This window comes from Grampus griseus (assembly GCF_964374135.1).
Source record: "Grampus griseus genome assembly, chromosome: 10".
NCBI classification, from domain to species: domain Eukaryota; kingdom Metazoa; phylum Chordata; class Mammalia; order Artiodactyla; family Delphinidae; genus Grampus; species Grampus griseus.
The window spans coordinates 100,837,756-100,979,013 of record NC_139004.1 but is presented as its reverse complement, the minus strand read 5'-3'; the positions used below and the strand labels follow the sequence as shown (position 1 = coordinate 100,979,013).

General features: G+C 53.3%; 1 protein-coding gene across 2 annotated transcripts; it reads left to right on the top strand.

Moving 5' to 3' along the window:
- The first annotated feature begins 50,727 nt into the window (after nt 1-50,727).
- Nucleotides 50,728-118,126, top strand: SLC6A6 (solute carrier family 6 member 6). 2 transcript variants are annotated; one of them, XM_082662971.1, is made up of 14 exons: nt 50,728-50,765; nt 76,936-77,178; nt 79,107-79,241; nt 80,322-80,556; nt 89,995-90,127; nt 96,680-96,814; nt 97,962-98,065; nt 98,198-98,322; nt 102,033-102,145; nt 106,822-106,959; nt 107,866-107,972; nt 108,553-108,649; nt 111,251-111,421; nt 114,067-118,126. In XM_082662971.1, the coding sequence occupies exons 2-14, from the start codon at nt 76,950-76,952 to the stop codon at nt 114,205-114,207; spliced, it is 1,863 nt and encodes a 620-aa protein (XP_082519097.1). In that variant the 5' UTR covers nt 50,728-50,765; nt 76,936-76,949; the 3' UTR covers nt 114,208-118,126. The 2 variants fall into 2 exon arrangements, with proteins under 2 accessions (XP_082519097.1, XP_082519098.1); XM_082662972.1 differs by having other exon boundaries at nt 50,748-50,765; nt 107,866-107,968; nt 108,549-108,649.
- Nucleotides 118,127-141,258: the final 23,132 nt, after the last annotated feature.

Sequence of the window (141,258 nt, the reverse complement as noted above, 5' to 3'; positions counted from 1 at the left end):
GAGAATAACAATGCTCGCCTCGCAAGGTTATTCTGAGGATCAAATGAGGAAATGCATGTAACATGTTTACAACAGAATGTGGAGAGTAGTGAGTGCCAGACACGGGCTTGTTACATGTGGTTGTTCATGACACGCCTGACACGTGGTATGTGCCTGACAGGCGAGGGTCCTGCTCTCCCACCCCCTCTCCTTCATCCTGTGACCCAGGAGGGGTGCTGCAGGGACACAGCTGGGCCAGAGGGGGCTCTGATTAGCAGTCAAAGCCTCAGCCTGTCTCTGCGGAAACATCAGTGGGTCAAACACTGCAGGATCTCCTGCTCCTCCAGACAGAAACCCCACATAGACATCAAATTAACCGCCCACGTCAGCAATAATGGCATTCATTCCAGAAACTTCAAGGAGGAGGAAAACATGAAGCACGCCTTGCTGTGATGGGACGTCAACTTAATGGTTTCAGCCTCTGAGCTCTGCTCCAGAAGTGCCTTTTTAACATGCTCCTTTTAAATCCCAAACTGTTCCCTTCTACTCAGCAAGGTCGATGTTACTATGAGCATGATTATTTTACTTGCCTTTTTAAAAAAATATTTATTTACTTAGGCTGCGTCGGGGCTCAGTTGCGGCACACGGGATCTTCGTTGCGGCGTGCAAACTCTTAGTTGTGGCAGGCATGTGGGATCTAGTTCCCAACCAGGAATTGAACCCAGGCCCCCTGCTTTGGGAGCGCAGAGTCTTACCCAGTGGGCCACCAGGGAAGTCCCTAGCTGCTGTTTTTTTTGAGCTCTAAGTACTAGGTGATGCGCCCAAATTATATGATTAATCCCTTCAGCCCCATAATGGAGTGTCATTCCTGATAGAAAGGGGAGACAAAGGCTCAGAGAGGTTGCCAAACAAGCCCAAGATCACTCAGCACGGAAGCAGGGTCAGGAGTTGAGCCTACACGTATCTGACTCCAAAGGCAGTGCTCTTAACACCAGTTCTTAGTGCTGGCCACACGTCAGAATCAAATGAGGAGGGACTTCCCTGGTGGCGCAGTGGTTAAGAATCCGCCTGCCAATGCAGGGGACACGGGTTCGAGCCCTGGTCTGGGAAGATCCCACATGCTGCGGAGCAAATAAGCCCGTGCGCCACAACTACTGAGCCTGTGCTCTAGAGCCCATGAGCCACAACTACTGAAGCCCGCACGCCTAGAGCCCGAGCTCCACAACAAGAGAAGCCACCGCAATGAGAAGCCCGTGCACCACAATGAAGAGTAGCCCCCGCTCGCCGCAACTAGAGAAAGCCCGCACGCAGCAACAAAGACCCAACGCAGCCAAAAAAAAAAATTTATTTAAAAAAAAAAAAAGAAGTTCCCCAGGAGATCTGCCAGGCAGCCAGGTTGGCAGGACAGGTACAGGGGATGGGGGCTCATACCCAGGGGAGATGCATCTGACGGGAGAGATGCAACCCATGCAGCTCTAACCCTTGCCCCCGCAGCTCGCCTTAGCCCCACAGGAACAATGTAATCATTCGAGACCAGACCCCAGGCAGAGAGCTTCCCAAAAGCTGCAACTCCACCAGGAGTCAGCAAGGAGGCAGCAGGTGCTGGGGCAGAACTTCTTCCAGGAGCCGCTCTTGGGCTGGAGGCTTGGCTGCATCCCCCTGATCTGGCCTGGGCCCCTCCCCAGCTCACAGCTCAGCACAGGCCTGGCTCTCCGACCTTTTATTCCTGTTTCAGCAGTGGGATCATTTCTTCAAGCAAAATTTGGGGAATTTGGCTTGTCCAGACTTTGACTCAGGCCCATTCCTGTTGACATTACAATGAAATGTCTCTGAGCCTGCATCCTCCCACCAAAAGCTCTTCCCAAATCCACAAACGCAGGTCCTGGTTGCTCATCCACCTTCCCCGAGGCTGGCGGATTACACAGCCCCTGTAAGATGCTGGCTTCCAATCCTGGTTCTACCGTTTCCGAACTGAGAGGCCTTGGGATGGTCGCTTAACTTCTGTGAGTCTCAGTTTCCTCATCTGTAAAATGGGCACCTACCTCATATTCATAGAAAGGGCGCCAAGATTGCAAGAGAGAACAGTGTAACACCCTTTGCCAGTGCCTAACATGCAGGAGGCACTCAATAACGACACTTGTTGTCAGCCTGATTGTGATAGGGGAGGGACAGCAAGCAGCCTAGACTGCAGGCCTCTGGGATTCATACTCCACGTGGTCCACAGCTCTGACGCTGAGTCATTGTCCTGCTGCCAGAGACTGACTCCAGGTGGCCATCCTATGGGTCAGAGGCCAGCACACCCACTGATGCACTCCCTTCCCCTCCCCCCAGGCCACCACACCAGCTTTAGTAATTAACACAATGAGCCTGGCCCTGGCCAAGAGAGCCACTGGGTGCCACTGCCCCTCACACCCCCCTCTAAAGCTCTCTCGCTCCACGCCCACTGCCACCACCGTAGTCCAGGCCCCCAGTGGTGCTCATTTCCTCCCTCCCACCCTGTCTCCGGGCTCAGCCCCTTCAGTGGATTCTCCACCCAGCCAAAGCCAGGTAGATCGTTATAAAGCACTGTGATCATCTGTTACCATCCTCCATGGCTCCCCAGTCCCTCCGTCTCAGCCAGCCTCCGGAGTCCTCTTGTGACCTGGCCACAGACTCTTCATCACCTCTGGTTTCTACCATATGCTCCACCCACCCTGCACCTCTTGGTGCTGCCCAGGTGTGCCAAGCTCTCTCTTGCCTCTGAGTCTGAGCCTTTGCACATGCTGTTCCCTTTTTCTGCTGGAATGCCCTTTCCCCATCCCCTCTGCTGGTCAACTCCAGTTCATCCTTCAGCACAAGTGGCTGGAGGCTTCGATCTTCCCTATGTGGGTCTCCACAGATGACTTGGGCTTCCTGACAGCATGGTGGCTGTCAGGAAGACGACCGGATGGATGGTGCCTTGCCTTTATGACCTAGCACTGGAAGCCATTCAGCGTCACTCTGTCTTTGCCACAGGCCACCCAGACCCAAGGGAAGAGAACATGTGGACCTTACCCCCCAAAGAGAGGAGTGTCAGAGCCATATCATAAGAAGAGCCCGCGCAATGGAAGATGCTGTGGCTATTCTTGGAAAACAGAAAACAAAAACAGGGGGAAGGAAAATGTAAGAACTCAGCACACAGCTGGGGCCCCCAATGCGGGGTCTGGTGTCCATGACCTCACTGACCTACAGCTAGTGCTTCGGTAGGTGGTATGGCTCTGACTCAGTCAGGAAAGTTTAGCAATGTTAGTCTCGTCTGCAAAGCGCATGAGGTGTCATGGGAAGATTTCTGTGTATATTGGAAACATTTACAATTTAAAGCTCTAAATGTTAGTGATCTTGAAAATTCCCCTGTGTGGCTGAAAGAGTAAGATGGGCCACAAGTGATTTCAAAGAGGTCTGGGGCAGGAGAGATGGGAAATTTTCCAAGTACACCTGGCCCGCTAAGGGTCACGTCCTCTGAGGGTTGTTGGGAGAAAAGGATCTATCTGGCATCTATCTTTCCAACCATAGGAAAGGCCTGGAATATTCTGGGGGATGTCCAATTGGTTCTGGCATGCACACACTCCATGCAGAGGTTACAGAAGGAAATTGTAAGATGGGGCTGAGGGTGCTGGTGTGAGCAGAACCAACCCAGATTTTCTCTCTTCTCTTTCACCCTGGGTTCTGCTTCCTCTTTCCTTTTGCCAGTTGGGCCCAGATAATTCAGATTTCCAGAACGTGAGGAATCTTCAGACCCCATGGTTTAGCCGGTGACACCCTATTTTGGCTGTTACAGCTGTGGGACTCCCTCACCCTTAAGCGTTCGGCCTTGCCATGTGGGTCTCCCTGGACCTCCAGCATTGACACCTGCTCTGTCTCCTTGGCCAGGAAAGGTGAAGCTGTGTGACTTGAATCATGTTCCCTCACCTCTCTGAGCCACTCCCAATAGCACCCTGAGCTGCTGGTCTCACGGAGCAGTTAGGGAATCACCAGACAAAAGTGCTTCATGAAGAAACTCTGACAGGCTGTACGGTTAGCGCTCATGGTTAATAATAATGGAGCTCCATCCCAAGATGAGAGCAAGGGTGCAGACAGACAAAGGAGGGATTTAGGAGCTCTTTTGATTCCAAGTGTGAGTGAAACTTTCACTGAGCATTTACTGAGCACCACCTGTATACCAGGGCCCAGGAAGCACCATGGACACAATGATGCACATGATGTATGTGGCCCCCGCCCTTGAGGGCTCACTATCTGGACTGTTCCAGAAACAGAACGTGAGGTCTAAGGGGAGACCCGAAAGATGGAGAACCATCCAGATGGGAGGCGGGAAGGGTTGCTCTCCTGATAGATGGAGCAGCATATGTGAGGGCCCAGGGTCCAGGGAGAAGAAGGGCTTCTGGAAGGTAGAGTTTCAGCACAGAGGTGGAGCTAGAGGGGGATAAATAGTAAGAGAAATGGATAAATAAAATATATGGCATGTTAGGATTTGGTAAGTGCTACAGAGAAAAATAATCAGGAAACAGACTGAGAGTGTGTAGGGGGTAGGGATGGGGGTGCCATTTTTAAAAGGGGGAAGCCTGGGCTGAACAGAGCCAAGGAAGTGAGAGTCATGTGAGTATTTGGGGAAAGGGCATTCCAGGCTGGGGGAAGCAAATGCAAAAGTCCTGAGGCAGGGGTGTCCCTGCACTTGGGAGGAATAACCAGGAGCCAGTGCAGCTGGAACAGAGAGCCCAGGGGAGCATGGTGGAAGGTGAGGTCTTGGAGGTAACAGGGCTCAGACTGCACAGGCTTTGTGGGCCACTATGAGGACTTTGGCTGTTATCCCAGATGAGGTGGGAGCCATGCGGGGGGCGGCCGAACAGAGGAAGGATGAGGGCTGACTTTAACAATATCCCTTTGGGCTCTGTGAGAAGAGGCTGAAAGGTCGAGGAAGGAACAAGGGAGGAAGCGAGAGAGATTATGGTGGCTGGAGCAGGTGGCAGCAGTAGATGTGGCAAGAAGTGATGGGTTTCTGGATGTGTTTTGGAAGTGGAGCCAACAGAAACGAGAGAGAGAGAGAGAAGAGAGGCATGAAGAGGGGAGGGGAGGGGGAAAAGAGAATGGAAAATCCATGGCACACACACCTCTGTTCCCTCCTGGGTCCATGACAGACATCATTAACTGAGACCTTTTCCCCCTTGATCCCAGATTGGTCCTCAAACTCCTCCTTAACCCAAACCTACAAGCCATTATTCCCACTAATCAAGATTGAATACTGAATAAGGTTGGAAAGCAGTCTAGGTTCACACAGGGATGGAAACCATTATTTTGGGACATCTACCACATGCCTGGCACTAGCTAGTTGCTTTTCTCTTTATTTGTTATAATTTTCAAATTAGTTAAGTAATTAAGTTCCACCTTTATTGAGATCTAATTGACATATGCTGCTTGTTTTTCACATTCTCTCGTTTCAGTACTCACAACACACACTGTGTGGTTGGCATCAGCATCCCCATTTCACAGATGAGGAAACTGAGGCTCTGAGAGGTATGGACACTGGTCCAGAATTTCCTAGTTAGGAAGTTTAGCACCAGGGTTCAAACACAGCGGTCACGTATTCCAGTGCAACCCCCAGCTCCCCACTGGACACCTCCCTCCCCACCCTGCCCAGGCCTCACCCACCACACCTGGGCCTCCTGGCCCTGCCAGGGTCTACATTCCAACAGGCTGGTAGAGAAAGGTGTGGGCAGAGCACACCTGCAGGCTGAGAGCCCTGCCTGCCAACACCCAGGCCATCACCAGGCGGGAGTTTGGAGGGGTGCATGCTACGACGTTGAGAGCCGGGCGCTGGCTGGGGGCTGGCCCTGCCTGGCCAAGGTTGTCAGTCTCTTCTCTCCTCTGACACATCTACAAGTTCAGGGCCAAGAATTATTAAGGAAAAGGTAAAACTGAGGACACGGCACCGTCAATACCTGGAGGTGATGCCAAGCTCCAGGAGGTGGGGCTGGCCGTCATCACCTGAGCCACTCTCTTCTCCAATGGGGCATCTTCCACATAATTAGAGAGTAGATGCGTCTGTCTGTCCTGATGTACTGTGGGGTCTCTAAGAGGGTACTGTGGCTTAGGAGGACAAAGAGAGTCATGATTCCATGGGGGGCTCCAGAGCCAGACAGCCTGAGCTCAGATCCTGGCTCGGCCACTTACCTGCTGTGGGGCCTCGGGGCAGTTACTTTACCTCTCTGGGCCTCTTTCCAGGTGAAGAGGGAAGAGTGATAGTATCCACCTCAAAAAGTTTGTGAGTATGGTGGGTAGTATACATGTGAAACGTTTAGCACGGTAGGTGCCCAGGAGGGCGATAGTAGTACTATTACTATTAATATTATTAGTATTTCATCATCATCATCATCATTATTCATCCCTGAGTCCTCAAGATCCATGTGGACCTGAGCAGGTGCCCAGTAATTCTGTGGAGAAACACAGTGACAGCCAACCTCCTTGAGGTGGTAGTGGGGGCTGGGGCCTGAAGGGTATGAGCCCATGTCAGTCACCATCTTGCTGTGTGACCTTGGGCAAGTCCAGTGCCCTCTCTGGACCTCCATCTCCCCTTTGTTCACATGCCGACATACACGAAGGTCCTCCCAGCTCTGCGACTCTGTGACTAGACTTTTTATGGGCACCTGCTGTCGGCCCAGCCCAGGGCCACGTGCTTGGTGAGGACTTGATATCAGATTTGGAGGGGGCTCGGGACCTCTGGGCTCCCAGTCCCTTGGAGGGGTGCTTGTTTTCTGAGGAGGGGGGATTGGGTCTTGCTGGCTTTTTCGTTTCCCCACGCGCATCCTCCCACTCCCCCGCAGGCTGAGGTCCACGCTCTCTCCCTGGTGTGCAAAGCTCCAGCCTTTTGGTACCAAGCCTGCTCTCCCTCCTCCTTTCACACTTAAGTCGGCCCCACCTCCTCCAAGAAGCCTTCCTTGACTCAGGCTGAGTTAGTTACCTCCCTGGGCCAACTCATGGCCTTCCCTCATAAGAAGATGGAGTTGGGGGTTCATCTCTCTGCCAGACAGCTCTTGGAGGGCAAGGGCTATGTCTGACCTGTGCTATGTCCCTGGCACCATGGAGTGCCAGCCATGTAGGCACAGGGAGTCCTTGATGAATGAAGGAAGGGAGGGAGGGAGAAAGGAATGAAGGAAGGAAGGTAGGAAGGAAGGAAAGGAGTGGAGGCCACCGAAGGCTCTAGTCTTGGAAGGAAGAGATCTTCGACACTGTCCGCCTGAAGGGATAGGATGCTGCTGAGAAAAAGGCCAAGAATCAGGAGGCACACAGATCAGGATCTAAATCTGGCTCTGCTCTGTCCTAACTAGGCAAACTTCCCCTCCGCGAACCTCAGTTTCCTCATCTGTCACAAGCAGGCAGTCCTCGTTGCCTCTCAGGCAGGCCCACGTGGAAGCCTGGTTCCCCGAGATCCTGGAGATGGTGTGTGTGTGGTTCTGAAGGGTCCATGCTCAGTGGGTTTCTGTGTCCCCTCTTCTGGCCATGGGCTCCCCAGAACCCTCCCTGCCTCGCTGGCTTCCTGGCAGCAGGCCGGCCCTGCCTCACACACAGGGTTAGGGTTAGGGTTAGACTGCACTGGCCTAGCCCCCTGCACTGAGCAAGGGACGGTCACCCCACAGGCACCTGCGGAAAGGACAGGTCCTGACGAGGTGCCAGCTGTGGGAGTCTGAGCAGAAATCCAGGCAGGTTGGGCAGCCCCTGCTCACCCCACCCTGGCCGGGCAACCTCAAGCAAGTGACCAACAACTCTGAGCCTCCGTTTTGTCACCCGTTAAGTGCAGATGTTCAGGGCTGTCTCAAAGATTAAAAGAGCTATGGATTCAGAGCTGGGCATGGCCCTCAAGAAGCATCTCACTGTGTGAGAGCCCTTCCCTTTGCTAAGCTAATGCCTTCAGTCCTTCTGACCAAGTTGAGGGCTCAGCGTGGGGCGGGGTGTCCTGGATGCCTCTCTGCCACTGGCCATTCTGTCCTTTAGCAAACCGAAAGCAGGTCTCTGGCTCTGAGCTCCCCCAGGTAACAGAGTCTAGAAAAAATTATTACAAAGCCTTATTCTGTCTTGATTTTATTTGTGTTTCTGGTACCTTCTGTTCATAGCAGCCGTTTCTCAGATGTGACGTGGCTTTTCCTTTCTAAATATGCTGGCCTAAGCAATAGTGTCGGGCAGCAGAGGGGTTGAGCTCAGGGACCCTGGGGCCAGGTGGTTCTGGTTCGAATCCCAGCTCTGCTCCTCCGTTGCCCTGGGCTTTCAGGCAGCTCTCGCCTCAGTTGCCCCGCCTGTACAGCACGAGGATAACCCCAGGACCCCTGTCTGGCCTGAGGGCTGTTATGATGGTTGATGTGTATGCAGTGCCCAGGGCCGGGCCCAGGGCACGGTCAGGGTTACCTCTTTCTGTGAAGACAGTTTAAGAAGTAAGTTGACATAGAGCACGCTTGGGGCTAGTGACTGCAGCCATCATGCGCGGCCTGGAAAACGCCAGCCTGCCCCGCTCCGGCAGGCCTGCTGCTACCTGCCCGCCTCCCTGGTAAGCTCCCTGGCAGAATCAGTTTTAATCTCCAGGCTGGTAAACAAGCGATCAGGTTTCCCAGGCTTTGTCCTGTTACTTGGAGAAGTTCTCTGGCCCTTCACTCTCCTCCCACCACCCTCCCACCAGCGCTGCCCCCACCCTGACTCCAAAACCCCGGGTTCCCTCTGACCCTCACCCATGCCTCAGTTCCCTCATCTGTGAGGTAGGCAAGATACCTAGCTCTCATCCCGGAAATGGGCATCACGCTGTGCTGAGAAATGGCTCAAACGCTTGACAGCAGGGCCCCAGAAGATTCCACCGTGCCCTGCACGCTCTTCTGCTCACTCCCCCGACGCTCATCCTTTTCCTCAGCTGGGACCCTCACCCGGAATACCCTCCCGCTATTTCCTGTCCACCCATCTTTCCCACCCCTCTGACATCCCACAGTATGGAACCAAGGGCATTACCTGCTACCTGGCAGGTCGACTAGGGCAAGGAAGGCTAGCAGAGGCAGGCCAGACCTGGGCTACCCACTCATTCGACTCTGCATGCCTCGGTCTCTGCATCTACAAAGTGGGAACAGTAACCGTTGCTTCCTCACGGGGTTATCCTGGTGGTGCCCTGAGCCACAGGCCTGGTGCACCCTCATGCCCCCATGACTGTATTACTGGCATCATCATCTGTTTGAGAATGAAACGGGAGACAATCCTGCCTCTTGCACGTCGTTTCTGGCACTGTATTCAGTCTTAGCACGTATGGAAAAATTCACCTCATCTCTCGCTCTCCGCACACATCTACCTTGGCAGGCTGTCCCGGTGCCTCTCACCTGCCCACCACCACGTGCCCATCTCCACAGCCTGAGAGCCGCACCCTGCCATCCCACCTCCACCGAGGCCGGAGCCCTGGAGCATGTCTTCCAGACCCCACCTCTGAGCAGCTCCTCCCCTGCCCTCGCCCCTCCCAACTCCCTCCCGCTGCCCCCCTGGTCCCCTGGTCCCCTGGCCAGGCCCTGTGACGTGTGGATCCCCAGATATGCCTCCTGCCTTCCTGGCTGGGCCTCCAGCCTGGAGGCCTCTTGCACTATAGCCCCAGCCCGTCACCCGCTGAGATCTTTTTCCTACTTCACAGCCTCGGGCTTTCTGGACAGACCAGGGAGCGGGGGGCGGGGGGCGGCCGGGCCTGGTCTGGATCCTGGCTTCTACCCCTGATGTGCTGCCTGGTCTTGGCCAAGCTGCTGGTCCTCTCACAGCCTCGGTTTCCCTACCCGGAAAACAGGATCATGTTAGAGATCAAGGAAACATAATTTATGGTGTGGTTCCCATACTCCAGGCACCCGGCCAAGCATTTCACCCACATGATCTCATTTTCCCTTCCCAGCTGCACTGTGACGTAGGTAACAACTGTGTGCCAAGCACTGTTCCAAGCACGTTATGTGTATTCACTCATTTACTCCTCAAAACAATGCCATAGGCAAGGGACTGGCATTATCCCCGCTTACTTATGGGGAGATCGAGGCAGGGGAAGGTGGAGTGACAGAGCCGGGCAGTCAGGCTTCAGAACTCATGCACTTGGCCACTGGGTGATATGATCTCTGAGGAGACCAGAGAGCAAGAGTGACTTGTCCAGGTCCACACGGCGGGGACAAAGCAGAACTGAGTCCAAGGATGGAACACTCCAAACCCTACACCCACAAGGCCACCACCTAATAGAGTCTCTGTAGAAGGGATTGAATGGGACTCCCACTGACTAAGGGGAGATCACTTCCTGGGGAATCTGCAGGCTTTTCTCAAGGCCCCCTTTCTGCTTGGGGTGGAAGTGAGCTGTGAGCAAGTGTAGCCCTCCTACCCACCTGGGAGCTCCTTGACTACAGGGACTTGACCTCATTCACCCATCCACCTACCTACCCACTCATCCTTCCACCCATCCACACACGTACCCCATCCATCCACCCATCTATCCATCTGTCCATCCATCCACTCACCCATCCATCCATCCATCCATCCACCCATCCATCCATCCGTCCATCCATCCACAGACCTATCTACCTATCTAGCCACCCATCACCCATCCTTCCTTCCATCTTTCCATCCACGCACAGACCTATCTACCTATCTAGCCACCCATCACCCATCCTTCCTTCCATCTTTCCATCCACGCACAGACCTATCTATCTATCTAGCCACCCATCACCCATCCTTCCTTCCATCTTTCCATCCACGCACAGACCTATCTATCTATCTAGCCACCCATCACCCATCCTTCCTTCCATCTTTCCATCCACGCACAGACCTATCTACCTATCTAGCCACCCATCACCCATCCTTCCTTCCATCTTTCCATCCACGCACAGACCTATCTACCTATCTAGCCACCCATCACCCATCCTTCCTTCCATCTTTCCATCCACGCACAGACCTATCTACCTATCTAGCCACCCATCACCCATCCTTCCTTCCATCTTTCCATCCACGCACAGACCTATCTACCTATCTAGCCACCCATCACCCATCCTTCCTTCCATCTTTCCATCCACGCACAGACCTATCTACCTATCTAGCCACCCATCACCCATCCTTCCTTCCATCTTTCCATCCACGCACAGACCTATCTACCTATCTAGCCACCCATCACCCATCCTTCCTTCCATCTTTCCATCCACGCACAGACCTATCTATCTGTCTAGCCACCCATCACCCATCCTTCCTTCCATCTTTCCATCCACGCACAGACCTATCTACCTATCTAGCCACCCATCACCCATCCTTCCTTCCATCTTTCCATCCATGCACACATCCATCCACCTACCCACACTCCACCTTTTATCCACCCGCCCACCTGTCTTTCCATCTATTCATCCATTTTTCCTTCCTTTCCTACTTTCCTTCCATCATGCATTCATCCATTCATCTTTCCATCCATCCAGCTAGCATCTCTTCTGTGCTAGACCCGGTGCTGGGCTGTGCTGAGAACCTGGGTGAATTGTCTCCAGTCCCTAATATCCAGGACTCACCCTCCGGTAAGGGAGACGGGGACCTACAATTCAGTGGGATATGGTGTGACAAATGCTATGTAACTGAGGCAGCAGGAAGGGCTACGATACACCAGCAGAGGGGAAGACTCTGCTTAGGGATCAAGGAAGAGTTCCTGGAGGAGGTGTCCTTTGAAGAGCATCTGTATTAGCCAGGGCTCTCTAGAGAAACAGAACCAATAGAAAGTATATATAGAGAGAAAGAGTTATTTTAAGGAATTGGCTCATGTGCTATGGAAGCTGGCACGTCCTCAATCTACAGAGTGGGCCAGCAGGCTGGAGTCCCAGGAAGAGCTAGTGTCACAGTTCAAGTCCGAAAACTATCTGCTGCAGAATTCCCTCCTGCTCAGGGGAGGTCAGTCTTTCTGTTCCATTCAGGTCTTCAGCTGATTGGATGGGGCCCACCCACATTATGCAGGAAAATCTGCTTTACTCAGGGTCCATCAATTTAAATGTGAATCTCATCCAAAAACACTCTCACAGAAACATCTAGTATAACGTTTGACCATATATTTGGGCACTGTGGCCCAGCCAAATTGACACGTAAAATGAACCATGACAGTATCTGACATAAGGAGGAACAGGGGTTCAAAGCATTCTAGGCAGTGAAAACCATCCTTACGTTGGTCCAGAGATGGGACGCAGCTTTCGGACAGTGGATTCCGCTAAGGGCAGAGAATGTGGGCAGCAAGGCCAGTGAGTAGGTGATCCTGTGCTGACACGCAGAAGGGAGCAGTTGCTGAATTCTGACTCCCCAGGCAGATCTGGGGGAAATGGGGTGGTTCGCAGCTGACACTGACCCTCTATTCCCTTTCTCCCACCCCAAGGCCTTGCCAGGCCCAAGCCGGATGTGGTGGGCAGGGAAGAGGGCCTGGCAGGCCGGGCTGCCTCCAGCTGCCCCTGGGTTAGGGGCCCTGTGTCTGCTCTCGGGGAGGGCATTCACCCATTCACCGGGCATTCACCCATTCACCGGCATTCACGGCCGGCAGGCCTGGCCGGGTTCACTTGTGCCCCCCTCTCCAAACTCTGATTTCTCTCACCCCCAACTCCACGCCTCTACCTGTGTGCCTCCTCTGTTCTACTTTTGTCCCGGCTGTGTCTGCCCCCCTCTCTCTCTGTCTCTGAGATAAATGAGGCATCAATGGCCTTTCATACATCAAATGGCCTCATACATCAATGGCTCTTTCCCTCCCAGACATTCAAGCATCCCAAATACAGAAAATAGGCAGCTGGAAACATCTCAGAGACCACCTTGTCCAACAGCCGGGACAACTGAGGCCTCTGAGTCCAGCCCGAGATCACTCAGCAGGTGCGAGCGGGTAAGGAGTGCCTCCCACTGCCACTGACTCAGGGGTGGGCCATCCACGGGGCTTCTGGAGTCTGGGACCCCCTCTCCTTCTCTCCAGCTCCCACAGCAGCTAAACCCAGAAAGAGCAGCAGAACCTTGAAACAGCAGTCAAACCCAAGGCTTGCAGGAGGGGCTGGTCGCCGAGGGCCTAGGGCTCTGCTTGGTGAAGAACAGGCTCCTTGAAGTCTTCGGGCAAGAGAACACGCAGGCCTCCAGGGGAGGAGGTCAGGGGCGGTGCCACATGTGGGCCTCCATCTCTCGGCCTCCGTGACCCCGCCCATCCTTGGAGGCCAAGGCTGGGGCCTGGTTGGGACGTCCACGACCCAGCCCCTCTCTGGCCTGCACCCTCAGAGGCACCACACATCCCGCTCTTCTGTCCGGCTCAAACCCAAGGCCTGAGGCCCAGGAGCATGGAGTTCTAGCTATGTGGCCCTGGGCGAGGCAAGCCCCCTCCTCGTAGGAATGGAGCTAATCCCCCTCCTGAGCAGGGCTCTGGGACAACCAGGTGCCAAGTTCCTGGCATTAGTCTCCGTGTGCCTCACTTTTCTGATCTGTAAAATGGGGAGAGTGGCATCTGCTTCCTAGAGCTGCTGTGAAATCGAGTGAGTTCAAGGTAGAAGTGCCTAGAACAGTGCCGCACAGAGCAGAGGCCATGGCCCTCCTCCTCCCCCTGTTGGTGCTGTTATAATCCCTGTACCCACCCGACCAGTGGCAGGGCAAGACAGAGAAGATGCTGATTACGTGTGTGTCTGCTCTGGAGAAATGGCTGATGCTGCGATCTTGCTAACAGGGCCACCCAGAGAGCAGGAGGCCTGGACACTCGCCCCAGCTCTGCCGGGTGACCACAGGCAATCCCTGACTCACCCTGTGCCTCAGTTTCCCCATCTGGGACATGATTTCACCCCAAGGCTTCTTCCAGCTCTGACATGAATCAAATCTGGGAACTTTTGGCAGAAAGCTCAGCCCACCTATTTAATGTGAATTGTTGGGCAGACCACCATGCTGGTCCGAGAGTAGCAGTGCCAAGATCAGACCCAGGCTGTCTGACCCAATTACCAAGCTCTTGCATCAGCCTGCCATATCCCCCTCGAGGGTGGGCCCCTTGAATCGCCTCACGATGGGTCACTCTGAAGCCGCTGGGGACATGGGAGGCAGAGAAAGATGGAGGTTGAAATAGATAAAGCAACAGCGTAGGGTGGAAGGGACCAACAGGGTCCTTGGCACTTGGTGACACCCCAGATAAGATTTCCAGCAGGGCCTGCTGTGGTCTGAGCCCTGAGCTGTCTCTGAGGGTGACCTGAATTGACTCTTGTGCCCGGTTTGTGCTTGTGTCAAGCCAGTGTCTCTTGCCCGAGCGACGACGTGGGGGTGGGCAGGCTCCCCTGACAGCGGCCGCCCCTGGCAGGGTGGGCGGGGCCTGTGCCAGGCACCAAGGGCTGAAGGTTTTGGTGGGTGGGTGTGGGGTGCGGGCTGTGGAAACCCTGCGAGAAGCAGCTACCTCTCCTGGGGAGGCGGAGGGCGGAGGAGACGGGCAGGGGAGGGGTTTTCCTCAGCCCCATCCTTGGGGCGACGTGACCCCGTGTCTGGTGCGTGAGCTGACCGCCGGCTGTGTCCGTGCTACGCCCCAGGGCCCTCCCAGTGTGGGGACAGCGCCAGCAGCCAGCGGCCCTGGGCTCCAGGCTGCTCCCTGGTGCCCTTGCCGGCTGTGCTCTGCCCACACCGGGGAGGGGAGATGCAGGTCAGGGCACCTCCCACATCTTCTCCCACAGGAGCCGAGAGAGCCGGGTGGCCCAGGGTCGTAGAGCCAGCGCACGGTCCGTGGCTAAAGCTCCGTCTGCTGTGGCTTGCGGCTGTGCCCTCCTGACCCCTCATTCTCATAGACACTGGGCCCTCAGGGCCGCACTGAGCACCTGGCCCAGGGCAGGGGCCTAGCACATGCTCGTTGAATGAATGAATGAATCAGTCAATCAATCTGGACAAAACTGGAGTAGAAGCACCTCAGGATCATTAAATATCAGATGCTCTAAACAATGTTCAAGCCTCCCTCTGAGCAGGTACCATGATTATCCCCAAATTACAGTTGAGGAAACTGAGGCTTCGAGTGGAGTCTGGCTCAGGACCGGCTTCTTCAGCAACCCGGGCAGGAGGTGTCTTATGGAGCCAGGCAGTCCCCCTGTGACTTGTGTGTTGTGTCCCTGGACTACCTTCCCAGGGGACATCATGTCAAGGCCCCCTCCTGGCTGCCCCCCAAGGGCTGAGACGGCCTCAGTGCTAGCCCGGCTGCGTGGTCTCTTCCCCTTCTGTTTGCAGATCTTAATATAAAGGAGGCTGTGAGCCACATCATTTGGGACGCAGTAGGGGGGTTTCTGCCCCTCAGAAGCTGGCTAATCCCAGAAAAACTCCTTGATCTCTCTGAGCCTACTTTCTCATCTGTAATATGAGAACCAGAATCACACCTGCCTGAACCATTGGGAGTGAAACAGGAGCAGCAGTTTAAGTAAGAGCATTTCCGTGGACCACTATACATCGGTGAAGAATCAATGTCCTGCAGCTACATGTACCAACTTGCTGAACCTCAGAAATACACTGCGGAGGGAGAAAAGGCAAGTTCCAGAAGAGAGTGTTCGTGTGGTCCTCTTTATAGAAAGATTAAAGACACACACGACCTTTGGTACATGTTATTTGTAGATACATACATAAGTATTAATAGTAAAAGAATAAAAATACATTTGAACGAGAAACACCAAGTTCAAGACTTAGTTACCTTTGCAAAGACTGAGAGGAGCCCAGAGGTGTGTGTTCAACTTGTACGATGTACCCAGATGTCTCAGCATCCTTTGTCCCACCTGTGCCTCATCCAGGCGAGTGATGCAAGAAGATGGGAACAGCATGGTGGCAAGGACGGAGAGAGCGGGTGTTTTGCAGGTATATTTTGACAGGCATTGCCTCTGGGTTGCCTGTGCCTTTGGGCAACTGACTTGACCTTACTGAGCTCAGTCCCCTTGTCTGTGAAATGCGGACACACCTGCATGGAGGGCCGTGGGGGCGCAGTGCAGTAATGCCCGTATGGCATTCAGCATGATGCCTGCCTCGCCAAGGTGCTCATTCAGCCGTGATGGCCTTAACCACTGTGGTCTGTGCAAGTGTGGGGGGGTGGAAGAGGGGAGAATCTGTGCGAGGCTCTGGAACTTGGGGCTCTGAAGCTGGGGCAGACCCCCAGGAGCCCCCCAGTAGCCCAGGGCCTCTGCAGCTCTCCCTGTGGAAGGAGGTCACGCCCAGGGACATTTTGCTCCACTGCAGTCCCCCAAAATCCCTCCCCGTGTGACTCTCGGGCCCCACTAATTGGTCATAAGGTTGACCTTGAGCACAGAGGCTGAGCCACACGACTCCACACGCCCTCCTCCCACGTCGTGAAGCCCTGGACCTGCAGGGATCTCCTGCTGGTGGTGACAGAGGGGCAGCACCTGCAGCCCAGTGCACCCCAGAAAGCCAGGCCAAGGGCTGCTGCACCCGCATCTGTCTGGGCCCCGGGCACGCACTTACAAGGCCTGGGAGTAGGCCTTGGCCAGGCCTTCCAGCCCTGAACCTTGGTTTCCTCATCTGTCAGATGGGGATATGATTGTGCCCACTGCAATCAGATGATGGATGGACATTGCTTGACCGGAATAGAGCTACTTTTAGTACTAGTAATGATCTCAAGGGCATCTCCAGACCCTGTCCCTGACACAGGACCATACTTTGAAGCACTGTGAGGGCTGTTTCATCCACTGCTGGATCCCAGTGGCCAGCTCAGGCCATGGCACACAACACAGTGCGTGAACAATTGCTTTGTGTCAAGTAGGAGTTGGAGAGTGTGTCTCAGGAGGCATGGGCTTGAGCCCCCACATCTGCCCTGATCCCTGTGTGACACTGTCCCCCACCTGCCTAGTTCTCCTGGACGTCCACACCAGCTCAAACACCACCTCCTCCTGCGGCCTGCCCTGATTGCAGGGCCGGGAGCTTTCTCTCTCTCCTAGGTCCTTTTGCCCTTTGTCCCAGTACTCCTGACACATCAGCCGTGTATGTGAGGCCTTGGCTGGTGTGCGAGGCCCTGGCTAAGGAGGCTCTGTCCAGGTTGGGCAGCTTGTTCATCCTGCGTGGCCCACAGGGCTTGCCCACCTAATGAACTCTCTGAATGGATGGAGTTCTTTCTCTGCTTACCTCACCCCTGCACACCAAGGCCTTGCACAGGGCCTGGCACACCGGATGACTGGAGGGTGGGCAAGTAGACAGAAGTTCTTCCCTGTTACTTGCCCTCAACTGCCCGTGTGCCTCCAAGGTGAGTCCCAGAGATTCTCTCCTGATAGTCACACCCTTGTGCAGCCCCTCCCACCAAGCAGGGCTGTGTAACCCATAGGATATTGCAGAAAGGATGGTGTGTGACTTCCGTGGTTGAGTCACACAGCGTTGCAGCTTCCGTCCTACTCGCGGGGAGGCAGCTGCCATGAGGGCAGCAGCCGTTGCAGAGGGCCTGAGGCCTCCCACCAGCAGGCAGCACCGACAGCTGGCCCTGTGAGCCGGCCACTGGGAAAGCAGGCCCTCCAGGCCCAGTCAAGGCTTCTGAGGACAGCGATCTCATGAGAGACACCCCCCTAGACCAGAGCACCCAGCTAAGCCACTTCCAAATTCCTGGCCCACAGAAAACACAAGCTATAAGCAATGTTTGTTGTTGTTCGGGGTAACGTGTTACACAGTGATGGGTAACTGACACAGGCAACCTTGGGTCAGAAGGATTCATGCAGGAGCCACCCCCGGGGCACCGGGAGACGACTTGCCAGGTACAGATGACAGGCAGGGGCCTGACCCTCCCACCCTGGACCACGGTGGGGAGGCATGAGCCTGAGGCCTGAGGAGGCCGGGAGAGCTCTCTGTCCCAGGCCTCAGCTGGGAACTTTCTGTTGCCAGGAGGCAGATCTGACTGTTGTCAACACTGTTTGTCCCTCTGGGGCAATGTGAATGGAGCTCCTCAAAAGCAGAGAGGCCTCCCTGGTGTCCGGGGCGGAGGACTGAGAGTCTTATTAATCAGAACTGCTGCAAGGCCTGCTGGGTAACCAAGTCAGACTCTTGTTCTGTCTTTTGGGGTTTTGGGTTTTGGTTTTGGTTTTGGTTTTTTTGCAGCATCAAACCCCAAAAGTCGGGACTTCCCTGACAGTCCAGTGGTTAAGACTTTGCCTTCCAATGCACGGGGCGCGGGTCGGATCCCTGGTCGGGGAGCTAGGATCCCACATACCTCACAGCCAAAAAACCAAAACATGAAACAGAAACAATATTAGACTTTAAAAATAGTCCACATTGGGCTTCCCTGGTGGCGCAGTGGTTGAGAATCTGCCTGCCAATGCAAGGGACACGGGTTCGGGCCCTGGTCTGGGAGGATCCCACATGCCACGGAGCAACTAGGCCCGTGAGCCACAACTACTGAGAGTGCGCGTCTGGAGCCCGTGCTCCGCAACAAGAGAGGCCACGATAGTGGGAGGCCCACGCACTGCAATGAAGAGTGGCCCCCGCTTGCTGCAACTAGAGACAGCCCTCCCACAGAAATGAAGACCCAACAAGCCAATAAATAAATTTAAAAAAATAGTCCACATCAAAAAAAATCTTAAAAACAAAAGCCACAGTTTCCCCGAATTCAGTCACACCCAGGTATGACTAGGATGTCCTCTCTGCCAGGCCCCAAACTGGGCAATGGGTGCTGGTCATGCAGAGGTGCGTGAGTCTCTGCCCTCTGGAAGCTCAGCCCGGACCAGCCGATGTTGAAGGAGGGCCCAGTCCACGCAGGGGCTGCAGGCACAATCGTCCCCTCCACTACCACCGCTGTAGCACTGCCCACTCGCCTGGACTATTGCAGTAGCCCCCTCACTGGTCTCCATGCTCTGTCCTTGCCCCCTGCAGTCTGTTCTCTTCCAAATGGAACTCAAAGTGGTCTTTACAAACGTAAATCAGACACTGTCACTCTCCTGCTCAAAACCCTCCACTGACCCTGACAGAAAAACGAAAACTTACCTTAACGGTGGAAAGCTCTGGGGCCACTGCCTGACCCACCTGAGATCACAGACGGTGGGACCACCTGCCATCCTGGGCATCTCTGGGTGGGATGTGATACGTGAGGCACAGCCCTACCTGCAAAATCTTGACTTGGTGAATTCGATGCGTTTTGCTTCATACGACATCAGGACACATTAGGTGACACCACAAGGAAACCAGTAGACACTACAGCTGTCCTGGACCCCATACTCAGTGTCCCCAGACACACCCCAAACGCCCCCCGACAGGACAACAGGAAAGTGTGTAAAGTGTGTTCCGCCCGGAGCTGAGGCTCCTGCATCCTGGCGCTTCCTGCGGGTGTCAGGCTGAGCAGAAGCAGCCCTGCCCGAGAACGCTGTCTGGCCCCGTGTCCACAGAGCTCCAGGACACCCAAACCAGCCTGCGGCGATGGATGGATCCTTGGCTGCCTTGGGCGGGGTGGGGATCGCCTGGGAGAGTGAAGGGAACCTTCTGGGTGGGTGGGAATGTTCTCTATCTTGACCTGGGTGGTGATTGTATGTGTACAGATTCACCAAGCTGCATCCTGAAAATCTGTTCACTGAATGTGCGACAAACCTCAATTTAATAAGGCAATCGAATGAATAAACTTTTTACAAAGTCTGTGTCAGGGGAGACAGGTGGGAGACTGTTCTAGCTTAAAAGAATTTGACATAGTCGTCAAGTGCGACATGTAATCCTTCATTAGATCCTGGGTCCAGGAAAGAAAAGAAGGAAGGAGGGAAGACCCAGCCACATGAGACATTCAGGGTCAACTTGAGAATGGATTGAGAATTAGGGAATCACTTTAATTTTCTCTAGTAATAATGGTAATGTACTTATGCAGAGGAACGTCCTCGCTCTTAGGAGACATATGATCAAGTATTTAGGAGTCAGAAGGCATAAAGTTCTCAAGTTTTCTTCAGATGCTAAGGGGAGGGCTTCCCTGGTGGCGCAGTGGTTGAGAGTCCGCCTGCTGACACAGGGGACATGGGTTTGTGCCCCGGTCCGGGAAGATCCCACATGCTGCGGAGCGGCTGTGCCCGTGAGCCATGGCCGCTGAGCCTGCGCGTCCGGAGCCTGTGCTCCGCAACGGGAGAGGCCACAACAGTGAGAGGCCCGCGTACCGCAAAAAAAAAAAAAAAAAATTCTAAGGGGAAAATGAAAGTGTGTGTGTGTGTGTGTGTGTGTGTGTGTGGCGGGCGGCAGGCGGGTGGCAGGGGAGCGAGTTCCCCGGTGGCCTAGTGGTTAGAATTCCCGGCATTCACTGCTGTGGCCTGGGTTCAGTCCCTGTTTGGACAACTAAGACCCTGCAAGCCAAAAAAAAAAGAAAGAAAAAAGCACACCTATGTGAAGATAAGGCAAATATGCCAAGACATTAACAGTGGTTGTGGGATTTCCCTGGTGGTCCAGTGGGTAAGGCTCTGTGCTCCCAAGTGCAGGGAGCCCAGGTTTCTCTCCCTGGTCGGGGAACTAGATCCCGCATGTAAGCCTCAACTAAGCGTTTGCATGCTGCGACTAAGACCCAGTGCAGCCAAAATAAATAAATATAAAAAAACCAAACAACCTAGTGGTTGAAACTAGGTGGAATATATGAGTGTTTATTCTATATTCTTTCAAAGGTTTCAAATTTTAGGACATTTTTATAATAAAAGTTGGGGTACAATGAATAAAATCTAAAGGTCTGGCTGTGGCCTGTGTGGTCCTGTGTCATCCTGCCCCTGCCATCCCTGATGTCATCCCCTGTCACTCTCCCCCTCACTCTCCCTGCTCCAGCCACACACGCACACACACACGCACGCGCACACATATGCACACACATGCACACGCACGCACGTGCGCACATATGTACACACATGCGCACACATGCACACACGCACACACACTGGTCCAGAATACACCAAGCTCCCTCCTGCCTGGGCCTTTGCACTGGCTGTTCCCTGTGCCTGCAACACCCTTCCCCTCAATTACCACACGGCTGGCTCTTGTCACTCAGGTCTCAGCTCTGATCCCAGGGGGACTCAGTAGCTCAGTGCTGTCCCAGGGACCCCAGCACTTTCTGACTTCCCACCCTCGGCAATGACACCTTCCTCAGCATGTCAGAGACACCTTCCCTCATGGACACAGATGACGGCTCCAGCTCTGGTTACCAAGTGCCCTCAGCTGGGAGAGACGGGGCAACAACTTCCTCCCCTGAACAGTGAGGTGTCCTTCTCTTCTCCCCATGAGGAAAACCTTTCCCAAAAGCCCCTCAGCAGACTCTCTCTTACGTTTCATTGGCCAGAACCTGGTGGCACACCCACCCCAGACCTGTCACTGGCCATGGGCAATGGGGAGGCTTGTGCTCCCTCCCCCTAAAGCAGAGTCCTCTTGGCCACAGGGGGTGGCTACCGGGGAGACCACGCCGGGGTGGTTCTCCCACGTGTCTGGAACTTGGAGATGACAAAGCTCATTTTGCATCTGTGCCTTCTTTTCATTCTTCCAACAGGCCAAGGGAGCAGCTGGTAGTCTCAAGTTCCATTTTACAGATGGGCAAATGGAGGATCAGAGAGGCAGAATGACTTACTGAGTCTTGGCTGGTCCAACTCCAAATCCCCTGTAAGTACAGAAGCTGCAAGGGCAGGGTGGGAAAAATGTCACGGACGTCCAGGAGCTGGGGGTTCCTTGGGACTGGGAAATGCAGCAGGCTTCCCGGAGGGGGTGGCCCTCGATGGTGCCTGGAGAATGGAGGGTGTTCAGCAGGGACTGGACAAAGTGTCAGATGAAGAGAACAGAGTGACCAGGGCAAGGAGGGGCAGAGCAGAGGGCACATCTGGGCACCAAGGAGGGGGAGACCTGGAAGGAGGGTGTGGCCAGATGTCAAGGCCTCCTGGAGCACCAAAGGAGGGGCTGTTCTCTGTTCTGCAGGTAGCGGGGAGCCACCGAAGGTTCTGGGGGCCGAGCCTTGCAGAGCGAGCTGAGAGAGGAGGACTAGAGGGGTGAGATGGAGGCTAGGAGACTGTGGCAGAGGCTGACACAGAGCTGCGCACGTGGAGAGGACAGTCGGGGGCCACTGCTTTGGGGAGAAAGTCTCGACTTCCGGGGGATTGGGCCTCATCTGTGAAGTGGCATCTGCAGTGCCCCCGCCTCGTGGGGCTCTCGCGAGGACTGAAGTTCTAACAGCGCCTGCTCATGGGGGCCTCCCCTGCCTGGGCCCTGTACTGAGAACTGCACTTGCTTCTCGTCGCACTGAATTCCTGCAGCCCCCTGTGAGGGTCGCGTTATTTGAAAAGCCTCCTCCACCACACACAGCTAGGGAAGGGGCCTGGCCGCGGTGTCCTGGAAATCGGGGCCTTTGCCCCAGCTGTCATGTGACCGCGTGCCTGAAGCCCGGCTGAGTCAGGCCAGCCCAGCTCAAGGGACCTGCAGTGGCCTCTGATGACCTCACCCACCTCCAGCCCACCTCTGGGCCACCTCTCGGGTCCCCCATCCCTGTCTCTGTCCCAGCCTCATCTCCCAGCCCCAGCTCCCTTCTAAGAGTGCCTCTTCCCTCTGGCCAGGCAGAGGGATCTGAGCTTCCTGGAGGCCAAGAAGACAGGCTTGGTGCCAGGCGCCTCCTGCCAACCCCAGGGCACACCAATTTTGGTCTCAAGGAAACCTCCCACTTGGAAGAAGTACCTGGAGTCGGCAGTGAGCTGAGGATTTCCTTCCACTGCTGACTGATGCAGTTCTATCAGTCATGGAAATTGGCACAGGGTACAGCTGTTCGCAGCAGAACCACCGTTGGCAACAACGGCCTCAGGTAAGCCTCTGGCTGGCGTCTTCTGAGATGCTTTGGGTGCAGGATGGGGGGGTTGCCGGCTTCTCAGGTTCGCCTAGGTTTGGAGGCCCCTTAGGCCTAGATGCTAAGTCTCTGCTGCCTGATAGTCCCCTGTTAGGACACTGGGACTCCACTGAGGCTTGTCTCCTGTGGCTTCTTGGGCTGAGAGCCCACCACTGTTCCATCCTCCCCGTGAGCCTGGGGAGGGGGTGCAGGGGTGCAGGGGGTACAAAGAGGGCCAGACTCTGCCCCCAGCCTCAAGGAGCACAGGAGTAATTGCACAAAATGCACAATGGTGAGACAAATTACCAAGCTCTGTCCCCTAATTCAGGAGGAGCCCTCTGCTTGGCCTGGGGAATAGGGGGGTGGACCCACAGAGGGGCTGCTGAAGCAAAGGCATAACAGTGGGAAAAGCCTAAAGGAAGGAGAATCCTTTCATGTGGCCGGTCAGAAGAGTTTAGGGGAGGCAGCTGGCAGTCCCGGTGGAGAGGTAGGCTTATGAGAACTTGAGGGCTGGGCTGAGGGATTTGATCATTCGAAGGGCAATAGGGAGCCACTGAAGGTTCTTTAGCAAGAGAGTGACATGTGAGTTGGCTTTTCCCCGGGAGCTCAAGTGGAAGTGAGCCAGTGAGGAGGGTTCTGGCAGAGGCCGGGCAGGAGGCAGGGCCTGAGTCAGGGACAGGCCTTGGGCATTGCATCCCCATGGCCTGGGGACAGGGACTGATGGGGCATTTAAGCCCCAGTGAGGATCAGGAAGAGGCCAAGAGAGGGGACCCTCTAGGAGTTCAAGATGGCTGGGCTTAGCCCCTTTCTGGCACAGGTAGGGTAACCAAGGTCCGAAGAGGGCCAGGGTCCCGCAGCAAGTCTGTGGCAGTTCCGGGCCCCAACCCAAGGCTGCGAGCTCCTCAACCCAGGCTCTGTCTGCTCAGACAGCCACCCCCTGCCCCCACCGCTCTGGAATCAGGCCGCCAGGATTCCAGTCCTGGAATTCCAGTCCTCCCAGGTTCTGTCACACAAGGCGGATTGCTTCATTTCCCTGTTGGCAAAGTGCAGACGATCACAGCACCTGCCTCGCTGGGCTTCCGTGAGGATTAAATGAACTAACGCGGTCGGTCGGAGAGCTGAGAATAGGAGCTGCACTCGGGCAGGGCTCAGGGGCCTTCCCGCCACCGTTACCCTGTCCTGTGTCCCTCGTGCCCCTCACCTTCCTTCCTCCACTCCACAGACAACTCTTCCTCCTTTTTCTTTTCCCCTTCTTAAAAAAAAACAGAAAACAAAAAAAACAGGTATTCACCTGGTCAGGTGTGTTTCACGAAAACAAAAAGATCAAACTCACAGCTCCCTGGGGGATCCGCCAGCCAAGGGGAGCCTCTCCCACCCACATGCTGATCACTGAGCCCTCCCTCCTCGAGGTCCCCCTGCTCCTTCTGCCCAAAGAGTCTGAAGCTACCACAGCTCCACTGCACAGGGGAAGAGGCCATAGCCCAGAGAGGTGAGGTCATTTGCCCAAGGTCACACAGCTTGGACGTATGAGAGCTGGGGCTGTCCTACCCCAGAGCCTGTGTGCTGGGCCCCAGTGCTATGCTGGGGCGAAAGGCTAGCCCTTGGGGGCATTTACCCAAGAAGATTTCACTCATTCATTGGTTCATTTATTCATTTGTCCATGGTCTCTGTGTCTCTTCATGGATCTCACGTTTCTTGAAGATGTAGACTGTACTGTTTACTTCTGTATCCCCCAGACCGTCGGGGCATAGGAGGTGCTCCTAATAGAACTGAAGAAATGCATACATAAGAGAATATTGGGGAACATAATACGTCCACACTGCATGCCTTCCCTTGCTCACCAGCTCACTCCCTGAGCCACTGTGCTCAGACTTCCATCCCCTGCACTCCACAGAATCCCATCTCCAGGGCCATTGATGGCTGGCCTCCAGGTGGACACATCCAGTTGTCACTGTCAATCCTCTTCCACTGACTCGGTTAACCCCTCCTCCTCCTTCATGATTCCCATGCTCTTCCCTGGGCTCCCAGGACATGCCCTCTTCCCTCAATCGCCCCCACTCGTCTTCAGGCCCCTTTATGAGCTCCTCTTCTGAGGTCCACTCCTTCAAGGCTGGGGTTCCCTTCTCTCTCAACATGCTATCTCTTGGGTGTTCCCATGGATTCCCTGGGATCTAAAACACTAGTCAAGGAGGGCATGAAGGGTACCTAACCCCAAGCCACCAACAGGAGACCCTCTATAACTAAGACATGGAGAAGGGAACTAATCTCAGGTGAGATAAAATTGGTGGTAAAAATCACCAACCCCACAAGAGGCCTCACCTTCTTTCTTTCACCTTTGACGCAGGAGCAGGAGAAGACCAGCACTTAGTGGGCATCCTCTCTGTGGTAGGCACTGTCCAAAGTGTTCCTTACTCCTCCCCAGCCAAAGAGGATTGGAAGAGGAGGTATTAGTTAGCTCTAGCTGCGTAACAAACATCTGGAAACTAAGTGGCTTAAAATAGTAGCGACTTATTTGGCTCACAATTTCATGGGTTAGCAATTTGGGCTTGGCTCAGCTGGGTGGTTCTCTGTTGGCCTGAGTCTATGGTAAGCTGGTGGGCTTCTCCACATGGTCTCTCATCTGCCAGTGGGCTAGCTGGGCTTTTTCATGTGGCAGGGGAAAGGTTCTGAGACAGCAAGAGCAGAAGCTGTAAGGCCTCTCATGGCCCAGACTTGAAACCGGCACATCGTCACTCCCGCTGCATTCTATTAGCCTGAGCAAGTCACAGGGCAGCCCCGAATCATGGCGGTAGCAGCAGACCCCACCTCTTAATGGGGAGGACTACACAGCATCAAGGTCATCTGCCAATCTGCTGCGGAGACAGTCTTCATTTTACAAAGGAGGCTCGTAGTGACAAAACAGCCGGGTGGACTCCAGCCCACTGACCCTCCCAAAGACACAGACCTGTGGGCCTTTGAGCTCGGAAAGGCAGGCCTCACCGAAGAGGCTGTTCAGAGGGGTCCCAGGCAGGCCGGTGACAAGCAGGCGCTTGACTCAAGAGGAGGATTAAGGACACTAAATCCGTCCTGAGGTTTGAAGGGTGGCCAAAGCAGCAGGGCACCGCTCCAAGTGCAGGCCTCCCTCCAAGGGAGGGGAGCACAGTGGCCTCCCCACCCGACTGCCTGGCTCCAGCCTTGCTGGCCCAGCCCACTGGGAATCTGAGTAGCCAGCATGTGCCAGGCCCAGGCATCTGATGACCGGCAATTGTTCCTGCCCAGACTAGCAGGGCACACAGGTGCCACTGACAAGAGCCCTTGGTGTTTCCCCTGTGGGTGTCCTAAGGGCCAAGCCTGAGAAAAATGAGGCTTTGGAGTCTGCCTGTGTAGAGCCCAGCCTTCCTGCTTCCCAGTAAGGGTCAGGCCTTGGGCAAGCTACTGCTTTCTCTGGGCCTCGGTTTCCTCCTCTGTAAAATGGGATTGAAGATGATGCTTTCCTCACAGGAAGGTGACAAAGATTCAGGAAGACAAGCACATAAAGTGCTTCACTCTGGGCTGGGCAGATGCAACATTGTCCAGAAATGGTAGCCGTCACCAGCTATAGCCTAGGGCCCTCAGTCCTCTCTCCAAGGCCCGAGCCCCAATGTGACTGGGGATTAGAAAAGCGATGTGATGCCTATACCACATAGTACACGTCACCCCTCGGGGCTGGAGCAGCCCGCATCCATCAGACTGATTTTTCTACGGTGGAGCTTGACTATTCAAGGCACCTGGGCTCAAGTTTCCAGACAGCTTCATAGAATTTCAAGCTTTCCCACTAAATCAGTTTTTTTTTTTTTCTCAATTTCATTTTTCAACAAATTGATGGCTGTGAGAAGCACAGATAAGGGGTCCTTCGGATCATCGTAATTATTCCTCAGCAGTTCTCAGTCCTGGCTGCATGTTAGAATGAGGTGGGGAGCAGGTTAAAATGCAGATTCTCGCACCTGACACCAGACCAAAGGAATCAAGTTTCAGGAAGTGGGTCCCCAGGAACAGCATTTAAAAAACGCTTCCAAGGTAAGTCTGATGCATAGGCAGGGATGAACCATATTCTAGAGATTATAAAACAGGGAAGGGGCTTCGCTGGTTTAGGAGGGTCAGGGAATACTTCTCCGAGGGCGGGACCAAGCTTGAGCAAACTGACTGGGTAAGAAAGGGGAGGAAGAAGGTTCCCAGCAGAGGGGACAGTGGGCACCAACTCCTCAAGGCAGGAAGACACTCAACGGCAAGTTAAGGGAACGGAAAGGTCCCGGCTGGGCTGGAGCAAGGGCGAGCTGCCTCCTTGGGTTCTTCTTTGGTGGGGTTCAGGGGGTAGATTTGAGACCGGGACCTTCCTGAGGGCGAAATCTGTGCAAAGAGGCTCTTTCTTCCCAGAGAAAAGGGAGCAGCAAGGCCAAGGGAGGGGAATAAATTAAAATCAACACGTGGGGACTTCCCTGGTGGCACAGTGGTTAAGAATCCGCCTGCCAACGCAGGGGACACGGGTTCGAGTCCTGGTCCGGGAAGATCCCACATGCCGCAGAGCAACTAAGCCCGTGCACCACAACTACTGAGCCTGCACCCTAGAGCCCATGAGCCGCAACTAGTGAGCCCACGTGCCACAACTACTGAAGCCCACGTGCCTAGAGCCTGTGCTCCGCAACAAGAGAAGCCACCACAATGAGAAGCCCGCTCACTGCAACAAAGAGTAGCCCCCGCTCTCCGCAACTAGAGAAAGCCCGCGCGCAGCGACGAAGACCCAACGCAGCCAAAAATAAGTAAATAAATAAATTTATAAAAAATCAAATCAAATCAAATGAGCATGTGTCGGGCTGGGAGGCGTCCCACAATCCGATAACCCAATGGGTTTTAAGTGTTTTTAAGTTATTTTGGTGGCTTTTTGTCAAACAGAATATTTTGCCACTGTCCCTGTAATGGTTGGAGGCAAGTGATGGTGATGTAGGGGATCTGGGGTCCTGCCCCCTTTGACCTTTGCCACCAACCCTCCCCAGGTCCCCTTGAGACTCTGAGGAACCCAGTTTGAAAACCCCAGGGAACCGAGGCTCAGAGAGGTATGATGGGATTGCCCAAGGTGCCCCCAGTCACGAGGGCAGGGCTGGGGCAGGACCCTGGCCCCCTGGCTCCCTTTCCTGTGCTCCTATGTCCTGGGCAGAGTTCCCCAAATCTTTGTCAAGTAGGTCTCCCTGTACAAGTTTTTCTTTTGCTACAACTCACTTATGGGTTGAACTGTGTCCCCAGAAAAGATATGTTGAAATCCTAACCCCCAGTACCTTATTCAGAAGTAGAGTCTGTGCAGATGTCATCAAGTTTAAGATGAGGACATTAGGGTGGCCTTTATCCAATGTGACCAGGGTCCTTATAAGAAGAGGGAAATTTGGGGACTTCCCTGGTGGTCCAGTGGGTAAGACTCCACACTCCTAATGCTGGGGGCCCAGTTCCATACCTGGTCAAGGAACTAGGTCCCACACGCATGCCACAACTAAAGGTCCCGCACGCTACAACTAAGAAGCCTGCATGCTGCAACTAAGACCCGGTGCAGGCTAAATAAATACATTAAAAAAAAGAAGAAGAAGAAGAAGAAGAGGGATATTTGGCTGCAGAGGAGGGTGGCCATGTGAACTCAGAGACACATGAGAAGAAGGCCAGGTGACCCCCGAAGCAGAGATGGGAGAAATACAGCAGCAAACCAAGAAACGGCAAAGATTGATAGGAACAACCAGAAGCTAGGAAGTGGCAAGGAAGGTTTCTGCCCAGAGCCTCAGAGGGAGCACAGCCCTGCTGACACCTTGATCTCAGACTTCTGGCCTCCAGAAATGTGAAAGAAAACATTTTAGTGGTTTTTAAGCCATCCAGTTTGTGGTACTTTGTTACGGCAACCTTAGGAAACTAATATACCTCCTAAAGCATTACTCATTTAATTTTTTTCCTTCAAACAGACTCGTTTTTAAACAACACATTTTGCTAAAAAGCACACATTTTGCTGAAAAGTAAATCTCCCATCGCTGCTAGAAATGGAAGACCATGATCCTTTCCATAAATAGTAGGTGCTTTAAAAGTAAAGACAATGAAAACTGGCTAATCTAGCTGGAGGAAGTTGCCTGACGGCTCTGATCTGGGGATGTCTTTGTTGGAAAAGAAGACGAACAGTTGACAGAGGGCATTGAAGACACACAAGCCCCCAGCAGAGACCTCTCCACATATCAGAGGGAGGAAATGAGAATTGAAGAGAGAAAACTCCCTTATTACCCGAAAATGTCTCATCCTGAGATGTGTCCAATGATTAGAATTTCAGGGGTGGCCATCCCCCACCAAGCCCATCCTCCTCTTATGTTTGAGGAAACTGAGGCCCAGAGAACTTCAGTGATTTGTCCAAGGTCACACAGTGTTGGTGGCCAAGGTTGGATTTGAACCGAACTCCTATGTGCTTTCCAGGAAATTACATGTGAGAGACTTCTTGGTCCCATCCAGCAGCCCTGGGTCATGCTCGGGTGGCCATGGACCAAGCACAGGGACACAGAGTAGGGGCAATAAGCTCTGAAGGCCAAGCAAACAGACTCAGCCTGTGTGTCCTAATCCCATAGCAGTTGTAGCCAAGTGAAGGCCATGCAGAATTATTACTATACTTCAAGGCAGTTGGACCTGAGCAAAACTTGGCTCACACCGAGGGTTATAATTCACGTGATGATCACAAGATTTTTTTACTTCTTGCTTCATTAGACTGTCCGTATTGAAAATCAGGGTCGATGCAGGCAGCCGTCCTTGTCCTGTTACATATAGTCACATGCTAAACAATGGAGGTCATGGGGCCCATCCCCAAACCAGGCATCTCTTTCCCCCTCGTCTGACCAGGTGGCCACCCTCTTCCCTCTCCCTCTGCTTCTCTCTCTTCATCTCTTAGCTTCCATTGCCTGCTATGGCCCCTGTGAAGGAGCAAGGCTTAGAACGTAGAATCTGATACACTTGAGTTCAAATCCCAGCTCCACTGTGTGGCCTTGGGTGGGTGGCTCATTATCTCTGAGCCTCAGTTTCCTCATCTGTGAAATGGGTCCCTTCCTCTGAGGTCATGTCTGTGAGCATTTGACTCAGTGCCTGGCACATGGCAGAAGCTCAATAAACACTGATTTTCTCCATCTGCCAGGCTGCAAGCTCCTGGTTTCTCTGCCAAACCTCAACTGCCATGGGAGTTTTCAACATCACCAGCCATAATACTAATTGTGCCTCTTCATGAGCGAGTCCTGTTCCTGCATTAACCCATTTCATCTTCCCATCAACTGTGTGCAGGCCATACTGTTACTGCCCCAGACAGAGGGGCACACACCTCAGAGGACCTCTCTGGGACCCTCCCCTGCTGCACACCTTCCCCCAGAATGAGGGTTCTGCAGGGTCAAAGGGAGGTGTACATACGGAGCCGGCACGCTACAGTACCCCAGCCCCGAGTGCTCCAGTGTCAGCCCCTCCCCCATCCATCCACTTGAGGGTGGAGAGGTCCACGGTGTGCACCAGGCCCGAGGGTGGACAAGCGGGGCTCCGCGAGGGAGTGCGGGTGTGGCTGAGGTGGAATGGGAGTCCGGGTTGTCCATATAGGTGAGTGTGCCAAGCTGCTCAAGGGTGAGGGCAGAGCCAGGGGTGGCAGGAGAGGGGTGAGGGGGGCCACCAGCCATGGCCACAGGCGGAGGATGGGTTCTCCCCTGCCCCCACTTGAGGTATAGAACTCCAAGGAGACTGAGAAATTTTTATTCAAACCTGGCCCCTGGGTCGCCATGAAAATACACCTGCCAAGGTGAGAGAGCAGGATAGCTTCTAGTTAAGAGCGCAGTTGCTTGATGTGTAATTTGTCAATATCAAGACAGATACATGTGGGTCTCTTTGAAGCCTGGGGGCAGCCCCACCAGTGTGAGGAATGGCCTGGTGTCATCTCTGTTTTCTCAACTGCCGACCCATAGAGGACAATGCATTTGTCAAATTAAGGAATGTGCTGGGCCCAAGGCTTTCTATACACAAGTGGAGAAGACCAGGCTTAAAAATAGCAAATAGCGTCTAAGCACAAGCGATGATAACACCCCTGGAGACCAGGTTCAGGGCCCATGTGGCAGCCACCTCCGCCCTCACTGCCTCGGTTCCCCCCCTTGCACAAGAAGGGCATTGGCTTCTCTCCTACCCCAGGGCCTGACTAGGATCCCCCTTGGCAATCTAGACCTAGACCTGTCTCTTCCCTTCCCGTCCTCTAAAACGAGCCTCCTACCCCAGGTCAGGCATCTGAGATCTGACAGATAACCTCCTATATCTCCCTTTCCCACCGTCCTCCACATGGGCTTCTCACTTGCTCATGCCAGCTGGCTTTGCCAACTTGGCAAAAAGAATCAGAATGATGAAATCATAAGGACTCACCTTGTACAAGCCCTGACCTTCCCAGTAGCCCTGGAAGGGGCTCTAGTGCCATCCTCATTTTACAGATGGACAAACTGAGGTTCAGTTAGGGACTGGTCCCTTGCCTAAGGTCACAGCTGGTAAGGGGCAGAGCCTAGAACCAAACACACATCTCTCTGACCCCTAGAGCCCACACATCTGCCCTACAGCCAGAAATCACAGAGAAGAGGGGCCTTCTCGGCACTGCTGTGTGTCCTGGGACAAATCACTTGTCCTTTCTGAGCCTCCATTTCCCCGGAGAAGTGGCCACGGAGGGCGCCTGGGGTCACCTAGAGCTGATGGATTCTGGGATTCCAGGAGTGGAGCTGGGGCGGCTGGCATGCCAGGGGCCCACCCTGTCTGGCTCAGATGACCAGTCCTGAGGGCCCAATCAAGCCAGTCTTGGATCAGGCCATAAGTGGGAACAAAACAGTCAGGGAGCTTGCCTCCTCAGCTTTGTTTATTGTCTGGGAGCTGGGAATATTTTGAATTGTTGTGTTTGGGGAGGGAGGGAAAAATAACCAAATATAAGAAGGCAGCCAGCGAGAGGCCTAGGCAGGAATGCAGAGGAATTAGGCCTGCCTGGGTATGTCTGGGAGACGGTGATGCTCCCAGAGGCCCAGCACCCTCTGGATCAAGGATCCTCCACTCTGACGAGACATTCAGATTGCCTGGAGAACGTCATTAAAAAAAAAAAAGCCTCATTTCCTATTAAATTAGGATTTTGGAGGGAGGGTGGGACCCGGATAGAAAGATTTTTTAAGCTTCCCGGGTGATGGGGTTGGGCACCGAGATTGAGAACCAGTTCTGCTCTCGGCAGTGCCCGGCAGACGGCTGGGGAGACACAATTGCTGGCCCTGACCCAGAATTCCAGATTCGGGAGGGCGGGGCGTGGCCTGGGACTGGGCTTTCCTCACAGGTTCCCAGGCACTGCTGCTGGTCTGGGGGCCACACTTTGAGAGCCTCCCCTCTGTACTCTCACGATTCAAAGCGTGGTCTGGGGAGCAGGGGCATCTGAGCACATCAGAAATTCAGAACGTCAGACCCCATGCAGGACGGTGCCGTCGAATCTGCCTGTGAACCCGTGCCCGGGAGACTGTATGCACTTCACAGTTGAGGGTCCGACCTAGGTCGCCTTGGCTAGCCATTCATGCCACAGATGGGGAGACCAAGGCACTGAGAAGCAGAGGCCCTCAGGGCTACAGAGCCATTAAAGATCGCTGGTGCTTTGATCCAGCTCTCTCCGGGGAGGGGCTTCCATGTGGGGTTGAATGCACAGCCCTGAAGATGGGGGAGGGAGGGGCTTTAACCCCAGCTACACAAACGGTTAGTTTGTGGACCTAAGTGTGTAGGAGGGGGTACCCGGCACAGGGGTGGCGAGGCATCTGTAGGCGGCTACGGTCCCATTCATTTGTTCAGCAGAGGTCTGGGGGCACCTACCAAGGGCCAGGCACTGCTCTAGGCCCTGGGACCCAGCTAACTCAGCCCTGCTGTGCGAAGCAGGCAGCCCAGATGTGGAAGCAGATATGAACAGGTGGACATAAAAGCGATCAAGGTACATTGACATGGTTCTCTGAGTCAGGGTGAAAATATAACCAGGGAGGAGACATTGGCCTAAATGAGGGGAAGGGGCCAGCCCGGGAAGGGCTGGGGGGAAAGTATTCCGGGAGGGGGAGCAGCCAGCAAAGACCCTGAGCGAAGGAGTCTGGGGTTTGAGGGAGGCCTGAAGGGCTGTGTGTGTGGCTGGAGGGGAGGAAGAGGTGAGTGACAGAGCTGGGGGGCGGGTCTCAGAGGCTGTGAGGAGTGTGGGCATGGGGCCAGCGGGCAGGGCATGGGCTGGTTCAAAGCAGGAAAAACTCAGGGGCTCTGGGGCTCTTCCATTTGATTTTTCCTGAGGTATTCATCGCATTGAGTGATGCGTTCAGATCTAACGTGTGTGGGTGTTTGCAGATGTACACACCTGAGGGGGCTTCACCAGATCAGGAGATGGCACCATTCCAACGCAGAAGGTGGTCCTTCCAGCCAGCCCCTCTGCCGCCCCAGGGGCAACCACTGCTCCTATTTCCAAGACCATAGTTTCGCGCTCCTGATTTAGAGTCCATATAAATGGCCATTTAAACGGTGGTGTGTGGTGCCTGGTGTTTCGGCGATCGCCCCTGCTTTGGGGCCTCTCAGGAGTCCATCTGTTTGTCTATTTTGCACAGCCCTCCTATGGATGTTCCGTCTTTAGGCCCTTGCGAATAGTGCTGCCATTCACATGCTTGTACAGTCCTGCGTGGGCGTCTGTTTTCATTTCTCTTCGGTCAATGCCGAGGCATAGAATTGCTGACAGATCGTTTAAGTGGATTTTTAACCTTATGAGAAATTGCTGAACTGTTTTCTGCAGTCTCTGTGCCATTCCTGCCTCACCAGCCATGGAGGAGAGTCCTGGATCCCTCCAGCTGCCGAGTGGAGATGGGCCGGGTGGGAGGGGACACAGGGAGGAGGCCTGCAGTCACCAGAGGGAGATGAGGGTGGCCTGGCCTGGGGAGCTGAGAACCTGGACAGCTGAGCTGCGTGGTGAGTGAATACACAGGCGCACGTGTTCCCTCCCCACAGGTTTGTCTCCTGCACTGACACTGTCCCCTTCCCTGGGGCAGATTTGCTGTTCCCACCAAGGGAGAGGGGGAAGGGCACCCTGGAGGCCTGCCACCCACAGACCGCATCCAGGCAAGGGCTTCCTGGGATCCTCTGTGCTCCGGCCTTGTGCTGGGCACTGCCAGGGACCCCTGCCTACTGGGTGCTCCCAGTCGGGCTGAGATCCAGGCTGCTGGAGGGCAATGGGCAAAGCGCTTTGGGGGAAGGAACAGCATGGGGGAGGGAAAGGTGTGGGTGAAGACCGGGAGGTAGAAAAGCCCAAGACACGCAGGCGGGAGGGTAGGCAAGCGCCTGGTTAACCAAAGGCTAGACTGTGTGCAGCGCCCTGTGTGAGCCTCCACTTACTCCTCACAGCAACATGGCATAGGGGTTGTGACCAGTCTGGTTTGACAAATGGGGAAACTGAGGCACAGGGTTACACGATTCCCTCTGGGTCCCACAGCCCCTGAGAGATGAAGCCGGGATTTGGCAGCAGATAGGAGGAGGGTGGGTGGGCGGGAAGCAGATTGCTGAGGCTAGATGTGCCAATAAGGCCTCTATGGTGCCACCGTCTGTCCGTCCACATCCAGAGAGGTCGACACGGCCGTGCCCTGGAGAAAGTGACCAGGATGGGGACCACTCGGCCACTCCATCACCATCCCTTCCTCTCTTCAGGGAATGAGGTTCTGAGAGGCATGGAGGCGCCAGATGACCCTCGGCAGGGCTGGTGCCAGGGCCTCCCTGCACTGGCCGGATGGCCCAGCATGGCTGGACCCTAGCAGTATTTCAGCAACTCTTGTTGATCGCCTGATAGACGGATGAGACGGACTATTCCCTGGCAAGGGACGAAGGGTTTTGTTCAAAGCCCTGGATCGATTTTACTTTATTATTGCCAGCTGCTGAGAAAAGCATCATCGAGCAGCTTTTTCAAAATCTCATTCACTGCCTTTGAGTCCAGGGCCTTCCGTGAGCTCTCCCCGCAATCGATTTCGGTTCTTGGAATGGGAGGAGTTTAGTCCCCAAGGAATTTCAGGCCAGGATGTGGCTTCTGAAGTAAACCTCTGCCTGGGTTTCCTTGAAGGTCCCTCCTCCTGCCAACATGTTCACTTCCTTGGTGCTCACAGCCTTGTCCTGGAGCTTCAGACACCCAACTCTGGCAGGGGGACAGGGACGTGCACAAAGGACACCCGGGTCTCACACTCAGCCCTTCGCAGGGAACTGGCCGGGTGGGGGCTGGCCCCTGGGGAGCCGCATCCCCATGTGAGGGGGTGGTTGATGCCTCTCGGCTCCAAGTGACGGTAGGTAAGTGCCCTGAGGTGGCTTCATCTTGCCACCTTTTCCAGAGAAAGCAGACATTCAAGTTTGTAAAATGTCAACTCTTCCAAACTTTCATTCACGGCAATTAACTCAAAATATTTTAAAGCTCAGTGGAGGCCAAAGAAGTACATCTGGGAGCCGGACTCAGTGCAGAAGCACCAGCCCCGGCAAGTTTGAGACCTCTTGTCACAATGGCTCAGTGATGCCGGACTAGATCTCCTATTATGGGTGAGGAAACTGAGGCCCAGCGGGCATGCAGGCCCAAGTCCCAGCAGAAGGGGGCTGGAACCTGGGGGTTTCTGGCCTCCATGCTGGCTCTCCCCACCTCGCCCGGCCCTTCTCTGCCTCTTGCTGCTTCGCCTTGGGGTGGAGGTTGGAGCATTTCCTGGTGCCTTTCCTCCTCCTCCTCTCTCTCTCCCTCTCCTGCCCTCTGGGGTTGGGTTGCGGTCTGGCAACCACTAAAGGCCCCAGAATCCCTTCAGTTAAGAGTGTGGCCTCTGGAACTAGATGGCCTGCTGAGTGACCTTGGGCAAGTTACTTAATTTCTCTGTGGCTCAGTTTTCCTTTCTGTAAAATGGGGGAGATTAATAGTACCAACCTCACAGGGTGGTTGCAAGGACTCGGCAGGTTAAGGTAGTTAAATGCATCGTACAGCGCCCGGCATGTAGCTAAGTGCCGTACAAGTGTTCGTTAAAATAAATGCAGCGAACATTTGCTGAGCACCTGCTGTGTGCCAGGCCCAGGTCTCCATGGAGGCACAAAGGGCAAGGTCCTGTCCCTCGTGGAGGTGATGGTCTAGAGGAAGAAGGCAGATGGTTGAAAGGGCCTCATCCGTGGTCCTGCACCGATAGCGTCTGCACTGCACCGGCCCACCTGGAGGTCAGCCGATTCAACAGGCCTTTCCAAATGGCAGCCGTGGACATGCCGCTCCCCATCACAGGTCCAGTGGCCTCCACTGCCCTTGCAGTGGCCCTCAGGCCCACGTTTCCTTTGCTTAGGGCCCCCCACTCCTGCCAGCAGGCCTACGCACAGCAGATTCCTCTGCCTGGAACACGCCCCCTCTCCCTTCCCCTCAACCCTCTGGCTTAGTCACAGCCTCCTCGTGGTTCAAACCTCAACGCCAGGGTCACTTCCCTGCGCTGTGACCTGCCGCTTTGCGCTGTGTGCAGTGACACACAGGGGGTCTGGGGAGTTTTTGCTTGCCATCTGCTCCTTCAGCTCACGGGGGAGCCTCACACACATCAGGAGAAGGGGACAGGTGTGGGGACTCAGTCGCTCGATCTCCAGCTTTGCTTTCCTCACCTATAAAAGGGGGGGCGGGTACTCTGAACTCAAAGGAGAGAGCTGAGTGCCCAGAGTAGATGCCACCCGGGGTGGCTGGGGTGCTAGAGGCACTGCCGGTCCCTCGGTGCTTCCTGGAGGAAGGGGCACCCGGGCCAGCAGAGAAGGGCAGGGAAGGCTCTGGAGAAAGTTGCAGGAGGGTATGTGCCAGTGTCTGGCTTGGCTGGAGCTGCCATGGGGGCAGCCTCTAGAAAGTCAAGATGGAGCCAGAGAGCAGGAGCCTCAGTGAGGAAACCAGGGAGGGATGAAGGGTCACCCCCGAAATCCTGCTCCTCGCATCCCTGTGTGCCGCTTCTGGGGCCGCTCCAAAGAGGGGGTTACACAGCGCTTTCAGGAGGTGGATACAGGCGGGGCCAGGTCTGGCAATGGGATGGCACTCTATGGGGCCTGTTTGGTATTTCTTCTTTCAACCTCTATCTAAAAGGTTCTCTGCACACAGCCTCCCAGGTGCAGGGACGGAGTGAGAGAAAGTGAGAGACCAGCACTGGGCTCAGAGAGGGGAAGGGCATGCTGGAAGTCACAAAGCACTTCCCTCAGGTCTGGCCAGGGCGTGGATGTGGAACGTGGTCTCTGAGGACCTGCTCATGCAAATAAGGACAAGAATAATGGCACTTTCCCCATTTTAAAAAATTTTTATTTATTTTTGGCGGTGTTGGGTCTTCCTTGCTGCGCGCTGGCTTTCTTTAGTTGCGACGAGCGGGGGCTACACTTCATCGCGGTGCACGGGCTTTTCACTGTGGTGGCTTCTCTTGTTGCGGAGCACCGGCTCTAGGCATGCGGGCTTTAGTAGTTGTGGCACTTGGGCTCGGTAGCTGTGGCTCGCGGGCTCCAGAGCATAGGCTCAGTAGTTGTGATGCACGGGCTCAGTTGCTCCGTGGTATGTGGGATCTTCCCGGACCAGGGCTCGAACCCATGGCCCCTGCATTGGCAGGCGGATTCTTAAGCACTGTGCCACCAGGGAAGTCCCACATTCCCCATTTTCATTTAAAAATAGACACTCACTTGGCACTTCTGTGCCGGGAGCTCTTCTGAGCTCTTTGCACTGTTAACCTTGGGTCTTCATAGAAGCCAGAGAAGATAAATTCCATTATTCATATTTCCATTTTACAGATGAGGAAACTGAGGTAAGGAAGAGAGCCTGAGTAGTCCCCCAAGGTCAGCCAGCCAGGGCAAAGCCAAGAAGCCGGGGTGGTTTCACATCACTTTCTCAGGCCACCCTCCGGCCTGGGTGAGGCGGGAGGGTAGAGTGGCTGTGCCTGGTTTTGCGGGGGGAGGGGGGGTTGGGGGGTGCATACAGAGGCTCAGAGAACCTGGATGCCGCCCAGGAAGACGCAGTGGAGTGCTTCAGACCTCACCACTCAAGGAGCCCTGGCCCCACCCCATGAGCCAGGTGGGTGGCGAGTGGTGAGCTTGGTGGCTCGTGTTGGGAGGGAGCGAGTAGGCGTCGTGGGCTCTCTCGTTCCTAATCGGAAGACAGGAGGGGGCTGAGGACCCGCTGCACTCACTCCTTGGCTCCAGGGTTTGGAGTAAACGGTTTCCTCGGAAAGAGCGCTCTTAAGGGGGTAGGCAGGGGACCGAGTGCTCGCCCGCCGCATGAGGGTGTGTGCACGCGCGCTCGGCGAGCCCGGGCTCTTTGTGTCCGAGCCCGAGCGCGCGTGCGTGTGCGGTGTGTGTGCGTGCGTGTGTGTGCGTGTGTGTGTGTATGTGTGTGTCCGCGTGTGGGGCGGGGCTGGCGCCCGGCCCCGCCCCCGCCCCGCCCCCGCCCCGGCCAAGCTGGTATTTTTCCACCCAGCAGGATGGGTGATGCTGAGAGCTGCCTGCTCAGACAACAGACACGCGAGGTCAGGAAGAAGCCGCTTATAAATTACCGCTTCCTCCGCGCCGCCGCCAGCGCCGAGCTTCGGGTCCTGGCTGCAGCACCGCTCGCTGGCCGGCGCCGAGTCCCGAGGACCACGAGCTCAGAGGCCGAGCCCAGCCTACAGGGAGCGCCGAGCGCGGACCCCGCGGGCCAGAGATCGAGCCGGCTGGCAGCCCTCGGTGAGCGGAACCGAGCGCAGACGAGTGCAGCGACGCGGCCGCCCCAGGTACCGAGGGAGAGGGAGCCGGGCGCGCGGAGCCCCCTCCCCATCCCCGCGCCCCAGCTAGCCCCGACCTCCTCCCCGCCCAGGGACCCCGTTCCGGCGCCCCTTTCACCACCCAGGGAGGGACGGAGGGTCGCCCGCTCAGTCCCCCTGCGGGGCTGTTATTGTTTCCCGGGCGAAGAGGCTCGGGCTTCTCGTGCAGGAGCCAGGTGTGTGTGTTTGTGTGTGTCTCTTTTGGTGTCTCGATCTCACTGGGGGTCTACATGTATCTCCGTGTGTGTCTGTGTGTTTCTGAGGGTGGCTGTTTCTCCATGTTCCCAGCAGCATGCACTTGTGTGTCCCAATGTGTGCCTGCTGTTCTGTGACCTGAGCTGTACATGTGTGTGTTCTAGTGTGTGTCTGTGATACCTGTGTGGCTGTGTCTTCAGATGTTTGCTCTTGTGTGTCCTGGAGTGTGTCTGTGTGAACCTGTGTGTGTGTGACTGTATCTCCGAGTACGTGGCTGTGCACGTGTGTGTCCCAGAGTGTGGCTCTGTCTCTGGGTCCCTGGTTTCGGACACTCATGTGCTCTCGACTGTACCCGAGGGAGTGTCTCCGGTGCCTAGAGGGCCACACAGCCAGAGCTGGTTCTCCAGGGCAGGCGCTGAGTGGGTAGAGGTGACAGGGCGGCATGGCTCCAAGGGTGCTGCCTGTGTGCAGCGTGCAGGTGGCAGTGCCAACGTCCAGCAGCCTTCAGTGGCAGGATCCAGGCCCCGAGGGACAGCTGGGAGCCAAGTGGACAGCGGGCAGGGAGAGCAGGACACATCCATCTCTAGACCTTTCCCTTCCTTCTGGGGGTTCCTCTTTTGAGCTGGAGGTTCTGGTCCCCCTCCCACTAGGAAAGCCAGAGAGAGGATCTCAGAGATTTCATCCTCCAGCCGCTGAGGTTTCGTCCTGGACCGGAGGGGGACCTCTGGGCTACCCTCCCTGGCACTCAGAGGGAGGTGTGTGCTGGGCAGGGCCACCGGCCTGGCTATTTTGGTCACTGCCCAGCCTCTGCCAGATCCTGGCCTCCCCCAAGACCAGCCCCAAAAGCTTGGGAGGCAGCCTGGACCCCCATTTCCTGCCTGGAGAAATAAATCAGCTCAGTAACCCCCCGGACACTTGAACAGAGGGTCTCGGGGCTGAGGTTAAGAGGCACGTGGCTCCATTTGGACTTGGGTGAATTGGCCCATGCTTTGGCACCGCTGATGTTCAAATAAATGTCATGGGGGAGATCTTTTTAAAATTTCTTTTTAATTTTTTCTTGGCTGGAAAGGAGGGGATCTCATCCAGAGTCTCCCAGCCAGAAGGAGTTTATTTTTATGGGAAAGAGCGGGTGAGCGCTTAGCAACCGCCTGCCTCCCTCTCGACCAGGGAGTCATCCGGGGAGTGTGGGGTGGGCACAAGGGAGGTGAGGTGTGGGGGCGGAGTGGGGGGAGGAATTTCATCAGGATGGTTTTGGGGGCGTTTGGACGGGGCCCGAGGGCACTGGCTGAGAACCCATCATAGCATAGGAGTGGGGGACTGGCTAGAGGTCTTGGGCCTGGCTCAGCCCCCTGTTGACCTTGGGCAAACTTTTTTTGTCCTCTGTTTCCTCATCTGTAAAATGGGTGGAGTAAAGTGGTTATGGGGTAAGCTGAGAACGAAAGGCAGGAGCTCTTCCCCAGGGAGCTGAGTCCAAGTACTGTGCCTCTGTCTTAGTCGGCAGGCGACCTTGGGTGATTCCCTCAGCCACTTTGAACCTCAGCTTCGCTGTCTGGGCAGCAAGGACGCCAAAGCCGGCCTCACTGCGTCCTTGAGGGGATTGAGGGAGATGAGGCTGAATAAGCCTGTGGTAAGCTGTAAAGCCGGGCTCGGCTTCGGAGCTGCCGATTAGAGGGTGTCACGAGGTCCTAGGTCACTGTGGTATGTGGCAAGGGCCAAGGCTCACTCTCGAGCTCTTGTCCTTCGGGGATGTCCTTGTACTGACCTGTGGCGCAGCCACAGTCACCTCCCCTGCCCCTTCCCTCCCAGCTCATCCTGTGGACATGTGGTCCCATCCGCTTTGTGGAGTCGGGAGGCCCTGGCGAGCGGGTAGTGCCCCTTTTACAGATGGGCAAACTGAGAGCCGCCCAGAGGACTTTGCCTTTATTGCACAGCAGCAGGATTGGGCTTCAAAGGCTTTCCCTGGGCCAGCCGCGAGTTTGGGCTCTGTGGGGCTTTAGTCACTGATGTCCTGGGGAGTTGAAATTGGACCAGAACCTGGGGAGAACAAGGGACAAAGGCTCCAGGTCTTCAGGGTTGGAGGGTGAGGGCGTGGGCCCCATTGGCACCTGGATTCTACCCCTGGTTACTCATTCTCCCTTCTCTGTGCCTCTCAGGGAGCCCTGCCACTCTTCCTACTCAAGTGTCAGCCCCCCACGAGGCAGTGTGGGCTCTGGGGATGGTGTTTTCTATCACCTATCAGCCTATCAGCTTGTCAAAGGATTTGGGAGCTTGTGAGACTTCATCTGGAAGTCTTTCCAAAGGTCCCGAAATGATAAGACACTTGTGAGTCATTCAACACATTCCTGTGTATAGGAAAGAGGTGAAAAATAAATTACAAGGAACACCTGGGATGCAGCCTGGCCACAGCTGGAAGGGGTCTGGGTGGGAATTCGGGCTGGCCTTGGAACCCCAGGGCCACCCGCCAGGTGTGGGCTGACCACCGCCCCCCACTCCCCGAACTTCTGCCGAAGGTCATAAGTGAGGGTCGGATTCTTCGGGGCTACATCTCCGAAGAATGCAATCCCATGCTGCAATCCTGTCTCCAATCTCCATGTTGGCTAACTTATCTTGGCCAAAGTGTTTGTTTGAATTTACGGGTTCTGGGGAGGAGCCCTGGGTGTGGAAATGCCCAGGGTGGCCTTCAAGTGTGAATGGGAGCTCTTTTATAACATGCCTTGTTTCTTTGCTGTTGTCAGTTCTGGCCAGGCACTGGATTTGGGGTAGAATATTGGCTTTCGAGGATCTCATAGCCCAGAGGGAGACGGGCAGCACGGCAGCCGCTGTGACCACGCTGTGCGTGGGTGCCGGTGCTAAGCGTGCCTAGATGGCAGGGTCGCAGGCAGAAGGCATTTCCGCTTCTTAGAGGAGGTGATGCTGGAGCTGGCAGCTTCTGTGGGCAGAGGAGCAGGGTGGGCTGGCATTCCGGGATGGGGGCATAACAGGTACAAAGGGACAGGGCATGAAACAGCCAAGCGTGTTTGTAGAACAAGCCTCGCAGGGACCCAGCTGGAGAGAGGAATAAGCCAGGTGTGGCGGGCCTTGAGCGCTGGGTAAATGGGGTTAGGCTTTATTCTGAAGGCAGCAGAGATAGAAATAGCATCAGGCTGGGTTTGGGGACAGCAGTGTCGAAGCCAGTTAAACCCGGGAGTCCGGGAGACCCTCATGGTGACTGAGGAATTAGGCTGAGGTCCAGGACCGAAGGTGGCCGGGCCACTGCTAGTCAGGGCACAAAGCATTTTCCATGCCAGCGAATCTTGCCCTGAGCTCTTTTTGTAAACATGGGGTGAAGGCCCGGACATGCTGTCTAACAAGTACACAGGCCATTAACTGTGCCTCTGACCTCCCCGGAGCACACAGCCCTGGGGCCTTGGGTGAATTACATCTGTCCTGGACAAGGCTTCTTTTGGGGTTTCCCTGCCCACCTCACCTGCTCAGAGGCTCCTTTTGGAAACCTAAGCTGAGGGGCAGGGATTAGGGGTGCTGGGGAGAGGGCAGAGAGAATGGAAATTGCTCTTCTGTTTCTAAAAACCAACATAGAAACAACAAATCACCCAACACAATCAAAGGGGGAGGGGGGTGTGGGGGAGGGGCAGGTCGCCTTAACTCTAGTCAGGCATCAGAATTACCTGAGTGACTTTGTACAGATTCAGGTTCCCAGGCCTGGACATATGGAATCTGAATCCCCAGTGGGTGGAGGCTAGGAATCTATATGTTTAAGTTTTCAACTGTGACTGTTAGAAATATGAATATGAAAATTGAGGTATAATTTGCATTCAGTGAGATGCAAAGATTCTGTTACAGTTTGTTGAGTCTTGATACACCCGCGTAACCACCATCCAGATCAAGATATAGAAAATTTCCAGCTCCCCTGGAAAGTTGACTTGTGCCCTTCCCCTCCCAGAGGCAACCAGTTTCTGATTTCTATCACCATTAGTTTTGCCAAGCCTAGAACTGGATGGATTTGTATGGTATATACCCTTTTGTGTCTGGCTTCTTTCTGCTTGATGATTTTAAGATGCATTCATGCTGTTGAGTATATCAGTAGTTCAGTCCTCTTATTGCTGAGGAGTAAACCATCATATGGATGCCTCACAGTGTGTTTATCCACTCTCCTGTGGATGGACATGTGGCTTGTTTCCAGTTTGGGGTGATGATGAACGAAGCTTCTGTGAGCCTTCGTGTACAAGTCTCTTTGTGGGCGTATATTTTCATTTTTCTAAGAGTGGAAGTGCTGGGGTGTAGGGTAGATGTTTGTTAACTTTATGAGAAACTGCCAAAAGAGTCTCTTTTAATTACGAAAACAGTAGATCTCAAGCAGTACAGCACTGTACAAACAAAAGGTGATTCTTAAAGATCATTTTTTTTAAAGTGCAATCTAGTCTTCAGTCATCTGTCCATCATCTCTATCTTCCTATAATAACAATAAAAGCCTTTAAGATTATACATTTTCCTCTGCATACAGCTTTGACTGTACCCCTCAGATATCTAGATGGACATATATTCCTTTTTATTCTTTTTAGATCAGTTTTCATTTCAGTTTTGATTTCCTCTTTGACCCAGGGTTATTTAGGATCATCTGTTCAGCAAGCTAGCTGTAGTTCTGTTTTGTTGTTAACGAAAATGACATCATACTGTTCTTGGTTCTGCCACTTAACACTATTCAAACAACAGACCATTGTGGAACGGTCGCTTGTCAGAACATACAGATCTCCAGGCCATTCTGAACAGCTAGTCTGCATGTGGGAATCACTGACCGAGTCTGGCTTGTCTTAATCACCCCGAGTACTGCCACCTTAGTGAATGAAACGCTTCCACCCAATGGCTTTGAACTTACTCTGAAGGTGGGCAGAGAAGCAGCCCAAGGCAGCTCAGTATTCTGAGATGGGAAGGAACCAATACTTTTTCAGCACCACTAGGTCCTATCTCCCTTCCTGCATTTAAGCCCTGTGCCTGACTTGGGGGTTCTTATCTCCATCTTCTGGAAGAGTTCATCCAGTCTCAGAAAAGTGACTTACCGCCCCTCACACAGCTGGGACCTGGGAAGGAGAACCAGAACCCCTGCCCATCCTCGTTCCACTGCACATGCTTTTTACTGAGCACCTACAAGGTGTCTGGCATAGGGCCAAAGCCAGAGGGAGGGATAAAGAGACAGAACAGCCCCTGGGCTCAGGTAGCTCACAGTCTCACAGGAGGGGAGAAGATCTGTATCAGGAAGAGGTTAATGAACAATCCCAGCGGATTATGCCAAGGGCAGGCAACCCAGGCAAGGTGTCAGGGAGGGTGCGCCGTCCACTGGCTGGGAGTGTGGGGACTTTGGGGTCATGGAGTTAAGCCTCCCTGCCCACCCACTTAATGGATGAGGAGACTGAGGTCTGAATGAGGCCTAGATCAACAAGAGGGCCATTATTCACAGACTTAAGGTTCTCCCCCCGCCCCCCCCCACTCCGGCCCACCTGCCATTCAGTGCTGATGAAGTTACGGACAGTGTTTTTACTTCTGTCTCACACTTTCGATGACTCTCTTCACAGCTCTCCGATCCTGATTGTGTCACAGCAGTGGGAAGGGGGATGGAAGGGCTAAGCCATACTGATCCGAACGATTCCTTGGGCTTGGCTGTGCAGGAGACACCTGCAGCATCTGGAACAGGGCTTCCTGGGCAGCGGGACCACCTGCTCAGGGCGGAGTGGAGAGCCTGGCTCTGGTGGGCAGCTCTGGCCACTGTGTGGGACAGAATGGAGGCAGTTGTGAGAGGGCTGGCGAGTGTCCCTGCTGGAGGGCGGGGCAGCTGCCTTCTGGTTCCGCTCACCTTGGGTCCTCACTGGACAGACACCGGCCCCCAGCTTTGCCCCCGCCCTCCTCCACTGAGCGGAGGCTGGGACCACATCTCTGTGGGGTCCCTAGTGTGGACATTCTGAGAGTTTTTTCCTTCCCACCGCTCTGCTTTGCACACGATGAGGGAATTCTACCATCCACTTTCCTGCAGAAAGTCCTTAACACAGCCAGGTTGCTGTCACCTGGTGGCAGTGGAGGGGTGTGGTTGGCCTTGGGTTTCAGCAGAGTCATGCTTCCTGGGGGAGGGGCTTCAGAAGGGGGCGGTCCTGAAGGCTCTGCCCTTTTGCCCCATGGCCATTTGGCACCTGGAGACAGTCAGCCCTGATGGCGGACTCAGGCCATGATTTTAAGAACATTCATTCTATCACCAGATGGCACCTGGTGTCTCCTCTCTGGGCGGATGCCACCACAGCTCAAGACAGCAACCTCCTCACCAGCCTCCATGCCTCCTGGGCTCTGTAGCGTCGGGGGCCAGCTCTCAGCATGTCACTCTCCTGCTCCCAAGCCTTCTGTAGCTCCCTAGTGCTTTGTGAAATCAAGTCCAAACTCCTTAGCCTGGCATTCAGCGCCCTTCATGATCTGGCTCCTGGCCAATGTTTATTGTCATCTGCCACCACTTCTCTCTGTTCCCTGTGATCTGGCTGGCTTCTGCCCTTAGTCCGAGCCTCAGGCTCTCAGCCCTGCCCAGACCTCAGCCCGAAAGGCTCTTCCTCCCTTCCCTCCTAATTCCCACTCTTCGAGGGCCAGCGTGAGGCCACCTGCTTCGTGAAGGCTTCCTGGAACCCCTTAATGGTGCGTGGCACATCGTAAGCACCCAGCAAAGATCCTCTGAGTCAAAGTGGACTTAACCTCGCCCTGCTCTGAGCCCTGTGGACCTTCTGGCTGGAACCCAGACCTGTGTGGTCTTACCTTTTTTCCAGCCACCTGACCAGAGGCATATCAGGGGAGTGACAGTTGCCCCAGCAGCCAGCCAGCACGGGGCCTGGCACACAGTAGGTGCCCAGCACAGAAATAGAGGCCGTCTGATTCCCTCTTTCCGGAAATGAGAGCCTATGATTTGAACATCTGAGTGGGTCCAAGCTTGGAAATTATATCCACCCATCACTATCTATCCTTCCAACAAATGTTTTTTCTGGACCCTGTCGTAGTCCCTGGGGATGTGGCAGGTAAACAGGATGGACCAACTCATGCTGTCAGGGAGCTGACCACAAGAGTTAAGTGAATTGTTACAGGAACACTGTGACACCAGGATTTGGATGTCCTTGGCCACTGACTTGCTGTGTGACCTGGGAAAGTCCTTTCCCTGCTCTGTCCTAACCTGTAAGGAAGCTTCATGTTTGAGGGAAATACCTGCTGGGTGAAGGGGGGAAAGACCCTTGTTTCTCTCTGTTGGGGAGCACGTGTCACTACATGGGTGATGGTCCTGTGGGATTTGATTGTAGTCCCATTGGTTTTCAGGATGTTTTAGCCCTCGCTCTGAAAGCGGGTACCCGATTTGGGGACTGGAGTTCAGAGATGCTCTGAGCAGAGCTGTAGCAACAGGATTTTAGTGGAAAACACTTCCTTGGAGAAGAAAGTGGGGTTTCTTTTAAAAATATTTATTTATTTATTTATTTGGTTGTGCTGAGTCTTAGTTGCGGCAGGCAGGCTCCTTAGTTGCGGCACGTGGGCTCCTTAGCTGCAACAGGTGAACTCTTAGTTGTGGCATGCACGTGGGATCTAGTTCCCTGACCAGGGATGGAACCCGTGTCCCCTGCATTGGGAGCATGGAGTCTTAAGCACTGCACTACCAGGGAAGTCCCAGAAAGTGGGGTTTTATTCCATCATTGGTAGAAGAGTATAGATCAGAATAGACCTTTAAAAAAAAAAAAAAAAAGACCCAACCTGCCAGCCTCTGTTGCCAGGACTGAGCAGAATCTGTTTCTGCTTCCACTTCTCACCAATGCAAGGTGTGGGCTGTTTGCAAACGATTGCATCCCAGGCCTGAGACAACAGTACTAGTCGCTGCAAAATCGTCCGCCACGGGCAGCTCCAGGCCTCCTGTATGGTTTGTGTTGTCCACTCAGAGTTTTATAAAATCGAGACAGTGTTTTTTCAATGTGGGTTTTTTTTTTTTTTTTTTTGCATCTGCCTCTGGCCATTTGGTTTCTCTGAACGGCCCTCCGTTGCTTGGGACCCGGCTGCCTTGAGGCAGGGACATGCTGCCTGTGGATCCTGGGCAGGTGGGAGCCTTCCTGCTGTGTTCCTTCAGCAGGACTGATGGTGCAGCGTAGGGAAGAGGGATTCCTACCCCTTTCAGGGGACCCGTAGTGCTTTCAAGGGGCATTTCAGGGCTGGAGCAGGAGAAATCCAGCCACCTCTACCTGCGCACTGCTCTGTGGGGGGCTGGGGGGGTGGCCTGGCTGCAGCACGCACCTCCCAGGGCAGCCCCCTCTGCCAACCTCTGCTGGGAGTTCCGGGTGGCGCTGCAGGTGGAGAGGTGATTTGCCTCCTTGAATGTAAAGCGTTCAGCCTTCTGGAGAGCAGACCAGGCAGCCGGTCTCCGCCAAAACCCGCACATCTGAGATCTGTCATTTTTTCGGTGTATTTTGTTGCCGTGGCTGAGCCGTGAGTTAAGTCCGATGGTCCTCACCTACTCGCTAAGCCCTGTGTCCCCTCCCCTCTCCTGAGCCGTCTGGGGGGCTTGTCGTTAGTTGGGAGGCCGGGGAAGCTGGAGAATTTTTCTTCCCTCTCTCAACATTTCATTACCTTTGACCCCTGCCTGCCATTCCCCCAGGCCTAGGGGTTGTGGGTGCATCTTGGCTCTGCCCTGGGATGTTGCAAGAATGACAGTAGTAATTATAATGTATACCAGCACTCCTCAGACTTGGAAGATGTAGGCCTCACTCGCCATCTTGTTAAAATGCCCCTTCCCCGGCAGGAGGGCTAAGGTGGGGCTGAGATTCTGCATTTCTAACCAGCTCTCAGGTGCTGTGATGACGGTCTGTGCGGGTAGGGCACACACTGAGTAAAGGAGGTTAATCATGGCTTTTGCCACACTTTGTAAGCCAGGCCCTGTGCCTTATAAGCATCATCTTCCTAACCATCACAAAAGGTACCATCGTTCCCATTTTGCATGTGAAAAGCTGAGGCCCCAGAGAGAGCAGGTAACTCGCCAGAGCTCACACAGCTGGGAGGCGGCTGAGCCAGGCCAAGCTCTCTGGGCCAGTGCCACCTTGGAAAGGCTGCTGGTGGGGAAGCCCTTTTCTGCTGAATGGTGTCCATGGTCCAAAAGCCACAGGAGGCTTTTCAAGGCAGCCAAGTCGGATGTAAATCAAGGAGAGCCAGGGGCCAGCCAGGCCGCGCTGACAGCAGGGTGGCCCAAGGCAGTGTGTCAGGACCAGGCCCGCTGCGGGATTTGGTGCTGGCGTGCGGCCTGGTTGGGGGAGCAGCTGGGGGATGCTCACAGCTCCTGTACGACCGGCGTGGGGCCTGCCTGGAGCCCAGAGGCACCAAGTCACACTTACTGCCTCCCCAGTATTTAGATAACTCCCAGGATGCAGGGCTGGCTGGAAGGGTCAGCAATGGGACAGGCGGAAGCTGGGACCTGTACTTTAGTTGTTTAAAGGCTGGCTCATCCTTGGAATCACAGGGGCACTTTCCCTTAATTGGCGGTCTGCTATGGGGACTGAGGGGCTGTGGTCTGCCTGGCTGGGCCTTCATTTTTACACTAGACACCTGCCCCAAGCAACTGGGAAGAGTAGAATAGGTTTAGAGTCTGGGTCCTCAAAATGTGGTCACTGGACGAGCAGTCTCAGCATCACTGGGAGTTTGTTAGAATGCAGTATCTCTGTCCCTACCCCAGCCCTGCTGGCTCAGACCCTGGGTAGTACCCAGTCCTCTGTGTTTTAACAAACCCTCCAGGCTTAACTTTGAGAAGGGCTGATTTCTCCATCTCCAGCCAAATGCCCAGGGCTAGGGGAAGATCAATCCTAACCTTTGCAATTGGCTAGAGTGCCAGGGCTGCAGGAGGACCGCAGATGTCATTTCATCTGTGCCTCCCTTTTCTGATGGCCTGAGTGTCAGAGAGATAAAGAGACATGCATAAACTTACACCGCAAATTCAAGGCAGACTTGGGTCTGGGTTCTTAGGGTTGCAAGTGGCAATAATCAGTTCAAACATTTACTGACTCCTTTAACAGAAAAGCCCAGAGTCGTACTTCAGGTATGGCTGGATCCAGATGCTGAGAGATGTCACTGGGGCTCAGTTTCTTTCTCTCCCTTTCTGGCTCCATGTCCCTCCTCTGTTGGCCCCATTCTTCTTGGGGTGCCCCCAGCTGCACAGGGTGTTGCCCGCCCGCACCCCCAGCAAAGCCATCCCAGCCTAGAAATAGCTTTCTTTTTTCCCAATATTTTCAGCCCAAGTCCCTGTTGTCACTCTCAGTGTCCAGTCTTGGTCATGTGCCTGTCCTGGAGCCAATCATGACAGCCCTCTGATTGGCTCAGCCTGGCTCATACACCCAACCCTGGAAATAGGAGGTGGGCTCAGCCCACCCAGAACCCCATGGGCTGAGAGTGGCATGTGGGGGTCTCCAGGGGGAATAGATGCAGGCTGTCCCCAGAAAAAAGGGTCCAGGTGCCAGCACAGTAGCTAGAGATACAGGGACTTGGTGCCACTTTTATTCTCCTCTGAGTTGGACTCATGCAACTGCTAATGTCTCACCTCAGATAAAATTATACTCTCGTTCCTCTGGTTCCTTTAACATTGTGCCTGTAATTGTGCAATGAACATGCTACCTTCATTTCCCCTTTGTCCCTCTTCCCTTGGTATGGTCCTGGATAACCAGGAACACATCGCCACTTCCACCACCCACACCTGCTGCAGACATTACTAATCCACCCAGACTTCACAGAGCCGTGCCTCCACCCAGAGAATGAAGCCTCGATGGCATCCGTGTCAGCCCCTGCTATGTGATTCCAGGCTCCAGGAGAGTGGCAGCCTCAGCTGTTTTGTTCACTGCCGGGTTCCAGTGCCTAGAACAGGACCTGGCATATAGTAGATGCTCAATAAATAATTGACTCAGCATTCCTACACGCAGTGCCTCAGACACAGTGGGTGCCCGTGTGAGCCTGGTGAATGTGGAAGCCCAAACACGGCAATGAGATTGTCTAATTTTGGGGACAGGGGGCTCTATAGACTGCTGGACCCCAGTTCTGAGTCTGGGGAAGAGGCTCCAAGGGCAGGGCTGCAGGTACAAGGAGGAAAGAAGTGAGCAGCCCTGGAGGCCTCTCTGCTCTTCCACCACAACCCCCTTCCTTCCCTGCTAATCTGTTTAACTTGTTCATTGAAGTGTAAGCTCTTCCTTGATAAGGAAGCATTTCCTGGTTTTCTGCATTTTTTATTCCAGGAAACCAGGAGAGCCTTCCAGCACAGCTCTGCCGGTGGAATGAGGCAGAGGTGATCTGCCCCCACTTGCGTTGTTTCCCAACCAAGTCCAAAAGAACAGAGGTGGTCTATTTAAAAGAAAAAAAAAAAAAAAAGCTTCAGGGGTCAGTCACACTTGGGGAGTGCTTGGCTCAGCACGGTTCAGCAGGCTTCCTTGGCGCAGCGATGCTCAACCTCTAACCAGGTGATGAGTATCAGGTTCTCCATCTGGCTTCGGTGCATCCCTGTGCTCACAGGGGACGGTCACTCACAGACCTGGGCAAGTGGCTGAGCTCGTGGGGGGCTTGGGGGAGCGCAGACTTTTGGGTTAGGGCTGGGGAGCTGCTTACCTGTTCTCAGCCAGCAAGAAGAGCCTTTCCCCTCCTGAGTGCAGGCTGGGCCACCCACCCCTCCCACCTCTGGTTCTTGCCACTGACAATTTCAGGGATGCTGGCGAGAGGTGTGTGAGCGTGTGCCTGTGTGTGAACACGTGGTGTGTGTGTGTGTGTGCATGCATGTGCGAGCGTGTGCAGGAACACCCGGACGCCTGGCTTTCCCCCGCCCCAGCCCCACTGGGTGTGGACGGGGCCCCTCCCAGTTGTGTGTGCTGGGTGGTCACACGGAATAGAGTCTGGGTCCTGAGTACATCGCACCCTGACCAGATCTCTTCTTTCCTTCTCTGCCTTCTGTCCTTGCAATAGGTCCAGAGCGACAGCGCTTTGTGAGGAGCCTCCAAAACGTAAGTGGCATTTGACCTCCCCCTGGTCTCGGTGTCTCGCCACGGGTGGCAGTGACCCACGGTGGGCGCTCAGGAGCCCAGAGGAAGAGACAGAAGCCCCGAGGCCCCAGGACCTTGTCCACAGGTCACCTCTGGGTGGCGGGTCCACGGCCCGGCTTGGCCACCTGTGCACATCGGTGGCAGGGAGGTAGCCCTGCAAATGGGCTGAGCACTGATTTCGGAGTCCTGGCCTGGACCCCAGACTGGCTCTGCACCAGGCGGTGAGGAGGCCTTCGTGGACTTGATTCTAAGGTTCGGGATCAGAAGCGTGTGAAAGGGTGAGCTGCTTGGCTCCCAGCAGACAGGATGCTCTAGGAATCGGGCTGCTGTCCCAACTATCTCTTTATTGAACGTTTTATTTTTAAAAAATTGAAAACCTTCAAGAAAGTTGCACGAATGTTACAATGAACTCCTCTAAGTCCTTCACTTAGATTTTCCCATTGTTAACATTTGCCTCCTTTGCTTCCTTGCTTTAATATATGCTATGAAAACAGTCACATTGATATCCTGGATCACTGGGGAGTTTCAGGCACGCTGCCCCTCTACCTCTAATCCTTCAGCATGCATTTTGTAAGAGCAAGGCCATTCATTCTCTTATATAAGTACACAACGATCAGCCCTGGAACATTTAACATTGACACAATTCTGTTATCTAATCTAAGAACTTAATGACGTTTTGCTGATTGTCTAGTATTTATAGAACCTCCCGCACCTCCACCCCAGTTCAGGATCACAGTAGCGTTTTTAAAAGGGGTTTAATGGAGCAGGAACCTGACTCAGTCACTTTTCTGCAGCTGCCTTCTACACCTTGATTTAAACATCCTCACTGTAGGGGCTTTCAAAGAAGTCTTTGACTCGTGACATTCAGTAAGAAGTATACTTTACAGCAGGATGCTGCGTGTACTTAACACACGCGTGAAACTGAAACGAAAGTTTCACGAAATAAAACTCGTAGCCTCACCGTCTGCAGGGCTCTCTGTTCTGTTCTGTTCTCTTTTATGAAAACGATAGCCCTGACCCTCTAAGTCAATAGATTGCGCGACCCACTAGTACACCCTGCTCTGGAATTTGGAAAACCTGGCTTCCTGGGCAGAAGCTTCTCGGGATCCAGCTCCCCCAGGTCCGGGGCCGGGTTTGGTTGATTGGGGTCCCCTAGGAAGCCAGGACTGGGAGGAAAGCCTGGAGACCCTTGGCCTCTTGCTGCTGGTGGTGGACCCGATTCCACCCCAGTCATCAAGCTCCCAGCCCTGGGTCTCTGTCACCGGCAGCTGCAGGCCTCCGGCACCACCCAAGACCTGCTCTTCATGCTGTGACATCAGATGCGGAGAATCAGGCTGGCGTATCCCTGGTGGTCAGGAGATGCCCCGCTCCGGGTCAGCCTCCAGAGTCACCACTGTCATAAATAGCAAGAGGAATAATCGCGAACATTTACGGAACTCTTTAACAACGTTCACCATGCTGCCGAGGGTTTAATGACAGCAGCAGATCTTATCCTGCACCCGTCCTGTGCTGGGCGCTGTGGTTCCACCATTTATTGAGCGCTTGCTCTGCCTTAGGCAGTGCTAGCACCTTAGTCGCCTGCAGTCCTCACAGTAGCCCTGTCAGGTGGGCACTGTACAATGGTGGTCCCCATTGTACAGATGGGGATACTGAGGCTCAGAGGTGGTGACCTGCCCGCCCCCTCACCCCCAGGTCACACAGGATTTGAACCTGGTTGATCTGACCCTGGTGCCAACACCATCCAGCATGGCCCTCCCCTCCCCCTCCCCCAGGCTGGAGCAGACTCTGGTCCAGCCCCTTCCTGAGGCCTCTCACTGGTTAATGAGTAGCCCAGGGCAGCCAGGAAGCCAGGTGCCTGCTGCTGTGAAGCTGGAATGTGAGTTCTGCTTCCAGATAAAGAGAATCTTGTGCAAGGGGCTTGGCCTTTAGAGGCAATAAACAGAGGCCGGCCACGGTTCCTCTCCCTGAGGCTTGCTGATCCGTCCATACTTGGTGGGAGCCCATTTTACAAGAGAGGCCGCTGAGGCTGAGAGGCCTGTGTGACGCCTCCTCCAAGCAACCCTTTTGGTTTAGTCTTGCCAGAAGTGCTCACTGCCGCCTGACATGGCAGGCAGTGGGATTTGGAAGGAGGTGTCTTTAGAGAACAGTTGTCATCTCTGAAGTCTGAGCCCTGCTGGGTGTGCGGCCTTCACTTCCCACCTGCGAAAGGGGATGGTGATCGCTCTGGAGCCCCCGCAGGGTCAAAGAGCTGACAGATGTGTGCATGTCCGTTGGGTGTTCAGCAGACCCTGGGGTATTAATGAACCCGCCAAAAATAGTATTCCTGAGCTGGGGGCAACCGGGTAGTAGAAAGTCCTTGGAGCTGGAGAGTCAGACAGCCCAGGTTCAAATCCTGGCTCCATCCCTGGCCAGCTGTACAACCTTGAGAGGGCAGTCAGAGCCTCTCGGAGCCTCCTCTTCCCCACCTGTGAAATGGAACAGTAACAGCCCCGGGAGGAGCAGAAAGTGAGTATGGGATCAGGGGTAACGATCAGTCATCACAGTGGGGTTTAGAAGCGCGCAAGGGGCCTAACAAAGTCAGCGCCCCGCACCCAATAGCATTTCTTTTATTTATTTATTTTTTTATAAATTTATTTATTTTATTTATTTATTTTTGGCTGCATTGGGTCTTCATTGCTGCGCACGGGCTTTTTCTAATTGTGGTGAGCGGGGGCTACTCTTTGTTGCAGTGTGTGGGCTTCTCATTGTGGTGGCTTCTCTTGCTGCGGAGCACGGGCTCTAGGCGCACAGGCTTCAGTAGTTGTGGCTTGCGGGCTCAGTAGTTGTGGTGCATGGGCTCAGTAGTTGTGGCGTGCGGGCTCAGTAGTTGTGGCGCACGGGCTTAGTTGCTCCTCGGCATGTGGGATCTTCCCAGACCAGGGATCGAACCCGTATCCCCTGCACTGGCAGGCGCATTCTTAACCACTGTACCACCAGGGAAGTCCCCCCAGTAGCATTTCTTATCTCATCTCTCACGTGGGATCCCCTGAGCAACTCCCCCCCACCTGAAAATCAGATCCACCCTCTTGGGTGCCCAGGAATTTTAGGGAGGGGCTTGTCGTGAGAATTCCAGCGGGGCCTTCTCCACCTGTGCCTCCCCCGACCTCACCGCCCTCCCTCCGCAGCTTGTAAACTCTGGCAAGGGAGGGGGTGTCGGTACGACCTCTGACCATCCACCAAAGCACTCGCTGCCTAGAAGGGCCAAGACAGTGAGAAAATGGTATTTATTGTTTGTTTACCCTGATTATAAAAGTCATACAATTTTTCAAAAATTGAGAGAGGGTTGGCATACGTCGATGTACATTTAAGGTGTACAGTGTGTTGATTTGGTCCATTGCGATTGCGGTATGAGTGTCACCGTAGCATTAGTTAACACCGCCATCCAGTCACTTAATGATTTCTTCTAGTGTTGAGAAGTAATATGTTTTTCATACAGAAAATTTGGAGAGCACAGAAAAGTCAAAACAAGAAAATAAAATTCATCTCTATTCCTACCATCCAGAGATAAGCACCTAATGGTACATTTATCCACGTTTGGGTAATATACCCTATTTAAAATTTTCCTTTCCAAATTGAACTCGTAGCATGGCTCTTTGGGAGCCAATTTCTCCCAGCACACCCTCCAACCTATTTCTGATAGCGTTTTGGGGTCTTGGGTCTTCCAAGTCCAGGTTTGGCAAACTTCTTAAAGGGTTGGATAGTATGTATTTTGGGCTTGTGGGCCATGGGCTCTCACCTCTGCTATTGCAGCTAGAACCCAGTCCAAGACAATAGGCAAATGATGGATGGAGCTATGGGCCAATAAAACTTTATTTACAAAAACAGTGCTGAACCTAGCCCAGGGGCCACAGTTTGCTGACCCCCTGTTCTAGTTTGTTTTGATTTGTTTGGGTAAACCATCGTTTATTTAAGTAATCCCCTAGTGAGGAGAGATTGGCTGTGTATAGTTTCTCTTTTTTGAAAACCACTCTGCTGTGAACATTTTTTTTTCTATTTTTAATTATGGTAAAATACACATAACATAAAATTTGCTGTCCTAACCATTTTTAAGTCTACAGTTTAGTAGTGTTAAGTGTCTTCACATTGTCGTGCAGTCCATCTCCAGAACTTTTTCATCTTGCAAAACCGTGTGCAGTAAATTACACATTGGTCTGGTCAGGAAACTGGAATCGCTAGCATGAAGGGAGCGTGCATTTTTAAGATGCTCGCACTTGTTGCCAAATTACTGACCCTCCAGAAATTGCTCTAATGTCATCATTGACAGCCCTCAGTCCTTGAGAGAGAGAGGTGGCACGTTCCTGGTGAATGTGCTTTCAGGGTCTTAGGGGGCAGAAAGTTTAAAACAATCCATCCTAGAGGAGCTGCTCCCAGTCTGCCAGCCTTCCTTTTTTGGGAAGAACATAAAAACTCAGGAAATATAAAATGCTATGAATCCTAGGCCTCCTCCGAGCCTGATAAATACACCCTTTAGAGGGAGGAGAGGTGTGTTTAAGACCTAATCTCACCATGAGTCTGGGTGTAAATGTCTTTTGGCCTCTACCTTGCTGTGTGACCCAGGGCATGTCACTTAACCTCTCTGGGCCCCAGGGTCTTCTGTCAAAATAAACATGATGTAGAATCTCCCTTCTGTGGTTGTGGTGAGGATCAGGGAAGAAAAACTATGAACCTTCTCAGTACAGTGACTAGCCCATAGCAATTACTGAAAGTGGTACTTATCACTGTAATTGGTCTTCCTATTGCTACTGTTACTGTTAATACTTTTGATACCTCTATCAGGGTAGGCTGAACATATGGACAATAGCGTGCGCAGCTCTTTGCAATTCTCAAAAAGGTCTCCCATCTTTCATACTTGCATTATCGTATAGCGTAGTTATTACTGTCGCCACATAACAGGTGAGAGATGTGAGGCTCAGGAAGGCAGTGGCCAGCTTGAGGTCAGCCGTGTTTCAGGTCGGGACCTGGGGTGAGCCACGTCTTTGGCTTCTTAGTCTTGAAGTCAAAGGTGCTGGGAGACGGGGCCTCTGGACCACCAGGCCAAGCAGGAGCCGCGTCTTCTGGCCTAACCTGTGGCGGGAAAGCTTGGGCCTCAGGTGGAGAGAAGATTCCTTGGCTGTATCTTCCTGTCTTGGCTCTTACCCCAACGGGGGTCACACAGGGATTTCTTCAAGGAGAGAGATTATTATTTTAATGTGTGTGGTTCTTTCCCCACACCACCAAGCAATCCTCCAGCACCAGCTGGGCATCCTACGACTTAAGTCAGTATTGACGATACTGACGCTGTTGGTGTGGAGGTAGTCTCAGGTTCCCCAGGTGAAGGGCTCAGTCCCACAAGACTGCCCCCACCCCCGACTTTAGCCCGAATGGCTGTGAATCGGAGGGTCCCACAACCCGCTCCTCGGGTTGGATTAATTTGCTAGAGCAGCTCACAGAACTCAGAGAAACATTTTACTTACTAGATCACCGGTTTATGACGGAACGATATAACTCAGAAACCAGATGGCAGAGACACACAGGGCCAGGTGTGGGGAAAGCGAGGAGTTTTCATGCCCTCTTCAGGCGCCCTTGTCCCTGAATCTCCACGTGTTCACCAACTGGAACCTCCCCAAACCCTGTCCTTTTGGGATTTTACGGAGGCTTCATTACCTAGGCGTGATCCATTCAACCTCCAGCCCCTCTCCCCTCCGCAGGGCTGGGGGGTAGTGGGACTGAAAGTTCCAGCCCTCTAATCACTGGTGGGTTCTCCTGGCAACCAGTCTCCTTCCTTAGCTCCCTCCTAAGTCGCCTCATTAACATAACAAAAGACACCTTGATCCCTCTCGCCACTTAGGAAATTCCAAGGGTTTTAGGAAGTCTGTGCTGGAAACGCGGATGAAGACCAACTTTATCTTTTTTATCGTAAATCACAATATCACAGTCCCCCACCCACCCAGTTTTTGAAACTGACAGGGCCTTTCAAAAAGAAGAGCGTCCCACAGTGGTGAAGCCTGAGGGGTTTCTGAAGGATGCTGCTAACTGCTAGCCTGTGCTCAGCCACCAGACAGCAAGTCCAGAACCTGGGCTCCTAAAGCAAAGCAGGCACCTCCCAACCCCTGGGGCTGCAGTTGGCCTCTGGCCTCGGAGGGCCTGGCTCCCTGGGGCAGTTCCCTCTAGCACCTCCATTATTTACCCATTTGCTGGGGGACCCTGGACAAGTCACTTCCCTTCTCTGGGCCCTAGGGCTTCCCCACGTGTAAAACAAGGGTCTGGAATCATCTCCCTGGGGTGGCTGCTGGCGTGGCAGTGCCGAGCTTTGGCTACGAATGTCAGCTCTGCCATTTCAGAGTCAGGTGCCCTAGCGTAAGGGGTCTCCCTTTCTGAGCTGGGTGTTCTCTGTAAAAGGGGCGAAAGTGCATGTGCCCCCCCGGGGTCTGCAGGCTTAGGAAAGAGGCCGCCCCCACCACAGCCTGGCCGCTGCTGGCACACCCTCCGTGGGGCCTTACACGGGGACCCCTGGCATCCCCTCACTGCTCCTCCCCCCAGAGGGAGTTTGGGGTTGGCCTGCCCTCCTGCCCCTCATTCCCACCCTCCTCACCCCCGAGTCCCCCTCCTCACTCCTCTCCTCCCCGAGCTCCTGCTCTGTGGGTCCACGAGGGCCCACACCTCCCTCCCTCCCTCCTGCCACAGTGAGGGGGACGTGGCTTTTCTTTCTGTTTTGGGGGTCCAGTGCTGGGAGCTTCTGCTTGTCTTGCTGCCCCCCTAGTCTTTTCTGGGCATCTTGCCTGCCCCTGACCATCTCCCTCATGTGAGTGCATTCTCTTGTCCGTTAAGTTCCTGAGGTCCAGAGAGACGGGGTTCTGATGAGGAATCTAAGGCTGAGTCCTGATGATCGGTGGGAAGGATGCCATGATCGATTAGCGATGTCTGTTGGGGGCGCGGGATAGGAGAAGGTGGCCTGTGGGTGGTACACGACCCCCTTGGTAGCAGACACCTGCTTTGGAAAAAAGGAGGAGCTGAGAGGACTGTGAAAGTTCTGTGCAGCCACCAGGCAAGAGTCTTCTTCTGGGTGGGAAGAAAGAAAGGGACACGACTATGAGATAGGGTGACCCTCAAATCCTAAGTTACTTAATTCATATTTAGGTGGAGGTTTTCGGACTAGGCACCCAGAGTATTTGATTCCTCTTATTTTCTGGGTCTCATATTTTTGCTAGATGTGGGATGGTGGGGTGAGAACACATCAAGACCCTCTGGATGAGGTTGCCAGATAAAATGCAGGTGCACCTGAGAGGTGCAGCGACCTGCCCAAGGTCACACAGCACCTTGACGTTGGGCACCTCTCCTCTGCTGCTTCCTGGCTGTGTGACCTCAGGTGAGTCCCATCCACTGCCTGGGCCTCAGTTGCCCCATCTGTTAAATGAGGACCGAGATCAAGATGCCCAGCGGGTGAACTGGCGCACGTAGGAGAAAGCAGCTTGGTGTATTGAAAAGTTGATGAGCTGATTTCTTATATATGTGGCTTATGAATAATAGCTGTAATAAAGTGCTTTCAGGGAAGGGTTAGTCACACTAAACAGACCAGACATTGAGTGAAGTCTCTCGCCCTAAAAGAGACAAAACTAGAAAAGCTTGGAAGGTGGCAGGTGGCTGTGCTTCTGGGCAGTGATTCCTGACACCTCGGACCCCTGGGCTAGCTGATCCCCATGTGGCCAGGCCTGAGAGTGCCACGGCTGGGCACCTGGCCTGAAGTGCTTCTGGGGAGAAGGGTCCCCCCAACTTTATTAAATTAATTTTATTTCATATTCATAAATATTATGACAGGTGCTGGTGATACAAATATAAGCAAGATATTGTCAGTTTTTTAGAATTTTACAGTCTAGTAGGTGAGACTGTGTGAAAGTGTAAATTACGTTAAATTTTGGTGATTTCTTTTCCAGTTTTATTGAGAATAAATGACATACATCACTGTATGAATTTCACAAGTACAGCGTGATGGCTTGATTTGCATATATTGTGAAAACGATTACCACAGTAGGTTCTGTTAACGTCCATCACCTTGTGTAGATACAACAGCCCCCAACTTAAGGTCATGGGGCCAGACCTTTGACTTCCCTTGGGCCTTTCCAGTCCATTGAGAAATTCGCATGTTTTCAAACCCTTTCCAGCTCTGCTGAGTGGGGGAAAGGCCCAGGCAAGAACATTTGATGTCAGGGGAAGTTTGGGGAAAACCTGTAAGCATCTGAAAACCGAGAATTGAAAGTCTGCTCATTCAGTCATCAGGGAGTTATGGACTTGTCCTGTGGCTCAGGCCCCCGCTGGGCCCTGGGGACCCAGAGATGAGCCTCACCCTGTCCAGCCTGGGAACTGCCTGGCCTGCAAATCGGGCGTCCATTGGCGGGGTCTCTTGAAGATGCTTGGGCACCCAAAGTTCAAAGAACTTTCCCAGAGGCCTTGAATGACAAAGCATGCCAGCTGGGCACAAAAGGGGAAGGGCATTACTGGTGAGGAAGCAGCCTGTGGAAGGGCTGGCAGAGCGTGAAAGAGTGGAGCGAGGACCCCGGGGCCGAAGGAGCCTGGAGTGCTAGGGGGCTGTGTTCTGGGGTGGGAGGAGGAGCCGGATGGGTGTTGGTGTAGCCTGGTGACCCCCAGTGCCCTGCTGAGTGCTTGGTCTTGATTCACTTTAGGGAACCAGCCTGGAATCAGAGTCCTTATTTAATGCTTCCAGGTGTCCCTTAAAGGTAGTAACTGTTTAGTTGTTCTGACAACTGGCTTCTGCTCAGGAAGAAAAACAAACAAGCCCAGCCCTCACCACCGAGACCGCTTGTAGGAGAATCACAGGCGCGGCCAGAGGTCCCAAGAGGAAACCCACTCTAATGAGATGTCTAACCTAGTTTTGCTGATTCACGTGGTTTGGGGAGCACACGAAGTGCCTTGGGAGGGGATGGCGGTGCCAGCGGACTTGGCTGCTGGTTTGACACAGAACGCCGGATGGAGAAACTGTTTATTTGGTATTTTCCCTGCTTGACAGATCAGCCCTGGGTGTTTGCTTCTGCCTCTCCCAGCACTTAGCTGGATGATGCTAACAACGGGTGGAGTCCGTGTTCGTTGATTTAACTGCATGAAATGCAAGGTGGCTGATCTCTCTGGTTCAGGGCCAAACTGTTTCTCCTGAGAGCAAAGCCAGGCTTGTATTGAGGCCCTCCCTTGTACCTTCCCTTGTGTTATGTGATGTGGCCCATTTTACAGATGGTGCAACTGAGGCCCCAAGGGGAAGAGACATGCCTGAGGTTACTATTTGCCGCTGACAAGTGGCAGAGTTAGGTTCCAAATAAAATCTCTGATGGTGACGCAGAACAGGCAAAAGCGGAACCAGGCAAAGGGTATTTGGGGAACAGAGTCTCACTGGCGGGGTTGGGAGCGGGAGGCTCACTCTTGGGGAATTCAGAGAACAAAGCTGGAGAGGCGAGGAGGGTCTTTCCTCTCCACTGACATTACGCGGGGGAGGGAATTTTGTACAACTCAGCCATCTGGGGGTCAGCCGTAACTGACTGACCAAAGAAAGAGATGAGTCAGTTAAAAAGGACAACGGATTTCTCGACTATTTATAGTTGTGGCCTAGATCTCAGGTATCCTTGCCCCCAAGGAGTAAAAGGAGACTTTTTCAGATGGCCCAGGCTCTGCACAGGGTGAATAAGCTGATTAAGTCCCAGGCTGCAGTGGATGGGACACTTTGAGGGGGGTCAGGGTGAGAAAGGTCAGAGGAGGTAGGGGTGGGGGGATGCTTCTGGGGCTGAGAGGGTGCAGACAGGCAGGTACACCATTTCCAAAAGCAGTGCAGGCTATCAGACCCCACCCCTCCCTTCCTTTCATCAGTTCACTGAGATTAGCCGCATCCCTGGACATTAGCTCTGGGCAGGCTGAATTTAAAGGGTTAAAAGCTCTTGCTGGCCTAAGGGGCCAGTATTTAGCCATCCCAGCAGGTGTACAGAATTAAATGGGAAGGTCCTGTAGAGCACACAGCCTCAGTGAGGTGGATTCTTTTTGTTGCTGCTGTTCTGTGGTTGAGGCCGCTGGGTCCTAGTCCATGAAGATACGTGTGATGTGGGCCCACTCAGGAGATTCTAATCCTAGCTGGTGAATTTTCCAAATGACACCCCTACCTCCTGCTGGCCTCAGTTTCCTCCTGTGTCAGGTGAAGAGGGGGACCTCCTGGTATCCAAGGTCATAGCCAGGAGATGCCCCAGAACCCTGTGGTCGAAGACCCAGGACCCTCGAGTCTTGCCTCTTCCTGGCTGTGCAACCCTGGTTAAGTCGATTGATCTCTCTGAGCCACAGATGGGTAAAATCCGTCATCTCATAGGGTGGTTGGAAAGGACTGGGTAAAATAGGGAACCCAGGTGCCAGGTGGTGCCCCAGACACACTTGGGCGCTCAGCCTAGGGAGCTGGTATTCCTCTCTGGAACTGACTGTGCAGCTGGAGGATTTTTCCATACATTTAAGGCATTTCAAGTGTGCTTTTTCTCCTGTCAGACTCTCTGAAAATGCTATAAGTCTCATTACCTTTGGACTGGTTATAGGAAAAAAGTGAACAGCCATAGTCAGTGAAAAGTGATTTAAGGAAATAAAAATATTTAGCGTATTTTTAAAAAGTTACTATTAGCTAGAATCATATCAAGTGGCCAACACAGTGCCAGGTACATAATGTCAGCCACAATTATTATTGTTTCCAGGATGTAAGAACAGCTGGAATTAGAACAAAGGGTTGCTATGACAGTGGTAGACCAGGCTCCTCATTCACTGCCGCCTGGGAGGAAGCTGGGACCCTTGCACTAGAGCCCCCAGACCAGGGGAGGAAGAAGACACGAGGATCACAGCTGAGGAATGAGCACCTCGTTCCACTGGGAGATGGGCGGGTGGGGGGGATGGTCAGGGAAGTCTTCCTGGAGGAGGTGGCATTCGAGGATGGAGAAGAGTGGAGATGTGCATTCCAGGGCCTGTAAAATGCACCAGGCTGTGACAGGCTAGGGTCTTGAAGGCAATGGTGTGTAGTGACGGTAAGCTCTGTGATCAAGGAACCCTCTCTCTGGCTTTAGTTCTGCTAAGGGATGTTCCTAATTGGTGGCATTTTTCTGGAGAACGAAGTCTCTGGGCACCTGGGCTGTGTTGGAAGGGGCATTGTGACCTCATGAGCAAATATTCTGAGACCCAGAGCCGAGGTGCTGGGCATCTTCTGTACTCTCTCTGGCCTCCGATGGCGTCCCATTTCCCAGTGCCTGGGGTAAGTCACATTTGCTTGTCCACCTGTGTCTCTGTTTGCACACAGAGCCCCTGTCCCCTTAGAGAACCACCCTGGGCTGTCTTCTATGATTTAAGCTTGTGAGGTCTCCGACAGCTGCAGTCGCCTAGGAGATGGTGTTCAGGGAGACTGCCCCAAAGTGGGAGCAGGAGACAAATATGGGAGCCCTTCAGTGCTTACAAGTTCTGACCCAGTGGTCCCGCTGCGGGCCTGGTGGGAGGAAGGTCTTCCTCAGAGGCATCCAGCTCGGAGCAGGCCATGGCTCCCCTGGCTGGAACTGCTCCACCAGGTCACCCACCCCAGACCAGCAGTGGGACCCTCTGTTTACCCACCTCCTCAGCCCAAATGCTTGCGTGATGGAGCCTCTCAGCCCCTGAGCTGACTGCAAGTAGGTCGCCGGGTGAAGAGACACGGCAGTCCCTTGGGGTCAGGGGCCTCCATGGCACTTGGGGCTCTGGATTTCCTAAGCCTGGGAAAGGGTCCTCAAATAAGTAAGGAGTCGATCTGGTCCAAGGCATCCAAACAGCAGCAGCTGGCGGGAAGGGGCACTGGCTGTGGAGAGCTCAGAGCTGAAACCTTGGAGACTGAAGCTCGTGCACCTGGGCCTCAGTTTTCCCACCTGTAAAATGGGCAGATTAGGCCAGATGATGGTGCTGAATTTCATGAACTAGTGCCTGTTCAAAAATCATATTGGGGTTGAGGAGCGGAGTGGCCCACCCTCGGGCCGTACACCTGTCATTTTACCCCTTCACAGCAGTTCTATAAAAGTGACCATCTGGTCTCACTCCGATGCTGTGAAAGAAAGACAATTTTAACCTCCCCTCCAAATAGGAAGGCTGCAGTTTCAGAAGGTGGGGGCACATGTGTCTAAGAAAGAGCCCTGGCAGCCTCCAGCCTTAGCCTCTCACTGCACCAAGGGCTGGAGGAGGTTTCAGCCCAGTTGGCCCCGCCTGGTGTTGGGCAGCTCGGAGTAGAAGCTCTGAGAACCACCCCAGCCCTCGCTGTGACTCGCCTTCCTGCTGCTCGGCCCTTCCCCAAGACCAGCCTCAGTGTGAACTGACGCTCGTCCTCACGCAGGACATGGTGATATCACCTGTCTGTGCCCGCCCCATGCGGAGCAGCCCGCCTGCATCAGCTCACACGGGGGTCCTTCCACCCTGGGAGGTCGAGGCTGCTCTTGGCCGTGACTTACAGCTCAGGAAGCAGGGTCACCCTGAGCCTCCTGGCAAGCCCCCTTCCCTTTCAGGCCTCAGTTTCCTCATCTGTAAACTCTGGGCATTGGGCTCCTGGGTTGATCTGTCACTCCGTGATGGCCAGGAGAGGGGTCTCACATACCCAGGGACCTCCAGCTAGGATCCTTGGGCTTTCGAGGCTGCCAGGAGTTGAGGGGTCACAGAATCTGATTTCTGCAGCTTCAGCCATCCTGGGGGACACCAGCGAGACCACCTTCCCCTCATGAAGGTTTTCTTGACTGCCGCCCAGGGTCTCTGGCTGTGACCAGGGGGATGGAGGGAGGCTGCTTGGCCACTCTTCGATTAGCTGGTCTGTAGTTCACGCCATGGGTTGTCACGGCCACTCTGTAGCCCCGTTTCCCAGCAGCAAAGCCTTTGTCTGCTCTCAAGTTCAGGTCCAGCCCCTGTAACTTCCACCTCCCCTGCTTGGCAGGTGCCACCGCCCAGGGGCCCAAAGGGTACCAGCACCTTGTATGGGGAGCTGCCTGAAGTGCTCTCTAATCCCACCCCAAGACTAGGCCAGGGAGGTGAGGAAGGTTTCCATATCCAAGCTCAGATCCCCAGGGAGTACCAACCCAGGAGACCCCAGGGTCCACCAGTCCCACCCACTGTGGAAGAGGACAGGAAGTTGGAATAAGAGGGAGCAGGGGTGTTAGGGTGACGCCCCGAGTCTCATAGCTGGTTGACCCTGGTCCTGGCTCTTTGGGGTATCTGTCAGGTTCCCAGTAGGCCTGGCACACAGGAGATGCCCAGTAGGGCCTTGGCTGTGAGTCCAGGCTGCCGCTGGTCTCAGGGAGAACATGCGTGAGTTTGTTCGCCATCCTGATGCTGATAGCACACACGTTGTCTGGGTGCTGTTCTAAGTGGTCTGTACATACTCGCTTATCTAATCTCAGCAGCCCTAAGAGGCAGGTCCCCATTCACTATTACTGTCCCCATTCTACATTTGAGGAAACTGAGGCACACAGGGTTTATTGATGACGTACGTTTTCTTCTGCTGGGGAGACTGCCTTCGCTGAGGGAGAGAGGGCTGTGTGTACACGTGTGTGAGGAGGGACAGGACACTGCACCTCCAGGCTTGGGGTCTCCTGGTTGGAGGGTCTAAGCCATAGCCCAGAGAGGGCAGGCCTTGCCTTGGTCAAGCAGCTGTCACTGGCAGAGCTGACCCCACCAGGGCCTTGTGCTTGGGTGGCTGGCATTTAAAGGACAGGGGTTTCTTTTGGGAAGACCCCACCTGCTGCCTCCACCTTAGAAAAAAGTGACTGCCAGGATGACAACCAAGGGGTCCCTGAGTCCCAGGCGGTGTGCCGTGCACCTCGTCCCTGTCCTTGGAGAAGCTGCCTGAGGTCTGCTCAGCTGGACTCTGCCCTTTACCAGGCTTCAAAACCAGGTCCTGGCTTCCTTTGTGTGTCCCACTCCCAGGGTAGGGGGCTCTCTCTGATGCTTGTCCCTCGAGGATCACATATACCCACTCAACTCCCTGCCCCAGAGGCCACAGGTAATGCACCTGCCAGCCCTCACCTTCAGTTCTCAGCCCCCTTTTCACTTTAGTAAGTGGATATAAAGGCGCGCTGGCCTTGTCCTGGGTTCAGTCCTGGCTGTCACTCACTCACTGGGTAACCTTGGGCCAGGTCCCGTCTCCTCTCAGAGCCTCAGTTTCCTTATCTGTAGAACGGGGCAAAAGTGCCCGTGCCCCGGGGTGCTGCAAAGAGCAGCGGCAACAGGGAAGATCAAGTGTGGGGTGGCCCTGGGCCCACCAGGGCTGGCAGAGGTGAAACCCAGCCGGCCCAGCCTCCAGCTGCTCACAATCTGGCGGAGGAGACCACGCACGTGCGCTCACACACACACACTCACGTGCTCAGGTGCACTGTCATCACCAACAAGAGTCCTTTTCATTGGTTGGTTTTCTTTTGCATTTTACCAAGAGTCTCCCAGTCCATTGGCACCACTGTCCCTGGCCTCACCTGATGCTGAGAGTCGCTTGGGGGCTCATTTAACAGCTTTGAAGATTCAGTCAGGAGAGGTGGGTGTTGGGGGGAGCCGTCTGCATGTTCAGCCAGAGCCCCAGGTGATGCTGGTGTTGAGGCCTGTGTGAGGGTCTTGGGCATCTACTAGCTCTGCCCGAGAGCCCAGAGACTTCAGCCAGGGATGGCTTTATAGATTAGGAGGCCCATTTTACAGGAGGAAAAACTGAGGTTTCCCAAAAAGAACTTTGAACTTTGTCCAAAGTTGCACAGTTCTGAACAAGAGCCCAGCACCTGGGAGATGGGGGTGGGAGAGTGACACTGGCCAGAGGAGGTGAGGGAAAGAGTGGGGTGGGCAGGAAGGGCTTCCTGGAGGAGGCGACACTTGGGCCAGGTCTTCAAGGTGGGTGGGATCCACCTAAATATAAGGGAGCCCACAAGCGAAGCACAGGGCGGAAGGGGATAATGCTGGGGAGAATGAGGAGGGCCCAGGATTCATGCAGGACAAGAGGAGAAATAAGGCGGCAGGGACTGCGGACAGGGCCAGACATGTAGAGTGAGCCTTGGTTTCCAGGTGGGGAAATTGAGATGATTAGTCTCCAAGCAGCTGGGATAGTTCCACTGATAGTTCTTGAGCTAAGGGCGACATGGCAGGCAGTGGGGTCTGCCAGAAACAAGCTTGGCTAAGCTGGTGGGAGCAGAGTTCAGGGCGCGCCTCTGGGGAGTTTCCAGTGGCTGGGTCCGCCTCGTCTTGCGGCGCTGCGTGAGTGGCAAATCCCCCACACCGTGCTCTTGGCAGGCACCACGGAGGCATAAGTGGATCACAGTGAAAGGTTAGGGGTCATGGAGGCTATGTGGGGCTGCCTGGGAGGTGGTCTGCACGTGTAGGAAGACCACAGTTGAGGAATGTCAGCCACCCCTGGAGCCCGCCCCGCACCCCTGGGGTGGATTTTAATGATGAGTTTTTCTTCTAGCCAAGCAGTAGCTGCTGTTAGGCACCATCTTGTAGCCCTGGAAGTCGCCGCTGCTGCTGCACCAACATTCACCAACCTGACGGAGTTAGATATGAATCCGGTCCACTCAGGTTTGGAATAAGACCTTTACTTTCCGCCTCTGGCACCCACTGTGCTCCACTGGGTGGGGGGTGTCGGGAGCATCCCCACCCTCCATCAGCTCCTTCCAGCCTCAGTTTCCCCTCCAGCTCTGATGGTCTGTCTGTGAAAGAGGCTGATCCTCTTTGTTGATCCGCCGTGGGTCCAGGGCCTCGGTTTTTCTATCTAGAAAGTGGGCTTGCGTTCACACATGCCAGGACCTCTAAGGCCCCAGCTGGAGCTTTCAACGTTTGTGCAGGATACACTGGGATCTCCAGCACTGGGCAAACCTTTAGGGAACCAGAGAGAATTCACTTCAAACTCATTTTTGGAAGATGCTCGGGGAACACATTTAATGAAAATTGATTTCCTAAAGATTTGGGGCTCATCTCTCAATAAAAGGCAAAGCTTTGTGGAGTTTTGACCCTTTGGGGGGAACTGTGCTCACATGCCAGGGATACATGTAATAGAGTTACATCTATAGCTCTTTGCTCCATCACCCTCATCGAGGGGCCTCACAGCTGCAAAGTGGAAGAGACTTGCTCCTGCACTGAGTGTCCCCAGAGTCCTGAGCCCTAAATGCTCCCTCTGACAAATACTCATAGTGCCAGGCCTTGTACTGGGTGTTGGGAAGCAGGCCTGGGGAGTATGGGGCAGAGGTGGAGGTGGTGTGGCCTGCGGAGCCCAGGGGAGGCACTAGGGGGTCCTCGGGGCCACCATCCTGGGGGGTTGCCTGTGAGTTACTCGGGGAGCAGCGTGCTGGGCTAAGGCAACAGCAGGAGCCGAGGTGTGGAGGGAGGCGTGGGAAAGCACGGGCTGTGTGGGTTCAGAGGCCCCTGGGCATCTTGGGTGGGCTCTGGATGGTGGAGGATGCTTGAAACTTGACTTCCAGACAAATGGAGTAAAAGCCCAGGCAACAAGCCCCTTTGCTCTGCGGTGGGCGCAGTGGCAGCCCGTGCCAGTGGATCACCCCCTCTTCCTTGCTGAATGAATCCCAGGCTGTTTCACTCCACAGGCACCAAACTCTCCTTGAGCTAAATTTCTAAGTGAGGGAGAGGTAAGCGTGGAGCTGGGCAGGAAAAAGAAAGTCCTTCCTCTTTGAGAAGAGACATGATTAAAAGAGGAACAGTGAGAACGGGGAGCTTGTTTACAAACACTAATGAGCTACGAGTTGTCACAGTGTAGACAGGATGTGACGCCCATTTTAAGGAAGGTGACACCGAGGCTGAGAGCAGTGACTTGCTCAAGGCCCTACTGCAAAAGCTGCCCTGGCTGGTTTCCCTGGAGCTGTAACTTCCAGCAGAGCCCTGGTGACAGAGTGGGGGATGGCCGGCTCTGAGCGAGCACTGGGCCACGCGTGCCCTTAGCTGGCCTTGCCCCCAGGGCCTTTCTCTCTCCAGTTTCTGTAGAGGGAGGGAGGGGCCTGCCCTCTGTTTGCTTTTTACAGCCAGCTAGAGAGGAGTGAGGAGGTTAGGGTTCTTACAGCTTGAAAGGGGAAGTTTGAGGAAACAGAAACCGAGCCTTTCTTTTTTCTCATGTCTCTTTTTTTTGTGGCCTCCAGAAATAATCCTGGGCTCTGCAGAGCCTGTCTCAGGGTCCTGGTTGACCTACTCTACCCACACTTCCGGCAGAGCCCGGCTGGGGCCCGGGCGGTGGGGAAGCAGGCGGGGAGAAGAGTGACAGGCTTGCGGCTGGTGAGTCAGTGGCAGGAGGCCGTTGCCTGCTGACTCACCGCCCTGTGCGTGAAAACAGGCCCCCTGAGTCCCCCGCAGCCACGGCGCCCTCCCGGCTCCCTGCTTCCTCTCTTTCACCTGATTGGTGGTTATAGCGCGTGCTGGCAATCTCAGTGGCATTTGGGGTCCAAGCCCCCTCAAACGGATTCGTGCAGCCTGACTGTTCCTGGACCTCCGCCTTCCCTCAGGGACCAGGTCCAGCCTGGCCGCGGGCCCAGCCCAGGGGGTGTCACGGGACCTGCTCCTTGAAGCCTCACTCCAACCAGACGCGTGACTCCTGTCCTCCTCCTGAACTGAGAACGATTTTTGTGATATTGTGACAAAATGAGGCCCCCACCCCCTGGGTATTAGCACCCTGAGGGCAGGAAGGCGGTAGGTGCTCGGTCCAGGTAGGGCAGGTGGGGCTTCTCCTGGAACCAGTCCGAGGGAAGTGACGTGTCCCAGATCATATAGCGTCAAAGACTGACCCTGTTCTTTCCAAAACCCATGGGTTTTATCCACGGAGGGGCCAGGGGGCTAGACTCACAAGGACATTGTCTTCTCTCGGTCACCCATGTCACGGTCCTTGGCCGAGGGACAGCAGTTCTGGCCGCGATCCTTGGCGGGTCCCTCTTTGCGAAAGATGGCGGTCACTTCAGCCTGTCCCACAGGTGCTCGGCTCACGGTGAGGAGGCCGGCGGCTCTGAGGTGTCGGGGTTCAGGACTTGGGCTCTGCAGGCCCCAGTAGAAAGTCCCTACTGGCAACAGCTTACAGAGGAAAGCCCAGCATGGGCCCTCGAATCCCTTCAGGGTGGGAGGGAGCCAGGTGGTCAGGGACAGCCTGAGTTGAGCACTCCTTGGGGCAGCACAAAGCTCTCCAGGGTCCCTCACCACCCGCTAGATAAATCCAGGTTCTGACCTGGCCTCCAGGCCTGGCTTCCTCTCCGGGTCGCCCCATGCCCTGTCCCCCTTGCTCTGTCCCACACCGGCCTTCCCTCTGTTCCTTTGCCGTGCCCAGTGTGGCCTTCTTCACACACGCTGTCCCTGCTCTGAGAACACTGTTCCCCCAGATGTTTGCCATGCAGATCCCAGCTTCAAGGTGGTTGAAAGCACAGACCCTGAAGCCCATTGATTGCTGTGTGACTTTGGGCGAGCGACTTCACCTCTCTGGGCCTCATTCCTTCATCCAGGCTAGTGAGAGGAATAGATGAATTGGTACCTGCAAGGGCTTAGCACAGGGCCTGCCCAGAACCAGTCTTTAGTGAGCGTCTCCACTATGAAACGTCACCTCCTCAGGGGGTCCTCTGACTCCCTGTGCCCTCGTCTTGCTTGGTTGTCTTCTGCTCACCGGTCCCAGTCGTAAATATTTATTCATGTATGTATTTAGTGTCTGTCTTCCCTTCTGGAATGTCAGCTCCAGGGCTCACCTCCGAGTCCCCAGTCCCTACCGCAGGGCCTGGCACCTAGTAGAGGATGCTCTCAGTAAATATTTATTCGGTACTCACTGCTCGCCGGAGCTGCCCTCTCTCCGTCTTATCCCCAAATATCCAAGAGGCACAGGGGAAGTGCTTGGCCTGCAGGACTGGAACTGGAACCAGACCCAGTTTTCTGACTCTTCACCTACTGCCCTGTCCCCTGACTCGGTGGCCTACTGGGCCAGTGCCTGGGGCACCTCTGTTTTGGGTGTGTTGTGTGCCCAGCTTGCGTTCCCCTCGAGGGCAGCGCCGGCCTTCCTGCACCTGCTGCCCGCCCATCCCCGGGCCACCCGGCCACAGAGCAGCCTGCTCGCGCCTTCCTCCCCCAGCCCACCTGCAGGTTTGGTGCCGGAGAGAGGAGAAGGCTGTACATTGGGCCCACATCCTGCCCCCCGCCCCGGCGTTGTCCTAGAGGCCAGTTCTTTGGAAAACCTGCCCACCTTCACCCACTTTTTCCTCTGCGAACCATAGATCAAGAAGTACAATCTGCTCTATTAGGTCCCTGTACAGAGGCCACCTTACCCTGGGGTGTCACCAACCACGTGGAGTCAGGATCTAGGTGCAAATCTTGGCCTCGCCTGGTGGCTGTGTGACCTGAGCCAGACCCTCCCCTTCTTTGAGCCTCAGCTTCCTGATCTGTGAAAAGGAAGGCTCCGTGAGGCTTGGGGCGAAGTCAACTCTCCTGTAGGTTGAAGGCCGAGCCTGAGCCAGGCAGGGTGCTCTCAGCAGAATGGGGGTAGACATGAGCCTTCGTGGGGGGAGGGGAGGGCCTTGCCCACAGACGCTGAGCCCAGGAGATAACAGACCCTGTCCCCAGAGCTGCCGTGCTGAAAACAATTCCCCAAACAGAACTCACTTTCACTAGGACCACAGAATTGTCGCTCATTGTTTCGACTTTGTTCCTGGCAAAACAATGCCGGGCTTCCTGGATGACCTCACTGGGGCGAGCCATCGGACCTTGGAGGCTGGGCTGGTCAGCATCTCCAGCCGAGCCTGTCCTGCCCTTTGCTGCGACTGCCTTGGGTGACCTGAGACAATGGTCTGACCAAAGAGGACAAACTGGGTGTTTGGCCCACACGATGTTGTAGAAATTGGAAGTTGTATGTGCACATACGTCTCAGATTTCAACACCTCTCCAGAAATTGGAGGATCTGGCCTCAGTGGCCTCGATCCCAAAGGCAACCACAGTAGCTGGAGCTGAGGAGAGCTGCCCGTGGCATATTCTGCAGGCCCTTCCCCACTGGCCTCCATTCTTTGCCTGCCAGGTCCCTGGAGGCCTTTGAGCTTGTCATGCTTGAGTTAGCCTGAGTTAGGAATAGATAACCAAGACAGAAGGATACAGACCTTCTGATTGAAGGTCAATCAAATGATCAAATGATTCAATCAAATGATCAAATCTTTTAAAGGTGTACCTTTTCATGAAAAAGAATAAAAAACCCTTTTTAAAAATTAATTCCTGCTTTCTTTTCAAAGTCAGCTACCCTAGGAAGTGAAATAGTGCTCTTAATACACGTTTTTTTTTTCCCTTTGGTGCTTAACCGTTAAATACTCTCTAGGGCCAGGATTGTATGTAAGCAGCGTGCCTGGGGCAGACATTACTAATTGATCCTGGCCCTCCTCCTTACTGAGCCTGTCCCCCACCTGCAGTCTGTGGGGACAGTGCTCGAAGGAGCCCCTCCAGGGCTATCAGAGAAGTTTGGGAGAGACTCTTCCTGTTTGCTAGAGGAAGCCTCGGGTCCATGGCTCCATCCGTCCTGCCCCAGTCAGTGCGTTCCATCGGCCTGCTCAGCCCACCCCTGTGGCCCTGGGCGCTGACTGCCGCACGGGTCCCCAGGCCCTGCCCTGTCTGTCTCCGTCACGTGGCCCCTCACTTCCCTGTTTGCCTTCACCTACTTCCCTAATTTTTCAGCATAGCCCAGTAGCTTGAAGCTGGCGTAAAGGCGCCAGACCTGATTTCACTTTGTGACATATCTAGAGCAAGTGATCCAAAACAGCCGCGTGGTTGAGAACATGGAATTGAGAGGCCGAAATAGCCCTGGGAGCCCTTCGAAGCTTGAGCGGCCTTTTGCTTGCTTTGTGACCCTGGGCAAGTAACTTCACCACTCTGGGCCTTGTCAGCAGAAGGCAGATGGTAATGGCCACCCATGGACAGGGTTAATTGAGAAAATGCTTGCAAAGCGCTTAGCACGGTGCTGAATAAGTGTGCGTGCAGCCAGTGCCCAACAAATGCAGCTTGCTTTCTCAGGATACGATGCCTGCCACATAATGTAGTAAATCCCAGTGTGATCAGATGTTTTCTTCAGTAACAGCTAATATTTATTAATCACTTGTATGTACCAGGCACTGTGCTCAATATTTTACAGGCATCATCCTAGTTGATCCCTATAAGGCGAGTTTTATTTTTACCCCCATTTTTTTAACCAGTGAGGAAACTGAGGCACAGAGAGGGTTGTTGCTTGGACAGGTCACTCAGCTTAGTTGTGGCCTCTGTGAGCCCAGAACACTGGGTCTGGAGTGGAGACGGGGGACAAGGAAAGGAGAGAGGAGGAGGGACCCTGCTCTGGAAAGGGCAGACAAGGGGTCCAGCCGCTTGCTTGTTTCCATAGCAGGCCCAGCGGGCTGCAGGCTCCCTACCTGTGAAATGAATGGATCTGTCGTCCAGCTGTCCTCCTGCCCCAGTTTGGGGATTCTGGGAGTCGCTTGCCAAACCCCAGATGTCAGGCCCAGAGATTGATCCTATAGCCCAGCTGTGGGCTACGCCCTTTTGGGGTGGGGAAAGTATTCCAAAAAGGAAACAGAAGTACCTGCCCTCTTATTTAAAAACCCTGTAGGGACTCCTGAATGACAACAGGGGACTTGAGTCATTGTTCTTGACAGGAGAGAGCCACATGGGAAACTGTTTACTTGAGAAAGTTCAAGTTCTGCAGGGGAGGGCAAGGCAGAGAGCTCCCCAGCTTCTGGGCTTGGTTCCCCCAAAGCCTTGGGCTGAGGTGGCAGGTGTGGGGGAGGGGCCTCAGTAGCATCTCAATTTCAAGACCCAGATGGCTGGTGCGTGGGCCCCCGGGGTCCCCAGCACTGCCCTGCTGCTGGCTCTGTACCTCTGCAGTCCTTTCCCTCTGAACTCAGTGTCCCCGTCTGCAAACCCTGCAGAGGCTGCTCTCTAACCTTCTCTCCAGTGCTTTCAGCGTTGGGCAGACCAGCTGGGAATTCTGCCTCTAGTCTCCTTCCCACCTGTGTATCCTCAGCCAGGCCACTCTCTTCCCTGCTTGAGCCTCAACTCCCCCCATCCGTAAGACGGTCCTAAAAATTCCGTCTGCAGTGTCGAGGGTGTTTGAAGAGTGCATAGAAAATTGTGTATAGACAGCTCAGCACAGAATTAAAGTACTCAAAAATTTGGTAGTTTTACATTGGGAGGAAGCAAAGGAACATCTTGTCAACCCACGGCATCTCTGGCACTAGGTTGACTCTGTCTGAGTATGTGTCACAAGCCAACCCGGTGATCTGCACGTTGGTCTTCAGGCACTGGAACCAGGCCCTGGCTGTGATGTCCACCCCAGGAACAGAGTAGGAGTTTCAGCTGGACAAGAAGGGAGCCTTCGTCGTGGAACCTCTGTATTGGGGCCGATTCTAATCACTTGTAGCTGTAATAAGCAAATAGGAAGCTCTTAAAATGGGGAATAATGTATCACGGTTGCTAGAAAATAGCCCTGGGCCTGGCGCCAAGGAAAACAGCGCTCAGCGGCGGCCTGCAAGGCAGCGAGCGTCTGGGACACCTCGGAGGGGGCTCGTTCCCAAGTGCTAGCTGCACTGGGGGCGCGATGTTGCTGTGTGACAGGCGAGAGAGAGTTAGTGAGTCTCTTGGGGGTCTGCAGAGTTGGACGGGCTGGACTGGCCAAGGGACAGAGGCGGAGCTGGGGGTTCCAGAACGTCATGGTCGCTGTCACTCCCAGCTTCGTGACCTCAGCAGTGTCACTTGGCCTCTCTGGGTCTTGCTGATCTCACCCTGAGTAGGACTGAGGCCTTCCATACCTCATGGTCAGTGTGGACCCCAGAATAATTAGTGCAATAACAGAGTAGTACTGGCAGATACTAGTTCAGGAGCACTTGCCATGGGCACCCCCTCGTTCAGTCCTTGTAACATCCCTATGAGGCGGCCACAGTTATCCCTCTTTACACAGGAGAACACTGAGGGCCAGAGGGTGGAGTAACTTGCCTGAGGTCCCTCAGCCAGGAAGTGGCTCTCAGCTTCTAGGCCGGGTCTCACCCTTTGATTCCTGCAGGGGCCAGGCTGCCACCAGGGGGCCTAGAGCAGCCATGCGGGAAGCCCGAGCCTGAGGGGTGGGCTGAATGAACTAAAGCGGTAATGTGGGACCAGTGTCCCAAGGAGAAGGGGCCTGTGCTGAGACCCAGTAGCTGTGGTGAGGCGCGTGTGTTTTCTTCCGGGAGTGACGGAGGGTTGCGGTGGGAGGGCATTATGATCTGAGTCTGCTTCGTAAGTTGCCTTCAGCTGCTGTTTTGAGAACAGATTGTAGGGGTGGGGTGGGCAGAGTAGCAGCAGGGAGACCCAGGAGGAGGCTGCAGGGGATGCCCATGGAGGGCTGTCAAGCCTGGAGCCGGTAGTTGCCATGGTGATGGAGAAGTGGGTGGATGCCAGGAATGTACAGGAGGCGGAATCCACGGATCTTGCTGCTGGGGCTTCCTCGGACACCCCAGAGGAGCTTGGAAGGAGCCCCCCTGACAGGGAGTTGGGGTGTCTGCACCTGGGTCAGACCACATCCAGGCGTGAGTCTTGGGCGAGTCCATGGACATCCCTAGGCTATGTGTTCTCAATGGCCAGGTGAGCCTGTGATGGCAGCAGCCACAGGTGGGACAGGTGGCAGTGATGCAGGAACACATCTGCAGGTACACCTTGGCAGTGAGGAGTGAGGAGACCACTACAACACCAGGACATGACAGGCCTCACCCCCGATCCTGGTTCAGGTACAGGCGTCGGGAAGATGGGGTCCTGAGTGCGGAAAAGGGGGCCGGAGGTCTCATCTTATATGGAACCAGAACCTGGAGCCAAGGGTCTTAGGGAGCTTGTTGCTGCTCCCTGCCTCATGTTTCTAGAGGGTTCTCTGAGGGCCAGAGTGGCAAGTGGGCCTGGGGCCCAGAGGGCAGAGCCAGGACTCAGGGTAGCTTTCGCCAGTGCCCCCAGCCCATGTGAGCAGAAGCCGGACACCTCCCCCCTCCGTCTGGCTGACCTGGTGAAGTGCCTTCCGGCCCCGCGATCCAAGGAGGGCCCTGAAGGGCGGCACCGGCCCTTCTTGGAGGAGGCTCAGGGGTCATTCCCTGGAAAACATCCCCACTAGGAGGGAGTGGAGTCCCACATCCTCCAATTATGCTCCCATCCAGCCGGCCCACAATGGGCTGCTCAGATAACTATCGGGGGCTGCACGGATCAGCGCTGGAACAATGCTGGCCGCCCGGGCTATTTTTACAGCAGCCGTGCGCTCGGCAGAACCCCGCGTCGCCCCGAGGGAGCGGGCAAAGAAAGGCCTGCGGATGCCGTCGCCGGGAGACAGAGGAAGGCCCAGTGAGCCGCCCGGCGGCTCCAGGAAGCCTTTTCTTGGTCTGCTCACCGCCAGATAGCGAAACAATCGGGGTCCCCCACCCCCAGCCAGGAGAGGAAGGAGGCGTGGGGGAACGGGGGTTCTGTTGTGCTGCGTGCCTCTTCTCCTCAGAGCACGGCCCTGGAGGGCCCACTGCTGGGGCCAGGCCAGCGCGTCCCCTCGGCAGCCCTCGCCCTGCCCTGCCCCAGTGCCTCTGGGCCACACGCCGAGGACCTGCCAGTGTCATGGGGCTGGGAAGCGGCAGAGCTGGGGCTGGTACTTGGCCCCAGCTGCTTGCAGACACACTCTGGGAACCAGCTACCCAGCAGTCCTTGCCTGACGACCTACTGTGCGCCAGCTCGGGGCACCGAGCCGTGGACAAGGCAGGTCCCTGTGCCACGGAGCCTCTGTTCTAGTTGTGGAGGAGACCGCTAACAAGGAAGCAAGGAAGGGATTTTCAGCTAGTGCCACTGTGACGGGAGGACTCAGACGCCCCTGGACAGGTCCAGTGAGCCGGGGTGATGGCCGCCTCTGGTCCAGCTGGAGGTCACTGTAGGGATCGTGAACCCAACGTGGCCCACCTTCCAATTTTGTAAGAAAACCTAGAAATCTCGCCTTTTCTCTGGAATCTGGTATTTCAGTGTTGGCCACTGATTTGGATCACGAAAACAAGCAGGTTGTGTTCAGAGCTGCTTAGCTATGAGTCGGTCACCTCTGCCATCATCCTTTTCATTCTGCAGGTGGGGAAACTAAGGCTCATCTGTCCTCGTGGTCCTCTGCCACGTGGGGGTAGAAAGCACCCTCTCCCACTGCGCTGGGACTTGGGATGCTCTTGCCCTCAAGGTCGAGCTGCCAGGCCGGCGAGGACTCGGGGACCTGAAGAAGTACAGAGAGCAGGGGCGCTGCGCTGGCCAGTGGCCGACCTCCTCCAAAATGGGGTCCCAGCAGGGGTGGGCTGAGGGTGACTGTGAACGGCTCCTGGGGGCTTAGAGATTTGATATCCCCTGGGGCCTCCCCTCGCGAAACCCACAGGGTAGTCAGAGGGCCAGGGCCCTGGATGATACAGGGGTCAGAGCAGGCCAGAGCATGGAGAGAGAGGGCTGGACACGTGGGGATTAACCCGCATTCTTCCATAATCCTGACCAGTGCAAATCCCTTATTTCTTATGCCGCAGAGATGTGACTGGTTAATAAGTTGCAAATCTATTTTATAAGCATCCATTTTCTGTATGTGATGGAAACTCTGTTTTCAAATATCGTTTCCATTCCAGCCTGAAACCCCATTCCTCACTTGTCTGTGTTTATCCATTCTTTAAACAGTGAGGAACGAGCACCTCCTGTGGGCCAGGTCCTGTGCTGAGCTGTGAGTGAAATGGGAGGCGTCGCTCTCTGTGCAAATCTGAAATTTGGAGATCATTTCTAGAAAATGCAGGCAGGCTGTTATTCGGAAGCTGCCCTAGACCTGCCTGGAGGGTGCTGTATTCTGCAGAGATGCTGCCAGGGCTGGGTGGCTTCATGCTTATCTCCCTGCAGGTGGAGGGTGCGGTGTGACATTCGGGGATGCCGGGCGTGGGCCCCGCTACTTCTGTTGGGAATGGCACCTGTCAGTCCCTGGATCACTAGGTCCCCCAATCACCTAGGAGGTCAGAGGAGTGGACAGACGAGGCGGTAGCAGGCCAGAGCCGGCCAGCCGGGTTGTGTTAAGACAAACAGGGTGTCCCTTACCGACGCACGTTGCACTCTGTTCTGTCCCCCACAGAAAGCGAGGAGAACATGGCCACCAAGGAGAAGCTGCAGTGTCTCAAAGACTTCCACAAGGATATCCTGAAGCCATCCCCAGGGAAGAGCCCAGGCACACGGCCTGAGGATGAGGCTGAGGGGAAGCCCCCGCAGAGGGAGAAGTGGGCCAGCAAGATTGACTTTGTGCTGTCCGTGGCTGGCGGCTTCGTCGGCTTGGGCAACGTCTGGCGCTTCCCGTACCTCTGCTACAAAAATGGTGGAGGTGAGCCTGGGCTGGGCAGAGAGTGGCATTGGAGGAGAAGGGTTGAGCCAGAGCGTGGGTGGCCTCCCCATGCCTGGCTTTCCAGGCTCCCACCTTCACCTCCCCCGGGTCAGCCTGCTTAGCCCCCAGCCCACTCCTCAGAAGCAGGAGATGAGCATGACTAGGAATCAGGTGGTGTTCTGTCAGGGTCTTACTGTGTTACCTTGAGCAGATCCCTCACCCTCTCTGATCCTCCAGTTTACCATCTCTGAAGAGTGCCATGAGGCCAGGCCGGAGTCTCCCAAGCCTCAGATATTCACACGCCCCCTTTGTAAATTCCCTCACAGCTCTGCACCTCCCCACTCTTCCTTACTTTATAACTTTTTAAACCTTTGCTTTTCTAACTTAAACCAAATGTAGTTCAAAAGCAAGCTTGGTTTCCCACCTTAAATGTAAAAAGCCAGTATCATTTGCCGTAATGGAAAGGTGGTATCCAGGAAAAAAAAATACAGTGAAGATTTTTAAAATTTTTAATTTTCACTTTTTTCCAGTTTTATTGAGATAGAATTGACATAAAACCCTGTTTTAATTTAAGGGATACAATATGATTTGTGTCTATATTGAGAAATGATCACCACAGTAAGTCTAGTTAACATCCATCACCTCACATAGTTACAGATTTTTTTTTTCTTGTGATGAGAACTGTTAAGATTTTGCTGTCTTAGCAGCTTCCATTTTTTGTTTTGTTTTTTTCTGGCCACGCCGTGCGGCATGCGGAATCTTCGTTCCCTGACCAGGGATCAAACCCGTGCCCCCTGCGTTGGGAGTATGGAGTCTCAACCACTGGACCGCCAGGAAGTCCCTTAGCAACTTTCAAGTGCGTAGTCCAGTATGTTGTTACTGGAATCACGATGCTATACATGACACGCCCAGGACCAATTTATCTTATAACTGGAAGTTTGTCCCTTTAGACCCCTGCACTTAGGTGAAGGTGTTTTTTAAGTGTACATTCTCTGTTTGGTCAGCTGGTTAGTTGGTTGGTCTGAGTTTTTTGGGTTTTGTTTTTTTACCTGTTGAAGGCTCTGAGCTAGAATCCTCTCCTGTTGGAGAAGTTCAAGTTGGTCAGACACGATGGAGACATTCTTGCTGACACAGTAAGAACTGGTAGTAAGAACTCACTCCCAGCTCCTCGTGGCGGCCCATGGCCAAGGGCTGGCGCTCCGGCAGAGCCGGGCATGCGCGAGCTGCTCCCGTCAGGAGAACCACCTTTCGGGAAATTCTGCCTTCGAGCCTGATTACTTAACCTTTTGTAGGTCTCAGGTGCCTCTGGGACTCTGATGAGTACCCTACACGCTCCCCAGAACAAAGTACATACACATAGACCCAAGTTGCCCACAGTTTCAAAGGGTTTATGGACCCGCTGAAGCCATTAGTGGACACCAGGTAGGAACCCTTGCCCAATTCTTTGCCCCTCCCTCGTCCCCTGGCTCCCACCCCCGGCTGGAGAGGCCCACCTCTCGCTTCCCATCACCCTTCCTAACGAGTTCTTCTCAGCTTCCTGCCCTGGGGGCCGGGGAAGGCTAGCTGAAGGCGTCAACGAGGCCCGTTTGAAACGGGTGTTAAGGGCTGAGCATTCCTTCTTCGGATGGACGGATGTGGGGAAGGCAGGCAGGTGGGCAGGCACCACAGCTTAAACAAAGGCTCAGGGACTTCAAGCACCTGGTAGATTTGCAGAAGGCAAGAGGTCACCCAGGAAGGGTGATACCGGCTGGACAGGTGGGCAGGACCCGGAGAGGTTTCAGCCAGGTCCAGGAGTTTGGCCTTTACCCTCATGTCCCTCACCTATGCCCTCTGATTCCATTGGCCGGGAGGGCTTGGGAAGGAGACCTACAGCCTCGGCCCCGTGACAGCCGCCGCCTGAGCCTCACCCCACTCTTCTCTCTCTGCAGGTGCATTTCTCATACCATATTTCATTTTCCTGTTTGGGGGCGGCCTGCCTGTGTTTTTCCTGGAGGTAATCATAGGCCAGTACACCTCTGAAGGGGGCATCACCTGCTGGGAAAAGATCTGCCCCTTGTTTGCCGGTGAGTGTGGGACAAAGGTCACCTGGGGCCTGGTGTTCATCGGTTCAGCAAATTTTTATTGAACACCTACTGTTTGCCAGGTACAATGGAGCCTCATGCAGGCCGCGTGGCACCGTGCCTGACGCAGGTCACGCCAGCACCTTGTACACGTGATGCTGCTGCTCGTTCCACACTGCTGTTCCCGCCTCTCTGGGTTGTTAAAGGATAAGGGAGCCAGTAACTTCTAAGCAGCAGAGGGTAGAAGAGAAGCCTTTCAGGAACCGTTCTGTCTGGCTTCAAGTCCCAATTCCTCGTTTTGCTAATTCTCGTGACTTTGGGAAAGTCACTTAATCTCTTTGTGCCTCAGTTTCCACAACTGTAACATGGAAATAATATGCTTACTTCAAGGATTGCTATGAAGACAAAACGACATAGCCATGTAAAAGTGCTTTGTACACATAGTAAGCCCCAAACCAGTGGTAGCTTTATTATTATTATAACATTTAGCCCTGTGCCTAGTTCCTAGTATGCCCTCATAAGATAATACTGTCATGATTATAATTGGCAGGGGTGGGAGAACGTGTGAGTCTGTTCACTCAGTCATCCGTGTAAATCTACCCATCCATCTATCCATTAAACCTTTCTTTCATTAAACTAGTCAATAGTTAGGCAATCCATCTATCCATCCAACCATCCTCCATCTACCCATCCACTCGTTCATCCGTCCGTTCACCTACCTAACCTTCCCTTCAACCACCATCCATACATCCATCCAACCAAGTGAATATCCATCATTCCAACATCCTTCCATTCATCTATGCATCCATCTAACCGTCCATCCGTCCATCCATCCATCTATCCATCCATCTATCCCTCTTTCATACATCCTTCGATTCATCCAACTATCTGATTTATCTAAGCACCCATTCCTTTACCTATCCATCCATCCAGTCATCCATTCATCCTACAGATATTTGCTGGTCCCTGTTGAAGGGCCCCTTCTGGCCCCAGGCCTGCAGGTTCCAGGGTTTTCTGGTTGAGGGTGTGGCTGTGGTGGGTCTGGCCTCCCTCTGATGCTCGTCTCGCTTATCACACTTGCAGGCATCGGCTATGCCTCCATTGTGATTGTGTCCCTCCTGAACATATACTACATCATCATCCTGGCCTGGGCCACGTACTACCTGTTCCAGTCCTTCCAGTCGGAGCTCCCCTGGGCAAACTGCAACCACAGCTGGAACACGCCCCAGTGCTTGGAAGACACCTTGCGCAGGAACAAGAGCCTGTGGATCTCCCTCAGCACCACCAACTTCACCTCCCCCGTCACCGAGTTCTGGGAGTAAGGCTGGCCTCGCGGAGGACGGAGGGGGCAGGGGAGGAGGCAGTGGACAGCCCACTCCCTCGTCTTCTCCCCAGGGATGTGGGAGCCACTCTCTTGGGGCGGGGTGGGCGGAAGGAGGGGTACAGATCTGGAGATAAATCCATGCCTTTGGTCTCAGACAGGCCTGGACTCGAACCTCAGTTCTGCCATTTTACTGGCTGTTTGACCTCCAGCAAGTCACTGCCCCTTTCTGAGCCTCAGTTTCTTTAACTGTCAAATGAGGGGAATGAATCGTTCCTACACCCATGGGATCTCTGTGAGGATTGTTTCCCAAAGGCAGGTATATGTTCTTATGTTGTCTGAAAATGATATAGTTTTCTTAATGTATTTTAGAAAAAATATAGTTAGCACATCAAACCTGTTTTTGCACAGAGAAAAATGCATATATGAAGCTGAAGTAGTTACTCAAGTCAAGAGGTGAGTAGCTAGCGTGAAAAATATGTTCAGTTAGCATTTGCCGGGTAACACCCATCCCCACATTCAAGCAGCCATTTATTTTACTTGGCTCACGGCTCTGCTGTTTGGCAGTTTGGGCTGAGCTTGGCTGGGCAGTTCTGGTCTTTGCTGGGTTTCCTCGCTAGTAGGTCAGCTGTAGGGCACCAGGGTAGCTCTTCTGGAAGTTGGCTGGCTATTGGCTGGGGTGCCACAGGCAACTGGTCCCTATGGTCTCATTACCCTGCAGGCTAGCCTGGGCTTGTTCCTAGGTGGCTCAGCATTCCAAAAACAACAGATGGGGAAGTCCCAGTGCAGGAGCACTTTTCAAGCCTCTGTTTGCACCATTTTTGTTAATGTCTCCTTGGCCAAAAACAACCACAAGACTCAGACTCAAGAGGTGGGGAAATAGGCTCTGTCTCTTTATGAGAGGAATGGAGAATTATGGGCATTTTTGCAGTTTTCCACAATAGAGTCAGTAACTGCTGAAGTATACGCATAGACCAAACATCAGAAAGGCAGAACATGGAGGCCTGAAGTTTGGGTAGCTCTTAGCTGACATACCGGGAAGTCCTTCTAACACAGTGCTTGGAGATGAATCAAAAATGTATTAGTGCATTGCTTTTCCTGCTCTCCATGAGCTATTAAATTGACTGCTCAGTAGTCCCTTCGATCCTGGAAATAACAGGTGAGGCCTTGCGTGGGGTTGAGAGCCAGGGGCAGGGGACGGTGTTAAGGAAGGGGGCGGCCCCTCATGATCGCAAGATGAGACTCCCTCTCTTTTGTGTGTGGATTTGCTGCTTCAAGGTGTCTCTCCCCCTCTTAGAACCTGGCCCAGGAGCAGGCCCACAGAAGAGGGAGCTCACTGCTGGCTGGTCCCAGCCAAGCGTTAGGACCAGGGCTGGGGAATCTTAGGCCAGAAAGGTCCAGTCGGCCTCACCCAGGTGGTCCACGTCCGTCTCCTGACACGCGGGCCTTCAGTATGTGCTCACGAGTACCCGGGCTCCTGGAACTGGGGCTCTTTTCCATGGACATATTTCCCTCTTGCAGACAAAAACCATTACAGACACATCCCCCCCCTTGCTCCCCACCCTCTGGACAGCTGAGTTTATAGACAAAGAAATGCAGGTACTTCATTCTTCTCACTTGAATGGGGCCCGAGACCACAGCCCTGTCCGTTCTTTGCCGTGCCTGGCACAGCCTGACCACCTAGGGCCCTGGCACTCGCCCGGCTACTCAGGTGCCCACCGGGGCCTCGTTGCCTCAGGCATGGTTTGGCTACCTGAGTTGAAACCCTTGTTCTGCCATTTCTAACTCAGGCAGGTGCCTTTTCCTCTCTGGGCCTCAGGGTCCTCAGCTATACTTGGGGAGATCATAACCCTGCCCTCCTAGGGTTGTAGGGCCGCCCTAATGGAACAAGTTCATGTATGGCCAGCCCTGAGAGCCTGCTTGATAAATGTGGGCCATTACTCCTAATTTAGTGTCCTCATTGTGGATAAAACTGCCCCCTGGGGACATTTGAAACTCAACTTCAGAGGGACTAAGAATGGCCCATTCTCAGGTGCCCGTATGGTCCCGCTATTACAAAGGGGCTGTGCCCTGTATCTCAGGCCCGAGGGCTCTTGGGAAGGAGCTCACGTGAGCCGGGAGGTCCATACCTGTGCCTCCTCTCCTGCCTGTCCCCCAGCCTGGGCCCTCCTGGGGGGTTCTAGGCCTCCTGCCTTCCAGAACCCCCGTTCTGAGTGCCCGAGCTCCCTTTCCTGAGCCAGAAGACATTGACAGGATTTATCTTTGGAAACATCCTGGTCCTGCAGTCACCTTCCCAATCCTCACATGGTCCACATAGACTCGCCCAGTCCAGAGAATGTCGGCCGCCCGCCTGGCCGCCCCTCCCGCTCTAGCCTTCGCACCCTCCCCTGGGCCCCGGCAGGGTTCTGTGAGCCCACCTGAACATTCACGCATAACCTTCCCTCTTTAGAAGCCTAGGGAGGACTGGGGTCCACAGAGGAGAGGAGAGGACCTTCCTGCCACCCGTGAGAGTGGAGAGGCTGAGGCCACCTGCCTTCAAGGGCCTTCCCTTCTCTTGGGCATGAAAGAGGGGGAGGGAACGAGAACTCGTGTGGAATAACTGACTCCCGTGAGCATCGTCCCAGGGACTTGCCCCTGTCATTTCGTCCCATCTTTGCAGAGGCCCTTTAAGTAGGGAACATATCTAAGAATCATCCCAAACTCCTTTCTGCCTCAAACCCCACATCCAATTCGCCGGTCCTCTTGGCTCTCCGTTTAAAGCATATCCAGAGCCTAGCCCCCCTCCCCACTTGCACTGCCGCCCTTCCCCCACAGGACCCCCTCATCCCTCTCCCGGACCCAGCATGGCCTCTTATTGCTCTCTCCACCTTACCTTTGCATCTCTGCAGTCAGCTGTGAATCCAAACACGTCATTTCTCGGCTTAGAACCCTCTCGTGGCTTTTTGCATGATCATCATCTTGCCCAGCCAGGGAGGATTAAGTGAGTGTTTCAGCACTGAGTAAGTGCTCACTGAGTGCTGATTCTTATTCATTCCATGTTTGCATCCACCTGGCTGTGTAGCTTGGAGCAACAAGTCACTACCCTTCTGGCCTCATTTCCCAATCTGCAAATGGAGGGGCCATGTGCGCTGGGCTTTGGGGGATGAGTAGGAGGTCACTAGGCTGGAAAAGAGAGAGGGAAAGACATCCTGGACAGAAGGAACAGCCATGCTGAGGCTCAGCGTTCGTAAAACACATGAGTAGCAGTGAGTCATTGGTTTGGCCGGAGGATAGGACACATGGGGCCAGGGAGAAGGATGGAGGCCTTGGATGTTAGGCAGATAAATTTGGGCTTTGTTCTCTAAGAGGGGGAGCCACGGAAGCTAAGGAGGAGGGAAGGGGAGTCATGGGATTGAATTTGTGTTTTCTAGACTTACTCAAGGAACACACTGGTGAGAGAGAGGCTGGGACATATATTAAGTGCCTACTGTATACAGAGCCTCAGAGGGCTCAGCCCTCAGTATGTGGGTTCCCTTTAAGGTGACACTTAGCTTATATGATTTCCCCTGAAAATAGCCACCAGCCCAGCAGTGACTAACTCTGGGATCTCCACTGAGGGAGAATTGCTGGGAATTGACTGAGGTGTCGCTGGCCGGTACCCACTGGGCTGCTGAGCAGTAAGCATCCTCTCCAGGCTGGTCTCCGGGCCCCTCGAGCCAAAGCCCAGCCCCGGCCATCACTGGCTTCACCTCTCTCATCTGCACCAGACACACGGGCCCCTGAGCTGGCCCTTCTTTCGGCAAAAGAGGCCTGACAGTGCTCGGGAGCTACCTGGGGTTCCAGATAACAAGACACCACAGAGCTAAGCCTTCCTCCTGGCTCTGGACAGGAAAGGCCCTGGTTGACCATCCCTACCAGCCCCTCTGCCCGCTCTGGTTTTACAAGAGGAGCTGCTGGAGAGCCACGGGCCATGCTCCTGTCTCCCAGAGCAGGGACAGTGACTCTGGCCCGGGGTCCCTGCTGCTTGGCCTCCGTGCAGTCACCACCTCTCCAGAGCTCAGAGGTAGCGTGGTCCTAACACCTCACAGCCTGGCTCAGTGTTAAAGAGCTAGAACAAGCGGTATGCTGACGATGGAGCCTCTGGGCGTGGCTTATTAGGTGGAACGCTGAGGACCAGAATGGTTAAGTGACTTACCCAAGGTTACACAGGCAGCTACACATAGCAGAGAGCTCAGCCCTGGTCTCCAGTACTGGACGCCACCTCCAGGGTCTGTGTCCCCACCGGCCATAAGTCCAGGGCAAGTCCACGGTCACAGGTAACACTGTGCCATGTGTGTGTGACCCCACTGTCAGGTTACGCATGGGGTCTTCTCTTGGCCTGGGTCCCCACGCCTACCCCGTCTGCAGCACTAAAGCACTATCAGCGGGAGCTGGTGAGATGCCCTTCTCCCTTGAAAGCCACCTGGGCCCCTGAGACAGTCATTTCACACTGGCTTTATAATTTAACTCTGAATCGCTCTGTGAGGGGGAAGCAGAGCTTCTGCCCCCAGTCAGCCTCATCCTTGCTCGCCCCTGCTCTGAGGTCACCTCAGTCCCGAGGGTCCTGCTTCGCCCCCAGCCCTGGAAGACGGGTGGGGCCAGATCTGGCTAAATGCCCTCCATCATCCTGGAGCCATGCCTTCCTCCCCGGTTCCTCCAGAGCCCCCTGGGAGCTCAGCACATATCATTAGACTTTATTAGAATCAAAGAAATGAGTCATATTTGCAAACAAGCCCTGCTCAGCCAATCTTCCCCTGCAGCTATCGGAAGGGAGAGACGGCGGAGAGAGCCCTGTGCGGCCCCATGCTTGGGGCGGATGGGCTCTTTTATAATTGTTGCCTCCGCCAGTCTCCAGGGAAGAGCCATCGCCAATAAATGGCTGGCCGGCAGTCAAAAGGAAACGATTTGGCCCACTCGGAGGACGTATTTACATCTCTGAGTGCCGGCTGGACGGCAGCGGGGCGGCCGACTCAAAACAGACGTCCAGGCGATTCTTTTTTGGATCCCACCCTGGAATGAATCATTACTATTCTTGGACAAGAATGCAGCTCACCTCTAGGTCTCCTCCTCTCTGTATGAGAGATGCAGGGAAGCCTGGGATGCTGGGGCCCCTGTCGAAGGGAAGCATGGTACCCAGTGCATGGGTGGCTGCTCCCCAGGGTGGGATCAGAAAAAGGAACCAGGCCTAGGGTTGATTTTTTTTTTTTTTAATCTGGGTAATTTCAGATGAATTACTGCACCTCTCTGAGCCTCAGTTTCCCCATCAACCAAATGGGTATAATTAATTTACTCAACTAATGTCTATTGAGCATTCACTGTGTGCCAGGCACTGTTCTGAATCCAGCAGTGGTCAAGAGAGACACAGGTCCTGCCTCCATGGAGATGACATTCTAGTAGGACAGACAGACATTAAACAGATGATACAAGTAAAATTGTAATATACAAGCGATGATAAGTGATGTAAAATAAAGCCAGGGCTGGGGAAGGAGAGTGACCAGGGATGCTTTTTACAGTGGGTGGCCAGGAAAGGCTGCCCTGGTGAAGTGGCATTTGAACAGAGACCTGAAGGTGGTGGGGTGGCATGTCATGTAATGAGTGGCCAAGGGAACAGCCAGTTCAAAGGTCCTGAGGCAGGAGCGTGCTGGACCTGTTCAGGAAACATTCCAGAAGCCAGTGTGGCTGAAGGAGGAGGGGAAGGGGCCACGAGGATGAGCATTGAAATGGGACCGCTACACACGGAGCTTGTCCTGGACAGGTCCCATTTATGCCTATGGTCCCAGCCTCTTATTAATAGGCACCACCCTCGCTCTTTAAGATGTCTGGGTCTGAATGATAGAGTATTTGGTCACCTTATTCAGGGAGGCAAAAAGGAATGGGGCAGGTAGGTGGGAGCCATGGGGGTTGTGGAGCAGAAGTGGGGTGTCACCTGACTTGGGTATTGCCAGATTCTGTCTTAATCAGAACAGACTGGGGGTGAGAGTGGGGGCAGGAAGACCAGTGAGGAGGCTGCTGAAACAGCCCTGGGGAGCAATGGGGCCTGGACAGGGGTGGTGGCAATGTTGGGGCGATGTGGCCAGATTTGGGGTAACTTGTGCAGCCTCCAGGCGAGGTTAGGAGGCATTGGTGAGGGGCAGTGCACCATGGCAGTCCCTCTGGGGCACAGTACTCTACAGAGTACTGAGCACTCCCATGCACCAGAGGGAGAAGGGTCAACAGATCCTGGTCTGTGCCTCGTGGCTGAGCCTGTGCGGGCCCGACAGGGAAGGGTCCTTCAAACTGGGTCCCTTCAAGAAAGGGTTCAGATGGACTCACACAGTCTCCGGCCTCCTCGGCTGTCCCTGAGATGACTTTGGAAAGGATGTCGGTTACTTTGGCCCCGAGCCTACAGTGGGCTCTGTTACGACAACTGCTGTTTGATGAGACAAGTTCACTCCGTTCCTAGAATGTCTGCATGGCCCCATGCAAGCATTTTTAAGAATTTAAAGTAATTTTTATAAAGGTGATATGAGCACATTGAAAACATTCAAATAGTTTAAAAAACATATTCACTGCCAAGTGAGTCCCCGCACCACCCCCGCCCCTGCATCCCCCGGGGCAGCGACTGCACCATTGTCTTGTGTGTCCGCCAGAGTCTGCGAATCTGAGCACGTGTGCCCGCCTTCCGCACAGTGAGGCAGCCTCAGCACTGTTCTCTGTTCACTTATCTCGCCCCCGGGACGTCACCCCTTATCAGCACACAGGGAGAGTCCCGAGGTCTTAAGGGCTGCGCAACATTTCGCCAGGAGCCTGCTCAGTGCCTGCTGGGCCCCGACCCATGGCCATCTGGATGGTTTCCAGTCATTTGCTCCCTCCGACAGAGTGAGATGAATCGCTGGGGGTGGACCCTGTCGTTGGCCACACCTGCAGATGTAACTGTAGGAGAGTCTTAGGATAGAACCCCTGGGTCACAGAAAACGTGCCTTAAACTGTCGCAGGAGGGCACCGCAAAGGGGACTGCCACCAGCAGTGGAGAAGCAAGTGCGTGACTCAGTTTCCCTCTTGTGGCCTCCGTGGCTGGTCAGCTGCCCAGAGCAAGGCCGTGTGGCAGCCTCCCGTCCATAGTGGGCACCACAGGTTTGCCCAGCACGGTGGTGGGAGAACGCAGAGGGGCACCAGTGACCTGGCGCGGGCTGGGTGTGGTCAGAATTGGGGCTCTGGGGTTTCAAGCTCTTGGCCAACTTGCCCTAAAGGAGAAAAGGAAAGGCCGTCTTGTGACTGGGCACCCCCTCGGCATTGGCTGAGCCCCTGCTGTGTGCCTGCCGTGGTGTGTCTAGAGTCTGGTAGGCAAGACAGACTCTCACCTGAGGGCGACGTCCAGTGTGAGAGGGCGGCCTGGGAGACAGAAGGACGCTGATCGTCCGGAGCATCATGGGAAGACTCCCTGGAAGCACGGGGATGGTGTGCCTGGCGGTGGAGCGGTGCCTACCCGACGCAGCCCATTCACAAGGAGTCCTTGGCTGCTGCCCAGCAGGCCCTGGGCTTTCATTGAAGGCGCCGAGCTCTGGAGGCTGCACAGGGAAGGGCTTTTTGTTCTAAAGCTGCTGTAGCCGCCAAACCCACGTGCTTGGCAGGGCCCCAGCCGGGACACGGTTGACCCACAGCCTGCCTTGTGAGGATGCCCCCTGCCCTGAGGCTCCAGTGACCCCTGTTGAAGCAAGGCCTGGAGAGATTCTTTTCAAAGTTTAGGCTCTGTTTTCTCTCTTAACCAGAGGGGCAAGGAAGTGGAGTCCAGAGAACACTGGCGTTGGGAATCAAGACAGCCCGGGTGTAGGGTGGCAGTTCTGCCACCTGGTGGCTGTGTGTCCGTGGATGATTGGTTCTCCAAACCTCAGTTTTCCCCATCTGTAAAATGGGGCAAGTGACTTCTAATCCTTGGACCAGATGAGGTAAATTAGAAAAGCTCGTTGATGGAGCCCCTTGATGTCGGTGTGACCAGAAGAAAGGCCTCACTTGAATGCCAGTTGAGGTGGGAATCTTGGATTTATTCAAGGTCCTTGTGTTGAAGCTTCTTTGGGAAAAAAGGAAAAAGCAATGAGAAAGTGTCCTGGGCCAGTGGGCCTTCCGAGCCCTGACCGTGGGGGTCATCCCACAGACTAACTGAGAGCTGGGGATGGTCTGGGGGCAGGAGCTAGTATTCGTGTTTCACAAAAGAGGAAACTGAGGGCGAGGTCGCACGCCCCTCCTGCCTCTCGTCCCTGAGACTGTGGCCCTCGAACCGGGAGCTGACTCGTTAGAGGGAACCCAGCTTCTCCCCAGGGAGCACGAGCCCCCATCTCCTGTGACTCCTGTGACGGTGGCAGTGGCCCTTGTGGACCGATGTCCCTGTGCTCGGCGTGGCTGCCCTTGGTCACTGCCACAGCAGTCGGAGCTCTGGGACCGTGGGGACACTTTCTGGGCATTAGGTCTCGTGGTCTCTCGGCTGCCAGCGTCCTGCGTCATCCCAACCCAGCTTCAGAAGGCTCCTGCCCCTCGGGGGTGTGTCTGAGTAGGTGTTGCGTGCGTCTGCCTTGGTCAGCAAATTTCTTGGACTCCGAAGAGCCAGGCTCTGCCATGTGACGCTGGTCGGGGTTGGTGGCTGCCTCGTGCTGCTTATCCTTCAGACCGTCCACTCACCTCCTTCTGAGCCCTTCACAACCCTGGCAGGGAGCAGGGGAGGAAACGGCACTACTTAGGTAGGTGTCTGGAGCTGCACTGGGGTCTCTGCGCCACGACAGTAACAACCGCTGAGGTTTACCGACTGTTGGCTGCATCCCAGGCCAGTATCTGATACTTCGAGTGAGCTTTCTCCTAACCCTGTAAAAAGGTGTGTGAGTGGCCTACAGCCACAGATAGAACAAACACTCTGGCCCCTTGAGGCTTACCTTTTAGTGAGAGATCCAAGTAAGAAACAGGGGCGAGTACAATAAAAGAGGGACAGGACAGAGAATGTTGGGGGAGGGTAGTTGTTCCCATTTTAGAGATGAGGAGACTGAGGTCGGGCAGTTGGATAACTAGCCCCAAGTCAGTGGTTGCATGGTGGAGCCCCGTGGGAACCCAGTGTTTGGCCCACAGTGGGCACTGAGGAAGGGTCTGCGAGAATCAATCACACATGAATCAGCACTCGATTCACAGATGAGGAAACTGAGGCTTAGGGGTTTAACTTAACTTGCCCGAGGCCTGGCTGGGTAGAACCCAGGTTCGCCTGACTCAGGAGTCCAAAGCTATACCCTCGTTGGCCTCTCCCACGACTCTGTGACACAGGTGTTAACTATTTCCCTAGACCAATGGGATTCCACAGCTCGGAGGCAGGATTTGAGCCCCAGCCTGTTTGAATCCAGGCGTCAGCTCTCTCGGCCCCTGACCGGGCCCCGTCTGACTTGTGGCTCTGTTTGCTTGAAGGCGCAATGTGCTGAGCTTGTCTTCTGGAATCGACGAACTGGGCGCTCTGAAGTGGGACCTTGCTCTCTGCCTTCTCCTCGTCTGGCTGGTCTGTTTCTTCTGCATCTGGAAGGGCGTCAAGTCCACGGGCAAAGTGAGTTGTGCTCCTGTCCCTCCCCTGCCTCATGGAGACCGGCCCCCATCTCCTGCGCCCCCAGGCCTTCCTGCTCGAAACTGGTCCTGATCAACCAGTCCTCCCAGCAAGTACAGAGCCCTGGTGTGTGGCATCTGCCCACCTCATGATGTAAATATCCCCACCAGGTCCAATTACAAGTTATTGATGGTTCAACGACCAGCTAAAAAAGTTCCTGCAATTGAGCTGTCAGCTCTCCTGAGCCTGCACAGGCTCCTACACACCCCTGGTTCCCCATCAGGGAGTGGGCAGCAGCTTGAATGTTAGCAGATAGCAAACCTTGGAGATGCCACTGATAAGGTATCTGGTAACTGCATTGTTAATTACCAGCTTCTCTAGGACCCCATGCACCCTTGTAGCCTCAACATCCCCTGGGGGCTCGTTAGAAATGCAGACCTGTGGGCTGACCCCAGGCCAACAGAATCAGAGGCTGCCTTTGAACACTTTCCCCAGATAATCCAAATGCACACTGAGGTTTGAGAAGCACCAACTGGGATTTTTGCTGCTAAATCAGATTAACTGAATTATCTTACGATTTGCATTTCAGCTGGTAGCTAAGATGTTAGTTATTAAGGAAAGCTTTCACTGATGATTAAGTCGTTCGCTCATAACCAAAGTGTTAGTTGTAACTGAAGTATCTGCTGCTGTTTAATATATTACATGATGACCAAGATGTTAGCTATTAGCAAAGGTGGTAGCTGATAATTAAAATGTTACCTTATAATTCAGGTTTTAGGTGTAGCGGTATATCGTCAATAAGAAAATGTTAGCCTGTAACAAAAATGTTACCTGTTAGCAGAGCACAGCAATTACCTGATAACCAAGACACTGGCTGATATGACACCATAGTTTTTCTGATGACAGAAATCCGTGCAGAGGGTTCTGTTGGGATCACAGGTGTGAACCCAGGGCACTAACTAAGCCACAGCAAAGGTGTTGGCTGATCTGCCCTACGTGCCCCCCGTCTGTCATGCCCCGACCCCCGTCATTTGCATCTCTATAGGGGGAAAATCTCTTTAAGATCAAAAAGCCCTCAAAGGTCAAAAGAGTAAGTTAAGGTGGCATTTGAGGGACATCGATGGGCAGTGGGTGAAGTCATTTGGAGAAGGGGCCTTTGCTGTACACATTCACCCCAGACAAAGAGGCCCTTAGGCAAAGTCATGGATCTGAAGAGACCCCAACAGTACTCTGGGACACGCCGGGTAAGAGGTGGGTCCCCGGTGGTGGAGGCAGAATGAGCATGGAGGCCTGCGCGCCCACGCCCTCCGCCAGTTTCTCTGAATAGAGCCACCTGCGTGCGACCCTAAAACCCAATCTGGAAAGGAAGCGGGCCAGGCTTCAGAAATCTGCACGGGCACACCCCCGCTGACATCACCCACCCCGAGAGGCAGGAAGAGGGGACGTGGCGTATTCCCGCCGCTCCTTGGGACGCACGTCCTCCAGTCTTGTTCCATGTCGTCCACCGTCTTGTGTGCGAGCGGTTTCCTTACCACCTCTCTTTAAACAGTGAGGGAACTGGGCTGGGATTCCTTAATGACTTGTCCAAGGTCGCCCCTCCCTCTGAGCTTCAGTTTCCTCATCCAGAGATGGGTGAGGGTTAAAGCAAGCTGTGTCAGCAACCGGCACAGTGCTCGGCACAGACTGTGCAGTAGGCGCCAGTCCCCGCTCCCCACGTGGAGGCGAGCCCATCAGGAAGCTCTGTGGACCCTGGTCCCGAGCAGTACTGCGGACACACTTACGCACGTGTGCTTAGAGCCTCTGCCATCTGCCGGGCGCTGCCGTGGGCATGGGGCCCGGGGTGCACAGAACAGACAAAAATCCCTACTGTCCAGGAACTGACAGACTTGTTGGTTGCAACAAGGGGAAGGTGTAAACCATACAGGAGTCAGTTGGCCACAAGAGCTATGGAGGAAAACAGGAGCGTCAGGTGCAGTTTCAAGGGGGTTGGCCAGACAAGGCTCTCCGAGAAGGGCACTTCGAGGCGAGGATCTGAAGGAAGTGAGGGTGAGCCGTGCAGAGGCCCGGAGGTGTGAACGACCAGACCCTCGGGGAGCCCCCAGTCTGATGGAGGAGCTGATGTCCCCTAGGAACGGTGAGCAGTGCTTGAGACACTTGCTGGGGCCAGAGAGTAGAGTCAAAGCGGGTGTAGGGCTGCATCGGGGGCGGGCTGAGGGACGTGACTTGCTAGAGGTCCCCCTGCCCGCCCCCAGAGACGAGGCTCCAGGCCCCCAGGGGCGGGTGTGGTTCCCAGAACAATAGCAGGGCCTGGGCCAGCCGGGAGAAGCCAAGACAAACACAGTGAGGCTCAGTGGACTTCCTCAAGCCCCTCCGCCTGCCTATCCGCCCATCGCCAGCCGGGACTTCCAGCCCTGGCCACAGACCAGGCTCGCAGCCGCCATGGGGGCTGGGCCCACGGGCAGCAGGACGGCCTCATCCTGGCCAGGGCCTCGCTCCAGGGGCTGACCCTGGTGTGGCAGGGGGTGGAAGGAGGGAGCACCGGGTCCTGGGAGGCTCAGGACCTGAGTTCAATCACTTCGCCTCTCTGGGTCTCAGTTCCCTTTTTTGTAATATTCAGCCTTCTGAGGGTCTGACACTTGGCCCCGAATTTGCTGCTGCTTCATTCATTCAAGGAATGGAGATAATGGCGGCAGATGCTCTGTGGCACGTGTGTGCCAGGCACTGTTCTCAGTGCTGATTATTACTTACTAGTTCATTTAATCTCCTGATGCCTGAGGTATGTGTGGCTCTTACGACCATTTTACAGATGCGGAAACAGAGGTGCAGAGAGGTTAATGAACTTGCCCAAGGCCACACAGGTTGTCGTGGCCACACAGGTGGTATTTGAACTCGGGCAGCCCAGCTCCTAGCCTCAGTGCCCGTCGCCTGCTCTCCGCCCTCAGCCCTGTGCTGGCCTGACGGTCGTGTCCGATGCGAGTCCCAGCACGTAAGGTCCAGGGAGGTGACACAGAGGCCCAGATCCTCACACAGGAAGTGCAGCTCTGTGGACCCAAATGGCAGTTTGGTCCCAGACATGAGCACAGGCGCTGGCCTCTCCATCACCAGCCTCCACGGCAGCTCTTCTGTCCAGTGCTTAGAAACAGGCAGGGGCGGCCGGCAGAGCCAGACCTGGTTTGGGGTTTCAGCTCTGCCCCTATAGCCTACATGACTGGAGGCCAGTCCTTTTCCCCCTCTGAGTCTCGGTTTCCCCTTGTGTGAAATGAGTAGCGGTACCCACCCCCCAACAGGAGTGCTGTGAGGACCCTCAGGACCTGCCCAGGCGCTGGTTCCAGACCCTCGGCCTCAGGTCTCTGGACTGAGTGACCCACGCTGCCCAGGCCTTCTTCTCAAAGGAAGCTCAGGGCAGCAGGAAACAAGCCCATCTCCCCCCTGCCTGGCCAGCCACCCTCTCCCGACCGTCCCTAAGGAATGAGGAAACGTTGTCCTTGTAAGTTTCCAGGGCAGTTGGGCCACAGGGCTTTTGGGTCGAGGGCTCAGAGGAGCCACGGAGGTTTGCCAGCAAGAGTGGAAAAGTACCACATCCCGTGGCAAGGCCTGCTGGGCCCCCCCCCCAGAGGCCCATTGGTGGTGGCTGGCACCAGCATCTCCCACGAGCATCCCTGGAGAGTCACGGAGAAGTTGAGAGAATGGCTCCCAGGGGCTTGTCCTCAGCAACAAATTCTGCAAAATAAGGGTGTCTTTCCAAAGAGGCGGCTGGGTGGCATAACCAGGTGGGCTGTTGTGTTCTGGGTTTGGGGAAGACAGCGGACACACACACACACACACACAAGCCAGCTGGCCTGGACCACATCCCACCTCTGCCACCTACTGGCCCTGGGCCCCCGAGCAGCTGACGTGACCTCACTGGGCCTCCGTGTCCTCATCTAGAAGATGCAGGTGATAATAGTCCTACTTCTTCCAGTTGTGAGTTAACACGCATAAAGCTCTGGCATAGCGCCCGGCACACAGCAAGCGCTATATAAGTGCTTGTGAAATGAATTAAATACGTGGAAACGAGGGAAGCCACCCCCACCCCGGGAGGTGTCCTGTGTCCCTGACACAAAGCCCTCTGGCCACAGCCCGCACACCCGCCCAGCCCAGGGGGCCCTCAGGCTTTGAAGCAGCTGCCCTCCGCCCCGCCGCTGTCAGCAGCCATTGTTCTCCGGGCCCTGAGCTAGGGGCCGTGGGCCTGTCGGCAGGAAGGGAGGAACGGCCTGCGGGCTGGTCTTCTTTCTTCTCTCACCCCTTCCGTGGCTTCCTGACCTGCCTCCACCCTCCACGTCTGCCTTCCGGTCCCTGGGAAATGGAGGGCTCTCTGCCTCGGGAGAAGACAGTAAGGTGGCTGGGGAAACTGAGGCCCGGGGGAGAGGGGCGTCCAGGGAGGGTGTGGCAGAGGCGGAAGGAGGGTGGCCCTTTCAGCCTGGGATCCTCAGGAGGACCTGCTGCTAGGGTGAGTGGGGAAGCCACCCGCTGGGAGGGTGCAGAGGTGCATACGGACCCCAGTCTGTGCAACCCCAGCTGACCCTCTCAGCCACTCCACCCCTCCCGCTGGCAGAGCTGGAGGAAACCTTAGAGCCCAGCTGGTTTGAGCCCCCCAACTTGGCAGGTGGGGAAATGGAGCCCAGAGAGGGGCAGTAACTTGCCCAAGGTCTCACAGCAAGCTTGTCACTGAGCCTGAATTCTGACCTGAGCCGTAGAGCCCTTGGGGAGTCCAGCTTCCCTCTGGTCTTTGGGAGGATTGAATGAACTCTCTGGGCCTCAGTTTCCTTGCTTTCAAGATGGGGTTAGGGCAGGACCAGGTGAGTGTAGAAGTCACTGCACTTGGATTAGCACTAGGTACACAGTAAGCACTCAATAAATGCTGGCTGGTGATATTGACTGAAGGCAGCTGAGCCCGACAGGCCCTGAAAGCTTCCTTCTTTCCTTTTTCCAAAGCCCCCTGCTAGTTGTTTCTACTCAAAGGGATGGCAGCTGTCTGAGAACTGGGCTCCATTATGGCAGCTAGGCGAGGTTCAGGGCTCTATCACCCCCCCGTCGGTGTCTGTTACCTGCCTGAGTCCAGAAGTGCCTGGCAGTGTTCTGGCACTGCCCCCTCCCCCAACGCCATGGGCCTTTCATCCTGTTCTCGGTCTCAGTTTCCTCACCTGTAAAATGGGTGCATTGGCCATGCAGTGGTCCCTCCCTGGGCCCCTGGCCTCAAGGCCCTTAGAGGGGGTCAGGGGCTCTGTGAGCTAGTCTTAGCATTTCCACTGGTCACCACGGACTTTTGCATGTCCTGCACCGTGCAGTAAGATGCCTCATGCCTTGGCTCGGGGCTGACCCTCTGCCTGCTGGGTGCAGGCCTTGAGCACAGTGGTGGCTTGGAGAAGTCTGGGAGCCCTGCCCAGTCTCAGTTCCTTCTCCAGCAGCAGGTTAGCCAACGTACCGATTTGGGGGTGTGGTGAGCATGAAGTGGGCTGGTGCTGGGGAGGCCTGGCTCAGCCGGTGCCCTGCTGAAATAGCAGGATTTCACTGTCCATTCAGCCAGGCATCTTCGAGCTCCTCTCAGGTGTAAACCCTGCCTGGGAACTTCTTGTGTTGAAGAAGAAGTTGGGAAAATCCATCCACGAACTGAGGCTACAGGAGGTATGAAGGCTGGTGCTTTCGGGACAAGAGGAGTAGAGAAAGTAGGGCGGGGCCCTTGGAGATGGAAAGGCCTGGCCCGGGTCATCTCTGGTCCCCACCTCGATTGACCTAGGCCTGCCTGGGACGTGCTACGTGACCCAGGGAAGGCTGTGGCCTCCTGCACCCCCAAGGAAGTGGAGACCTTCCCCATCCTTGTTTCCCCTCTCCAGAAGTTCCTGTTAGCTTCCTGCACAATCACATGGCCAACGACAGGCCCCGTTTCTTGCTCAAGCACCTAAGCGGCCACCTAGGTGCCATGCACTGTTTTGACCACGTTGTGAGCCTCGTTCCATTGAATCCTTGCCTAATCCCTTAATGAGGGCCTTCTATTACTCTTACCTCCGTTTTACACGTGAGGCCACAGGCCCAGAGAGGTTAAGCATCATGCCCAAGTTCACACAGCATGTGAGGGGACAGCGGGGATTTGAACCTACACTTACCTGGTTCTGAACCATGAGTCATACTAATGGTTGTAATGTTAGCTGATCTGTGCTACGTCCTGTGGGCCAACCACTGGGCATACACACTTAATAGTTTACTGTCGTATTGTGCATTTTCCTTCTTCACCTGCTAGAATGTCGGTTCCATGAGGGCAGGGATTGGTTCCCTGTATTTCCCGGGCCTAGTAAATATTTATAGATGTTTTTTCATTGAATCTCAGTACATCTATGAGGTAGGTACTTGTATTATACCCAGGTTACAGGTGAGGCACGTGAGGCCCAGAGAAGGTAGGCAGCATGCCCAGAGTCACCCAGCAAGGGAAGTATCAAGCTCCGCTCCAGAATGCCTGCCTCGGAGAGGATGTTCGAATTTAATAGCAGCAGGCCCCCTCATCGCTCTCGTCCCTTGCAGGTCGTCTACTTCACCGCCACTTTCCCGTTCGCTATGCTCCTCGTGCTGCTGGTCCGGGGACTGACGCTGCCCGGTGCAGGTGCAGGCATCAAGTTCTATCTGTACCCCGACATCAGCCGCCTGGAGGACCCACAGGTACTGCAGGGCAGCCTGGCCCCCCTCCTACCCGGGGCCGGTGTGGGGAAAGGAAGCTGAAGCAGTGTCTGTGGTTCTGGGCACACAGATCTAGCCGGGCCGTCAGCCCTGGTGCTTTTCCACTGGGCTGTGGCGGGCTGTTCACGGTGCTCGTGGGCCATTCCGGCTGTGTGTATCTTTTCACATCGAGGACTCTGGAGGCAGGCCCATTATAAAGTTTCTTTAGGTATTGTGCCAGGTAAGGGAGAGAAGTCGCTATGAGCTGTTCTCCTCTGCCACAGCGGCCTTGAGGGCTGCATCGTGGGGGTGGGAGAGTTGGGCTTCCTTGTCTGAGGATGGAATTCAGAGTTGGTAACCACTTAGAAGGTCGGGCCGGGGGGGCAAATACTAAACGTCCACCTCCAGGCACTCAGCCACATGACCGCAGGCAGTTGAAGAGTTTATTGGCCCATCTGGGGTTCTGGGGACCTTCTGTCCCCAGGGTCCTCAGCCTTTAGGTTGCCTCCAAGGGCCTGTGATGCTTCGGGTCTCTTCCCCACTGTCCTCTCGCCCTGGGCAGGAGGTAGGTGGGAAGGGCTTGGCCATCGTCAGAGGACAGCTGGGGAGGCAGCTCTCCTGGCCGTCAGGAGCCACTTGATGAAGGTTCTGGAGAACAGCTTTGCCTGCATAATCCATTCAGGAATTCCTCCCCCTTCCAACTCGGGGGCCCCAGACAATAACAAGTACAATAATGGTAGCAGCCTTGACTTACAGGCTTACCATGTGTCTGACACTGGGCTAGATCTTAACTCTTTGAACCTGCAAAATAGCGCTGTGGGGCAGGGCAGTGGAGCCCATTTTACAGATGTGAAAACTGAGGCTCCAGGAGTCATATTTACATCATTCCACAGTTGAAATCCAGGTCCCTCTGCTTCAAAAGCCAGCCTCTTAACCCTGATGCTGAGTGACTGGGGGGCTTCTTAGACTTCTGGGATTCCTTGCAGCTTGGATTCCAGCGCAAACGCTCTAATTGCATCAAGAACCTGCATACTTCGAGGCGCTGTCCTCGGGGCCCGGTGGCCAGGGACCCGCGCCACCTCCTCCAGGCAGCCGGCTCTAAAGTCTCCTTTTCTCTCTCCTTGCCACCCTCCCCCAACACCCTTCCCAGGTATGGATCGATGCTGGGACCCAAATATTCTTTTCCTACGCCATCTGCCTGGGGGCCATGACCTCGCTGGGGAGCTACAACAAGTACAAGTACAACTCGTACAGGCAAGTGTCGCACCAGCGGGCCTGGTGGGCCTTAGAAATGATGATGATGTTTAAAGAAAAAAGAGAAGAAGTAGGGAGCGTGGCTTCCTTGTGTTGTGAATTAACTTGCTCCCTGACATATGTGTAACATAGGGACTGTATGCTGCTGGGATGCCTGAACAGTGGTACCAGTTTTGTGTCTGGCTTCGCAATTTTTTCCATCCTGGGCTTCATGGCACAAGAGCAAGGGGTGGACATTGCTGATGTGGCTGAGTCAGGTATGGTGGTATCGGTGGCAGTGGTGGTGGGCACTGCCACCTAGTGTGTAAGCCGAGTACTGCAGGCATGAAGCCAGACCCCCCAGGGGGCTTTGTGGGGGGGGATGAGCCTGGTTTCTGAAATGGACCCCCCCCACCAAGATGTCCCCCAAGTATCAAAGAGTATAAAAGCTAAATTTTAGACACTTCCAATTGCAATTTTGCCCAAGGGGCGGCAGAAACATTGGGGTTGGTTAAGTTGGGGAATATTCAGCTATTCTCATGTGGTCTTTCCCCCTCCCTGTCCTTCTCCAGCAAACTCCTGGTTTCAGCAACAGAAACCACTTCCTAACTCAGGCCCAAGGCAGCCACCAATCGGCATTCCATCACCACCTTCTCAGCTTTGGTTTCTGTATTTTGCACTTTGCTCCCAGCACGCCCCCTCTAAGCGAACCCATTCATTCATTCCACCGCTGTTTCTTGATTTGCTGAGTCTCTGCCCTGTGTCAGGCACCACCGTAGGCCCAGGTGGGGGAGGGACAGGGGGTGTGGCAGGCCACCCTCTGGGACGGTGACAGGTCCAGTTTGGGGGAAGGTTGTTGGGGACACCATCACCCCCCTGGGGTGTGGGCCCCATTGGTGGGGCACTTCCTGCAAGACACCTGCCAGTGGAGAGACAGTCTTAGAATCAGAGTCTTCAAAGCCTGGGGTCTTAGGCTGGGATCCTGGGGTTCCAGCGAGATGGTTCTGGAACCCGAGAATTGCGAGGGCTTCAGCTGCTAGAATCCTAGAGCGTCAGAAGCACAGGTGTCCCAGTTCTAAGACGTGCCTGTGGGCGCTCCCAGTCCTGGACCCCAGCTCTGCGGCTGCAGGGGCTTCGAGGTGGGAGTGAGAACCTTATTCCCAGGGTCCCCAAGGTCCTCCTTTCCGGCCTCTGCGGCCTCCTCTCATCCTGCCCAGGTCACTTGGAGGGTGGTTGTTGCTGTTTCACAGCCTGACCACCTGACTTCCCACAACCTCTCAGGGGCCACTTGGAAGCAGGTGAGGGCCCTAGGCTGAGGCCCCTCCCAGGCCCAGAGGAGAGCGTGAGGTCCTAATTCCAGGGATCACAGACCAGGGTCAGGCACAGCTGGAGTCCCCACATGGCGTTACCCTTGCCCTTGTTGGAAACAAGGGCTGGTGTCCTGGTTCCCCAGCCAGGGACCCTAGTGTTGGGGGTTGGGCGCCCCAGCATCATGCATTCACATGTCACCACGGCCGATGAGGTCAACGGCTTGAGACCTAGGGCCGTGCTTGGGCTGGTCAGGGTCAGAGCTGGGGTCTCCTGGACAGGTCCCTCTGACACAAGGATATCCCCCTGCAGCCTCCCCATCCCACCGGGCACACATGCGACCTCTGGGCTCCTCCGGCCTCTCAGAGCCGCAGGCCCCGCTTCCCCCCTTACTCGGTGAAGATGCTCACTGCCCTGCCCCCTCCTCCCACGCCCAGTGCTGCAAGACAGGCCTGACAAGCCCACGCCTCAGCCCCACAGCTGTCTCCACTGCCCCCGCTCCCAGATCGGACCTTCAGACATAGTTTTCCTTCCCTGAGAGCCCCCAGAGGCAGGCCAGAGACTGAGGACACAAAGTATTTCCAGAAGTGAAATAACCACACGCGTGTGGGACTTTGGCAGAGTGACAAAGGGGAGACAGTTGACATCTCCTTTGCAAATGGCTTTTTTTTCCGCTTGAGGGCTTGCAAACCAATTCTGATTGATGGGGAATCGCCAGGAGCATGGAGGGAATTTGGCAGTGGGAGATTATGAAATATGTGAAATAGATCTTTCAATAGATCTGTCAGTATATGAAGTAGATCTTTCTCTGTGGACAGCTAGATACTTTTATATACGTATTCATCGTCAAGATAAGTTGTTTCTTATTCCCGTCCACTTCAAAGACCTTGTCATTTATTCCCCACGGTGATGTCTGAACAGCCGACACATCAAGGGTGATTATTTCGCTAATAAGCTTTTAACAAGCACCATATTGAGCGAAGTGCATTGGAACAAGATAATTATTTAGCCGAACGGAGTGCAAATTGCAAATGAAGCCTAGAGCGGGGCATCTCTGCTGCCCCAGGGGCTCCAGCGGCTGCCGTGTCTCCCCGACTTCTCTCTCTAGTTCCCGTGCTTTCAGAGAAGGATGCTCAGACCCTCCCCCGGAGGCTGGCTTGAAAAAGGCAAAACTGAAATACAGAAACAGCCGTTGAGAAGCTTCAGGGCCCAGCGGGCGGGCGGGGGAGAGGTGGGGCGAGGGCCCCATTTTACATCTGTCTCGCAGCGGCTGGATTGATTCCTCCCGGTGCCGCCTACCAGTCGGGCCGGAGCTGACCTGGGGGGCCCAGGGGGCCCCAGCCAGGTGGAAATGCGGGTACTACTCCAGCTGGGGCTTTGGGGTTGGGACGAGCACCCTTCCACCTCTTCCGGGGGTTTTCCACCATCGCCTCCGAGGACATGGTCACAGTCACCGTTGGGCTTTCCTCACGTTGGGGGACTCTGGCTGTATAGGGTCTCGCCCTCGCCACCACGCGTGTGGTCAACGCCGTACGATGTGGTTTCTGGCTCCAATTTATATCAAAGTTTTTTTTTTCATTCTCAGACCATTCATTTGGTTCCTGATACCTGTTTCAAATATCCTGCCCTCCAGCCCTCCTCGTTTCACATTTCTTGCCTTTTTTTAATTGTTTTTGTGTTGTGGATTTTGCTCTATTTTTTTTCAGCCCAGGCCCTCCCTGTCTCCTTTCTTTGGCGGCTCCCGACCGTCTGGTGGACCCACAGGTCTCGGTTACAACTCCGTCTTTCCCCCGGTGTCTTCTCTCAGGCCGACTGGAGGCGAGAGGGGACGTTTCCAGTTGGAGGCACCCCCAGAGCCGGTGGGGCTCCTGCCTCCAAATAGTCACGGCCCTCCCTAGAGACCAGAGCCCTTTACCAGGGAAATGGCACCAGCACCCAAGAATCTGAGCAGGAGAAGCCTCGTTGGGGTTCACGTATGGGAACCTGCCCCTCACTTCTGTGGGGAGCCTGAGGCCCCGAGAGGGCGTATGGTGACGTGATGCGGAGGTGGTGGGCCGAGGACCGGACTGCAGCCTGGGGGGCTCTCCGCCTGGGGTCTTGCCCTGCACTCGCCTCCCTCCAGCTTTGGGCCTTGGCTGTGACGGTGCTCCAGTGGGTGCACAGATGCACCCGCAAGAGACATCGGCCCCGCGGGGCGTGGTTCTGTGTTCTTTTTTCTGGCCCCTCATTTAGTGTTTCAGTAGAAAGCTTTTCTTTGCAAACAGGGCGTTAGTAGTCAGATAACTCTAGTAGTCAGGACGCTCCCTGTTTTTCTTCCTTCCAGCAAACGTTGGTGTGATTCTCTGGTTTGGGGGAGGTCCTCCTTTCCCAAGCCGGCAGACCGAGTCCCAGGCTTGGTCGTATTTCCTACCCCATAACCGGTGTCCGCTCGGAACCTGGCGTGTGAGGAGGCCACCTGTGCTGCTGCATAGGAGACAGATGCTAAAACGGGGCCCCGCCTGAGCCCCGGCGCGTCCCACCCCACAGTGAGACAGGCCTGGCCTCTTACCCCAGGCAGGACCCTGCATCTGGGGCTTGGGAGACCCGCCTCAGACCTGAGTGTCTTGTGTGGCTCCGGGGCTCGGGGCGGCTTGGGCGCTGATGTCTCCCCTCTGCCCCTCCCCATCTTCTCTTCCGTTAGGTCCTGGCCTGGCCTTCATTGCCTACCCGAAAGCTGTGACAATGATGCCGCTGCCCACGTTTTGGTCCATCCTTTTTTTTATTATGCTTCTCTTGCTTGGACTGGATAGCCAGGTATGTACAGAGCGAGGGGATGGCCCCTGGGTGGGACCGCCTCCGCCCCCCTCCACCCCCCCGAACCTGGTTCTGGAAGAGCCGCCCTCTTTGTGCTGTGAGTGAGCTGCTGACACCCCTTCACACCCCTCTGCAGACCTGCAGCAGCTTCGGCCAGCGAAGGTTCCTCTGGGACCCCAGGAGTGGAAACAGCCCCAGGGCAGCAGCAGGATGTTGTCTGCCCCAAAGCTCGAGCCTTTGACCTCGGCACGGGGAAACGGACAGCCACAGGCTGTGGTCCACAGAGAGCCATGGGTGCGACTAGAAGGGCTAGGCCTTAAAGTAGTGGCGTGTGCCGTGGAGCATGGGGCGCCCAGGCAGGCCAAGGGGGGACGTGGCCCACAGGCCCTCTGTCTAGGGCATGAGGTGGTCACTGGCCAGGCCATCACTGGCAGTCCTAAGTGTGGCCACAGCAGCTGGAACCACGGCCGTATTCTCTGCTTCCTGGGGCACATGGGTCCGCGATCTTGGCCCCCACGGGGAAACTGATCCTCCGGAGCCTTGCCAACACCCATCCTGCCCTCCGGCCTTCCCAGCTTTCTGCCCCCTCTCCACAACAGGCAGGACTCCACGTACACCATGGTCATTTCCTGTGCTTCTTAACCCCCACGTCCCATCCCTCCAGGACTCAGGCCTCCCCCCGACCCCCTGGGGATGTCAATGAGAGCCAGCTGGGGTCTGCATCTGGCTTTGGAGTAACACTGTTCCCAGCCCCCATGCTGCTCTGTGTCATGGAACACGTTTCCTCCCCCACTCTGAGCCTCAGTTTCCTCATCTGATAAATGGGTATGATTATACCTACATTGCCTTGTGGGAAATGCCAGGCACAGTGCCTGGTAGGGAGCAGTCAGTGGTGCTCGGAGGACCGTAGAGTGAGCCCCTGGGACACCTTCCCTGGAGATAGGTGTGTTTTCTCTGAGGCCTTCTCGAGAGCACAGGTGTGGCTCCAGGGGTGGACAGTTAAGGTGTGCAGGGCGGGCTGGCCCTGTGCGCATGGCCACATGGGCCTTCATCTGAGGTCAGGCACTGGAAGGCAGCCTCGTCTGCAGGCTGGGCTCCGGCTGCCTCACAGAGGTCTGGTCTCACCCCGTGAGAGGTGGGGGCCTGCTCCTGTTCAGGAGAGGGCTTTGCCACTGCCCCCTGGGCAGCAGCCTCAAGGCCCTTGCCCGATGGTCCCCGGGGATTCAGAACCGGGTAGGAAGAAAGTCTTAGAAGGTCAGGCAGCGGAGAGGAGGTGGTCCGCTAGCAAGGTCAAGAGAAGAGTGGAGGATTTGGCGGAAAGAGGACCAGGATTATCAGAGAAGACGGAAGGAAAACATTTGGGAGACTGTAAACAAAATACTTGTGCAGTTGTTGATGGGCTTGAGCTGTGTAAACAGCAGGAGGGCTCCATCCGTCATTCCTAGTTAATGAGTTTGGCCTTCAGAGGCCCCAAGCAAATGGCTTTTATCACTTCTTCCAGAGCTCTCAGTGAAAGCCAAAGACAAAAACAGAAAGAGGTTAATAAATGACAAAGCGTGACATCTCCATGGGCCCAAAATTGGCCTCTTGGGATACGGAACTGCTTCGTGAACAGGCGGAGGGGGTTATTCATTAGATTTCCCCTGGTTGAGGGTGTGCACCTCTGAGCCAGGCCCACTGCGGCTGTTTGCTTAGGGAATCTCAAAGCTCTCAAAGCCAGCCTCGCAGGGAGCCGGTGTTCTTCTGCTTCAGAGCATGGAACTCATGGCACTGAACGACCTGCCTAATTGATGTGCCAGGAAAGGGAATGGTGGGATTCGAACCCTGGCATCCCTCCCCTGCATCTGTGTGCTCTGTGAAGTCAGGGACGTGGGGGAATGTTTCGCAGATGCCAGCGACCACCTCGTACAGCACCAGCAGTGATAGGGGCCCTGCCCTGCGAGCTGTCCACTCGGACCGGGCTTCACGTGTCATGTGTGGCAAAACACACATAACACAGAATCAACCATCGTAACCATTTTTAAGCGCCCAGCTCAGGGCGTTAAGTACGCTCACGTTGTTGTGCAGCCGTCACCACCATCCATCTCCAGAACTTTCTCATGTTCCCAAACTGAGACTCTGTCCCCACTAAACACGAACCCTCCCTCCTAACCTAGCTTTCATGCATCCGCTCCTTAATCCACACAGTGTCCCGATGCCTGGGAACAACTGTTCCCCGGAGCCGAGAAAACTGAGGCTCAGAGGGAACCGGCCCTGGGCTGAGGCCACACCCAGTGGGTTAAGGACTGGAGTCATGGCTGCCTGTCCCCAGACCTGCCAGTTCGTCCCTGCTAGTTGGCCTTTCCTTTGAGTTCCCCCCAAAGAACTCCGTTCTTCGGACATGCAGGGATCCACAGCCAGTCTCAGGCAGGGGGAGCGTGAGCCTCGCTCATTAGAGGAGGGGGTGTTCCTAGCATTTGGGGGGAGCACTGTGTTTGGCTGAGGGGCCATCGTACCGCTATGTGTTTCCCAGGGAGAGGGAGTCGGACTGTCACCCATGTGGAGGCAGATGCTCGCTAGCTGGCCCGCCCGAGGGGGACACAGTCTGTGAACAAACAGCACAAGGAGAAGAGAGCTGGATTCCCTCTCGCCCAGGAGCTCACCCATTCAGCCCCTGATGTGCGTTAGCAGGAATCACCCCATTGCCAGTCTACTCTGATGATTTCCCATCTTTCCCATCACCCCTGTTGAGTACGCAAGATGCTCCCATTTTACAGAGTAGGAAGCTGAGGCTCAGAGAAGTCAGGGTCACACCACTATTAAGTGAGGGAGGTCTCGAGAGGCTGGTGGAGCGGGTGAGGGCTGGGGTTGGTGTCCCCCAGAGGTGCAGTGAACTTGGAAACAAGGAGCTTGTGCTGCTGTTGGCCCTGACTCTCAGTGACACTGGATCTTCCTGTCTTTAATTTTCCAATCTCAAAAAACGAAAGAACCTTTGTTTTTTTTGTTTTGTTCTGTTTTTAATTAATTCATTTATTTTTTATTTTTGGCTGCGTTGGGTCTCCGTTGCTGCGCGCAGGCTTTCTCTAGTTGCGGCGAGCAGGGGCTACTCTTCGTTGTGGTGCGCGGGCTTCTTATTGCGGTGGCTTCTCTTGTTGCAGAGCACGGGCCCTAGGCGCGAGGGCTTCAGTAGTTGTGGCGTGCGGGCTCAGTAGTTCTGGCTCGAGGGCTCTAGAGCTTAGTAGTTGTGGCGCACAGGCTTAGTTGCTCCGCGGCATGTGGGATCTTCTCGGCCCAGGGATCGAACCCGTGTCCCCTGCATTGGTAGGCGGATTCTTAACCACTGCACCACGAGGGAAGTCCCAGAACCTTTGTTTTTAACTGCTTTTCAAGCTTAATGTTTGAGCTGCAGGTCTGCTCTAATCCAGTGACAATTTAGACTCAGAACCCCTTTGGCTGACACATCAATCAGAGGTCAAATCATCAGCCCCCTGTTCTCTTTGGACCCCTTTCAAGAGCCTCTTGATCATCTTTTCCCTGAATTTCCAGCCCCTTTGGGCACATGAAAGGGACTTGCTCCTTGTGTATGTTCCTCGATCGTCCCATGATGCTTCCCAAAGGAGCCAGCAGTTGGCCATGTCTTGTAGGAAGGCTGGGGAAACCTCCTTCCCCAAAGCCTCTCCCAGATGAGAGAGCAGACAGGTCGAGGTTTTAGCTTGTTAACGTTTAAAGGAATCAGATGGCCTCAGAGGGTGTGTTGGTGGGCAGAGCAGTTTGGCTGTAGCCACCCCAATTATAAGTGCATCTGCATGCCTTTAACTCTGAAGTGTACGTCTAGACTGTGCTACAGATACTTGTGCACACATGTCTAAAGACAGACGGACTCGGGGGAAGAGTCCTGCCCAGGTCAGCAGCCGTGGAGGCTGGACACCGTCTGCAGGGCACTGGTTAGATCCATGATGGTAAGCATACACAGGACGGAGTTTTATGCCACCATTTAAGAACCGAGGCAGCTGCATGGACTGATGTGGGATGACCTCCGGGATAAATCATTAGGTGCAAAGATGAGATGATTTAGAAAGATTGAGGGTCACCCTAGAAAGTTACTCATGGACTGGCGTTTTCGATCAGCTGTTTTACCTTTGGGAGCCCAGGGATGGGCTCCTGGGGTCACAGGCTGCATTTGGCTCACACACATGGGCCTTTGGGCGTGCACGCACGTGTGCAAAATCCCCCCACGGGCCCACGATCCCCACAGGGTTAAAAACCACCATGTGAATTGGATGGGGAGCTAAGGCCCAGACTTGCCTGGGTTACCACCCATTGGTCACGTGCTGCCGCGCTGCCCTTTGCGCCAGGCCCGGCCGGGCGCTCAAGGCCCAGAAATGATGGGGCACCGCCCTTGGCTTCAAAGATGACCCAGACCAAAGTGGGAGGTTGCCGTGTCGATGCACGCGTGCCAGCGGGCATGCCCGGTGGAGGGTCAGCACAGACCTCAGAGAAGCGCTCAGGGCCGCAGAGGTGTGGAGTATTTGGACAGCTGCGCGTGGCCCGCCAGGCCTGGCTCAGCAGGCAGGACTACTCACCACACGGAGCCCAACGGTGTGGACTCCACCCCACAGCCGACCTCGCTGGGGCCTTGTCTCTGAGCTGAGGGGCTGCTGGACCTCTGCCACTCACCCCTCTCCTTTCCTCCCCAGTTTGTGGAAGTGGAAGGACAGATCACGTCCTTGGTCGACCTTCACCCATCCTTCCTAAGGAAGGGTTTCCGCCGGGAAATCTTCATCGCCTCCATATGTTGTGTCAGCTACCTGCTGGGGCTGACCATGGTGACGGAGGTAGGTGGCTCTCTCCCCTGGCATGAGGGCCTCCCCTGGCGGGGCCCTTGTTGCTCTAAATATGTTTCAAAGGCCAGTTCAAGGCCACGCCACCTCCCCGCTCCCCCCGTGGAGGCAGCTGGGTGAGAGCTGAGCTCCTGGCCACCCTACTTCAGGAGTCCTGCCCCATCCAGGACTCCCTGCCCCACTTCCCTGTTACCCTGGCAGCACAGTGGCCACCCTCTGCCCTCTGTCCTATCTCATCCGCAGAAGACTGAGAAAGGGGTACTTCAGCCGAAATCCATTTTAACCACAGCTCTGTCCCCGCCCCCCCGGCCCCCCCCACCCCCACCGCACTGTGTGCAGTGGCCCTTCTCAGGCCTGCAGGGGAGGCGTGTGAGCATGTGAGCCTAAGCCCGGGCCCGGGCTGATCCCTCCTGTGCCCCTCACCCATCTCTCCATACTCTCCAGCAGAGGGTTGCATTTGCCCCCAAATTTGGGGTTTCACATCACCGATTTTCCTTACCAGAAGTAAAAATAAATGCTTTTCTCGAAGTGTCTGTAAGAAACACCCCCTGAAAGGCAGGCCACAGGTTCATACACTGAGCAACAGGGTCTCACTGAAGTCTTCTGTGTTGACCACAGTGAGTGTTAAGCCCCTCCTTTGGAAACAGGCTTCAGAGAACCCATCATTTTTCGCTAAGAAAGACATGTTTTGCTTTCTTTTCTGTGTGTGTGTATCTTTTTAATTAAATTTGTCAAACATGAAGTTAAGCATCTGTTTAGACATGTATCTGGTCCTTACACCCTCTGCACTTTTTTTTTCCTTGGATTTTCTATTTCTTATTGACAGGCCAGATCTCTTTATATATTGAGGGAATGAGATGCCAAATAACAAACCCACCTTCTCTGGTTTTTTCTTCACAGGGTGGCATGTATGTGTTTCAGCTCTTTGACTACTATGCAGCTAGCGGTGTATGCCTTTTGTGGGTTGCATTCTTTGAATGTTTTGCTATTGCCTGGATATATGGTGAGTAGAGATGTTTGCATATCTTACTCAAGTCTCTCCTTTGGGCTTCTCTATCTAGAAGCTTCAGAAACAGAATTCTAGTGGGAATTTCATTTTGAGTCAGACACAGAGTCGCTCCCTGCCTGGACTTTTCCTCTCAAGGCCGCCCCTTCCAGCACAAATAATATGACCGTAGCCACACCGAAGATTCTCCCCATGCTGAAGGTGCAAGGTGTGAGTGGATGCTTTGACAAACACAGAATTCGGCCATGCCAGGGGTCTGTCTTTGATGAACCACTCTAGGGTCCAGGAATGGTCCATTCTGACTTCCTCGAGACCTTGGAATGGCCACACCGGGTTTTGGGGGTCTGCGTAAAGTTACCAGAAAAATACCGGATGCCCAGAGACATGTGAATTTTAGATCATTTCAGATAAACGTCTGCCAACACTTGGGATTTGTGATGCAGGACCTGGATGAGGCCCTGGAGACACCCCCTCCCCGCCACCCCCCCCAGGGCCCTTGAGCCCCTGCTGTGCTGTTCCCGGGGCGGATGCTGCATCGGACACTGGGTCAACATCTGTCTGCCTCTGTCTCTTGCAGGCAGTGATAACTTTTATGACGGTATTGAGGACATGATCGGCTATCGGCCTGGGCCCTGGATGAAGTACAGCTGGGCCGTGGTCACTCCGCTTCTCTGTCTTGTGAGTGTCCTTCCGCGCGGCCGCGTGCAGTAGCCGTTCCTCCCCGGGGCTTGACAGTTTCACCCGCTAACGCATCGTTCACTCAGCATCTGCTTAGTGCTGGCCTCTGACAAGCCTAGTGACAGCTGTGCTGGGGAGGGGCCAGGCTGCTCCGGGGTTCCCTGTGCAGCATGAGTAGGAGCTTGTCAGGAGGAGGGAGCCGGAACGGCAGTGCTGGCAGAGGGGCGCGAGTCGGGCGCGCCAAGAAATTGCAGGGTTCCATCACTGAGTACATGACCTTTCCTCAAACGCTTCCAGAGTTCATGGGCACAGTCAGGGTCACTGATTAAGTTGAGGGGCCTTGGGGAATGTCGAATGGAGACGTCATAGACCCTGGAAATGCAGTGTTTCCCATGGAGGGCGGGGCTCGTGCCTGGAGAGGGGAGGTCCCAGCAGAGAGGAACCCTGGCCTCTCCCAGGAACAAGGAAGCTTAGTAGCCACCAGGACCCAAGGGCAGTGGTGTGCACGTCCCCCTTCGCACCAGGGTTCCTGCACCTGCCATCTGGGGATGCGGCCTTGGGGCCCAGGCACCCGTTAGGCTCCGCTAGGAGGCTCTGGCCAAAGGGAGGTCCTCTGCAGCAAAAGCTGCTTCCTTGCCGGTGTTTGAAACCTATCATGAGCTTGGAGCTAATTGCAAGGAAAGACGTCTGCTATGCTGCTCTCAGCTCAGACCGTGGGGAGCACAGATGGCAGAAATGTTCCTTGTGTTTAGGAACCAGGTGCCGGGAGATAAATGGGCTCTCCCCTCAGTGACCTCTGTTTCCAGGCCTTTCCTCACAGGGCCCAAGTTCCTGCATTTGTAAAACAAGGAGACCAACTGATGCGGGGCTGAGTGGCAGCGACCATCTTAGGTTGTCTTAGGTTGTTACTTTATTACTGAACACGGTCTCGGCCTTTTCATCTGAGATGCAGATTTTCCCCACAATATAAGGAAGCTGTAGCAGCCAGTAACCATGATCGGGGAGTGCATTGTTGGTGGTGAATTTAGGTGGGTGCAAAGCCCGTGTTCTCATCCTCACTTAATGATTTATTTGTGGGCAACTCCCCTCACCACTCTGACCATGGGATTCCTCCTCCCTCCCTCCCTCCCTCGGGGATTGGATAGGTGAGAGGCTGCATTCTGAGGTGGCGGGAAGAGTGACACAGGCAGGTGGACACGCTGCTTCCCGGGTTGGGTTGGGAGGGCAGAGCTGCCCTCCCTTGGGACCCTCCCCCTCTAAGCGTCACCCCACACGTAGGACAGCAACAACAGGGCCAGGCATACAGTAGGTGCCTAATGAAGAGCATTCCCCCCACCCCCTCACCAATTCTGGTTTAGATAGGTTTGTCTTCCCTTCAAACCCCCCTTATTAGATAATGAAGGTTTAAGTCATTTTCACTGGGTTCTACACGGAGAGGCTGTAGTTCTGACCGGAAGCAGCCCTCCAGCCAGCCTAGCGTGCAGGCTTTGGGGCGCAGAGCTGACTCCACCCCACCCCTATGTTCCTTAAGAATTAAAAGCCACTTCTGTTTTTCCTTTTGACACCACCATTTTGAAGTATCACTGATCATTGGTGAGTCTGACCCTCCCAGAGGAAAAGACAGTCCTAGGGAGGATCGCAGGCCCGGGCAGGCAAGGCCACACTGAGAGTGCAGGGGAAAGAGCCTGTTTGGCTGGAAATAGGTCTGTCAGTCAGTGATGTGGACATGCTTAAGGGACAGAGCCCTATGCTGTGTTCTGATAATGGACCCCTGGGTGCAAAGATGGTTAAAAACCAACCTTCAAGATAAAGACAAGCTGATCCTAAAATATAGTTCACTTGAAGTTTTTGGATGCTTATTTTTAAGATTAAAAAATGCTTAGGATTATTATAAATCAATATTTATCAAAAAGTAAACGTTTTTGATAAATGGCTTGGGCGTGGCTTAAGCTGGACCCCCCAACAGGGCAGCAAGGCCCAGGTCCACACCCTGCCTTGGGGGCTGGGCCTGGGGCTCAGAGAGGGAGGTGGAGGGGTGGCAGTGGCCGAAGGGAAGCTGTGTGCCCCCAGAGCTACACCACATGTCAGGGAAACGGGGGAATGAGACAGACACACCTTCCGCTCTCATTGACTCAGGCTGGGTGGGGAACGAGTAATTGTGATCATGAAGAATTGAAAAATCGCGCTTTCTGGGAAGGGAAGTGTGGGCACCTGACTGAGCCTGGGCGGGGTCTGGGCAGGACCATTAGTGCAAATTTAGGATGAGGAGAAGGTGATCAAGAGAGAGGTTCCCAGTGAGTGGGAACAGCCTGCCCAGAGACCCCAGGGCAAGCGGCTGAGAAGCTGAAAGGAATTCTAGGTAGCTGGAGTATAGTGGCAGAGAAAGAGGCAGTGGGTAGGTGACAGGGAATTGCCGGCCAGACAAGGAGTTTGCATCCCGAAGGTCCTGGGGAACCGCAGAAGGGTTTTGAGCAAGGAGGCGGCTTGATCAGGTTTACCCTGGGGGCGGCCCTCCTGCACCAGAGGGAGAAGGGTGTGAGCCTCTTGGGTGGAGCCTGCCCTGGTCCCAGAAGCCCCCTGACCGCCCCCGTCTCTCCACAGGGATGTTTTATCTTCTCTCTCGTCAAGTATGTACCCCTGACCTACAACAAAGTCTACGTGTACCCCAACTGGGCCATCGGGCTGGGCTGGAGCCTGGCCCTGTCCTCCATTGTGTGCGTCCCCTTGGTCATGGTCATCCGCCTCTGCCAGACGGAAGGGCCGTTCCTCGTGGTAAGCACACAGGGCCCCGAGTCTGGATTTGGGGTGGGGTCAGGATGCTGAAGGCCAGCCAGCTGTCAGTTTGCTGTGTGACCTTGGGCAGGTCACTTGCCCTCTCTGAGCGCCAGACCTCTCACCTGCCCTGTGGAGTGGTTGAGATTGTGGGCAGGAGAGTGTATAGTGGGAAAATGGGCAACAGTGACACATTCAAGGGCCGGGCCGGGGGCCGGAGAGGTGGTGGCAGCTTTGGATTCCAAGATAAGAGCCGGGGCTTCACCCGGGAGCAGTGGGGGCCAGGTTTCCCAAGTGGTGAGACGGGAGACAGGAGCTCACGAGCAAGGCTGAGCTTCAGCCAAAGGCCTTCCCTGGCCCTGGAGCCAAGTTTCAGACGAGCCCAGCCCGTGCTGGTGTTCCCCTCGCCAGACATGTGGCCCCATCTGCTGCCCGACCCTCAGAAGCCACCTGTGCACCGAACAGACCCTCCAGCTCCCAGGCCCCTGTGCCCACCAGTCTCCTCCCTGCGCCTCCCTCCCGCCACCATCCTCTCAGAAATTCCTCCAACAATCTTGGAGATTCCAGGCCCTGGCAAAAGTCGGGGCTCTTTCCAAGAAATCCTTTTCTTAGACTCTCCCTTAACCTTTGGGCTTGGGCCGGCTCCAAGACGGCACTGTTTTGTTCTGGGCTGTTTTTATTGTTATTCTCTTAAAAATCTGGAGCCAGGATGTCCTGGGGCCCTGGCTCCCTCTTGGGCTGGGCTGGTTTCCTTGTGGGCAGGGGATTGACCTGGGGGTGTTGTTGGTGGGGAAAGATGCCGGGCCGGGCAGAAGAAGACCAGACCAGCCTTCCCGAGACAGAGGAAGTAGGCAGGGGTATGTATGCCAGGAGGAAACCATGAGGCTGGGGTCTGTCTGAGCCAGGAGGACGCTTGGGGTGTTCCTGCAGCACTGGACCCATTGTGTTTTCTCAGAGGACACAGGGAAGGACCCCAGTATTCAGCCAGAATGCTGATTGGCCCTATCGTGTGTCAAAATACTGAAATACTGGGCCTGGGACAGACCCAGCCCCTCCCCCAGGAATTTCCAGAATGTCCCTACCACCCAGAAACCAAAGGGTTAATGGAGGGCACAACAGGGGGTGTTGGATGTCTGTCCTGATTACTCAGTGCCCACAGCTACACCCAACAGGTCACTGACTTGTGTCTCTTTGAAGCCTAATTTTAAAATATTGTTCCATCCCAAGTTTAGAGGTTTGGGCAGAGTGGGGTTGGTGCGGGGGAAGGATTCGAGTCCACCCCAAATTCACAACCGGTCCTCACCCCCAAACCTGACCGTTAACCAAAGCCCCCTCCTCTGAAGGCACCTGGCCACCATCCACCTGTCTTCACCACATGCCCCTCGACCACCTACCTGCACAGGTTGCCAAGGGGTCCTCCCAGCCATGAACTTCTCTCTGAGCTCCATCCCGGGAGGATTCCAATTATGTCTGCACCTCCTGCATAAACGGGGCCCCAGGTAGCTGCCTGGGGGTGTTTGCCTCGTGTCCCCAGTTCGGGGCGCACACCCATTGTACAGATGTCAGGAGAGGCAAAGCGATGAAGGGGGGGCAGGGCCCTCCCCTCCTGCTGGGTTCCACCTTCGCCCTGTACCTGGGGCCTCTGGTCTGTTTCCTCCAGGGCCCAGGCAGCCAACCCAGGTGGGGAGGGGGACTGGGGAGCTGGGGCTCGGGAAGTCGAGGACCATCGCAGGATGCAGTGATGCTCTCAGCTCTGGCTCCCGTTTTCAAGGAGATGTGGGCCTGGGGTGGCCAGACCTGTGGTTTTTAAAGAGTAGATGGAAGTCTGGATTTTCACATGAAATATCGTAGCTTTTAACAAGCAGCTTTTGAAAATTGTTCTATACCTAAATTGAACGTAAATGCCGAGATAGAGGGTTTCTTGTTAGCACCTGCTTCCTACTTAAGCCGCTGAGTGGACGCTTGGCGGGAGGTGGGCTGGGAGGCGGGAGCTCTGAGTTCAAGTCCCAGCTCTGCTGTTGCTTTTCTGGGTGCCCTGGGGAGGGCTCCTTCCCTTACTGATCCTATCATCTGGCAACCTGGGGAGGACAAACTGCTGTGTGCCTGGCAGTGGTCCAGCCTCTGTCCCCTCTGTTGGGAGGGGCAGCACAGACCCAGGCAGTGGTCTCCAGACCCTCAGTGGGGAAATGGAGAAGGCAGGACATGCAGCTTGTGGGAGACGGAGGTTCTCCTCGGGGAAAGTGGGAGCCATGGGAGGCTCAAGACAGTTACCCAACCTCGGGCATACAAATTGCAGGAACTCAGCTGCTTTGCAAGTCAGAGAAATAGGGGAACGAGAATCACAAGGAGCTGTATTTCAGCTCCATGGGACAGAGAAGGGGGAAAGAGTTTGGAGGCGTGAGTCTCCTGTCCCTGAGGTGTGTAAGCAGGGCTTGGCCAAGGAAACTACCGGCGGGCACTCTGCCCTCATTCAGGGCCTGGAGGGACCTTAGTTCAAGTCCTCTATTTGCCAGTGGATGAAATGGGTGGTCCAGAGAGGGTACTAGTTTGGCAAAGGCCACAGAGCACACTGGCAGGACCCGAGGTGAAGAGGGAAACCGGGCCCGCTGACCTGCCTCCCCGTGCCTGTCCCCTTCTTCCTCCAGAGACTCAAGTACCTGCTGACACCGAGGGAACCCAACCGTTGGGCTGTGGAGCGAGAGGGGGCGATGCCCTACAGCTCCCGCATGTCCGTTAACAGCACGCTCAGGAAACCAACCCACATCATAGTGGAGACCATGATGTGAGCTCTCTCCCAGTCGACGGGCTGCTTTCCTGCTGTTTACTAACATTAGATTCTTATAGGACCAGGTTTACAGAGCTTTATATTTGCACTAGGATTTTTTTTTAATTGTCACAGAAAATGTTTGTGTGTGCGTGTGTGTGTGTGTGTGTGTGTGTGTGTGTGTGGTGTCGTGTGTATGTGTATTTTGTTTTGATTTGGGGATATTTTGTACAAAAAGAATACCCACGGGCAGCTGCCCGGGCTGAGGCAGAGCTTTCGTATGGAATTAGATGTATTTTATGGGAACTTGGTCAATTTTTCTTTGTATTTTTTTTTAACATATAACTGTGTATACACGTAGAGATTGTCCTACACTTTTACCACTTGAATTGATCTTGCCAGCAATAGATCTTGTTTTCAAAAGCAATTCTTCGGTGCTGTGTAGCTGGCAGAAAGTTCTGCCCCCAAAACGCAGGGTGGAATTTTCCTGGGACAGCAGACCCATTTTAAAGGGGTAGTACCTTACCAGCCTGGTTCAAGTGAAGCAAACAGCCATCGGGCCAGACCCCGAGGGGCTGGAGAAGGGAAGGCTGTCGGGAGGCGCCTCACGACACTTGTCTTAGCCAACAAGAGAGATGCCAAAATAATGAACCAACCTCTCAAATATAAAGGGACTCAAAGCCCACAGATGAGGCCCAACAGGAAAAGTGTGATGCTGAGAGCACTGGGAACCGTTGCATCAAGAGCAGAGTCCCTTTTATTTCGAGACTGAGGCGGGGATAGTCAGAAGGGCTGTCAGAACCGTCCGTGTGCGAGGGAGCGGCGTCCTTCCTGGCGCGTCCCAGGGAGGGAGTGGAGGCTACCCAGCAGGAGCGGGGGTCTCAGGGCTGCAGACCTCACGCAGATGGGGCTGTGGCCTGGATGGGGATTCCGATCAGCTTCTGGTTGTTCCCTCAGCCGACATCTCTCGCAGCTGCTTGTAGGGGAAGCGTGGTGTACGTATTTGGTGAGGGGCGAGGGGTGAGCAAGTGGACCAAAGGACGTGGCCCCAGGTGCCCGGGACCCCGGGGAGGGGGCGGTGCTCTTCTTTCCTCAGCTCTCCACCCTCAGCTCTCCACCCTCAGCTCTGTATTCATCTCAGAGGCTCTTGTTGAAGACCCCAGCCCGGGGCCGCCCTGGCGCCTAGCAGGGAGTGCCAGGAGCGAGCTTTCATTGGGGTGAGGTGATCCCCAAACTTTCCTGCAAATTCAGGCACAAGTACAACCCACGCTGGTAACCTGGGAGATAAGGAAACTCTTTATTCCCCCTTCACCGCAAAAGCTGGGGTCGGGTACGCACTATGTGGGGATTGAGGTCAGGAGGTGAGTCAGGGTTGTTCGGGGGCAGGCACCCCAGAACTGGCATTCCTCCCTGAACCAGGACGGAAGGCACCCCACCTTTAAAATCCCAAGTACGGACACCCCTCCACCCAGCCCGCATTTGGATCTAAACTGTGCCATTTAAACAGAAACTTCCAAGTTCAGGGTGTAAAGTAAACGGAAACGTTGTCACGCGGAAACGGCAGTGACTGCCTCGGGGGTGTGGAGAGCAGGATCCGGCTCTGGCGTTCAGAGCAGGGGCTCTCTGAATCCTGGGACCCCCTCCCCAAATCCGGGCAGGGGAGGAGTCTCGGGTGTCCCCCTCCCAAGGGGCAGAGACGATTCTGAACCTCTCGTCTTTAGCAAGCATTCACAGTCCGCTGTCTCCAAAACATACACCCTGCTAAACAGCACCCAATCCTATTCCAAACCGTCAGCAAGTCTGTGTGCCTGTTTTACGATGCATTTATGGTTGCTACTGTATCTGATTGATTGTATTGTTTTGGGGTTTTTTCCTGATTTTATCAAGTAGGAATGTGACCTGTTCTCCTTTGTCTTATGGAACATTAGTAAACTAACCACTGTCGATGACTGGGGACAGGTTACGTGCGGGGGCGAGGAGGGCCACAGTGTTTCGGGTTCGCAGGCAAATTGCAACATTCTGGAAATAGCCCGAAAAAGGCCTCTTCTTATAAGATTCTCAGACCAAATTCTAGACCAAAGACACATGCAGACCAAGTCCCCAGGCCCTGCCTGGAAGGAAGGTCAGCCACTTTCCCAAGCCTGACCCTCGCCCATCTCCCGAGCACCTGTCTCCACTTGTGACCCTCCTGTCTGATACCCTAGCTCTTGTGTATCAGCAGAACTCTGCTCTGTGAGTACAATGTGTAATGGTGTGTGACTTCTATGTCTCCACATAAAGGAAACTTGTCATTGGAGCTCACGACTCTGGTCCGCCTGTCTCTGGGCAGTCCGCCATCCATGCTCTGCCTGGGATGGGTTGGAAATTCTGATGCTTGCAGCCAGATCTGGAAGGGATGCAAGAGAGAGGTTTAAAGGATGTTTTTAGCATGCACAAATGGGTAATGGCCCCAGGATAATCTCACCTGGGGAGATGCTCTGTCCAGCTGGGCCTGGGCCCGGTTAGTCCCTATGGTGGAACCGTACGGTCACTGATAAGAGAGGCTTCCTGGGCCCCCCGGTCAGCACCCTCGTTGTCAAAGGGGCATGTTCTCCCTGAAGACCAAAGACCAGCCTTTATGAAAAAGGACATGCTCCGTCCCCAGAGTTCAGGGACGCGGTGAACTGCAACCCACCCTGTGACCATGCTCATGGGCCAGCTGGATCCCAAGCTATGGCTTAGTGGGATGGGAGCTGGTCCACCCGGCACCCTCCACTCAGCAGCCGTCTGGAAGTGAGGCACTGAGACGTCTGTTGCACCACAGGAAACTGAGGGGTCCAGACAGAGCCCCTCAGACAGGATTTAGCCTGAGGTCACGTGGGAAATTCCCAGGTGGCCGGAAGTGGCCTTGGATGATTTCTGGGCCATACACAGCTTCCTCTCTGTAGCTCCAGTGCCACATTCTCACCCCAGATCCCCAGCACACCCCAAGACAGTGGGGAGACAGAGGGGAGAGGGAGCCCCCCTCAGCCTAGCCCAGAGTGTTCTTGTGTCCCCAGGTGCCAGCACACGGCGGTCAGGGCCCCAGCCAACATCTCCCAGCACTACCCCTCCAGCTGGGGCAGCCAGTGCTCTGGCAGGCGTGCCTCCCTTCCACACCAAGCCTCAGACACAGTCTGGGAAAGGACCCAAGAGAAACCCCCTCAAGGGGGCTAGAGGTCCCATCCAGCCCTCAAACCCAAGGTCAGGTGGGCCAGGCAAGGCTGTCCACGTGGATGCTATGAATATCACTGTGCAAAACTCCAGCAAGCACAAACCCACAAAACAACAAAGCTCAGACATCAAAACTTGGAGAGGGGTGTAGGTACCCAGAGGCCAGGAAATAGCATTCCCCCCTCCTCTGTGCCCTCTCAGTGCCAGGCTTTCAGACTGCAGCTCGGAAGCTGGGTTTCATTGTTCTCTTACGGGTGTCACTACAGGCTATTCTGCCGTGTTCCCTGAGGGATTGGAGCATCTTGTTAGATACTTGGCTTCAAATCGAGATGTTGGCTTAATTTTTTTTTTTAAACCCAATTAATTTTCGAATCCCTAGCAACTGTGACTGTATTTAGCACAAGAGAATGCCGAGAATGTGGGTCTTGCTTCCTTCCAGAAATATGTCTGGCTCACCAGAACTTTTTTTGAAACTTCAAAATATTTTTAAGATATTTTAAACTTTTGTAAAAAAAAAAAAAATCAACCAACAAGAGACTCTTCTGAGGAGGAGCATTTGTATTTGAATAAAATCCTTGGTGTGTAACTCAGTCTTGCAGTATACAAGCTTTTATGTATAAATGTTTTCTGATATGAATTCCTGTATTTTGCAGGGGTTTTCTTTTCTTCTTTGGCTTTTTAGATAAATATGTATACCTATATTTTAAATTCATCTTTGCTTTTTTTTTTTTTAGAGGAGTTTGTAATCACCTTATAACATGAAAATAAACATTTCCTTTTTAAAATCCAAAACGTGTGGGTTCTGTTCTGATACAGCCGTTTCTCTTTACATTTGGCAAGCACTTTACTGTTTACAAAGGGCTTTCATTTCTGCCCCGGGACATTCCTCAGAGCGGGGTGTTATTCTCTGAGGTTGGAGACATTGAGGTAGAGGTTCAGGAGGGGACAGTTTGCCTCAGGGCGCATGAGTCCCTGAAAGAGTGGGGAATCTTCCCAGATTCCGGCTCCGCTCCAGCTGCTTCTACTGATCTCCTGCGACTGGGAGGTCTCATCACCTGAGCCCGCGGCTGTCATCTGGAGTGAAGCACCGCCCCCTTCATGCTGATTGGAGGCGGTGCTCACCACGCACCAGCACCAGGTGGTATCACTTACACCCAAACCAGGGCTCTGATCTTCCGGCCAGGAGAGCGCAGGCTGCTGGGGGGCTGGTAAGTGACCAGCCCTGGAGGATGGTGCCGCGGACACTGGGACCTCAGAAGCGAGGGCAGTCAGGACCCCAGAGGTCAGTGGTTGGCACAGACGTGGTTGGCCTTGGGAGTCATGAGCCCAGCGCGCTGTTACAAATGGGGAAACGGAGGCTGGGAGAGGGGCCTGGCTTGCCTGGGTTCACAGAGCAGGTCCACGTTTGAGGCAGCCTTTGGGCCCGCTGGCCCAGCCACCTTTGTGAGTGTGCGAGGTCAGGGGGATTTGCAGGGTCTTTTCCCCAAATCCCCAGACCAAAAAACCTTTCTCGGTAACTCATTCTACATAGACAATGCTGGAGTGAAATCTCCCTCCCCACTCTTTCTGTCTCCCTCCCTCCCTTCTTCCCTGAGTGTCTTGGTCACCTGGCCTGTGTTCACATCCTGGTTCCATCCCTGACTACCTGTGTAAAGTACTTAACCTCTTGCCTCCTTCACTCCTCTCTGATGTTGAGATCATAATACAGCTCCCTCCGAGGCTGTTGGGGAGGATCTATAAGGGGATTGCTTTTTTTATTGAAGTATAGTTAATTTGCAAAGTTGTGTTAGTTTCAAGTGTACAGCAATGTGATTCAGTTGTACACACATATATACTTTTTCAGATTATTTTCCATTATAGGTTATTATAAGATATTGAGTAGAGTTCCCTCTGCTATACAGTAGGTCCTTGTTGTTTATCTATTTTACGTAGTGTGTATGTTAATCCCAAACTGCTAATTTATCCCCTCCATCCCTTTTTGTAATTATAAGTTTGTTTTCTATGTCTGTGGGTTGATTTCTGTTTTGTAAATAAGTTCATTTGTATCATTTTTCTATACTCCACAAATAAGTGGTGTCATATGGTATTTGTCGTTCCCTGATTTACTTCGCTTAGTATGGTAATCTCTAGGTCCATCCATGTTGCTGCCAACTGCTTTATTTTATTCTTTCTAAAGCTGAGTAATAGTCCATTAAATATATGTACCACATCTTCTTTATCCATTCATCTGTCAGTGGACACTTAGGTTGCTTCCATGTCTTGGCTATTGTAAATGGTAATGCTGTGAACATTGGGGTGCATGTGTCTTTTTGAATTATGGTTTTCTCTGGATATATGCCCAGGAGTGGGATTGCTGGATCATATGGTAACTCTGTTTTTAGTTTTTTAAGGAACCTCCATACTGTTCTCCAAAGTGGTTGCATCAATTTACATTCCCACCAACAGTGTAGGAGGGTTCCCTTTTCTCCACACCCTCTCCAGCATTTATTGTTTGTAGATTTTTTGATGATGGCCATTCTGACTGGTGTGAGGTGATACCTCATTGTAGTTTTGATTTTCATTTCTCTAGTAATTAGCAATGTTGAGCATCTTTTCATGTGCCTGTTGGCCATCTGTATATCTTCTTTGGAGAAATGACTATTTAGGTCTTCTGCCCATTTTGTGATTGGATTGTTTTTCAATATTAAGCTGTATGAGCCGTTTGTATATTTTAGAAATTAATTCTTTGTCAGTCACATCGTTTGCAAATATTTTCTCCCAATCCGTAGGTTGTCTTTTGTTTGTTTGTTTATTGTTTCCTTTGCTGTGCAAAAGCTTTTAAGTTTAATTAGGTCCCATTTGTTTATTTTTCTTTTTATTTCCACTACTCTAGGAGACAGACCCAAAAAAATATTGCTGCAATTCATGTCAAAGAGTGTTCTGCCGATGTTTTCCTCTAGGAGCTTTATAGTATCTGGTCTTACATTTAGGTCTCTAATCCATTTTGAGTTTATTTTTGTGTATGGTGTTAGAGCATGTTCTAATTTCATTCTTTTACATGGAGCTGTCCAGTTTTCCCAGCACCACTTATTGAACAGACTGTCTTTTCTCCGTTGTATATCCTTGCCTCCTTTGTCATAGATTAATTGATCATAAGTGTGTGGGTTTATTTCTGGGCTTTCTATCCTGTTCCATTGATCATTATGTCTGTTTTCTGTGCCAGTACCATATTGTTTTTAATAAATTTATTTTTGGCTGCATTGGGTCTCCGTTGCTGCGTGCGGGCTTTCTCTAGTTGCAACGAGCAGAGGCTCCTCTTCATTGCGGTGCACAGGCTTCTCATCGCGGTGGCTTCTCCTGTTGTGGAGCGTGGGCTTCAGTAGTTGTGGCTCGCGGGCTCTAGAGCACAGACTCAGTAGTTGTGGCGCACAGGCTTAGTTGCCCTGTGGCATGTGGGATCTTCCTGGACCAGTGATTGAACCCATGTCCCCTGCATTGGCAGGGGGATTCTTAACCAATTTGCCACCAGGGAAGCCCACTATGTAGCTTTGTAGTATAGTCTGAAGTCAGGGAGCCTGATTCCTCCAGCACTGTTCTCTCTCAAGATAGTTTTGGCTCTTTGGAGTCTTTTGTGTTTCCATACATATTTTTAAAAATTTTGTTCTAGTGCTGTGAAAAATGCCATTGGTAACTTGAGAGGGATTGCATTGAATCTGTAGATTGCATTGAACAGTATGGCCATCTTAACAGTATTGAGTCTTGCAATCCAAGAACACAGTATATCTTTCTGTTTGTTACAGGGAATTCTTGCAAAGCACTCAGAACAGTGCTTGACCTGCAGCCAGGCTGTAGGACCAGTGCCGCCTCTCTGTCTTGCCTGGCCTGGCCCACACCTCCGTCCTGTTGCAGAAGAGCCCCAAGCCTGTCCCCCTCCCAGCGCTAGGGAGAGCAGCAGTGCCCTGTGCACAGCTCTGGCCCCCAGCGACTCTGGCCCAGCCACATAAATGCACCCGGTGTGACCTGGAGCCTGCCTGCACACCCTCCAAGACAAGGTGCTCACTCCCTCCTGCATAACTGATGGCGAGAGGCTCTTCCTCTGCTCACAGAGCTGTGGTTCTTCCAGCCAGACCCAGCCCTGCGCTCTGGGCTCATCCTGCCCTGGAGCCCATTTGGAGACTCAGCGTCATCGCTGGGCCCCGACCCAAGCTGAAGGGACTCCATACAGCAGACCCAGCTCTCACCTGCCTCAGTGGCTTCCCCTGCACACAGAACAAAATCCGTAGTCCCCACTCAAGCCTCACGCCTGGGCCCTGCAACCTCGAGCCCCACACCCCTTCCTGGCCTCCTTTCTCTTCCTGAGCCCACCAACCTCATTCCACCTCAGGGCCCTTGCACTTGCTGTGCCCTCTGCCTGGGACACTCTACCTCTAGATATCAGCACAAATGTCACCCCGACCCCTGAACTAAAGCCCCCGGTCACTCTGTCCCATGACTCTCTGGTTCTCTCCGCTGCACTGTCTACCTGTTAGAATAATTCCTTATGACTCACTCACTGTTTCACTGTCTTGCACAAGAATATAGCACTCCTGTATGCAGACAGGTCCTCATCTGTCTTGTTCATGAAGTTTGCCAAGGCGGTAGAATGATGCATACTATATTAGTGCTTTTTGAATTAATGCATTAATCAAAAGCAGGTGAGATGTGACAAGATCCAGAAGAAAGATGACTCTTGCCAACCTCTGATTTTCTTCTTTATTTTAAATTGACGAATAGTTCATTTAAAATACTGTTAGGTTCTGAAATACCCCGGAGTGATTCAGATATATATGTATATATAAATTTAAATATAGGGCTTCCTTGGTGGCACAGTGGTTAAGAATGCACCTGCCAGTGCAGGGGACACGGGTTTGAGCCCTGGTCCCAGAAGATCCCACATGCCGTGGAGCAACTAAGCCCAGGAGCTACAACTGCTGAGCCTGCACTCTAGACCCCGTGAGCCACAACTACTGAAGCCCGTGCGCCTACAGCCTGTGCTCCGCAGCAAGAGAAGCCACTGCAATGAGAAGCCCGTGCACCACAACGAAGACTAGCCCCCGCTCGCCGCAACTAGAGAAAGCCCGCACGCAGCAACGAAGACCCAACGCAGCCAAAAATAAATAGACAAATTTTAAAAAATTAAAAAAATTAAAAATAAACTAAATTTAAATATATATTCTTTTTCAGATTCGTTTCCATTATAGGTAATTAGAAGATATTGAATCTAATTCCCGGTGTGTATACTAGGACACTGTTGATTATGCATTATGTGTATAGCAGTCTGGATCCCTTAAACCCAACCTCCTATTTATCCTTCCCCCACACATGTCTCCTTTGGTAACCGTAAGTTTCTTGTCTATTTCTGTTTTGTAAATAAGTTCATGATTATCATTCTTCTAAATTCCACGTGTAGGTGATATTATAAATATTTCTTTTCTCTGACGTCTTTCACTTAGTATGAATATCACTAGGTCTATCCATCTTGCCAAAAATGGCATTATTTTATTCTTTTTGATGGTTGAGTATTCTATTTTGTGTGTATGTGTATATATATACACACACATGCCACATCTTCTGTGCAATTTGTCTCTCACTAGACACTTAGGTTGCTTCCATGTCCTGGCTATTTTAAATAGCGTTCCTATGAACGCTGGGGTGCATGTGTCTTTTCGAACTATGGTTTTCTCCAGATACATGCCCAGGACTAAGATTTCTGGATCGCTAGGTAGCGCATGTTTTGGATTTTTAAAAATCCTACATACTTTTCTCCATAGTGGCTGTTCCCAGTGTGCATTACAACCAGCGGCCGAAGAGGTTCCCACTTTATCCATATCCTCTCCAAAATTTATACTTTGTATTCATTTTGATGATACACATTCTGACTAGTGCAAAGTTATCTCAATGTAGTTTTCATTTGCATTTCTGTAATAATTACTAATATTGAGCAGCATGTCATATACGTTTGTATTATTACAGTGTGAGTAAACTTTCCCTTTTGAAATTTGGCTTCTTGAAACTCTGTGTGTTTCGATTTTTTTTTCGATTACCTAACCCAGGTCATTTTTGAGGACACGTGTCATTAAAATCCCCACAGGCTTTGTGAATATTAGGTGCCCTGAATCACCGGTTGTAAAGTTGTTGTTACGTTAAATGTCCACAAGGCGGCAGCATTTCTTCGCCCCCAAATGCTTCCTGGGCAACTAAAAGCTTTAGGAAGAGTCATCTTACTGGGCTGTGAATTAGAGGGCAAGGTGCCAGGGGCAACACCCAAGGGCTTGTGTGTCACTACTTCTTCCCCCGTTCAGATTCAGGCCCCCGAATATTCCGAACCCTTGCCAAACCAACCTGCTGGTGGTGCTGGGGTGTGTAGGTGGGGTGACTGCTGGCAAGGAGGCTGGATGTGGGGACCCCACCAACCAGCATCCGTGGAGGCACGGTCACTTTTTGAAGCTCCTGCAGCCCAGACGGTCCACCAGGGTTTGGGTGCACTTGGCTTCCTTTTAGCTGTATGAAGGCCCACCTAGATTCTGAAATTTTAGTTCCACCCAGAAAGGAAGGGACACGACAGCTTTAAGGGGCTGCATTTGCAGGCACATCCTCCTCAGGTGTCTCCGCTCCACCTCAGTGCACCCTTGGGACCCCAGGCTGCTGAGGCTGCGGGGATGTGACACCAGCGCATATCACCGAGGCAGGAGGCGAAAAGTGTACTCACTTCTGTCCTTCTGCGTTCATTTTTAGTTTAATTCTTATGGTATGTTGCGTTAGGGGTAATTTACGGTGTGGTGTTTGGTGTAGGTGTACAGCAAGCTGATTCAGTTACACATGTAATATAGCTGCTCTTTTCCGGATTCCTTTTCCATATAGGTTATTACAGAACGTTGAGTAGAGGTCCTGGTGTTGTACAGTAGTCCTTGTCGAGTGCGTGTTTTATATATATGTTTATAGGAATTTTACTGTGTATGTGTTCATGTGAACCGCCTACCTTATATCTCCTACCCCACTTTCTTTTTGGTAACCCTAGGTTTATTTTGAAAGTCGGTGAGTCTGTTTCTCTTTTGTAAACTAGTTCAGTTGTATGTACGTTTCCATTCCTCCTATAAGTGATAGTATATACTATGGGTCCTCCTCTATCTGGCTGACTTCACTCAGTGTTTGGGCATCCCAGGTCAACCCATGTCCCTTCTAATGGCATTATTTCATTCTTTTTCCTGGCTGAGTAACAGTCCCTTGTATACACGTAGGACCTCCTGTTTATGTATTCATCACTCGCTGGACTATTTTGTAGTTTTTGTGCCTTTGCGATTGCAAATACTGCGGCAATGAACGTTGGGGTGCATGTGTCTTGTTGAATTCAGGATTTCCCCGGGTAACGCACAGGAGTGGGACAGCAGAAATATATGGTTGTATTCTCCTTTGTTTTCTAGCAACTGGTATACAGTGCTTTCTAGTGGCGGTTATCAATGTACATTTCCACTCAACGAGTGGGAAGGTTCCCTTTTCTCCACACTCACTCCCCCATCGCTTGTTTGGAGACTTTTTCGTGCTGGCCATTTTGCATGCCGCGAGGCGATGCCTCGCTATACGGTGGGTTTGCATTTCTTCAATATTGAGCGATGTTCTGCATCGTGTCGTGGTGTGAATTTTTTTTTAAACAGTGTGAGTAAACTTTCCCTCTTGAAATTTGGCTTCCTGAAAGTCTGTGTTTTTGGAATTATTTTTCGGTTACCTAAATCAGCTCACTTTTGAGAACACGTGTCATTAAAAGCCCCACAGGCTTTGTGAATATGAGGTGCCCTGAAGCACCGGGTGTAAAGTTGTTGTTACGGAAAACGTCCACAAGGCGGCAGCATTTCCTCGTGCCCAACTCTTTCCTCGGCAACCAACAGCTTCAGGTAGAGTAAACTTCCTGGGTGTGAATTCGAGGGGAAGGTGCCAGAGGGAACACCCAAGGACGTGTGTGTCACTACCTCTTCCCCCGTTGAGCTTCACGCCCCGGAAAATTCCGAAGCCTGGCTATAGCACCCTGCTGGGGCTGCTGCGCTGTGTAGGTGGGGTGACTCCTGGCAAGGAGGCTGGATGTGGGAACCCCAGCACCAGCAGCCTTGGAGGCTCGGTCACTTTTTGAATCTCCTGCAGCCCAGATGATCCCCCATGGTTCGGGTGCACTTGGCTTCCTTTTAGGTCTAGGAAGGCCCACCCAGCTTCTGAAGTTTTGGTTCCACCCATAAAGGAAGAGACACGACAGCTCTAAGGGGCTGCATTTGCAGGCACATGGTTCTCAGGTCTCTCTGCTCCACCTCAGTGCACCCTTGGGACCGCAGGCTGCTCAGGCTGCGGGGATGTGACACCAGCGCATATCACCGAGGCCGGAGGTGAAAAGTGTACCCATTTCTGGCCTTTTGTATTCATTTTTAGTTTAATTCTTGTGCTATGTTGCGTTAGGGGTAATTTACAGTGTGGTGATTGGTGTAGGTGTACTGCAATCTGATTCATTTAAACATATGATATATCTAGTGTTTTTTGGATTCCTTTTCCATATAGGTTATTGCAGAACATTGAGTAGAGGTCCTGGTGTTGTACAGTAGTCCTTGTCGAGTGCGTGTTTTATGCATATGATTATAGGTATTTTACTGTGTGTGTGTTCATGTGAACCGCCTAACTTATATCTCCTCGCCACCTATGTTTTTTGGTAACCCTAGGCGTATTTTGAAAGTCGGTGATTCTGTTTCTGTTTTGTAAACTAGTTCAGTGGTATGTGTGTTTCCATTCCTCCTATACGTGATATTATATGCTATGGGTCCTCCTCTGTCTGACTGTGTTCACTCAGTGTTTGGGCATCCCAGGTCCATCCATGTTCTTTCCAATGGCATTATTTCATTCTTTTTCCTGGCTGAGTAACAGCCCCTTCTATACACGTAGGGCCTCCCCTGTCTCTATTCATCACTCGCTGGACTATTTGTTTTTGTGTCTTGGCGATTCTAAATAGTGCCACAAATGAAAGTTGGGGTGGTTGTGTCTTTTTGAATTATGGATTTTCCCGAGTAATGTACATTTCGACTCACCGAGTGGGAAGGTGCCTTTTACTCCACACTCATTCCCCATCGAATGTTTGTACACGTTTTGATGCTGGCCGTACTGTCTGCTGCGGGGTGATGCCTCTTTATACTTCTGATTTGTATTTCTAGAATAATCAGCGATTTTCCACTTCCAGTCGTTGTCGGGGTGTTTTTTTTTTAAACAGTGTGAGTAAACTGTCCCTTTTGAAATTTGGCTTTTTGAATGTCTGAGTGTTCCGAATTTTTTTTCGGTTACCTAACCCAGGTCATTTCTGAGGACACGTGTTTTTAGAAGCCCCACAGGCTTTGTGAGTATTAGGTGGCCTGCAGCACCGGTTGTAAGGTTGTTGCTACGGGACAAGTCCACAAGGCGGCAGCATTTCTAAGTGCCCACAACTGGTTCCTCGGCAACCAAAAGCTTTAGGAAGAGTCATCTTACTGGGCTGTGAATTAGAGGGGAAGGTGCCAGAGGGAACACCCAAGGGCGTGTGTGTCACTACCTCTTCCCTGTTAAGCTTCACGCCCCGGAAAATTCCGAACCCTGGCTAAACCACCCTGCTGGGGGTGCTGCGGTGCATAGGTGGGGTGACTCCTGGCAAGGAGGATGGATATGGGAATCCCATCACCAGCAGCCGTGGAGTCTCGGTCGCTTTTTGAACCTCCTGCGGCCCAGACAGGCCACCAGGGTTTGGGAGCACGTGGCTTCCTTTTAGCTTTAGGAAGGCCCACCTAGATTCTGAAATTTTCGTTGCACCTAGAAAGGAAGGGACACGACAGCTTTAAGGGGCTGCATTTGCAGGCACATCCTCCTCAGGTGTCTCCGCTCCACCTCAGTGCACCCTTGGGACCCCAGGCTGCTGAGGCTGCGGGGATGTGACACCAGCGCATATCACCGAGGCCGGAGGTGAAAAGTGTACCCATTTCTGGCCTTTTGTATTCATTTTTAGTTTAATTCTTGTGCTATGTTGCATTAGGGGTAATTTACAGTGTGGTGATTGCTGTAGGTGTACTGCAATCTGATTCATTTAAACATATAATATATCTAGGGTTTTTTGGATTCCTTTTCCATATAGGTTATTGCAGAACGTTGAGTAGAGGTCCTGGTGTTGTACAGTAGTCCTTGTCGAGTGGGTGTTTTATATATATGTTTATAGGTATTTTACTGTGTATGTGTTCATGGGAAACGCCTAACTTATATCTCCTCGCCACCTATGTTTTCTAGTAACCCTAGGTTTATTTTGAAAGTCGGTGAGTCTGTTTCTGTTTTGTAAACTAGTTCAGTGGTATGTGTGTTTCCATTCCTCCTATACGTGATATCATATGCTATGGGTCCTCCTCTGTCTGACTGAGTTCACTCAGTGTTTGGGCATCCCAGGTCCACCCACGTTGCTTCTAATGGCATTATTTCATTCTTTTTCCTGGCTGAGTAACAGCCCCTCCTATACACATAGGGCCTCCTCTTTATGTATTCATCACTCGCTGGACTCTTTGTTTCTGTGTCTTGGCGATTGTAAATAGTGCCGCAATGAACGTTGGGTGCTTGTGTCTTTTTGAATTATGGATTTTCCCGAATAACGCCCGGAAGTTGGACTGCCGAAGTATAGGTTCACTCTCTCTTTAGTTTTTCAGGAATTGGGATACAGTGCTTTTTTCTAGTGGCAGTTACCAGTGTACAGTTCCACTCACCGAGTGGGAAGGTTCCCTTTTCTCCACTATCAGTCCCCATCGATTGTTTGTAGAGTTTTTGATGCTGGCCATACCGCCTGCTGCGAGATGATACCACTTTATACTCTTGATATGCATTTCTAGAATAATCAGCGATTTTCCACTTCCTGTCGTGGTCGGGTTTTTTTTTTTTTAAAAAAACAGTGTGAGTAAGCTTTCCCTTTTGAAATTTGGCTTCCTGAAAGTCTGTGTGTTTCGAATTTTTTTTCGGTTACCTATCCCAGGTCATTTCTGAGGACACGTGTCATTAAAATCCCCACAGGCTTTGTGAATATTAGGTGCCCTGAAGCACCGGTTGTAAAGTTGTTGTTACGTTAAACGTCCACAAGGCGGCAGCATTTCTTCGTGCCCAACTCTGCTTCCTGGGGAACTAAAAGCTTTAGGAAGAGTCATCTTACTGGGCTGTGAATTAGAGGGCAAGGTGCCAGGGGCAACACCCAAGGGCTTGTGTGTCACTACTTCTTCCCCCGTTCAGATTCAGGCCCCCGAATATTCCGAACCCTTGCCAAACCAACCTGCTGGTGGTGCTGGGGTGTGTAGGTGGGGTGACTGCTGGCAAGGAGGCTGGATGTGGGGACCCCACCAACCAGCATCCGTGGAGGCTCGGTCACTTTTTGAAGCTCCTGCAGCCCAGACGGTCCACCAGGGTTTGGGTGCACTTGGCTTCCTTTTAGCTGTATGAAGGCCCACCTAGATTCTGAAATTTTAGTTCCACCCAGAAAGGAAGGGACACGACAGCTTTAAGGGGCTGCATTTGCAGGCACACCCTCCTCAGGTGTCTCCGCTCCACCTCAGTGCACCCTTGGGACCCCAGGCTGCTGAGGCTGCGGGGATGTGACACCAGGGCATATCACCGAGGCAGGAGGCGAAAAGTGTACTCACTTCTGTCCTTCGGCGTTCATTTTTAGTTTAATTCTTATGGTATGTTGCGTTAGGGGTAAATTACAGTGTGGTGTTTGGTGTAGGTGTACAGCAAGCTGATTCAGTTACACATGTAATATAGCTGCTCTTTTCCAGATTCCTTTTCCGTATAGGTTATTGCAGAACGTTGAGTAGAGGTCCTGGTGTTGTACAGTAGTCCTTGTCGAGTGCGTGTTTTATATATATGTTTATAGGAATTTTACTGTGTATGTGTTCATGTGAACCGCCTAACTTATATCTCCTACCCCACTTTCTTTTCGGTAACCCTCGGTTTATTTTGAAAGTCGGTGAGTCTGTTTCTCTTTTGTAAACTAGTTCAGTTGTATGTACATTTCCATTCCTCCTATAAGTGATATTATATACTATGGGTCCTCCTCTATCTGGCTGGCTTCACTCAGTGTTTGGGCATCCCAGGTCAACCCATGTCCCTTCTAATGGCATTATTTCATTCTTTTTCCTGGCTGAGTAACAGTCCCTTGTATACACGTAGGACCTCCTGTTTATGTATTCATCACTCGCTGGACTATTTTGTAGTTTTTGTGCCTTTGCGATTGCAAATACTGCGGCAGTGAACGTTGGGGTGCATGTATCTTGTTGAATTCAGGATTTTCCCGGGTAACGCACAGGAGTGGGACAGCAGAAATATATGGTTGTATTCTCCTTTGTTTTCTAGCAACTGGTATACAGTGCTTTCTAGTGGCGGTTATCAATGTACATTTCCACTCAACGAGTGGGAAGGTTCCCTTTTCTCCACACTCACTCCCCCATCGCTTGTTTGGAGACTTTTTCGTGCTGGCCATTTTGCATGCCGCGAGGCGATGCCTCGCTATACGGTGGGTTTGCATTTCTTCAATATTGAGCGATGTTCTGCATCGTGTCGTGGTGTGAATTTTTTTTTTAAACAGTGTGAGTAAACTTTCCCTCTTGAAATTTGGCTTCCTGAAAGTCTGTGTTTTTGGAATTATTTTTCGGTTACCTAAATCAGCTCACTTTTGAGAACACGTGTCATTAAAAGCCCCACAGGCTTTGTGAATATGAGGTGCCCTGAAGCACCGGGTGGAAAGTTGTTGTTACGGAAAACGTCCACAAGGCGGCAGCATTTCCTCGTGCCCAACTCTTTCCTCGGCAACCAACAGCTTCAGGTAGAGTAAACTTCCTGGGTGTGAATTCGAGGGGAAGGTGCCAGAGGGAACACCCAAGGACGTGTGTGTCACTACCTCTTCCCCCGTTGAGCTTCACGCCCCGGAAAATTCCGAAGCCTGGCTATAGCACCCTGCTGGGGCTGCTGCGCTGTGTAGGTGGGGTGACTCCTGGCAAGGAGGCTGGATGTGGGAACCCCAGCACCAGCAGCCTTGGAGGCTCGGTCACTTTTTGAATCTCCTGCAGCCCAGATGATCCCCCATGGTTCGGGTGCACTTGGCTTCCTTTTAGGTCTAGGAAGGCCCACCCAGCTTCTGAAGTTTTGGTTCCACCCATAAAGGAAGAGACACGACAGCTCTAAGGGGCTGCATTTGCAGGCACATGGTTCTCAGGTCTCTCTGCTCCACCTCAGTGCACCCTTGGGACCGCAGGCTGCTCAGGCTGCGGGGATGTGACACCAGCGCATATCACCGAGGCCGGAGGTGAAAAGCGTGCCCATTTCTGGCCTTTTGTATTCATTTTTAGTTTAATTCTTATGCTATGTTGCGTTAGGGGTAATTTACAGTGTGGTGATTGGTGTAGGTGTACTGCAATCTGATTCATTTAAACATATGATATATCTAGTGTTTTTTGGATTCCTTTTCCATATAGGTTATTGCAGAACGTTGAGTAGAGGTCCTGGTGTTGTACAGTAGTCCTTGTCGAGTGCGTGTTTTATGCATATGTTTATAGGTATTTTACTGTGTGTGTGTTCATGTGAACCGCCTAACTTATATCTCCTCGCCACCTATGTTTTTTGGTAACCCTAGGCTTATTTTGAAAGTCGGTGATTCTGTTTCTGTTTTGTAAACTAGTTCAGTGGTATGTGTGTTTCCATTCCTCCTATACGTGATATTATATGCTATGGGTCCTCCTCTGTCTGACTGTGTTCACTCAGTGTTTGGGCATCCCAGGTCCATCCATGTTCTTTCCAATGGCATTATTTCATTCTTTTTCCTGGCTGAGTAACAGCCCCTTCTATACACGTAGGGCCTCCCCTGTCTCTATTCATCACTCGCTGGACTATTTGTTTTTGTGTCTTGGCGATTCTAAATAGTGCCACAAATGAAAGCTGGGGTGCTTGTGTCTTTTTGAATTATGGATTTTCCCGAGTAGTGCCCAGGAGTGGGCCTGCAGTAGTATAGGGTCGCTCTCTCCTTAGTTTTCTAGGAACTGGGATACAGTGCTTTCTGGTGGTGGTTACCAATGTACATTTCGACTCACCGAGTGGGAAGGTGCCTTTTACTCCACACTCATTCCCCATCGAATGTTTGTACACGTTTTGATGCTGGCCGTACTGTCTGCTGCGGGGTGATGCCTCTTTATACTTCTGATTTGTATTTCTAGAATAATCAGCGATTTTCCACTTCCAGTCGTTGTCGGGGTGTTTTTTTTTTAAACAGTGTGAGTAAACTGTCCCTTTTGAAATTTGGCTTTTTGAATGTCTGAGTGTTCCGAATTTTTTTTCGGTTACCTAACCCAGGTCATTTCTGAGGACACGTGTTTTTAGAAGCCCCACAGGCTTTGTGAGTATTAGGTGGCCTGCAGCACCGGTTGTAAGGTTGTTGCTACGGGACAAGTCCACAAGGCGGCAGCATTTCTAAGTGCCCACAACTGGTTCCTCGGCAACCAAAAGCTTTAGGAAGAGTCATCTTACTGGGCTGTGAATTAGAGGGGAAGGTGCCAGAGGGAACACCCAAGGGCGTGTGTGTCACTACCTCTTCCCTGTTAAGCTTCACGCCCCGGAAAATTCCGAACCCTGGCTAAACCACCCTGCTGGGGGTGCTGCGGTGCATAGGTGGGGTGACTCCTGGCAAGGAGGATGGATATGGGAATCCCATCACCAGCAGCCGTGGAGTCTCGGTCGCTTTTTGAACCTCCTGCGGCCCAGACAGGCCACCAGGGTTTGGGAGCACGTGGCTTCCTTTTAGCTTTAGGAAGGCCCACCTAGATTCTGAAATTTTCGTTGCACCTAGAAAGGAAGGGACACGACAGCTTTAAGGGGCTGCATTTGCAGGCACATCCTCCTCAGGTGTCTCCGCTCCACCTCAGTGCACCCTTGGGACCCCAGGCTGCTGAGGCTGCGGGGATGTGACACCAGCGCATATCACCGAGGCCGGAGGTGAAAAGTGTACCCATTTCTGGCCTTTTGTATTCATTTTTAGTTTAATTCTTGTGCTATGTTGCATTAGGGGTAATTTACAGTGTGGTGATTGCTGTAGGTGTACTGCAATCTGATTCATTTAAACATATAATATATCTAGGGTTTTTTGGATTCCTTTTCCATATAGGTTATTGCAGAACGTTGAGTAGAGGTCCTGGTGTTGTACAGTAGTCCTTGTCGAGTGGGTGTTTTATATATATGTTTATAGGTATTTTACTGTGTATGTGTTCATGGGAAACGCCTAACTTATATCTCCTCGCCACCTATGTTTTCTAGTAACCCTAGGTTTATTTTGAAAGTCGGTGAGTCTGTTTCTGTTTTGTAAACTAGTTCAGTGGTATGTGTGTTTCCATTCCTCCTATACGTGATATCATATGCTATGGGTCCTCCTCTGTCTGACTGAGTTCACTCAGTGTTTGGGCATCCCAGGTCCACCCACGTTGCTTCTAATGGCATTATTTCATTCTTTTTCCTGGCTGAGTAACAGCCCCTCCTATACACATAGGGCCTCCTCTTTATGTATTCATCACTCGCTGGACTCTTTGTTTCTGTGTCTTGGCGATTGTAAATAGTGCCGCAATGAACGTTGGGTGCTTGTGTCTTTTTGAATTATGGATTTTCCCGAATAACGCCCGGAAGTTGGACTGCCGAAGTATAGGTTCACTCTCTCTTTAGTTTTTCAGGAATTGGGATACAGTGCTTTTTTCTAGTGGCAGTTACCAGTGTACAGTTCCACTCACCGAGTGGGAAGGTTCCCTTTTCTCCACTATCAGTCCCCATCGATTGTTTGTAGAGTTTTTGATGCTGGCCATACCGCCTGCTGCGAGATGATACCACTTTATACTCTTGATATGCATTTCTAGAATAATCAGCGATTTTCCACTTCCTGTCGTGGTCGGGTTTTTTTTTTTTTTAAAAAAACAGTGTGAGTAAGCTTTCCCTTTTGAAATTTGGCTTCCTGAAAGTCTGTGTGTTTCGAATTTTTTTTCGGTTACCTATCCCAGGTCATTTCTGAGGACACGTGTCATTAAAATCCCCACAGGCTTTGTGAATATTAGGTGCCCTGAAGCACCGGTTGTAAAGTTGTTGTTACGTTAAACGTCCACAAGGCGGCAGCATTTCTTCGTGCCCAACTCTGCTTCCTGGGGAACTAAAAGCTTTAGGAAGAGTCATCTTACTGGGCTGTGAATTAGAGGGCAAGGTGCCAGGGGCAACACCCAAGGGCTTGTGTGTCACTACTTCTTCCCCCGTTCAGATTCAGGCCCCCGAATATTCCGAACCCTTGCCAAACCAACCTGCTGGTGGTGCTGGGGTGTGTAGGTGGGGTGACTGCTGGCAAGGAGGCTGGATGTGGGGACCCCACCAACCAGCATCCGTGGAGGCTCGGTCACTTTTTGAAGCTCCTGCAGCCCAGACGGTCCACCAGGGTTTGGGTGCACTTGGCTTCCTTTTAGCTGTATGAAGGCCCACCTAGATTCTGAAATTTTAGTTCCACCCAGAAAGGAAGGGACACGACAGCTTTAAGGGGCTGCATTTGCAGGCACACCCTCCTCAGGTGTCTCCGCTCCACCTCAGTGCACCCTTGGGACCCCAGGCTGCTGAGGCTGCGGGGATGTGACACCAGGGCATATCACCGAGGCAGGAGGCGAAAAGTGTACTCACTTCTGTCCTTCGGCGTTCATTTTTAGTTTAATTCTTATGGTATGTTGCGTTAGGGGTAAATTACAGTGTGGTGTTTGGTGTAGGTGTACAGCAAGCTGATTCAGTTACACATGTAATATAGCTGCTCTTTTCCAGATTCCTTTTCCGTATAGGTTATTGCAGAACGTTGAGTAGAGGTCCTGGTGTTGTACAGTAGTCCTTGTCGAGTGCGTGTTTTATATATATGTTTATAGGAATTTTACTGTGTATGTGTTCATGTGAACCGCCTAACTTATATCTCCTACCCCACTTTCTTTTCGGTAACCCTCGGTTTATTTTGAAAGTCGGTGAGTCTGTTTCTCTTTTGTAAACTAGTTCAGTTGTATGTACATTTCCATTCCTCCTATAAGTGATATTATATACTATGGGTCCTCCTCTATCTGGCTGGCTTCACTCAGTGTTTGGGCATCCCAGGTCAACCCATGTCCCTTCTAATGGCATTATTTCATTCTTTTTCCTGGCTGAGTAACAGTCCCTTGTATACACGTAGGACCTCCTGTTTATGTATTCATCACTCGCTGGACTATTTTGTAGTTTTTGTGCCTTTGCGATTGCAAATACTGCGGCAGTGAACGTTGGGGTGCATGTATCTTGTTGAATTCAGGATTTTCCCGGGTAACGCACAGGAGTGGGACAGCAGAAATATATGGTTGTATTCTCCTTTGTTTTCTAGCAACTGGTATACAGTGCTTTCTAGTGGCGGTTATCAATGTACATTTCCACTCAACGAGTGGGAAGGTTCCCTTTTCTCCACACTCACTCCCCCATCGCTTGTTTGGAGACTTTTTCGTGCTGGCCATTTTGCATGCCGCGAGGCGATGCCTCGCTGCACGGTGGGTTTGCATTTCTTCAATATTGAGCGATGTTCTGCATCGTGTCGTGGTGTGAATTTTTTTTTTAAACAGTGTGAGTAAACTTTCCCTCTTGAAATTTGGCTTCCTGAAAGTCTGTGTTTTTGGAATTATTTTTCGGTTACCTAAATCAGCTCACTTTTGAGAACACGTGTCATTAAAAGCCCCACAGGCTTTGTGAATATGAGGTGCCCTGAAGCACCGGGTGGAAAGTTGTTGTTACGGAAAACGTCCACAAGGCGGCAGCATTTCCTCGTGCCCAACTCTTTCCTCGGCAACCAACAGCTTCAGGTAGAGTAAACTTCCTGGGTGTGAATTCGAGGGGAAGGTGCCAGAGGGAACACCCAAGGACGTGTGTGTCACTACCTCTTCCCCCGTTGAGCTTCACGCCCCGGAAAATTCCGAAGCCTGGCTATAGCACCCTGCTGGGGCTGCTGCGCTGTGTAGGTGGAGTGACTCCTGGCAAGGAGGCTGGATGTGGGAACCCCAGCACCAGCAGCCTTGGAGGCTCGGTCACTTTTTGAATCTCCTGCAGCCCAGATGATCCCCCATGGTTCGGGTGCACTTGGCTTCCTTTTAGGTCTAGGAAGGCCCACCCAGCTTCTGAAGTTTTGGTTCCACCCATAAAGGAAGAGACACGACAGCTCTAAGGGGCTGCATTTGCAGGCACATGGTTCTCAGGTCTCTCTGCTCCACCTCAGTGCACCCTTGGGACCGCAGGCTGCTCAGGCTGCGGGGATGTGACACCAGCGCATATCACCGAGGCCGGAGGTGAGAAGCGTGCCCATTTCTGGCCTTTTGTATTCATTTTTAGTTTAATTCTTATGCTATGTTGCGTTAGGGGTAATTTACAGTGTGGTGATTGGTGTAGGTGTACTGCAATCTGATTCATTTAAACATATAATATATCTAGTGTTTTTTGGATTCCTTTTCCATATAGGTTATTGCAGAACGTTGAGTAGAGGTCCTGGTGTTGTACAGTAGTCCTTGTCGAGTGCGTGTTTTATGCATATGTTTATAGGTATTTTACTGTGTGTGTGTTCATGTGAACCGCCTAACTTATATCTCCTCGCCACCTATGTTTTTTGGTAACCCTAGGCTTATTTTGAAAGTCGGTGATTCTGTTTCTGTTTTGTAAACTAGTTCAGTGGTATGTGTGTTTCCATCCCTCCTATAAGTGATATTATATGCTATGGGTCCTCCTCTGTCTGACTGTGTTCACTCAGTGTTTGGGCATCCCAGGTCCATCCATGTTCTTTCCAATGGCATTATTTCATTCTTTTTCCTGGCTGAGTAACAGCCCCTTCTATACACGTAGGGCCTCCCCTGTCTCTATTCATCACTCGCTGGACTATTTGTTTTTGTGTCTTGGCGATTCTAAATAGTGCCACAAATGAAAGTTGGGGTGGTTGTGTCTTTTTGAATTATGGATTTTCCCGAGTAGTGCCCAGGAGTGGGCCTGCAGTAGTATAGGGTCGCTCTCTCCTTAGTTTTCTAGGAACTGGGATACAGTGCTTTCTAGTGGTGGTTACCAATGTACATTTCGACTCACCGAGTGGGAAGGTTCCCTTTTCTCCAGACTCACTCCCCCATCGATTGTTTGGAGACTTTTTCGTGCTGGCCATTTTGCATGCCGTGAGGCGATGCCGCGCTCTACGTTGGGTTTGCGTTTCTCCAATACGGAGCGATGTTCTGCATCGTGTCGTGGTCTGAATTTTTTTTTTAAACAGTGTGAGTAAACTTTCCCTCTTGAAATTTGGCTTCTTGATAGTCTGTGTTTTGGGAATTATTTTTCGGTTACCTAAATCAGCTCACTTTTGAGAACACGTGTCATTAAAAGCCCCACAGGCTTTGTGAATATGAGGTGCCCTGAAGCACCGGGTGGAAAGTTGTTGTTACGAAAATGTCCACAAGGCGGCAGCATTTCTTCGTGCCCAACTCTTTTCCCTGGGCAACAGAAAGCTTTAGGTAGAGTCATCTTACTGGGTGTGAATTAGAGGGAGAGGTGCCCGGGGGAACACCCAAGGGCTAGTGTGTCACTACCTCTTCCCCGTTAAGATTCTCGGCCTGGAAAATTCCGAACCCTGGCTAAACAACCCTGCTGGGGGTGCTGCGGTGAGTAGGTGGGGTGACTCCTGGCAAGGAGGCTGGATGCGGGAACCTCACCACCAGCAGCCGTGGAGGCTCGGTCACTTTTTGAATCTCCTGCAGCCCAGATGATCCCCCATGGTTCTGGTGCACTTGGCTTCTTTTTATCTGTATGAAGGTGCACCTAGATTCTGAAGTTTTGGTTCCACCCAGAAAGGAAGAGACACGACAGCTTTAAGGAGCTGCATTTGCAGGCACATCGTCCTCAGGTCTCTCTGCTCCACCTCAGTGCACCCTTGGGACCCCAGGCTGCTCAGGCTGCGGGGATGTGTCACCAGCGCATATCACCGAGGCAGGAGTCGAAAAGTGTTCCCATTTCTGTCCTTTTGCGTTCATTTTCAGTTTAATTCTTATGGTATGTTGCATTAGGCGTAATTTACAGTGTGGGGTTTGGTGTAGGTGTACAGCAAGCTGATTCAGTTACACATGTAACATAGCTACTGTTTTTCGGATTCCTTTTTCTTTATAGGTTATTGCAGAACATTGAGTAGAGGTCCTGGTGTTGTACAGTAGTCCTTGTCGAGTGCGTGTTTTATATTTGTGTTTATAGGTATTTTACTGTGTATGCGTTCATGTGAACTGCCTAACTTCTATCTCCTACCCCACTTACTTTTTGGTAACCCTAGGTTTATTTTGATAGTCAGTGAGTCTGTTTCTGTTTTGTAAACTAGTTCAGTTGTATGTATGTTTCCATTCCTACTATAAGTGATATTATATACTATGGGTCCTCCTCTATCTGGCTGACTTCACTCAGTGTTTGGGCATCCCAGGTCAACCCATGTCCCTTCTAATGGCATTATTTCATTCTTTTTCCTGGCTGAGTAACAGTCCCTTGTATACACGTAGGACCTCCTGTTTATGTATTCATCACTCGCTGGACTATTTTGTAGTTTTTGTGCCTTTGCGATTGCAAATACTGCGGCAGTGAACGTTGGGGTGCATGTATCTTGTTGAATTCAGGATTTTCCCGGGTAACGCACAGGAGTGGGACAGCAGAAATATATGGTTGTATTCTCCTTTGTTTTCTAGCAACTGGTATACAGTGCTTTCTAGTGGCGGTTATCAATGTACATTTCCACTCAACGAGTGGGAAGGTTCCCTTTTCTCCACACTCACTCCCCCATCGCTTGTTTGGAGACTTTTTCGTGCTGGCCATTTTGCATGCCGCGAGGCGTTGCCTCGCTATACGGTGGGTTTGCATTTCTCCAATACGGAGCGATGTTCTGCATCGTGTCGTGGTGTGAATTTTTTTTTTAAACAGTGTGAGTAAACTTTCCCTCTTGAAATTTGGCTTCCTGAAAGTCTGTGTTTTTGGAATTATTTTTCGGTTACCTAAATCAGCTCACTTTTGAGAACACGTGTCATTAAAAGCCCCACAGGCTTTGTGAATATGAGGTGCCCTGAAGCACCGGGTGGAAAGTTGTTGTTACGGAAAACGTCCACAAGGCGGCAGCATTTCCTCGTGCCCAACTCTTTCCTCGGCAACCAACAGCTTCAGGTAGAGTAAACTTCCTGGGTGTGAATTCGAGGGGAAGGTGCCAGAGGGAACACCCAAGGACGTGTGTGTCACTACCTCTTCCCCCGTTGAGCTTCACGCCCCGGAAAATTCCGAAGCCTGGCTATAGCAGCCTGCTGGGGCTGCTGCGCTGTGTAGGTGGGGTGACTCCTGGCAAGGAGGCTGGATGTGGGAACCCCAGCACCAGCAGCCTTGGAGGCTCGGTCACTTTTTGAATCTCCTGCAGCCCAGATGATCCCCCATGGTTCGGGTGCACTTGGCTTCCTTTTAGGTCTAGGAAGGCCCACCCAGCTTCTGAAGTTTTGGTTCCACCCATAAAGGAAGAGACACGACAGCTCTAAGGGGCTGCATTTGCAGGCACATGGTTCTCAGGTCTCTCTGCTCCACCTCAGTGCACCCTTGGGACCGCAGGCTGCTCAGGCTGCGGGGATGTGACACCAGCGCATATCACCGAGGCCGGAGGTGAAAAGCGTGCCCATTTCTGGCCTTTTGTATTCATTTTTAGTTTAATTCTTATGCTATGTTGCGTTAGGGGTAATTTACAGTGTGGTGATTGGTGTAGGTGTACTGCAATCTGATTCATTTAAACATATGATATATCTAGTGTTTTTTGGATTCCTTTTCCATATAGGTTATTGCAGAACGTTGAGTAGAGGTCCTGGTGTTGTACAGTAGTCCTTGTCGAGTGCGTGTTTTATGCATATGTTTATAGGTATTTTACTGTGTGTGTGTTCATGTGAACCGCCTAACTTATATCTCCTCGCCACCTATGTTTTTTGGTAACCCTAGGTTTATTTTGAAAGTCGGTGATTCTGTTTCTGTTTTGTAAACTAGTTCAGTGGTATGTATGTTTCCATTCCTCCTATACGTGATATTATATGCTATGGGTCCTCCTCTGTCTGACTGTGTTCACTCAGTGTTTGGGCATCCCAGGTCCATCCATGTTCTTTCCAATGGCATTATTTCATTCTTTTTCCTGGCTGAGTAACAGCCCCTTCTATACACGTAGGGCCTCCCCTGTCTCTATTCATCACTCGCTGGACTATTTGTTTGTGTGTCTTGGCGATTGTAAATAGTGCCGCAATGAAAGTTGGGGTGCTTGTGTCTTTTTGAATTATGGATTTTCCCGAGTAGTGCCCAGGAGTGGGCCTGCAGTAGTATAGGGTCGCTCTCTCCTTAGTTTTCTAGGAACTGGGATACAGTGCTTTCTAGTGGTGGTCACCAATGTACATGTCCACTCACCGAGTGGGAAGGTGCCTTTTACTCCACACTCGTTCCCCATCGAATGTTTGTACGCGTTTTGATGCTGGCCGTACTGTCTGCTGCGGGGTGATGCCTCTTTATACTTCTGGTTTGTATTTCTAGAAGAATCAGCGATTTTCCACTTCCAGTCGTTGTCGGGGTTTTTTTTTTTTTAAACAGTGTGAGTAAACTTTCCCTTTTGAAATTTGGCTTTTTGAATGTCTGAGTGTTCCGAATTTTTTTTCGGTTACCTAACCCAGGTCATTTCTGAGGACACGTGTTTTTAGAAGCCCCACAGGCTTTGTGAGTATTAGGTGGCCTGCAGCACCGGTTGTAAGGTTGTTGTTACGGGACAAGTCCACAAGGCGGCAGCATTTCTAAGTGCCCACAACTGGTTCCTCGGCAACCAAAAGCTTTAGGAAGAGTCATCTTACTGGGCTGTGAATTAGAGGGGAAGGTGCCAGAGGGAACACCCAAGGGCGTGTGTGTCACTACCTCTTCCCTGTTAAGCTTCACGCCCCGGAAAATTCCGAACCCTGGCTAAACCACCCTGCTGGGGGTGCTGCGGTGCATAGGTGGGGTGACTCCTGGCAAGGAGGATGGATATGGGAATCCCATCACCAGCAGCCGTGGAGTCTCGGTCGCTTTTTGAACCTCCTGCGGCCCAGACAGGCCACCAGGGTTTGGGAGCACGTGGCTTCCTTTTAGCTTTAGGAAGGCCCACCTAGATTCTGAAATTTTCGTTGCACCTAGAAAGGAAGGGACACGACAGCTTTAAGGGGCTGCATTTGCAGGCACATCCTCCTCAGGTGTCTCCGCTCCACCTCAGTGCACCCTTGGGACCCCAGGCTGCTGAGGCTGCGGGGATGTGACACCAGCGCATATCACCGAGGCCGGAGGTGAAAAGTGTACCCATTTCTGGCCTTTTGTATTCATTTTTAGTTTAATTCTTATGCTATGTTGCGTTAGGGGTAATTTACAGTGTGGTGATTGCTGTAGGTGTACTGCAATCTGATTCATTTAAACATATGATATATCTAGTGTTTTTTGGATTCCTTTTCCATATAGGTTATTGCAGAACGTTGAGTAGAGGTCCTGGTGTTGTACAGTAGTCCTTGTCGAGTGCGTGTTTTATGCATATGTTTATAGGTATTTTACTGTGTATGTGTTCATGGGAAACGCCTAACTTATATCTCCTCGCCACCTATGTTTTTTAGTAACCCTAGGTTTATTTTGAAAGTCGGTGAGTCTGTTTCTGTTTTGTAAACTAGTTCAGTTGTATGTATGTTTCCATTCCTCCTATAAGTGATATATATGCTATGGGTCCTCCTCTGTCTGACTGTGTTCACTCAGTGTTTTGGAA

Coding starts and splice junctions, on each gene's coding strand:
- SLC6A6 (XM_082662971.1), top strand. CDS start 76,950: ATGGCCACCAAGGAGAAGCTGCAGTGTCTCAAAGACTTCCACAAGGAT. Junction 108,650..111,250: donor TCACTCCGCTTCTCTGTCTT/GTGAGTGTCCTT, acceptor GTCTCTCCACAG/GGATGTTTTATCTTCTCTCT. Junction 111,422..114,066: donor CGGAAGGGCCGTTCCTCGTG/GTAAGCACACAG, acceptor TTCTTCCTCCAG/AGACTCAAGTACCTGCTGAC.